Below are 144179 nucleotides of genomic sequence, written 5' to 3'. Positions count from 1 at the left end.
AAGTGTCTATTCATGTTTTCTGCCCATTTCTTCACTGGATTATTTGTTTTTCGGGTGTGGAGTTTGGTGAGCTCTTTATAGATTTTGGATACTAGCCCTTTGTCCGATATTCATTTCATTGCATTACATTTTGGAGAGAACATATTTTCATATATGTTAATATGGCTGTATAGACAAAATAAACTGTAGATTCAGTGTGTTGGGTGAACATTGCCCAATGTCTCTCTTAGAGGTGCTCAAATGTATGGCTTTCTGACCTCTTCTACCCATAAAAAACCATTAAAGACTCTAAAGAGTGTATGTTCATGTGGGTTTCACCTATCATTATTCACTACCTTTTTTTAAAAGTTTATTTATTTATTTTTTGGGGGGAGGGGCAGAGAGAGGGAGAGAGAGAACCCCAAGCAGGCTCCGCACTGCCAGCTGGGAGCCCAATGCACGGCTCAAACCCACCAACCGTGAGATCATGATCTGAGCCTAAACCAGGAGTTGGACGCTTAACCAACTGAGCTACCCAGGTGCCCCTCATTATTTAGTACCTATCTATCACTATTAGAAATGGACAGAGATTTTCAAAATATTTATAACGTTGAAAAATATAACTATTATCCAGTTATGCGTCACCATAAAAAAGCATATTTTTGAAGAAAAACAAGCATGTTTCAAAAACAAACAAAGTATATATACTGAGTCCAGGGGCATTGCTTTACATTTTTGCAATTTCTTGAACTACCTGGCTGAAGAGAAGTCAGCTGTATTTTCATATGAGTTTCTGCATTCAATCATCTGCCATATGGTGTTTTGGTTGAAACATACGAGGAAAATTTAGCCTCATACAGAAATGTATGGGAAAGGGAGAGGTTTTTTAAATTACTTTTGGGGGGACAATTATAGACTGACATGCACATATTGGCAATGATATGAGAGATCTTATGTGCCCTGTTTCCTAGTTTCCCCCAGTGGCAACATCTTCCAAAACTGGAGTACAATATCCCAGTTAGGATACTGACTTGAATACAGTAAGCATCCAGACATCCAGATATAGCCACAGATATCTCTTTCATGTTGCCCTTATAGCAACATCCTTCCTTCATACCTGGCAACCATTAGTTTCTTCTGTCTTTCAGTAGCATGACATTTTAAGAATATTATATAATTGGAATGTAGCCTTTTGGACTATTTTTTAAACTGTCTTTAATGTTTATTTTTCAGAGAGAGACAGACAGAGCGTGAGCAGGGGAGGGGCAGAGAGAGAAGGAGACACAGAATCCGAAGCAGGTTCCAAGCTCCGAGCTGTCAGCACAGAGCCTGATGCAGGGCTTAAACTCATGAACCACAAGATTATGACCTGAGCTGAAGTCGGAAATTTACCCAACTGAGTCATCCAGGCACCCCTGGCATTGACTGTTTTCATTCAGAATAATTTTCTGCAGATTCATTCAGGTTGCTGTGTGTACCAGCAGTTTGTTCCTTTTTGCTGGTGAGTATTATTTATAACATGGATCACCATGAGTTGCTTTGAAGGACATTTAGATCGCTTCCAGTTTTGTTTTGTTTTGTTTTGTTTTTACTATGATAAACTAAACTGGTAGAAACATTAGTGTACAAGTTTTTGTGTCAATAAAAATTTTCATTTCTCTGAGGTTGGGTTATACGGTATATGCATACCGTATACGGTATATGCATACCGTTGGGTTATATGGTTTAGTTTTTTTAGAAACTGCCAAGCTGTTTTCCAGAATAGCTGTACCATTTCACATTCCCAATGGAACGCATGAAAAACCAGTTTCTGTTAATGCTCGTCCGCATTCACTGTTGTCACTATTTTTTATTTTAGCCATGCTGGGAGGCATATAGAAATATCTCACTGTGGTTTTAATTTATATTTCCCGAATGGCTAATGATGTTGAACATCCTTTCCTTTGCTTATTTGCCATCTGTACATCCTTACCATCGACATGCCTGTTCATGTATTTTGCCCGTTTTCAAATTGGATGTTTGTTTGTTTGTTTGTTTGTTTTTACTGTTGAGTTTAGAGAGTTCTTTTTATGTTCTAAATACTAGCCCTCTCTTAGACATATAATTTGCAAATATCTTACCCATTTTGTTAATTTGTCTTTTCATACTCTAAACAAAGTCTCTGACAGAGCAAAAGTTTTTAATTTTAATGAAATCCAACTCTTCAATTTTTTCTTTTATGGATCATGCTTGGTGTTAAATGTAAGAATTGTTGTCTAGTATAGACCTTGTTTTGTTTTTAATTTTTTTTCATGTTTATTTATCTTTGAGACACACACACACACACACACACACACACACACACACACAGAGCATGAGCAAAGGAGGAGCAGAGAGAGAGGGAGACACAGAATCCGAAGCAGGCTCCAGGCACTGAGCTGTCAGCACAGAGTCCAACATGGGGCTCGAACTCATGAATCATGAGATCATGACCTGAGCCAAAGTCAGATGCTTAACCAACTGAGCCACCAAAGTGCCCCTAGACCTTTTTGTTCTTAACACTTTGTCCTATAATTTTTCCCCTAAAAGTGTGATAGTTTTCCATTTTGTACTTAAATCTGTGATCCATTTTGAGTTAATTTTTTATGTTTGTACAGTAATAGTTTTTGTATAATTTTGTATTGATTTAGATTGAGGTTCTTCTTCTTTTTTTTTTTTTTTTTTTTTTGCCTATGAATGTCCAGATACCCCAGCACCACACTTGTTAATAAAACTATTTGTGTGTCCATGAATTGCTTTTGAACCTTTGTCAAACTAGATTCAGTTTATTTTCTTGAGTCTATTCCTGGGTCTCAACTCTATGTCATTGATCTAAGTATCTTTCCCTCCACCAGTACCACACCACCTTGATTACTGTAGCTATATAACACATATTCAACTTGAGTAGACTGATTCCGCCCACTTTACTTTTCTCAAAATTGTTCTAGCTACTTCAGTTCCTTTGTTTTTCCAAATAAATTTCATAATACCTTTGCCTCCCATGAACAAAAATTGCCTCTGATATTTGGATAGAAAGTGTGTTAAATCTATACACCAATTTTTGGTGAATTGACATCTTTACTATATAAGTCTTTCAATATATGATTATGGAATGTCTGTTCATTTACTTAGATTTGTAAAAGAAAAATAATTTTGCAGTATTGTGTAGTTTCCCACATACAACGCAGGTACAAGGATTTTTTAGATTTACACCTATTACATGGTTGACATCATTGTAAACAGTTTTATGTTTTTAATATCAGAACTCATATGTTCCCTGCCACTGTATAGAAATGCTTTTGATCTTGTATCCTGTGACCTTACTGAACTCAATTATTAGTTCTGGGAGTAATTTTATAGATCCCTTGGCATTTTCTTTTTTTTTTTTTTTTTTTAATTTTTTTTTTTCAACGTTTACTTTATTTTTGGGACAGAGAGAGACAGAGCATGAACGGGGGAGGGGCAGAGAGAGAGGGAGACACAGAATCGGAAACAGGCTCCAGGCTCTGAGCCATCAGCCCAGAGCCCGACGCGGGGCTCGAACTCACGGAGCGCGAGATCGTGACCTGGCTGAAGTCGGACGCTCAACCGACTGCGCCACCCAGGCGCCCCTCCCTTGGTATTTTCTATGTAGACAATCATGTCATTGGCAAAGAGGGTCAGTTTTATTTCTTCCTTTCCAAACCATATGGCCTTTTTCTTGCCTTACTAGAATTCCACTCTTGACTTAACTAGGTCCCCTCTGGCACCAGCATGGAGGGGTTACCACCTGGCACTCTATACTCCCCACAGAATCTTTGGTGTCTAGGTAAGGTGTGGGGGGGGGCTCAGTTTTGTCTGAGTGTTTGGTTAGAGTAGAGCTGTTATTGTCTGAAGGTTTTGCCTTTCCCTGTTCTTTGGCTAAAAGAGCAGGTTTGGGGGACGTTTTTTAGTCTGTACAATTTGCTACCTTATCCACCACCTATAGGCGAACAGAACAAGTAAGGACTTCCCCTCATTTCATTTCTTGGATTCTGAGGTTTTCTGGTCATTCTCTACCCTTCAGAATATAGTATAACCTTGGTTTGTGAGCATAATACATTTTGGAAACATGATTGTAATCCAAAGCCCTCGTATATCGAAGCGAATTTCAAGAACCATTGACTCAGTTGTGATCATGTGACATTCAGCATCATGTACTAGTCGTATTGCAAGATTACGCCCGTTTATCGAGTTAAAATTTATGAGAAGAGTTTGCTCATCTTGTGGAACACTTACAGAACAAGTTACTCACAATCCAAGGTTTTACTGTATTCTTAAGTTTTATTTTATGTAGAGTCTGCAGTGTTTATGGATACCTAGCAGAAAGGAATAAGAAAAAATATGTCTACTCCATCTTCCTAGAAGTAGTAGTCTCAGAGTCAAGGACATTTTGAAGATGTTTTTTTCCTAAGAACATATGTCTGTAATTTTTCTCATTACATTTTCTTAAAGATGAGACCAAATTAAAATTATCTGTTTGGAGAATTCTTTAGTGATATTATTTTGTGTGTGGCGGTGGCAACACACAATCGATAGCATCGATATCTATTATATTTTTAGACCAAAGCATTTCAGTGAGTGCTTATCTAAAGACTAAACATTTGTAACATGCAGTTCTCAGCTAAATATTCTTCTTTGAGCCATAAGAAAATGTTTGATAATTTGAATTTTTCCAACAGATCCACATATGACATTTATAGGTAAAAGGCAGTTGGATTTTAAAACATGTAATAATAAAAACAGGATTTGGTCATTTGAGGGTTTGCATAGATCAATAATGGGCTTGGTGTTACTCTTTTAGTCAATATAACAAGGTATATCTTGATTTTAACTCAGCAATGCCATTGATGCCTTATGTTAAAAACCTAGTGTTATCAGGAAACCATACCACTGTAGTTTTTTTAAGTTTTTATTTAAATTCCAGTTAGTTGACAGTGTAATATTAGCTTCAAGTGCATAATGCAGTGATTTAACAGTTCCATACAACACCTGGTGCTCATCACAAGTGCACTCCTTAATCCCCATCACCACTTTCACCCATCCCCCCTCCAAACCCATACCACTTTATTTTTTTTTTAATTTTTTTTTTTAACGTTTATTTATTTTTTTTGGGACAGAGAGAAACAGAGCATGAACGGGGGAGGGGCAGAGAGAGAGGGAGACACAGAATCAGAAACAGGCTCCAGGCTCTGAGCCATCAGCCCAGAGCCCGACGCCGGGCTCGAACTCACGGACCGCGAGATCGTGACCTGGCTGAAGTCGGATGCTTAACCGACTGCGCCACCCAGGCGCCCCCCCATACCACTTTAAAAAAAAAAAACAAAAAACATTACTAATATTACAACTTGGTAAACACATATACTTGTTTTTCTTTAAATTTTTTTTAACGTTTATTTATTTTTGAGACAGAGAGAGACAGAGCATGAACGGGGGAGGGTCAAAGAGAGAGGGCGACACAGAATCTGAAACAGGCTCCAGACTCTGAGCTGTCAGCACAGAGCCCAACACAGGGCTCGAACTCATGGACTGCGAGATCATGACCTGAGCCGAAGTTGGACGCTCAACCGACTGAGCCACCCAGGCACCCCAACTTGTTTTTTAATACAATTGTGACTTGAGGGGCACCTGGGTGGCTCAGTCAGTTGAGCGTCCGACTTCGGCTCAGGTCATGATCTCATGGTCTGTGAGTTCGAGCCCCGCGTCAGGCTCTGTGCTTACAGCTCGGAGCCTGCAAAGCAGGCTTGCTTTGGGTTCTGTGTCTCTCCATCTCTCAGCCCTCTCCTGCTCATCCTCTGTGTCTCTCTGTCTCTCAATAATGAATAAACGTTAAATTTTTTTTTAAATAAAATAAAATTATGATTTGAAAGTGCATGAAAAGATGGGAGAATGCCTCTTACTGCAAAATGGCACGTTGATGTTTGTGAAAAGACAGCAACAGTGAACCAAATTCTCTGAAGAATATAGAGATGCAGTCGTTTATATTGTCTCTGATTGCAATTTGAAGTGGTTCTGACATATATCTTTCAAAAGCATGTCTAATTTTACCCTGAAGTAGCCAGGATATGTATACTTCAGGTTATGTATACTATTATTCCAAATCTTTGGACACCACATCTTGTTTTTCGGTTCTTTCCTCATTACAAATGGCAAAATAAATTTCCTTCCAGGATTCTCTCCTTGGCCAGATTTACCCAAGAGGAAAGAGAAAGGCTGTAATGATCAATAGAAGACATTCCTACACTGGAATTATAAAAGTCTCTGTATCATGCTTACATAAAGAGGGGAACTTTTCAAACGTGTCTCAAGGGAACGTTAAAAATAAAGTGTCGGACAAGGCAAGAGCCACAAAGTAAAATAGAGAAAGGGAGAGAGAGAGAAAGCAACGAGGAGCAGAGAGCAGAGAAGAAGCAGAGGAGGGGGTTTCACACTCACACAACCCAGGGCCCATGATCATTTACACCCCAGAGCAACAAGTGCGCGGCAAACTTTTCTCTCTGGTTAACTTTCTCTCTGGAATCTCATCAGAGCCTACTGTTACCCAGGTTATAGTCCTCCCTCACACTTTTCCAGGAGAACCAACTTCTCTCCGCCAGTCACCTCAGAGGACGCCCCCACGATCCTGCTCAGATTCCCAGCTCTGTTGGAGAAATGGGGTCTCTTACCCTGAGAGGCCAGGGGCAAAATTCAGCAGAATTCACGTGGTTCATGAACCTCATTGGGGAAAACATTATACCATTATTTTCACTAATATCAGAAAAAGCCCAGGAGCGCCTGGGTGGCTCAGTTGGTTAAGCATCCCGCTTCGGCTCTGGTCATGATCTCCTGGTTTGTGGGTTGAGGCCCCTCTGTGCTGACAGCTCAGAGCCTGGAGCCTGCTTTGGATTCTGTGTCTCCCTAGCTGTCTGTCCCTCCCCTGCTCACACTCTGTCTCTAAAAAATAAAAAAAAAAAAAAAACTTTAAAAACTTAGAAAAAGAAAAAAGCTCAGTAAGAAAACTACATTTTCTCTAAGGAATCCCATGCCATCGCCTGCCCCCAGTGCCCCAATTCCACTGCCCGTGGAGACCACCCCACCCTGTAGGATGAGTGCACAATCAAAACTACTGTGGAAAATGAGGATATATTCTAGAATCTTCCAGTTTGAAAGAAGTTTTTTTTTTTAATGTTTTTAATGTTTATTTATTTTTGAGAGAAAGAGAGAGAGAGACAGAATGTGAGCGGGGGAGGGGCAGAGAGAAAGGGAGACACAGAATCCGAAGCAGGCTCCAGGCTCTGAGCTGTCAGCACAGAGCCTGAGGCAGGGCTTGAGCCCACCAACTGGGAGATCATGACCTGAGCTGAAGTTGGACCCTTCTTGTAAAAAAGTTGGACCTTCTTGTAAAAATGTTTATTTATTTATTTTGAGAGAGAGAGAGCCAGAGAGCATGAGCAAGGGAGGGGCAGAGAGAGGGAGACAGAAGGGGAGAGAGAATCCCAAGCAGGCTCTGCACTGTCAGCCCAGAGCCCCATGAGGGGCTTGATCCTGTGAGATCATGACCTGAGCTGAAATCGAGTCAGTTGCTTAACTGACTGAGCCACCCAGGTACCCAAAACGAAAGTAGATTTTAAAAGCAATAATAATCACTGGCCTATGCTTACATACAACAGCAGCCCTGTAGGAAGGAAGCAGAAGAGAGGAGGAAAATAAAGTGCTACCTTGCTTTCTAGTCATAGCTTAACAGCCTAATTTCTAAGCTAAAGAACTGGTAGCCATGCAGCAATATAAGAGTAATTCCCCTTCCAACAACGGGTTCACCAGAAGGAGAAACTGGTGGTCATTTACTCCATCTTGACATGTGTAGTCTACACATTGAGAGGTGTAGAGTGTGTATGTATTAGATGTAGATTTCCATGTCCTGTATTAAAAAAAAAAATAGAGTCCCTCTTATTTTTGGTATATGGGCTTTAATTCTTATCAGTGAACTAGGTGGTGAACAGATTTTATCTTGAAGTGGAGCAGTGCTACATTCTATGACAGTGACAGAATTGGGACGAACATGTGTGATAGCCTGAAACAAAAGACAGAGGGTTGAACATCTCTACGTACACGGCCCCTGTTCTTTCTGGGTTCCATGGAAAGATACTGGCTCACAGCACATCTGGATATACTGTGGGTCTGTACTGCATCAGAGGGACATGTGGCCCCAGTTTCTTCTTCCTTTTGGAGGAGCGAGCCTGATAGTGGCCTGCAGAGAGATATGAGACACTTTGAACTCAGAGAGAAAACTGTGGACTTTGGGTGGCTCCTAGAGGCATAGGAAGTTCTAGAAAGGGGTATATCTCACTCATTTCTCTCTTCTGGTAACTCACCAAAGCACTTCTCAGCGTCACTCCCTTGACCCCAAAGGGTCCTCAAACATAATCCTATCGTCATAGCCACACATGTATTGATGTTCTCTTATCCAAAGTAGGAACAGACTAGGTGATTGGACTCATCCCACATCTGTTTCCTGGATTAACCAAGCAGGCTGTAACTGGGTTTGCATCTGGGAATGCAATCACTCACGTGGGGTGGTGAGCAGGCTAGACCCAGGCAACACCTGCTGGCAACAGTCACATGCCTGGCTCCATCTGGTGGGAAGGTGGCCCCAGTGATGGCTAAAGGCAGGGCTACAGTGAGTTCAGTCCAGCTGGAAAGGCACATTAGTCCTTTTTTTTTTCTCTTGCCCTCAAGATTCTGTGGTCCATGCTGAGGTGTCTGAGCCACGGTCCCTACATCCCTCTCCACAGTAACCCCAGTCAGTGCTCTATCATGTGGGGTTGGATAGGAGCAGAGGTCAAGGCATGTGTCTGGTGCACTTGCACCCATGCCAAAACTCCGGAGAATCCATATAAGGCTGAAAAGAAGGCACTCGATGCAAGATTAGATGACATTATCAGCCCTGTCCCAGGGACCCTTTCCTCCATGCTTAACCTCAATCCCAAGGGACATAAGAGCTCTACTAAGGCAAAGCATCCAGTCAGAGGGTCTGCTGAACACCAACTGAAATCAGACCATTCGAAATCTCTAGGAATGAGGGGTACGTCTGACCTGAGAGTTTCTTTTCAGTCACAGCACAGCAAAGGTGCACACACATTTGGGGTATGGGGAGGATTCCAGTTTGCTAGAAGAAAGGAGGAGCTGACTAATCTCTGATGGGTCTCCTCAGTGATCTTTTGGCTGGTCTTCCCTTTCCCTTCCTTATACCTCCCATAGCTTATTATCCAGTTTCTGGAGGGCAGCTGGTGATTCTTATCTGCAAAAGCTTGCCAGGCCCCAGTGTTCCCTCAGAGTATCTGGGTTATTGGCCCCCCCTTTCCATCCCAGACGACGTCTGGGTTAGCAGCAGTCAGAGCTTGAGTATGCATTTCCCAACCCTGGTCACTGGGCTCTGGGCTCCCCTCTTTTCCCACCAGGCTTTGTGTCCAGTCTACAGCCCTGGGCAGGCAGGCAGGTGAGCTCTGGTCACCCTGGGCAAACTCTGAGGAGGAAAACAGAGGTCTACTACTCTATGAGAGATTTTATTTTAAGTTTATTTCTTTATTTTGAAAGAAAGAGAAAGAGGAGAGAGACAGAGAGAGAGAGAGAGAAAGAGAGAGAGAGAGAGAGAGAGAGAGAGAGAGAGAGGATGCACGGGATAGTAGAGAGAGGGAGACAGAGAATCCCAAGAATTCCCAGAGAATCCCATTATCATTGCAAAGCCTAATGAGAGGCTCTATCTCACAAACCATAAGATCATGACCTGAGCCAAAATCAAGAGTCGGGCACTTAACTGACTGAGCTACCCAGACGCTCCTCTATTGGAGAATTTGAGCTCTTGCTTTTTCTCTGCTTTTTCTGGCTCCTTTTTCCAGATGATTGGAATGCTTAAACCTCCATGCTCACATAGGTAATCTGCAATGTTATCACTCTGGATTTCCCTTTCACAACAAAACAGGATTTCTGAGGGCTATTTACTCAAGGATGTGGGGTCTCCACAGTGGGTCCTGAGTGTCAGGTGGTCGGTCTTCATTCTTAGATATAGTGACCATTGACTGTGACCTTCCATAGTCCCCAGGGGTGCTTCCCCAGACTCCTGGGTAAACTCACCAGGGCAGTGTTAACAGTACATTTGGCACCATTCTGTCCAACAACTGGCTCAGGCAAACACTGATGGCATCATTTGGTACTGCCTAGAATCCCCAGATAGAAGAACCGATGCAGGGATCCAGCTTCCTGTAGAGAGGTACCCATGGAAGGGCATATGCAGTCCAGGACAGGGCTAGAGACATTTTGATGGTGTGCTGCAGCAGATAGACCTCAGGTATGTAGGTCAAGGACTGCACTCTACATAGGGCCAACATGGGAGGAAACATACACGGATGAAATAAGCATGTAGGTTTCAGGTGTTGAGCATTCTGAGCTTTGGTTCCACCAGAATCGGAGCATTACCTTAATAAGTTGGATGCTCCCAGAAATAGACCTTCTAGACAAGAATTTAGACCCAAGTAGTTTCCTTGGAAAGTATGGGACAGTGATCAAGTAAAAGCAACATGGCTGTCCTCAATCCCTGGCACACCCCTGCAAACATGCCACACCTATCACCAAACGATGGAGCCTGTTTTTCTTCTCTTTGATTTGGGGTTGGCTCTGTTGCCTGCTTTGACCAATGGAAAGTGGCAGCAGTGGCATCCTGAAACTTCTAAGCCCACCCTCTGAGAGGCAGCTTCTGTTTTTATCCTGTGGGTGTCCAGCTGCCAAGTAATGAAGCTGAGGTTAGACTACTCTGTTATGACAGATCATGAGCCCTGGCAGTTCTGATCACCTCAGCTGAGGCAGACTTGGGACTGAAGACAGTTGGGTATTCCAGCTGAAGACAGTTGTATTAGTGAGCCCAACTGGTGCCACTATCCAGCTGAGCCCAGCAAATACAGAGATATAATAAATTGTTTAAATCCATTACTTTGGAGGATTATTTGTTACATAACAGGAGTTAACTAATACGAGAAGTGATGTCCGAAAGTACAAATGGGAGACTGGGGAATTGGAAGAGGGGAAGGGAAAGAAACCAAAGACAGCGGGCATAGATGAGCACATTCTTGTGTGTACAACCGAGGCCCTGCCTTGCAGGGGACCTCAGGCCATAGCATCAAGCATGCCTCGGTGGTATCCCACTTGCGGCAATAGAGAGCTGGAGTTATTTTTCTATCGACTCCCAGTGGTCATTGGTTGGGTACGTTAACCTGGGGATGAACTCCCCAGTATGTTGGCTGGCATGGCAAGAAAGAATACTCAAGTCAAGAGTCCTGAGGGGGGTAGTGGACTGGACTGAACGGGAGCCACGACCGCTGTGGAAATACCGCTGGGAAGTGTCAACTGCCCATCACCTGGAGATCTGGAGGCTTGGCCCCATGGGAATACGTGAAGGAATGTTCTCAGCTTATCCAGTTTGTTGCTGAGGAAGCCACGTAGTGTCTCAAGATCATGCTGCTTGCTCCAAGGTGTTACGGAAGCCTGAGACTGGGCTGAGGATAACAGCTCCCTAAAACGGAGACATTTTTCATGTGAAGGTAGCATTCTTTCTACATCTAGATGGGCAGGGAAAAACATCAGATGACTCCTCACAACTTGTCTTTGTACCCTGGGTCACTTCGTTCTCATTTCAACAGATGATCGATGAACTGTGAGATCCAAGCACAACACAACGAGCAGCACAGGAGGCACTGAGACCTGCCTGGAAGAAGCAGAGGCGGGCACCCAGCTGAAGGGGACATACCAGATGCCCAGATGGCGGGGGCTGCTTGGCGGCATTAGAAACAGAAGCTGGATACCATATGTGTGCCAAGCCAAGTGAGGGGCATGCCAGAAAGCAAAGTAAGGTGTGGACTAAGGGAACACAATGGTAAACTAAACACAATTGAGAAAACAAAGCCAGCATTCAAATTGCAAGCAGTGGGTAACATAGAGGATCAAATCAGCCTGGTGACAAAAACAAAACAAAACAAAACAAAGCAAAACAGGTGAATCAAGGTTCATTAATAAAAAAAAAAAAAAAAAAAAAGGCCCAGAGAAGATGACAGAGGGAACAGACAGAAACATCTGAAACCTGTGGAATAGAGAGAAACATCAATAAATAGATGAAAAACAATAGTTAAGTTTCAAAGAAAACCTTTCGTAGCCGAAACAGGCTGCCCCACCCCATCTTCTGGTCGCGTTGGATGCAGGGTAGCTCATTTTCTGAGAGAATGTGGAGAAAACGGAGCAGTGGGCAGAAAGGCAGTACAGCAGAGTGACTGAAAATACAGACAGTGGCTTCTAGGGTTTGAATTTAAACTCTTTGAATTATCAGGTGCAAAGCCTTGGGTTCCTTTTCTTCTTTGTCCCTGTTACCTCATTTGTGAAAGGGACACAGTGTTACCGATCTCGTAGAATCAAATGTGTTACCTCTGCTTAATACATATAACAGTGCCTGACACACAGTAAGTATTAAACGCATGTTAGCTCTTATGATTTGGGGAATCAGTGTTCTGTTTCAGAGGGAAAAAGATATCTCTGGCAGCCTACTAATTTAGTATTCCATTGCCATCAGCGCTAAAATGTGTGAGTACTCCAGCTTCAAACATTTACACGTCAGATTCTGGTATTATTATTAAAGATTGTCTTTACTGTAAATAAAATAATTATTCCTACCATTTTTATAAATATTTTGATGAGCACTCATATAAAGTAAGTTAAAAAGTTATTGTCTTCTACTTGGCTAAGCCAGACTTTCCAAGTCAAGTTTTAAGTAAAACATCAAGGGGCGCCTGAGTGGCTCAGTCAGTTGAGCATCTGACTGCTGATTTTGATTGAGATCATGAGTTGGAGGCCCGAGTCCAGCTCCTCCCTAACCGTGGAGCCTGCTTGGGATTCTCTCTCTCCCTTGCTCTATGCCCCTCCCCAGCTCAGTCTCTCTCTCTCAAAGTAAATAAATAAACAACAACGACAACAACAACAAAAGCATTAGGTAGAGGATACTGGTCTTTACCGCGTTGTTGTACTTGGGGGGTGTTACCACGCCTTCCTTTAAATATCTTTCTCAGAATAGCATTTATTCACACTTTTCTTTTCCTATCGATAAAGAACCCTTTGTTCTGCCGTGCAACGTTCATAGGTTAAGTCTTTTTCCACGTGGTTCTCAGGCGATGTACCAAAGAATGGCACAAAGGAAATCCACATTTTTAAGCTGGAACATTTGGGGGTGGGATGCAGATAAACGAACAATGAATAATCTTGTCGGTCAAGATAGCTGAATGGTCATCTTACTCTCAAATTCCACATTCAGAAATCTTTCAAGACCAGATCTCTTCTCCTGAATACCTTGGTTTCTGTCCAGATCTTAGCACAGCTTACTTATTACAATCTGCTCACCAACAATTTTATCAATGTACTAGTTAACACAAGCCTTTATTATGACTCATAAAATTACCGAGATTTGATATTTATTTAGCCATCTTACCATGACCATGAATTCCACAAGGGGACTATCTGTTGCATAAAGAAATATTTGTTTTGCAATGCTCTCCATTTACTGACCTCCTAATTTCCCTTACTATCTCTACGACAAACTTTTTACACAGGCATTTGGAGGCACACTCATTCATTGGGTTGCTCATAATTCATTTATAAACCAGAACAACATTCACGCTCTTGCTGGTCGCTAGAGTGCTGCCCTAGACCTTTATAGGTTTAAGTGCCAAATTTTAAAACCGCAATTAAAACATTTCATCACCTCATGAGGCTGAACTTTTCCTTTTTTATAAGTGCTTTAGATAATGTGGCTCTTTTTGCCATCTTCCGCACATTTTGTTTAAAGCACACGAACACGTAGGATGACTCAAATAATCGTTCATTTAGATGTGAAATTATGCTTAAAATAATCAAAGTAAACAGACTTACACTATATTTCAAAAAAATGTCTTTATGCAATTTACATAAGCTGCTCTTATCTCAGTTTTATTGTAAAAAATTATCCTGGCTTACTGAAGAAAAAAAAGTTATACTCTAAAATTTGCAAGATTGTGACTTCTTCATAATTTTTCTCAATTATTTTCAAATATTCCCCCATCTTCTTACGTTTGTTCCTGTAATTTTTAATATGAACTTAAAATACTTATAAATCAATCATAACATTTTAAATATAATTCCCAGTTTTGTGAAAACACTATAGTGTAGAAATTGACATCCATTTATATGTTGTTACATGAACATATTTTTCATATTGTTGTTCTTATTTTTTCTATATCTTTATCAACAGCTGTATACAGATGCAATTCACATACCATGCTATTCACCCATGTCAACTCTAAAGTCTGACTGATTTTAGTGCATTCACAGAATTGCATAACCATCACCATAATCACGTTGAGAACATTTTCATCACTCCAGAAAGAAAACCCAGTCATAAGTAATCACTCCCAGTCTCTCTTAAGCTCTCAGAGGAAGAATGAGACATGTGGTGATGGAAGCAGAGGGTGGAATGATGCAAGGAAGGGGTCATGAGTCAAAGAACATATGCAGAATAAAGTTTGAAAAAGAAAAGGAAATGAATTCTCCTCTGGAGCCTCCAGAAGGGAACGCAGCTCTGCTGACACAAGGAATTTAGCCTATTGAGATACAAGGCAGACTTCTGACCCATAGACCTGAATTATAAGACCTTTACTTTTCTAAGCCACAACATTTGTAGAAACGTATTATAACAGCAATAGAATACTAGACTAGTCTGTAAAAGAAAATTGATTTTTGTATATTGATCTTGCAACCTTTCTTTACTTGTTTATTTGTTCTAATAGTTTTTGAAGTGAATTCTGTAGAATTTTCTATAAATTCTACAATTCTAAGAATTCTAAAATTAACAATACAAGAAACAACAGGTGTTGGTAAGGATGTGGAGAAAGGGGAACCCTCTTGCACTGCTGGTAGGAATGCAAACTGGTGCAGCCACTCTGGAGAACAGTATGGAGTTTCCTCAAGAAACTAAAAATAGAACTCCCCTACAATCCAACAATTACACTATTAGGTATTTACCCGAAGAATACAGAAATACACATTCAAAGGGGAACATGCACCCCAATGCTTACGGCAGAATTAACAACAACAGCCGATGTATGGAGAGATTGTCCACTGATTGGTGAATGGATAAAGTAGATGTTGTGTATATATACAATAATATTACTCAGCTATCAAAAAGAAATAAATCTTGTCATTTGCAATGACATGGATGAAGCTAGAATTTATGGATGGAGCTAAGAGAAATAAGTCTATCAGAGAAAGACAGATACCATATGATTTCATTCATATGTGGCATTTAGGAAACAAAACAGATGAACGTATGGGCAGGGAGTGGAGATCAGAGATGGAAAGAAACTACCAGAGATTCTTAATGATAGAGAGCAAACTATAGGTTGATGGAGGGAGGTCGGTGGGAGATGGGCTAGATGTGTGATGGATACTCAGGAGGGCACTTACTGTGATGAGCACTGGGTGTGGTATGTACGTGATGAATCACTACATTCTACTCCTGAAACCAAAACTGCACTGTATGTTAACTACAGAATGAAGTCCAAATGTACTTGCAGTTCCCTCTCCAACACTTGTCCCATGCCTGGGCCTTCAAACATACTTCCTACTGCACTGTTTTCCCTCTGAACTCAAGTGACTTCCAGTAACTGAGTCCTTTATGATTCTATTGCTTGTTCCATTTGGCTAATTGGAACGTCCTTCATGCTCACGTTTTAATTCTCGGCTCAGATATCTACGACCGCATGCATGTACACTCTTCTCTCATGCCTCCTGCCCCTACCTATTAAAATTTACCAATTACCTGCATATCTCCATTCAACCCTGTACAGATGCTCTCATAAAAATTACAAAGTATTGTTTATGAAGACATGAGCACGCTCGCACACACACACACACACACACACACACACACACAATCTGTATTCCTGTATCAGATTCTAAGCTCCTTCAAGGAAGTATCATGCTTTATTGGTATAATTTTACCTACTGTTTATAATTTGATAAAAGTTAAAAAAGTTAGCGAAGACAGATTTATATACATGATGATTAGGTGCTTCCATTGTTTACCAAACAAAAAGCTTCTGCCACAAATGTGTCTTAATTTGAACACGGGTTTCTCATCACACAGTGGAATAAACACATAGAAGGGTTAGTAAGAAACCCTGTAGGGAAGGTTGGGGTGGTGAGTGTGAAGGGCACAGATGTATTATAAAAGAGAATCAATGCATAAGGTTATGAATCAAAGTGATAATTTTCACAAAGAAGAATAAAGTAGGCCAGAAATGAAAGGGATATATGTTTATTTTGTACCCAATATGTATCCGTACATTTTGGTTTTGCTTGTTGACATTTAATCTTAAAAAAAAAATCCTGTAGCGTGAGTAGATTTTTCTCAGGCTAGCTGTAAATTGTGATAATTAATGATAATGCAGGGATTGCTTTTAAAGAAAAAAACAACAACCTCTCTCTTAGTTTTCATTAGTATTTTAAGTCATATGTCTTAAGGCATAATTTTTTTAAAGCTTTAAATATCACTTTTCTATAATTCTGTAATTCTACAAATGCTCAGAATATCTTGGAAAATTATATACATTGAGACAAGTGACTTTCCCCAAATTAGTTATTACATAGGAAGAGAAATCAAGTGTGTCTCATTCCAAATTCTGTATCACCTCCCCTGCATTCTTCTGCCCTCTAAGGTTAGGTAGACTAGGTTTACTCATTTGTTACAGAGGAAAGAGGATCAAGGATAGGGGAACTTCTGAGAAGTAATCATCGAGTTTGTAACATTTTATATGTATCTAGTGCACTTCAGAGTATTTCCCAGATGGTAGAGGGGTTTGCCTTGCTTATCCTGTTGGATGGGTTAAAGGGCATAGAGCAATGATTCAAAACATGATTGAAGCAGAGAATCCACCTTAGAGGCCTCCTCAGGGCCTCCTACTATGTTCCAGGATGGCTTTGTATTTGTAAGCTATGCTTCTTTCCATTTGTTAAGTAGAAAGCCAGAAGTTAAAAACCCTCCTTAGACGGTGAGGCTCTCTTCTCTGCATTTCCTTGGAGTACCATTATCCCCTGAGAAATTAAGCAGGTTACTGTGAAGCCATGCAAATTTCACAAATAGCTTATGGGGTGCTGAGAAGAACATTGTCCTTGATATCAAGATTGGAATAGTTGGGTCCCACCAAGTGGTAGTTATATATCCTTGGACCTTTCAACTCATCTCTCTTGATTTGGCTCCTTCATCACTAAAGCAGTGACAGTAATTCCTACGTTATGTATTTCTCATGATTAAATGAGAAATTATGCATGAGTGTCTCCTAAACTATAGCTCTTTCCAATATTAAGTGCTATTATGTAGGATTGTTGAATGAAAGGAAGAATACATTTCAGTAAAGACAAAGTTGGTTGCACAGCATGAAGAACCTGCAGCTGTAAAAGATTATTCTAGAGAAAACAGACACCAAATGTTTTCTCTAGATTAAATGTAGATTGTATTTTTAAGCCTCTTAAACATCATTTAATCCTCCCATATTTTAAGTAAATGATTTCATTTTCAAAATAATTGTTCTTTGAAGAGAATGTGAGAAATAAAAAAAAGGTTTACATAAGACAATCAAAAGTAACTAGATCTAAATGCTGATTTTTAAAATGCTGCGATTGGGACACCAGGGTGACTCAGTCAATGGAGCATCTGACTCTTGATTTCGGCTCAGGTCATGATCTCAGGGTCGTGGGATGGAGCCCCACATGGGGCTCTGTGCTGAGCATAGAGCCTGCTTGAGATTGTCTCTCTCTTTTTCTCTCTCTCACTCTCTCTCTCTCCCTCTGCCTCTACCCCCACTCACAGGCTCTCTCTCTCTAACTCTCAAATTTAAAAAAATAAAAAAAAATGAGTAAAATGCGGAGACTATTCACAAATTATATGGGTAATTTTTTTTTACATGAACTTTGCTAATTTTGTTTATGGGGTTTTAAACATGTGTCCACATGCATTCAAGATTCCATGTAGGGGCACCTGGGTGGCTCAGTCTGTTGAGCATATGACTCTGGATTTCAGCTCAGGTCATGATCTCACTATTTGTGAGATCGAGCCCTGCGTTAGGTTCTCTGCACTGCCAGCACAGAGCCTTCTTGGGATTCTCTCTCTCTCTCTCTCTCTCTCTCTCTCTCTCTGCCCCTCCTCTGCTTGCTCTCTCTCTCTCAAAATAAATAAATAAACTTAAAAAGGAAAGATTCCATGTAAACACTCATTTAATGGCTACAGAAATTTCCTATAATGCATATTTGACTTCTTTTATTGTACTTTTTATTTAATGTCAGTCCTCCCTTACTTTAGTCAGCTCCAATATCAGATTTTACTTTAGCCCACTGTTTTTCATCCCTATGTTCTCTCCTATGGTTCCTTGTTATTGACCGATGAAGAAATACATTCCTGTACGTACCTGGTGGAGTTCAGGACACATCACCCAAAAGATAGCATCTTGGCATATTAAATATGGAGTTTCTCAAGGTGTTTGAGAAAACAGCAGAAACAGGAAGGTCATTTTGATCTCCTTCACCCCTTTTGTTTTTCTTCCCTGAAACCGGGAGTTAAATCTTCCTTGTGAAGTTACCATCCCTGTACCAGGAGGTTAAAAGACATCCTCAACACCAGAGACAGAGAATTTAGGGCAAGAAAACTGTATAAGCAAAACTTGTTACTTCTCCATTTTGCTACCCTCAGCTCAAACCACTACAGCTTGTCAATCCTTCACAATTTATTGTTTCACTGTCTAGAAGATATAAAAGCTGCCTCCTTCTTTGAGTCTCATCTCTCCCACGTGTATGTGTGTGATTACATTTGTCTCCACTTAATTTGTTTTTTCATTAGAGGAGGGTCTCAGCCAAGAATCTGAGAGATAGAGGGGAATTTTTTTTCTTACATACCCATCTCCTGCCTAGATTCCCTGTTGATATAGATAAAAGATTGAGGCCAGAGAGAAAATCCACCCGCACCCCTGACCCCACACACACCCCTTGTTCATTCTGGAAGGACAGCACCGTGTGTCTCCATCCTGGTCTCCTTCCTTCCCACCTCACACTGAGCCCTTCAACCCCCATTATCCCCATTAAAATAAACAATGAAGCCTCCACAGCTGATTCACTTTCTAGGGTCTAGGCCAAGATCAACCACTTAGCTGTTCTCCCCCAGGTACCCAGGTGCTCTAAAATCCCAGGATGCTTCAATGAATGGAACCATTTCTTTCCACCCCCCCCCCCCATCCCTAGGTTTGGACTTCCCTTGGATGTGACAAGCTGACCATGATAAGGAAGACTGGGCTTGGGGCTTTGGGTTTCACAAAGATAAGAATCTAAGAGAAATCTTATTTTATGACTCTTCAAGCCAAAGGGCTGAAGGGCTGGAGGACAGGGAGGCCCACATCTGCCTATTTCCAGGACCGGAAGTTTAATTTATGGGATTTCAGCACCTCAGCTGATTGCATTTCTGCTTCCTCTTTCACTAGCCCTCTGATTGGTAGAAATTCTTTCCAGATCCTGGAAATAAGTATACCGCTAATCTTTATTCTTTCTTGTTGTGACTTTGCAGTTTGTTTGTTTGTTTCCCATCCCTTCACAAATGGAAAAACATTTTTAAGAAGTTATGGCTAGCCACAGATATCTAATCTTGGAAGTCTGAATCATCTTATTCATATATAGGGCAAGAAAAGATTCATTTTGGCTAAGAGAGAAGTAAACAATGATATCAAATGCTTAATACAGCATAATTGCAGAAGATATGACAGCAAAATAAATAACGTCCTATAATTACTTGTGCCACGTCACAAACAATTTGGCACAATGACATTGTGTTAGTTTGCTAGGGCCGCCATAACAAAGTGTCACAGACCAAGTGGCTTAAATAACAAAAATTTATTTTCTCATATTTCTGGAGGTTACAAGTCCAAGATCAAGGGTTGGTTTTCCCTAACCCTCTTCTTAGCTTGTAGGTTGCTGTCTTCTCCCTGTGTCCTCACAGGGTCTTCTTTCTGTGGATGTCTGTGTCCTTATCTCCCCTTCTTGTAAGGACATCAGTCACACTGGATTAGAGCCCATCCTAATAACCTCAGTTTAACTTAATTACCTCTTTAGAGACTTTGTCTCCAGATATGGCTGCATCCTGAGGTATTGGTGATGAAGACTTCAACATACAAATTTGGAGGGGACATACTCCAACCCATAGCCGATGTGAAGAGCAATCCAGAATGATTTTTACAAAATTGATTAATATAAGAGTATTACATTTCATTGAAAAATAATTGTCTTGTTTAAATAGCCACCGATACATTTTAAATGTAAATTCATATATTAGACTGTAATTTTTATTAATTCACATAACACTTTCACTATGCATTCACGTATTATTCTTCAGGTTCATATCGAGAGCATGATCATTCCTTACCAAGTCAAAATAAACATGAATTGGTACCAGAAAAAAACTCTTTCAGTGGGTTTCATAAAAGTCGCTGTCAAATCGGGCACTCGGAATAGACAAAAGAACCAGGGTTTTCCTTACAGTTTGCAATCCCCTTGTCTGTTTGAGACGTAGACAGACAAGATGCCTTCAAGGAAATGTTTGTAATTATTGTGCTGATATACTTCAGTATTCTGCATGTTCAGGACATACAACCGGATCCTAAGTAATAGAACTTTAAAACCAAGCTTACTTTCCATCATCACCAGCATTCTCATGGTCCCTTGCCAACAATACACTGGAACATTTTAAAAAAGCTTTGCAAACAGTAATAAGAAATGAATGTCTTTCACCACCGCTAAAAGAAAACTCACAGAAATGAGTTTAACTCTCCAAAGTAAAATATGTGTAACAATCCTGACTTCTACAACAACTTTCCTTATTATAAGAATTTATAAAAACAAATGTATTTGGTATTCTAGAAGGAACAAGGAAAATTCAAACAATTTTTATATTCCTTTTATAGTCATATAACAACTTTTTGTTCTGTTCTTCAGCATTTATAAGATGAATTCCGTATGTTCAATATTCCATGTTTATTAGAATTGATCATTTTAATATTACACTATAGAAAACATGTTTTTTTTTTAATAGTTTTAACTCTTTTCCCCCACCCAACACCCCCCTCTGGCAATCACTAATCTGTTCTGTTTCTATGAGGTTTGTTTTTTGTTTTGTTTTGATGTTTTTTTAGATTCCTTATATAAGATCACATAGTATTTGTTTTTCCTGTCTGACTCTTTTCATTTAACATAATGCCCTCAAAATCCATCCATGTTGTTACAAATGGAAGCTTTTTTCTTCCTTTATTATGTGTTTTTTTTTTTTTTATGGCTGAATAATATCCTATTGTATATACAGACTACATTTTCTTTATCCATCCATCAATGGACACAGGTTGTTTTCATGTCTTGGCTATTGTATATAACACTGCAATGAACATGAAGATATAGATATATCTTTGAAATAGCATTTATTTTCCTTCAGATATATACCCAGAAGTGGAATTGATGGATTGTATGGCGGTACTATTTTTAATTTTTTGAGGAACCTCAGTACTGTTTTCAATAGTGGCTTCACCCTCTTCTCCACATACTCATCAACACTTAGTCTTACCTCTTACCTCATAAATTATTCTAACTACTTATATGCAATTATAGTGAGTAGCTCAGAAATATTTCGTAATACATAAACATTTATGGTTAAAACGTAAAACATTTTTTCAACTACACTGCACTACTATAACACAGAATGAGGTGACAAGTTGAAATTTGTTTAACTCCATATTGATATTATACAGTCCCAGCATTAATTTTGGGCTCTAACAATCTGAACTATTTTGCTTTACATACGTCTTAATATGAACACAATAGATACATGTGCTACTTTTCATGATGATTTCCTTTTCTCATCCATTCGCGTCATCGTTTGTTGTGTGGTGGGCAGATTGAAAAGAAGTATTTTAATAGCAAAGTAGAACGCTTCCAAATTGTATTACACTTGACTCTCAAACAACATGGGTTGGAACTGCGTGTGTCCCCTTATACACGGATTTTTTCGACAAATGCAGTACAGTACTATAAATGGACTTTCTCTTCCTTCCTTATGGTTTTCTTAACAGAAGTTTTCTCTGGCTTACTTTATTGTAAGAATGAGTATATACAAACAGCATACAATATATGTACTATTCAATGGTTTATATTATTGGTAAGGCTTGTGGTCAACAGTAGACTATTAGTACTGGAGTTTGGGGAAGTCGAAAGTTATACACAAGTTTTGACTGCAGGGGGACTCAGCACCCCTAACCCCCACGTTATTTAAGGGTCATCTGTAATTGATAGTAGAATTATAAAATTTGACTTGATGCTTTCAAAAGAGAAATAGAGCCGTCTTGCTTTACATTCTATAACACTGACACATTTAATCAGATCAGACACTAACTACAAGCCTCAATCTTAACTACACTTCCCATTTATTTTCACAAATCAGTTTTTGGTCTTTATCCCCTCATATCTGAATCACCATAGCTCCCTTGTAACTGGCCTACTGCCCAGTTTCTTCCACATTCAAGCACACTGCATAACACTTCCTGAAATATGTTTTTTTTTTTTATTTCACCCTTTCCTGCTACAAATTTATCTGAGCCCCTCCTCCACCAAATTATTTTTATTCATAAGAACAAACAACAGATTTGTCAAAGCCAAAATAAGTTTTTGACTAACAGTCACCACACTTTATTGAATCTTACCATAATAATGATAAAATGGAAGTATTGTACACCCTAAAATCTTTGCCCATTTCCTGTTATGGGAATTGGCAGAATTTAGTGATGACTGTTATTGCTTCAAATTAAGAACGATATACTCAAAGACATTTCACAGTTTGCCACTTACTGGAAAATTAGAGTGAATACAATCCAAAATCAATTTTTGCTTCTGCATGTAAAAAAAATAATAATGTAATATTACGATTCAAATTTTAGAATCAGACCTATTATAGAACAGCCTTAATTTTATGGATAATCTATGTATTGAAGAAAGTATGTACTTCTTCAAAAAGTATTCACTAAAGTGAATAATTGAGCCTCCCCAGTGGATAGCAGAACATACCATCTTTTCCCCTGAAGTTGAAATTTCTAGCATTAATCTTGGCTGGGAAACTTTGGCTGCGTCATTGGAACAAACACAGGTCCAGAGAACTTGAATTTAAGGCTGATCTGCACCTTAAGGCAAGGTATTCAACATTTGCTTGATCCTACTCTCAAGCAAAATCTTTTCCTCGTACAAACAACTCTGAGCCTTGGATTTTTCCATGATCCCAGTGGGGTCTTAGCTGAGAGTGTCGTGGTGTCTTGGCGCCAGACCACAGTATCCAGGATAATTTTGTTAGATGGTTGTTATTCTACTCTAAATAAGATTAGATTGGTTTCCAGGAATATGATTTATTGAAATGTTTGTGATTCTTTTGTTTCTATTCTGTTCTCTTTAACTTTTTTTTCCCTTTCTTTCTTTCTTGACTTTGAGCTTATTAATGGTAGGTGGTCTCATCGGCAGCTTGGGAAATAAATGCATTACTGACCTGTGCTTTATAATAAAGAGAGAAAATCCCAGAAATCTGATTTCTCCTGATGATTTTTTGCCTTAAACATTAAAAGCATATGCAGGCCTGAATGTAAAAGAGCTAATTTAGTTAATCCAATTAACTTCATAATGCAAGTGCAACATATCATTAATGCTATTTCCTACCATTTGTTTAATGGATTATCTAATTTGTTTAATATAAAAAGTAAAACCGAATTAGATTCAGATGTTGACAGATTTTACTGAGAATGTGGAATGGAAAAGAAACAACACAGAATTCTGTAATGCCAAAGCAAAGGCATGAAACAAATTTTATGCATTTCATAAACCTTAACTACATTTAATTTTAACAGAACTAAGTGGAGCCATTTATATAAATTATTTGCATTGCCGTGTCTGGTTTCCCATGTGCTCCCCATACATCGGCTCATCTTAAACTCATCTTTACCTGAAGCACAGAAATTTAAGCACACCCAGCCCCAAATTACATGACTGGACATTGTGTCAAACTGAATGCCTTTGCTTCATTTCCCTTGTTCCCTTGACCCATCACCAAATTAATGCTCTATTTTGAAAACTAGACTTTTAGAAGGACTTCTCCCACACATGTTAGTACTATTGGGATGCCCCTGTCTACCTCTCTCTCCGTGTCTCCTTTAGCTCCTTCAGTTTGAAAATGTAAATAGCTACCTATGCAGCTAAATGTTATGCTTTCAGAGTATAAAGTATCACAAGTAGGAAAAAAACACACATATTAATATATTTTGAGAACTTCTCTCAAAACTTTGGAGCTACAGTACAATCTTTTGTTTTATTTTGTTGTGCTTTGTTTCATTTTGTTCTGTTTTTCTTTCACTTTGCTTTATGGGGGGAACAAGAATACAGGGGCTATGTTTCCTGGCTCCTTATATGTCCTCTTAGCCTTTCATGTGACGCTTTCTATGCCTTAAATAGAACCATCGCATAAAACATGTGACTCCGGCCGTATTTAAATTATTTTTTCAAACAGAAAATCTCTCTCTAAACAAAAATAATTATAAGCACCTTCAGTTTGTTCTTGTTTTAAATGTTACAAGTATTTTGTATTTTTTCTTTCTCCATATCTGTTTTTGCCAGGATACAATTTATTTTGTAGTTACTTTTGGCATTTCGTATGCTTTTTCATTTTCCTAATGGACACCCTTCATCTTTTACCAATAATTTTTAACCTATGTTGTTCTCACAATCTGAAGAATTATTCAGTGGCTGCAAAATAGAAAAATGTAGAATTGTCTCCTTCCCCCATTTCATGGTATACGGTTTGTTGAGATTAACTGGAATTTTGGTTCCAGATTATTACTTGTGTTTATGTCAATAATTTGCATACCACATCTCTTTCACTTTACTGTCATTGAGGAAAAAAAAAAAAAACCTGAAAGGCAAACAAATTGGAAAACCTTTGCAAAACTTACGAGGAAGCAACATATTACGTTCCCCCTATAATCCATTTTTAATTTTTTTTTCAATTTAAAAGCCTTTTGTTCCTGTCACGTTCCACCATTTCACTCAACGCTAAGAAATGGGATTTTTGCACAGAGCCCTGAGACCACAGGCTCTCCTAATTGGCAGCTGCTTGTGAGAGAAACTCAGGCCAGATACAAAAGAGAAAAGGGTGGTTGACTCTGCTGGATGAAATAGAATTTTAAATAATGAAAGTATGTTGAAGGAAATAATTTATTAGAGTTAGAGAATGAACCGTTATACACAAGACCATCATTTTTTTTTTTCCTGCATGAAGTAATCATAAAATACTTGCCCTTGAATTTCCTCGGGAAGGTAACCTTTAATCTCTAAGGAAAAATTTCCTCCTTATTAATCATCATAAGGGATATTTGAATTTGTAAATTTATGTTTATAATTTTAAAAGATATGTAAACATCCTTTCCCCTTATTTTAGTTAAAAGAATCTTATGTGTCCCTATCTTCTTTTATGCCCCCCAAAATTTGATGCTGTCTTTTTTTAAAATAATGAGTATGTATGATTGTCACATCATCTGTGACACTTGGGGAGATGAACAGTTTCAGACACATCTATTATTTTGGAATATTCCATGTATCAAGAATAACACCAGAGTAACTGGCTTTTTATTGACTTCCAATTCCATAGAAAGTAATAACTGTGTCTCTGTCCATATGGAATCTGTACCATCGGAATAGTCTATGGCCAAGTCAGTTAGCACTTCTGTTTGTGTAAAATATTGCTGATGTTCTGACATTATTTTCTTTTCTTTGTTATCAGTTTCTAAATTACCTGATAATCTTTTGCAGGAACCGAAGGTCCACCACAATGCTGAAAGGTAAAAACTATGCGCAAACTGTATATGCAAATGACAGAGAAGGCCAAGGGCAGTTAAGTCTAAGAACTGTAACATTTACTCAAAGATTCACATCAACTGAGAATAAGAAAAGAAAAATGACCAGCTAGTTCTCTGGTTTCTAGACTCCTACAACACCTCTATCTTAGGAAAAGATCTGTCCAGCTGTGTCCCCTAAGTCACTGGTTCCATATTGAGTCCTTAGACTTTAAAAAATGTTCATTTTCTGGTCTTTGTCTTGTGTACATGTAATTACTTTCTGGGTATTAGAAGAATAAAATTCAAATGTTCTTGAGTTACACATGCTTTCTTAATATCACCCCACTCCCTAAACTTCACACGCAAACACACACACACGCACACACACACACACACACACACACAAAGCCTGCCAAGTTTGCTCTGTGATTCCACTGGATACGTAGTGTATAATCCCCAACACACAGTCACTTATTATTTAACAAAAGCTCAGTTGAGATACACCTTTCAAAGCAAAGTTTTGGGGGTTTTTATTTGTTTTTCTTTTTAAGTTTATTTATTTTTGAGAGAGAGAGAGCGAGAGCGAGAGAGAGGAGAGGGAGAGACTCACAAGCAAACTCTGCATTGTCAGTGCAGAGCCCTACATTGGACTCGAACTATGAGATCGTGACCTGAGCCAAAATCAAGAGTCAGATACTTAACCGACTGAGCGACCCCGGTGCCCTTCAGAGCAAAGTTTTCAAAAGAAATACAATCCATCTGCATTTGCACTGTATTCTAAAATTTACTTTTTCACATATTTTCCTTCCGGGACCAGGAGCAAGTGAATAGTTTGAACAAATCACATCGAGACTCTGCGTAATTAATTCTATGGAAATGAATTTTGATTTGTTGCCAGCACCCTACATTCACATTAAAAAAAACCACCCAATAAAGATATGCTTATATAAACAGTAAATATGTATAATAATTATCAATTATTATACATATGATAAATAATGATAAATGATTCATCCTCCTTCCATTGGAGGATTGCCTTCTAAAGAAGTACTGTTGAGGGACGCCTGAGTGGCTTGGTCGGTTAAGCGTGCAACTTCAGCTCAGGTCATGACCTCACGGTTCGTGAGTTCGAGCCCTGTGTCTGGCTCTGGGCTGACAGCTCGGAGCCTGGAGCCCGCTTCAGATTCTGTGTCTCCCTCTGTCTGCCCCTCCGCTGCTTGCACTCTGTCTCTTGCATTGTCTCAAAAATAAACATTAAAAAGATTTTTTTAATAAAAAAAAAAGAACTGTTGAATATCCATCACTGATAATACAAATAACATCACCTACAAGGTCACCCTTTTGTCATTGCTTGCTGAGAAGTTTAGAACCAAATGAACTCCCCATATTGGGCTAGTTTGCAGATCAATCTGTTACACATTTTGAGCTCATTTAGGTCTTATTTCTAAACTCACTATGCTCGGTCATTTTTAGTGTTCGGTAGAGGGTGATGAAATGAGTCATTTCTTCATACAATTACATCATTACAAGTGTATGTGTGTTGGGGGGACATGCTATATCAATACTCTTAAAAATGTTCATGGACTTTGAATCAATAATTTAACATCTAAGAAGATACCTAAGGTTATAATAAAATATGCACATGATGATTTATAAGCCATAATTTGTTACAAAGAAGTTGAAATTATAAAATAACATCAGAATCTAATAATAAAATAATTGTTAATTAAACTCTGTGGTAATAGTATAAAATATGTTATCATAACACATTTAAGGAGAAGGATAAGTTCTCCTGTTATGATGTTGAATTAACCAAGCAAAATGTAGATATAAAATAATGCACTATGGTTTCAATTTTATAAGAACCATGTGTATTTTAATGGAAAGATAAACTGAACATCCCTGTATCAGAACCTTCTCAGAGGTCCTCTGAGTGACAGCACTTTGGATAATATTAGTGTATTATTACTTTTTCTTCATCTTCTAGATTTTCTGAAATACATGTGTATTATCTTTTATAAGTGGGAAAAAAAGTGTATATGAAAATGATCATTCTGCAGGACCAAAGAAAAAGAAAATTACATGAAATATCTAGAAGAAAGGTTTTGTTTTGTTTTGTTTTGTTTTATTTGCAATTACCCTTCCCATCAGCAAAGAATAAAAGACTAAAAGCAAACATGTGACAATTGTGTCATGCATTGAATGATTACTTTGTTACAGAAGTGGCAGATAATTTATTTATAGATTTTAAGCATATTTTACCAAACACTCAATTGCTAAAACATTTTCTGGGAGCTGGACAAAAATTCAAAATATAAAATCAATTATAATTAAGAAAATTACCAAGAAGTAAAGACATAAGATTCCAACATTGCCATTTGGACAACTGATCACGCAAGGCAAATCAAACTAAAATATTATGTTTCTGGATAGGGGTGAAGAACTGACCTTTGTGATATCAGTAAAAAAATATGAAGTTAAGAATCTCTTACCTTTGTGTCCCTCAACCATAGAAAGGTGACTTCCTGCATGTAAATTGATTCTTTTTGAAGGTAAGAAGATATAATGCAGTTTTGATGGACACAGCCTTTATCTTCTATACTTGAAGCCAAGCTCACTCCAGGTTACTGAGTGAGGGATATTCACAAATGTCAGTCTGGAAAACCTTCTCTCCACATATAGGATGCTACACAAAAGACTGTGTGGAGGACAAACAATGTAGTACACCACGTCCCACACAACCTAAACATCATTGATACGTTTCCTCATAAAAACAAATGAATATGATCCACCCATGTAAATTCCAAAAACATTCTGAAAATAAAGTCTTGCCTTCCGTTTCTATTTCCAGACATTTTCTACAAAGAAACAATCAAAGATGGAAATACGATAAAAATGCAAAGCTTCCTCAAAGTGATATAGTAGTGTTGTCAGCAAGACGGTGGAACAGAAAGCCTAATCTTTATAGTTGATATATGTTTTAAAAGTGCAGTTTAGAAAGAATGAAGCTGCATTTAATTCAGGGGGTTAGAAAAATACTACATGAAAGTTTTCAACGAAATCTTCGGATGAAAGGTATATATCTTTAGCCCAAAGCAAAATACATTTGAGATATTTTTTATTAGTTTTATTGTTTTTCAATGTTTATTTATTTTTGAGAGACAGAGGGACACAGAGTGTGAGTGAGGGAGGGGGCAGAGAGACAGGAAGACACGGAATCTGAAGCAAGCTCCAAGCTCCTAGCTGATAGCATAGAGCCCAACGTGGGGCTCGAACCCATGAACTGTGAGATCACGACCTGAGCTGAGGTCGGAAGCTTAACTGACTGAGTCACCCAGGAACCCCATTTAAGGTATTTTATATGTAAAAAATACTTTTATATTATATATATTTACATTTATGTGTATAGTTGTATTTCACATGTAAAAGTAATTTTTTATATGTAGATGCATATGTCCACATATATTTATATTCAGAAATACACACGCACACAAATCTACCTACATTTCAAAAAAAATGTCTTTTTTTAGAGTTTATTTATTTATTTTGAGAGAGCAATGGAGGGACAGAGAGAGAAAGGGAAAGAGAGAATCCCATACTGCCAGTGCAGAGCCCAACATGGGGCTCAATCCCACAAACCGTGAAATCATGATCCGAGCTGAAACCAAGAGTCAGATACTCAACCCACTGAGCCTCCCACGTATCCCCCAAAATATCTTAATTAAAATATTATAAAGAGTAGAGTTTAATAGTAAGGAACAAATAAAAAAATTTCTCCCGCAAAAGGTTGCCATTTCTCTGCTAAAAACTCTTCTTGAATTTTCTCTTAATCTTCCTAAGAAAAATGAGTGTTAATAGCTAAGTATTTTGAAAGTTTGTTTGTAATGTTAAACAGACTTAGATGTTACTTTTAAAAATCAGCTAAGGCTATAATGAACCTGACGATGCCTGTCGTTTTTGACTGATAATAGTTATTTGGACAAAGAAACAAAGCCTCAAGGCAGCTATTGAAGTAAACACAGTAACCTTTAAATTATTTCAAGATAAAGCCATAGCAAGTGTCTCAGGTCATAGATTACAGACGTGAGATTTCCTTTATTTGTTTTCACCAGGAGAAAGTTACATATTTCTTTTTTTTTTTTTTTTTGAGAATTACATACTTCAACCCTTTATGTTAAGAATACAGTTTTCACTAAGTCTTGTTTTTATTTTGAACCATTTAATAAGTTGGAAAGCAAGACACAAAGTTAAGCACTGGCCAGTGACAAATCAAAATATACTAAAATGCATAAGTAATGAAACTACTCTGTAAATCGGTAATACATTTTTTTTTTAATTTTGTAAGTATTTCACATAGAAAGAGGTAAAATGTTAGATCAAAATCTACATTATATTGGCAATAGATGTTGTCTGGTCACAACGAGTATATTTTTCTTAGTAATTTAAGTGCCATATGATTCTCTTCCATAAAACTCTGAGATCCTATAATTTTAATTACAGGTGAGAGAGCAAGCTCTCATTCCCTTGTTCCATTTTAACCTACCTTGGAACACACATAAAAAACCAAATGATTACTTGGGACATTTCTAACTAAACTGCTTTCACTCTGTGCTCTCTCATTTACTACTCGATATCTCTAAAATCATTTTAGAAATTGTCTTCAGGGCAATAAGAATAAAAAAAGAAAGAAGATCCATGAGCTACAGATATTTAACATATAAATATGCTATTTATAAGCAACAGATTTTTGCACTCTGGAATTTCAAGGTAGGTAATGGTTTATGATGAGATATACATTTAAGCTAAAGGACCTAAATGCTTTCAGGGACATAATATTCCAGAATGTTCTGCTTCAGAGAACACTGTTTCGGAAAATGACTTTCAAGGAAAGGGTCTATTTTGGCTCAGTTAAAAGAATTCATTTCCAGGGCTGATATCCACTGGGATTCTCTGTAGTGTCAGAGAGAGACAGAGAGAGACTATAGCAAGATTCTGTTATTATCTTAGAAGATATATAAGAATGTGTATGCCAATTGGGCCTACTTAAATCTATGAATATGACCAAAGTATTTGGAAATTGTCTATCATACCAAGAAAGGTAATAGCTTTGTGAAAGCAAAGAGATTAAATACTTGGAAAACCATGTGGAGAAAACAGAAAGGAAATATGTATCTTTGGGGATAGAACAAATTTAATCTACTGAATTTGAATTTAAACTACTCCACAAACCGAATTCTATAGGCAAAACTTTCTTTATTTGTCTTTACATTAAAAAATAATAAAAACTTTATTTTGATTTTCAGTATACGAATAAGTTGTTCTGATAATATACTAATGACCTTGTTGAATTAACATCTAAATACCTCTTTAAATGATTTCTAGTTGTGTGTGTGTGTGTGTGTGTGTCTGACACCAAAAGCATAGACAACAAAAGCAAAAATAAACAGGTGGGACTGCATCAAACAAAGAAGCTTCTGAACAACAAAAGAAACAATCAAACAAAATGAAGAGGCAACGTACAGTGTAGGAGAAAATATTTGCAAACCACTCAGCTAATAAAGAGTCAGTATCCAATATATATAAAGAGCTCATACAACTCAACATCAATAAACCAAATAACCCAATTAAAAAATGGGCAAAGAACCTGAATAGACACTTTTCCAAAGAAGACACAAATAGCTGACAGGTACGTGAAAAAGTGCTCAAAATCACTCAGCATCAGGAAAATCAAAATCAAAACCACAGTGGGACATCACTTTGTACCTCTTTAGGATGTTTATTTCTAAAAACGCAAGAGATAACAAGTGTGGACAACAATGTGTAGTAACAGGGGCCCTGGCGCACTGTTAGTGAAAATGTAAAATTGTATAGTCGCTATGGAAAGCCGTAGGGCGGTTTCTCAAGAAATTAAAAATTGGAATTCTATACAATCCAGCAATCCCACTTCTGAATATATATCCAAAGGAAATTAAATAGCTACCTATAAGAGATATATGCACTATGATGTTCACTGCAGTGTCATCGACAATAGCCAAGGCATGGAAACAACCAAAGGGTCCGTGGAGGGATGAACGGATAAAGAAAATGTGTCACCACTGATAATGAACCTCTTTTCCTGGAACCCAGTTTAGGACATGGTACCATTCAACATGTGGCTGTGAGTAGCCATAACAGTAGTTTAACTGAGCATGTATTATTTTTTATCTGAATTTTTGCAAGTATACTTCACATATTTTAATGTGAATTTTTTATCAAACACCTTTTTCTAAAAATCTCAATTTGATTTGTGTCTGAATAATTTAGAATTATTATTCCTAATTTAATGGCATTCTACTCTGTTAGTAATTTACTTATACAGAAAGGCCAATTGAACCATTCTTGGGGAACTCTGTGGCTTTTAAATGGATTATTTTTTTGAGGAAATCACCTTTCTATCAGTTATTGATTCATTTTCTTATCTTGTTTTATCAAATATATTTTCTATTTTTCATGTTTTGTTCTAAATACTGAATATACCTTTGCTAAGTTAATCATCACAGCATTCTTTTGAGATACCCACTAACCCTTTTTACAGGTAATAAAACTAAGACTCGGTGGTTCAAGGAATTGATTTAAATTACCTAGTTCATAAGTAGGTAGGTCAGAATTCAAGAGCAAGTCTGCAGAATCTAAATGCTTATTCTCCCATTAGCCATAACATAACTTTAAATGGGATATGTAAACATTCACCTACATGTGGTTCTTTTTTTTGTCATTCATTAAACTTACAAAATTTTAAATTTGTTTTCACCCCAGGGGTCCTGGCTTCATCAGATCAGCCCCCAAATTTCCAGTAGAACCAAAATTATCTCCTCAGCATGTGTGAATCAATACTCTACCTGATGAATTACTGTTTTGTGTTTCCCCTTGAAGGCAACACTTTCTTGCTCTCCCCTGTTCAGCTCCAAAGTGGTTAGTTCAGCCCCTACTCCTGATGTGTAGCTGGGAACAGTCATACTTCAGCACCTGAGTTCCCACTGTCTCTCGTATTTTTAATCACTCGGATACATGGCTCTCAATTCGAATTTTAAAGAATTATTGAGAATGAGACCACAGGAGAGAAATGCTTTGAGATCTTCGGCATTGCTAAAAATGTCTTGATGCTTTCTCACATTTGATCGATGGTCTGGTCATGAGTGCCAGGTTGAAAATATTCTTCCTCATAAGTTGAAGACATGTCTCCCTCGTCTCCTATAGCTTTTCTGCCCCCTGGTGTGTTTTATTGTCTCTCATCTTCCTTGCTTGAGTCCGTATCGTTCATGCCTGGTGCTCCTGATTTATCCAATATATATAAGAGTAAGTTTCTAAAAAGGCCAATTGGAAATTTTCTCGTGGGCAGTCTGCGCACAGGATTTCATACCAAGGTCAACCTAAAGGATATCCGCATTCCAGCCTCTCTATAAGCCTTCCTTTGGGGCTGAGGGGTTCATAAGCTTGAATGCCACTTTTTAAAACATTTTGTAAATGTTTATTTATTTTTGAGAGCGGGAGAAAGAGAGACTGAGCAAGAGAGGCAGAGAGAGGTGGAGACACAGAATTGGAAGCAGGCTCCAGGCTCTGAGCTGTCAGCACAGAGCCCGACGTGGGGCTCAAACTCAGGAACCCGTGAGATCATGACCTGAGCCAAAGGCAGAGGCTTAACCGACTGAGCCACCCAGGTGCCCCCCTGACTGCCACTTTTATGGAAACAGGTGAAGGAAGAGGGGTGAGATGGTTTGAATATACATATTTATTCCCATTTCTTCATAGAGAACAATTGGCAGCATAGTAAAAGCAGTTCCAAATAAAAAGACAGTTGAGGTCTCTAGTCTATTCCATTTACCTATTTGTCTACTTCTGTGTCAGTACTATACTTTTTGATTACTACAGATTTGTAGTATATTTTGAAATCTGTGACTGTTTCCCTCCAATTTTGTTTTTCTTTCCCAAGATTGCTTTGGCTAGTCAGGGTTTCTTTTGTGGTTTCATACAAATTTTAGTATTATTTATTCTAGTTCTGAGAAAAATGTTATTGGTATTTATATAAGGATTGCATTGAATCTATAGATGGCTTTGAGTAATATGAACATTTTAACATTAATTCTTCCAATCCTTGAGCATGGAATATCTTTCCATTTATCTGTGTCATTTTCAATTTCTTCATCAATGTTTTAGGGTTTTCAGAATACAGGTCTGCAAAATCTGCCACTCACAAATTTGGGGCCATTGTATTTTCATTTTCATTTCTCTCCAAGTATTTTTTTTATTTTATTTTGACTTTCATTGTTTCATTGACTCACTGGTTGTTTATTTTGTTGTTTATCATCCATGTGTTTGTGTATTTTTCAGTTTCTTTCTTGTGATTGATTTATAGTTTCATACTGTTGTGGTCAGAAAAAAATGCATGCTGTGAGGTCAATTTTCTTAAATTTAATTTGTTTTAAGTTTTAAGCTTGTTTTATAGCCTAACATGTGATATATTTTGGAGAATAATCCATGTGCACTTGAAAAGGATGTGTATTCTGTTGCTTTTGGGTAGAATGTTCTGTACGTATCTGTTATGTACATTGGTCTAACGTATCTTTAAAAACGCTATTCACTGACTGATTTTCTGCCTGTGTGACCTATTCATTGATGTAAGTGAATTGTTCTAATGTCGGGTACATATATACTTATAATTATTATATCATCTTGTTGAATTAATTCCTTTATCGTTATGTAATGTCCTTTTTGTTGTCTCTTGTTAAAGTGTTTGTTTTAAACCCTATTTTGTCTGATATAAGTATTGCTACTTGGGCTCTTTTCTTTTTTTTCTTTCTTTCTTTCTTTACTTCTCTTTCTTTCTTTCTTTACTTCTTTCTTTACTTCTTTCCTTCTTTCTTTACTTCTTTCTTTCTTTCTTTCTTTCTTTCTTTCTTTCTTTCTTTCTTTCTTTCTTTCTTTCTTCTTTTGCTTCCATTTGCATGGTAAATGTTTTCCTATCACTTCACTTTCAGTCTGTATGTGATGGAGGTGAGTCTGGTAGACGGCATATAGATGAGTCATTTGTGTTTGGGTTTTTTTTGTTTGTTTTTTTGTTTTTATCCATTTCACTACTCTATGTCTTTTAAGTGGAGCACTTAGGTCATTGAAATTTACAGTAATTATTGATAGATATGTACTTGTTAGCATTTTGCTGATTGTTTCTGGTTGTTTTGTATTCTTCTCTGTTCCTTTCTTCTTCTTTTGCTCTCTTTGTTTGTGATTAATTAGTTTCTGTAGTGTTATGTTTGGCTTTATCTCTCTTTATTTATTTGTGTGTGTGTTTGTGTCTGTGCATCTATTATAGGTTTTGGGTTTGTGGTTACAAGGAGGTTTATTATATATGACATCCTGAGTATGTAGCAGTTTCGTATTAAGTTGATGGTCATTTATTTCCAAACACATTATAAGACAAAACAAAGCAAACAAAAATTATTTTTTTACTCCCTCTTCCATGTTTTACATATATGGTGTCATACTTTTTATTTCCTTACATCTGATTATGACTATTTCTTTTCCACTTACAAATTTCCCTTTAACATTTCTTTTAAGCCTGGTTTAGTGGTGATAAACTCTTTCAAGTTTTTGTTTAAATTCCATTTAGTTAACATACAGTGTAATATTAGTTTGGGGTGTATAATATACTGGTTTCAACACTTCCATTCAACAGCCGGTGCTTACCACAGCAAGTGCACTTTTTAACATTTTTTTTTAATGTTTATTTATTTTTGAGAGAGACAGAAACAGAATGCGAGTGGGTTAGGGACAGAGAGAGAGGGAGACACAGAATCCGAAGCGGGCTCCAGGCTCCGAGCTGTGAGCACAGAGCCCGACGCGGGGCTCAAACCCACGAGCTACGAGATCATGACCTGAGCCAAAGTCGGATGCTCAACCGACTGAGCCACCCAGGTGCCCCTTTTGTAAATTTTTTTTTAATGTTTATTTATTTTTGAGAGACAGCAAGTGTACTTCTTAATCCCCATCACTTATTCAATCTATCCCCCAACTCTGGTAACAATCAGTTTGTTTTCTATAGTTAAGAGTCAGTTTCTTGGTTTTCCACTTCCTCTTTTCCCCCACTTGGCTCATTTGTTTTGTTTCTTAAATTCCACATATGAGTGAAATCATACAGTATTTGTCTTTTCCTGACTGACTTATTTTGGTTAGCATAATACTCACTAGCTCCATCTTTGCAAATGACAAACTCTTTTGGCTTTTGTTTGTCTAGGACAGTCTTTATCTCTCCTTCTAATCTGAACTATAACCTTTTTGGGTTAAGTATTCTAAGTCCTAGGTTTTTTTTTTTTTTTTTTTTTTTTCCCTTTAGCACTTTGAATATCATGTCATTCCCTTCTGACCTACAGAGTTTCTGCTGAAAAACCAGCTGATAGCCTTATAAAGTTTCCCATGTAGTTAACTTTTTGCCTCTGTCTTGAAGCTTTAAGTCTGCCTTTATGTTTGACTTTGACATTTTAGTGATCATGTGCAATGGTGTGGACTTCCTTGCGTTCATCTTGTTTGGAACTCTCTATGCTTCTTGCACCTGAATATCTACTTTCTTTCCCAAGTTAGGGACGTTTTCAGCTGTTATGTAATCATATAAGTTTTCTACTCCTGTCTCTCTTTCTTTTGGGACCCCTATAATGCAAATGTTTGTTCACTTGAGTTTTCCAAAAGATTCCCTTAACCTACCCTCATTTTTAGTTTATTCTTTTCTCCTTTTGCTGTTCAGTTTGGATGTTTTCCACTACCATTTCTTGTAGATTATTGATAAGTTCTTCTGCATCCTTTAATTTACAGTTGATTCCCTCTAGTGTACTTTTTTATTTCCGTTATTGTATTCACCAACTCTGCTGGGTTCATTACTTTACTCTTTATCAGGCATATTGCATATCTCCATGTCATATAGTTTTATTTTTGAGGTTCTGTCTTGCTCTTTCTTCTGGAATACATTCCCCTGTCTTCCCATTGTGCTTGACTTCCTGTGTTTGTTTTTAGGGATCAGACAGAACAGGTACTTCTCCTAAACATGAAGAAATGGACTCGTGTATGATTACCCCTGTGCAGACTGTGGGTGCTTGATGACTTTTGCTAGCTGGCTGCAGCTGTGGCTGGTATGGGCTGGGAGTCCTGGACTCTCCATGGAGTGATACCTTGGCAAGACAGCTAAAGCTGAAGTGGGTGCAAGCCAGAGCGTTTCCAAGCTCTACACGCAAAAGGCACTTTGGCAGAATAGTTGATGGTAAAAGTAGGTGTTATCCAGGATCTCTTGGGGCCTTCCATGCAGAGAGTGCCCTGTCTGGGTGGCTGAGATTGAGGAAGCATGAGGGCCAGCAGATCCCAAGGCCTTCAGTGCAGGGGACACACTGACAGGACAGCTAAAGCTGAAGTGGGGGCAGACCAGGGGTTCCCAGGGTTCTAACACTGAGGGCGCCATGGCAGAACAGTTGAAGAGAAAGTAGGTGCAAGCTGGGGGATTCTATGCAACAGAAACAAGCCATGTTGTCCCAAGGTACTCGGTGTAGGAAGTGCCCTTGGGGGGTAGCTGGAACTGATACAGGCACCCTCCAGGTGTTCCTGGGGCACTCCACACAGGAGGAACTCTGGCAGGGATCTGAAACAGTCAGACGGGAAGTTTTAGACCACTCTCCATCAGAGGTGTCCTAGCAAGCTATCGGAAGCAAAAGAAGTGTGACCCTGGAGTATGCAGGGTACTTTGTACCTGCATCACCTTGATGTGAAAGCGAGAGCTGTGGGGAGCACTAACCAGAGGTGTCCTGGTGTGCACTGCCTTGTGGCCACCTTGGTGGGATGGTGGGGGCTGGTGGGGGCTAGGGCCCCAGGGTTCACTGAGGCAGCAAGCCAGTAAGGGCACCCAGACTATACACTGGTCTGTGCTTTCAGAGTAGAGAGGAAGCAAAGACCATATCCATCAACCCCTCCCGCCCACAGCGAGTTCCAGCAGCTCTCTTGCCACAAGGCAGAGTTCTAGGTCTGGTTGTTGTCTATGCTAGCTGTTCTTATAAACCTCAGCGTTTTGTGTGTGTCCCAGGGCACCCAGAGCTGGTATAGGCTAGGGTATCCAGTGCTCAATGTAAGTGGTGGCCCAGCTAGGGCGCCTGGGCTCTGCTCCCATTCACACTGTTAAGGTGGAAGGGGAGTGTAAGTCCCGTCACTCTCCAGTCCCTCTGATCCAGAGAGAGTTCCAGCACCTCCTCTGCCTTTTGGCAGAGTTCTAAGACTGGTTCTTTTATAATGTAGTTGCTCTTTAAACCATTATTTTTTTTTTTCTGTCCAAGGACAGAGGAATCTATTCCCAGTCCCTTGTACTATCCTTCCCCACTGCAGTTCACAGCACGGAGGTGGGTATTCCCTTCATTACTACATCTCTGTCTATCTTGCTATTCTTAGAGATCTTTTGTGCAGAGGCTAGAGATCTTTTTCTGTGCAGAAGCTATTTAGTCACTGCTCAGTTCTTCTTCTTCAGGAGGAATTGCTCCGTAAATAGGTGTATTTTTGTATGTTTTGTGGAGGACATGAGTTCAGAGGCTTCCTGCCTCACCGTCTTGTACTGGAACCACCGATGCTGAGTTTTAACAACAGTTTTTTATTCTCAGATTGTATCTGAGTAAACATAAACTAAGCATGATGTATGAAACACAAAGGACAAAATGTGATATTCTATCTGTGGTGTGTGTTTTTCTTTTGTCTTGTGTATGTTTATTCTCCCAGTATTCTTTATTTTTGCATCTTGGGACCACCTGTTACAACTCTGGAAATGTCTGTATATGATTTCTTCGGTCAGAATCGGCATTTGAACCGTGTTTCTCCATAGTTGTTATCACCGAAAGTCCACTGAAAATCTACAGCTAGAAATTGATTCCTTTCTTTTTTTTTAATTTAAATTTTATTTAGTTCACACACAGTGCAATCTTGGTTTCAGGAGTAGAATTCAGTGATTCATTATTTACATATAACACCCAGTGCTCATCGCAACAAAAGTACCCTCCTTAATATCCAACACCCATCTAGCCCATTCCCCACCCGCCTCCCTCTGTCAACCTACAGTGTGTTCTCTATCATTAGAGAGCAAATGTGGTTAGTTTCCCTGTCTTCTCTCCTTTCCCTTCCCGTGTGTTCCTCTGTTTTGTTTCTTAAATTCAACATATGAGTGAAATCAAATGAAATCATTTGTCTTTCTCTGATTGACTCATTTTGCTTAGCAAAATACACTCTAGCTCCATCCATATCTTTGCAAATGGCAAGATTTCATTCCTTCGGATGGCTGAGTAATAGCCATATCTCACCACAAATTGATTCCTTTCAAATAAAAATTAAGCCTTTCAAATAAAATTAATTAACCGTCTCCTATTATTTTATGTAGCTGCTTTGGACATAGATATCATGACCTCATGTGCTATCTTCCTCCTCCTTGGTTTCCTTTATTAACACCATCCTACATTAGCACTACAATTAACTCTAAAACTCTTTTTAAAAAGGTTAGTGCATTTTTCAGAGAATAAGAAGGGTTAATAAATTTGGCAGTGAATCAAACTCTTAGTCCTTAGACATGAATAGAGTTTATAATACAAACACCAGAAATGTGATAGACAATATATAAGAGCAAACACTTCCAATTAGGTATCCTTAAAAGTCCCAGATAAAATATTTTGTAAAACATTAATTTAAGTACTTGTGAATTAAGGAAAATCTGCTGAAGCCATAATTGACACAACCTCAAAATTTAAAAAATTGAAAACATTGAAGCAAATGCATGCTGAGGAAGAAAAGCATAGGACATCTGCAGGTAAATAAGTTTCTGAAGCCTCCCTGAGTAGACTGCGCAAGAAAACAAATAAAGCAAAGCAAAAATCAACCATTCACAGGAATTCCAAACTGTAAACTGCCTTTTTTTTTTTTTTTTGGAAATGGAATGAGCACTGTGTGGACCTAAAAATATCAAATCTAAAATTTAATTTAAAATGACTCTAAGTTGGTGATGAACACAATCTTATTTTCAAGAAAACATTTTAAACCTCTTCCTTAAAAAAAAACTTGTACACGAAAAATTAGAGCAGTGTGATTGCAGAATTAGAAATCAAAGAACACAGAAGGAAATAAGCCACCATGAGGGAGACAAAAGAATCAATACACTTCAGAACTGAATGTGCAAAGGTCTTTGATCAATTAGAAACCATGCAATAAGATATGCCTTAATACAGTTTTGAAAATAAGAGAAATATTGACTAAAAATGAAAAGGCAGATTGGGAAGGAAGCCTGTCTAGAAATATAATAAGTGGTTAAACAGCACATGGGCCAAAATTGGAGAGTGCTACTGAATTGGAAGGTGGATTTGAGGAAAGAACTCAGAAGACAGCCCAAAGACAAAGACCTAGAAATATAAAGTGGAGGTAAAATATATGGGGGAGAAAATGAAGAGGTCAAACATCCTACTGGTCAGATTTGAAAGGAATAGAGACAGAGGCAGGGCTGGAGTAATATTCTACAAGATAATGGGTGACAGTTTTCTAGAATTAATGAACTAAACACCAATTCTTAAATTCAAGGAGACTGGTGAGCTTTAAGCTGGATACAAAGAAAGAACAGAGTAAATCATAGACCATGAAGGACAAAGAAAATATGTTAAACAGCCAAGAGAACAGAGAAATTTTTGACAAGAGAATGGCAATTAGACCAATCACCGGCTTACCAACAAATCAATGGAAGCCAAAGCAAGGCAGTGATATTTTTCAAATTCTGGAAGCACACAGCTGCCAACTGGCAGTTGTTCAGTAAGATATCCTAGAGATTTTTTTGCACAAATGCATCAAGAAACATGTACTAGGGTGTTTATTCCAGTGTGGATAATAGCATGACACTATTTCATTCCAAATATACTGGAGAAATGTAAGAATATCTAAATGTGAAGATAAAGATAATTAAATTTGGAAGATAATAAAGGTGATTCAAAAATAATCCCAGGAATTTGAGACTTTTAAAATGACTAGATCCTTGGCAGAGAATAAGAGTATGTCACTATTGGAGAAATTCTAACAGACACTAACAGACAAATTCTTAGGGAGCCTGCCTGGCTCACTCAGTTAAGTGTTCAGGTCTCCAGGTCACGATCTCATGGTTCGTGAGATTGAGCCCCGCATCAGGCTCCATGCTGACCGCACAGAGCCTGCTTAGGATTCTCTCTCTCCCTCTCTCTCTGCCCCTCCCCTGCTTGCTTTCTCTCTTTCTCCCTCAAAATACATAAAATACACTTAAAAAAAAATCTTTGATAAGAGCAGAGATGGTTCCAGAAGATACTCCAGAAAGGAATACTTAAACTAGAATATTTACTATTGAAATTACTGCCAACCAAAGTTTTAGTCATTCTGCTACAGAAAGAAGCATTTTTTTTTATCTTTACTGTGTGATAAGACTTGGGCATGCTTTGGTATCCTCAATTCTGGTCTTTATTAATGGTTCTTTTATGTTCATTTAACAGTCAGATTTATATAGCTGGAAAGGTAAAATTCCATAAGTAGAAATTCTGTTGATTTTATGTCAAGTATATATGTGTATAATATTTATTCATACTTACCACATCACTTTTAACTTCATAATTTTTTCTTTGTGTTTCAAATTCTGCTTTGTGACAAGTGATCAATCCAAATATGAGGCCTTCCCTGACAACACAATTTAAATTACCTCATTCTGTTTCACTCCTTTATAACACCCTCCACACTTCCTTATAACAAAATATCCCTGATTCTTTCCTCCTGTCCCATGTATCATTACTGTTATTTATTTCACTTACACATAAACCGTAATCATCAAAAACACTGATGCGGCTATTATTTTAAATAAATCATTATCTCTTAGATGAATTAAGAATAAGAAAAATTTTGGGGCACCTGGGTGGCGCGGTCGTTGAGCGTCTGACTTCGGCTCAGGTCATGATCTCAAGGTCTTGGGTTCGAGCCCCGTGTCGGGCTCTGTGCTGACAGCTCAGGCAGAGCCTGTAGCCTGCTTCGGATTCTGTGTCTCCCTCTCTCTCTGCCCCTCCCCTGCTCATGCTCTCTCTCTCTCTCTCTCTCTCTCTCTCTGTCAAAAATAAATAAACACTAAAAAAATTAAAAAAAAAAAAAGAATAAGAAAGTTTCCCACTAACAGTGCACAAAGTTTCCTTTATCTCCACATCCTCGCCAACACCTGTTATTTCTTATCTTTTTTATTTTAGCCATTCTGAGGGCTGTATGGTGGCATCTCATTGTGGTTTTGATTTGTGATGTTGTCCATCTGTACAACTTTTTTGGAAAAATGTCTTCCAGTCCTCTGCCCATTTTAAACATCAGTGGTTTTCGTTTTGTTTTTGTTTTTGTTTTGGTATTAAGTTGTATAAGTTCTTTACATATTTTGGATATAACTCCCTTGTCAGATATGTCATTTGCAAATATCTTCTTCCATTCACTATGTTGCCTTCAGTTCGTTATAGGTTTCCTTTGCTCCATAAAAGCTTATAATTTCACCATCTCTTCTCTGATGTTCTTCCTTCATGTAGATCAAGTTTTTAAACTATGTCATTTTCATTCTCTTTGAAAGACTTGTTGTAAACACTTTCTTGTAAGTCAAGTCTACTGGTAACAGATTCCCTTAACTTCTGTTTTTCAGAGAAAGTCCTTATTTCTTCTTCACTTTCAAAGGATAATTCTGCAGTGTACAGAATTCTAGCCTGGTGTGTTTTTTCTTTCAATGCTCCACTCTACTCCTTTCTTGCTTCCATAATTTATGAGGAGAAGTCAGATGTAGTTCTTGTCTGTGCTCCTCTCTTGGGAAGACGTTTTTACCCTCTGGCTTCCTTCAAGATTTTTTCTTTACCTTGGATTTTCTGCCATTTGAATATGATTTGCATAAGTGTGGTTTTTCTTTTTCTTTTCTTTTTTTGCATTACTCTGTTTGGTGTTCTCTGAGCTTTGTGGATCTCTGGTTTGGTGTCTCACATTACTTTGGGGGAATCGTCAGTCACTGTTGTTTCAAACATTTCTTCTGTTTTCCTCTCTCACTGTTTTCTCCAGCTGGTATTCCCATTGTGCTGTATTTTACCTCTTGTTGTTGTCTCACAGTTCTTGGATATTCTAGTTTGGAAGTTTCCATTGGTCTATCCTCTAGACCAAAGATTCTTTCCTCAGCTATGTCCAATCTAGTAATGAATCCGTTAAAGGCATTCTTCATTTCCATTACAGTATTTTTACTCATAACATTTCCTTCGGTTCTTTCTTAGCATTTTCATCTCTGCTTACACTGCTGACCTGTTCTTGCACACTGTATCTTATCCATATGAGCCCTTATATTAATTACAGTTGTCTTATATTATCAGTCTTATATTTCAAACATTCCTGCCACATCTGAGTCTGATTCTTCTGATGCTTCCTCTGGCTCTCCAAACTGTCTTTTTGGCCTTTTCGTGTGTCTTGTATTTTTTTTTTCAGTGAAAGACAGATATGATACACCTGGTACTCTTTCAGGCGGAAGTTTGTTGTCATGAGTTTCTGCTCCCGTAAGTTGTGATTTTCTGTAGTTTGTAATTTGGGTGGCTGTCGTTGTACCCTGTGACCTCATGTCTCTGGCGTATCTAAAAAGAGTTGTTTATTTTTAGCTCAATTAGCTTTTTACTTGTTGTTAGGATGGGGTGAAAACTTCTAAGCTCGTTACATGCTAGACCAAAACCCAGAAGCACATTTCCTTTGAAGTACACAGCTTATAAATACTTCTTCTTGTGACCTTATTTTTTATGTGTCTCCTATGAAACTCCAGCAGACAGAAACCGCGATTCTTATCCTGAGTAACTTATCCCTAGTATCAATCTCAGTTCCTAGTACAAAGAAAAATCTCAATATTTCAGATGTAATGAGAAAGAAATTGGATCTTAGATCTCGTTACTCGCTATAGCACATAATGTGCTACTACTTTTCTGGTCATTATTTCTGCTTAAAATTTCTCTACTGAGCTGCAGCTTTTCAAATAGTACTAACCAAACCAAGTAAGTTTCATTTGTGCCTAGATACACTTTCATTACCAGTTTATACTCATGTGGATAATATAGTGCAGTAGTTTTTGAGATGCATATACAGAAACTACTCTCTCAGAAGATGGTGTTTATGTGTAACGGCATTAGGCAATGTGTTCTGATCACCGCCTTAAGGTTTACAGCGTTTGACTCCTATTAACATTAATGAGAACCGCTCGGCTGCCTCTGTGAGTAAAGTACTAGAATCCTGTCCCCAGGCTGTGTCCCCTTTGGGTTTGTATGGCTAATATACATCATTAAACCGTAATGGTAAACATAACTACTTCAAAATTACATTTCACCTTTTCCGCCTGCAGATCTCAAATCAAATTGTAAACAATTAATTGTGCTTATAACACTTCTACAAGGTACTTTTGAAAAGTAATATATGAAGATAGTTTACTTTGGCTGAGGAAAAGGGTCAGTCCTTACCATGGGAATCCTTACAAATCCATAAGATACAATGGTAGGAAATATAAAGTTTCAATATCATCGAGCAAAAAAAAGTGGCAGATGTATTTAACCTAAGAATTCTGGCAAGACACAAAGTTTAATAACTGAAGAGTAATTTAAACTATTCAAAGATACTTTGGATTCTATTTTTCTGACCTGTCATGAGCAAACACATTTTTCCTATAGAAGTTAAGGGTCAGTATTTGTTGATCATGAAGGTATAAGCTCCTCGTCTCCGTGGCTCTGGTGAGGTCTGGTAGGACCCCCGCATCACAGAAAAAAATAGAGCTAATTTCTGGGAGTCTCAGACTTGGCACAGGAAAATGACAAAGCTAACAAGTGAATAGAAGCCATTGGTCCTGTGGGCCAGTATTTAACAGGATGTGGAGAATTAAAACTTGATTGGCAAGCATGGTGTGCCGAGAAAATAATTGGCAGTTCTATTTGCCAAGCTCTGGTTCAGGCAATGGGTTACAAGAGATGGTGAAGTCAGAAAAGGTTTACGTTCTCATGAATCTCACATGCTAGCAGGAATAGACAAAAACAAAGGGGTATGTGAAGAGTGCCCAGACGTTTGGTCTGAGAACCCTTTTACACTCTTAAAAGTTGAGAACTACCAAAACTTTTATTTATGTGAGCTATATCCACTGATGTTTACTGCATTCAAAGTTAACAATGAGAATTTTTTTAAATATGTATTTATAAGTAACAACAGAAAAAGCGTTACGTGTTAGCTTAGAACATATATATTTTAGGGTAAAATAACTCTTTTTCAAAACAAAGACAATGAGAAGAGTGGCACTGTTTTACGTTTTTACAGATGTCTGTGATATCCACTTTGATAGAACATGGCTGGGTTTTCATGTCTGTGTCTGTATTAAATGTTGAGATATATTGTTCTGAATGAAGCACACAAAGAAAGGAAATCTACCTTGGAAAAGACAGAATGTGTAATCCAAACTCATGTCAATAAACTTTCCACATATTAAAATTATTTATCTGTCTTGCTGTTCGAATGGAGTTTTTACCTATTCATGATTCTGTAAAGTCATAGATTGCTCATTCAGAAAGTTATTCGTGGATTTACTCAGATCTTCCAAATGTTGACACATTCATTACACGATATCTATATATTTGAAAATCACATTTGTTAACATCACCCTCAATACCACCGAAATGACTTTAAGTGTTGGAAAGCTGCCAATGGCAACACATACAATTCTCCAAAATTATAATTTTTGCTTCACAGTTTCAATTTTATTATTGGCCACTGTGAGTTGTGTGGCAGCCTGACTTCGTTCATTTTCAGGAAAGCACTGTGGCCTCGGTCATGTTTCTCAACTAAAGGTGGCTCTGAGCGAAAGAGTGTCTAGTCCAGTCAAAACCCAATCAAGTTTGTGAGTACTTTTCCTCAAGAACTCCATCATAATCTGGTATGCCATTGTCTTATTCCACTCAAAAAACTATGACAATACTATAAATTGGGTGCCTTATAAACACTAGGCAAAATCCAAGCACCAGTACGTTTATGGCTGAGTGCCCACTGTCTTATTCATAAATGCTGTGCCCTCACATGGTGGAAAGGATGAGCTAGGCCTCTGAGGACTCTTTCATAAAGGCAGTAATCCAATCATGAGGGCTCCACCCTCATGACTTAATAACCTCCCAAGTCCCCGCCTACCAATGTCATCACCTTGGGAGTTAGGATTTCAACATATGAATTTGGGGTTGGGGTAACACAGAAACATTTAGACCATGGTAGCCCCAGACCTGCCTAATGTAGATTTCCCATTTTGTAATACAATACCTTTAAAAACCATGTCCTTTTAAAGGCTCAAAGTACAGTAAAATTATTTTTTTTCCTGTTTTATCAACAGACATTCACATGTGAAATTGGCTTTATTTATTTATTTTTTTTTACTACCAGTTTGTGACAATGAAAAACTCAATAGTATGGTCTGTTTCCACTGCCCTAATTTATGCTGAGACATCAACAGTTTTACCTACAGTTGCTTTTGCACCAGCAGTGCAAATACAACACATTTCCAATTGCAAATAACATCTTACTATTATTAGAAACCTATTTGATATCTCATAAACCCAATTATAAGGTCATGGTAAGCCTACGGACTACCTTTTGGGAACAACTGGAGTAAACTAATAAATTATCAAGGTAATTACAGATTCTGGTAAGGACAATAATGAGAATAAAATATATGATTGGGATGATTGATTACTGGTCTGTATTAATTTCATACAGTACCTTTTACCTGTCTCTAAAGGTGATGTTTGAGATATAACCCAACAATACAAAATCTGTCAGAGTGGTGCTGAGGACATAAGCCTGAAGTTGCAATTATATTACTAGTTCCAAGTAAAGAAAGAAGTCAATGTGACTGGAACTTAGTAAGAGAATAGGACACTGGTAAACCTGGAGAGGTAGGCATGTATGAGTAATGTAGAGGTCTGTAAGCCATGAGAGCTCATTTGAATTATGTTTTACTGTGATCTCTGCTGTTGAGGATTTTAAAGGAGGAGAAAATATTGTCTGATTTTAAAAGAACACTCTACACTGTACATAGTATGGACTAGAGAGGACAAATGTGGAAACGGTGAAACCAGCTACAAGATAAAAGAGGAGAACTTAGACCAGCATGGCAGCAGTTAATATGAATTGAAGTAAATGTGAGATAAATTTTGTGCATCATGCGTCTGGGAAATGCACATGAATTTGACCTCAGAAGTGAGAGCAAAAGGAAGACTGAGTGCTGGGAAATTCATGGAGGGGGATGCTGTTTATTAAAATGTTGGAAAAGGGAAGAGAAAGAGGTCTGGTGGGTATTGGAGAAAAGTTGTATCCCTTGAGGGAAAACAAGGGGCTTGTTTTGGACATAGTAGGTTTGAAACACATACTAGACTTTGAAGTAAAGCTATCAGATGCAGTTGGATATTTGACTTTGAATATCAGGAGAGAAGTTGGCAACTAGAGAGATGTCTACATCTAATAGCTGGCATTTAGATGGTATTCAAAGTCATGGGCTGGAAGAAATCAGGTGGGGAGAGAGTGCGTAGGCATCAGGAGAAAAGGACCCAGAACCGAGCCCTAACACTGCCAACATTTAGATTGATTTTTGTGTATTGCGAATCATTTTCTTCATTATGGATATCCTGTTGACCCAGCACTATTTACTGATAAATTGCCTATTCCCCCCTCATCTGAACTGACATTTGTAACAGAAATTAAGTCTTCATATATATGGGACACTGTATCTGGACTTGCTATTTTGTTACTATTGTCTATTTTCTATTGTTGTGTCCTGTGTTAATTACTGAGATTAATAAATTATAAGATCCAATAAGCCAAGATCTCTTATATTTTTCTTTTTCTAAATTGTCTTGGTTATTCCTAGCCCTGATTTTAGAATTAGCTCCACAAGTTCCATAAAACAAAATAAAACAAACAAAAGAAAATGTTCTTAAATTTACTTGAGATTGCATTCCATCAATATACTCAATTGTGGAGTAAAATGGCATATTTACGGGGCACCTGCGTGGTTCCGTCGGTTATACGACTAATACTTGATTTTGGCTCAGGTCATGATCTCACAGTCATGAGATCCAGCCCTGAGTTGGGCTCCACACTGTGCATAGAGCCTGCTTAAGAATTTCTTTCTCTCTCCCTCTGCCCATCTATCTCTCTCTCTTTCTCTGTTTCTCTCTCTAAATAAATAATTTTTTTTAATGACATATTTACAATATTGAGTATCCCAACACAAACATGATATAGCCTTCCATTAATTTAGGACTTTTAGAAAAAAAAAAGACTTTTAAAAATTCTGTCAATATTATTTTATACTTTTACGTTTAGACATCTTGTAAATCTTTTGTTAGATTATTCCTAGTATTTGAGCTCGTGATGCTATAGTAAATGGCATCATTTTAAATTTTATTTCCTATTTGTTGCAGGGTATACAACTAAGTTATATTTTTTTTATGTTGAGCTTGAATGCCACAAATTTGTTAAAATTGCTTATTAAGTATCATAATCCATCCAATTTTATTTCTTTTTATGCAATCATGGCATCCATGAAAAATAACTTTTGTATTTCTTCCTTTCTAATCCTCAAATGTTTTTCTTTTGCAACTATAATATTGATTTTCTGCTTGCTGCAATCCCTTAAATTTTTTGCAAAATTATATGTGCAATTTTGTACTTCACATTAAATTGAAATCAATGATTTATCATCATACATTTAAATAGTAACAAAAGATGTAATTCAAAGCATATGTAAATATTCCCTTTTAAAAATAAAACTGTTTCGGGGGGGCCTGAGTGACTCAGTTGGTTGAGTTTCCGTCTCTTGATTTTGCCTCAGGTCATAATCTCAGGGTCATGGGATCAAGCCCTGCGTTGGGCTCTGCATTGAGCATAGAGCTGCTTAAGACTCTCTCTATCCCCTTGCTCCTCACCCTCCTCCCACTCTCTCTCCCTCTAAAATAAAAAAAAAAAAAAAAATACAACATAAATACAAAAACTAAAACTGTTTCACCTCTTTTTAAAATGTATCATGTGTTATCTAAATAGTATAGCACTTTGATGTCTTGCATATTTTCTTAAAATATACTCTTCAAAAGTTAATTTTGCATCATTTCTTCTTCCCCTTGGTCCATATTTTTATTTGTTTTCTTAATAAATTTTATTTTCATGAAATATATTTTTGTTTTTGAAAGTTGGGTCCTGAGAAACTTAACAGAAGACTGGGCGGGAGGGGAAGGAAAAATAAAAAAGTTAGAGAGGGAGGGAGCCAAACCATAAGAGACTCTTAAAAACTGAGAACAAACCGAGGGTTGATTGGTGGGGGGAGAGGAAAGTGGGTGATTGGCATTGAGGAGGGCACCTGTTGGGATGAGCCCTAGGTGTTGTATGGAAACCAACTTGATAAAAATTTCATATTAAAAAAAAAAAGAGAGAAAGTCTTACATTAATGTTCTTATAGTATCTGGAGACAAAATTACACATAAGACTTATTACAGTCTTTGAAATTTTTCTCATGCTTACAAGGCAATGGGTATTAAAATGCTATTCTCAATTTTTATTGCAATTATTATTGGTACATAGCAAATCAAACAAACTAAATACATTACAAATTTTTGTGAGAGAGAAATAATTTTAAGCCGTTAATAAGTGCTCAATCAGCAAAGATATTAGGACAGAATAAAAAGTTGGAAAAAATGTGAGAAGATGTAAAATATAGGGAAGACAAAAGTATCACTGTCAACAGCCAGTTAATAACAACACAGAAAAGAAAGAGTAAATGACAGCCAAACATAAAAACTTAAGAATAATGGCTAAAAATTTTCCAAAATTAACAGATAGTAACAGAGGTTACTATCATTTTGTGTTAAAGAGGTCACAGGCATGCATCATTAAAGCCACTCAGAATATATGTAAAATCAGGGGCTCCTGGGTGGCTCGGTGGGTTGAGCCCCTGACTTCAGCTCAGGTCATGATCTAGCCAGTCATGAGCTGGAGCCCCACCTGGGGCTCTGGCACTCGGAGCCTGGAGCCTGCTTCAGATTCTGTCTCCCTCTCTGTCCCTCCCCTGCTCATGCTCTCTTTCTCCAAAATAAATAAACATTAAAAAAATTTTTTTGAGCAACATACATAAACTCAGGTTTCCTGGAAAATGTATAGGCACAGAAGACAATAGAGAACTTAGCTGCCTTCCCTCACCATGCTAGGAAGAGGTATGCTTGACGGTGAGCAGGTGGTGGGGGACCATGGAAGAGAGTCCAGGAGGGGAACCTGACCATGTAATCCCACACATATGTATAGACTTGAAGAACTGGCTGGGGTTATCCATGGAACTAAAGCAATGGGAAGTTTCCATTCAACGTGAACCTGAGCTCTCATTGGAAAGTGACGTCAATGGCTCTCAAGGCTGGAGACAGCCTGTTCTTGCATGGAGTTAACCCAGAAATGCAAGTCAGCTTTTGTTGAACTACCAGAGGAAGAAGAAACAGCCTTCCAGGTTTCCAGATTCACCTTTCATCATTATAAATACGATTTCATTGTCACGGTTGCTCTCCAAGTCAAACGCCCTTGGGTCAGAGTAGGTGGTCTCTAATATCCTGATTCTGTGGCATGGTCTTAATGGATTGGACAATGGTGCATTTTTGCAAATGTTTTATGAGTGCAAATTTCTCACATCTTTTGTTCACATCTTCAGCCCCTCCCTTCTCCTACAATGTTCTTTAATTCACTCTCCTCCACCCAAATCTGTTCATCCCCTAGGTCTCAGACTGAATGTGGCTGACTAGAGACTTGTTCCCTCACCATCCAAAGAAAACTAGTTCTCAATAATATGCCTGCTTAGTAACCTGCTAGACTACTATTTTTGGCGTGGTAAGGCTTGGTTAAAACTCTCTATAATTTGAATCACTTATAAGAACAGTGATTGGTAATTTAGCTGTGTGCTTGCAAATGTAAATAATAAATTCAAAAGCATTTGTGAATGCAGTCCGTCTCATTAAACTTTTATTTTTGACATCTTACCCTGGACCAGACTTAAGTTAGAATTCATATGTAAATATAAAGAATGAATGAATCATTGAGATCACAGATGACATAAATTTGAGAGAAAAGAGAAAATGAAGATGATGAAGTCTGTTTTCGACATGATGAACATGAAACGGTTCCAGGACACCCACTTGTGAGATGGCTAGTCAAGGTGTGATATGGGTGTTTGGGAGAAGAGAAGTCTGGGCTGGATGTACACATTTGGATATTCTTGTTTAATGGCAACAGTTAAGACCAGGGGACAGAATAATCTCACACAGGGCTTTATCACGGTCTGAAAAGGGACAAGGCGGGGTGAACATCCCGAGGCACACTGACATTTGGAGAGTGAGTAAGAAGCCCGAGGAGGACATTGAGAAATCTGTGCCCACACTCTTAACCTAAACCACAACAGTCACGTTCTCCACACTGTCATTATTTTGTTTACATACTTGTCTCTTCAAAGAATCACTTTGATCATCTCTGTATCCTTAGCAACATGTGCCTAATACTCATCAAATGTAATCCATTGCATAAATCCATTGCATAAATATTTCAATGAATGAAAATTTATCATTTAAATTTTGCTTTTATTTTAATTTATATATTCTCCTTTATTCCTTTTAGGAACCAGAAAGATAAGAAATTTATCTCCTGTCTTTTGATTGTTTGAATGTTGTTGAAACTTTAATTTGCTATGTTTCTTGAAAAATATTGTTTCTTAAGATTGACTTCTTGATTAAGTACTGATCTTAGGTGATGGGCAACAGGACTAGAAGAAATTAAATATATCTTTAACATGGATCAATAGGATTTTTCTGCCCTCTTTTAATGCCCTTAAAACTTTAGTCCTCAAAATTGATGGGACCTTGCCATTTAGTGAGAGAGTCACTAAGAAAATCACTTAGGATTGCATATAGCTGATTTTATAAAATCAATTCAACATTAGAAACTTATTCTTGGTAAAAATCCACCTATGCTTTTCAGAAATTACTTTTTGATTCCAAAACCCAGCTCTCTAAAGGTGTGTAGTCAATATTAGCATTTTAATTTGATATTGAAAAACATACTTTATTTCAAAGTATGTGGATAAAGGAGTTATCATCTAAATTAGAAAAATCAACTCTAGTCTGCAGGGACTTAAAATAAAGGAAAAACATCATATTTTAGAAGGTAATCTGTTGAATTAAGTTTGTATGAAATATATACTACCAAATATTGATATGTTAAGACCTCAGCTCTCATAAAATGATAAAAAAACTCAAGAATTCGTAAACATCAGTGAATAATATGTAGACTGAACCCACATTTAACAATGTTTCAGAGAAAAATATACACTTAATGAACAGCAATTTATAAAGTTTCATTTCCTTGTTTTCAGTGATAAATGAAAATGTATGGAACTGGAAGAATGATGGTTGGGAGATTCTTGTAGATGCCTTAGCGTTGTTTTTGTGTGTAAATCTTCTGCACAAACACATGAATACAGACACATTCCATGGAATTTCACTCGCAATCTTCTAATCCCATAATGAGAAAGGAGATATGAGTTCATAGGCTGGTAGCAGATGTAAAAATAGTAATAAAAAAATCAGTTTAAGGCTTTGGATTTAATAATGGACAATGAGGGGCGCCTGGGTGGCGCAGTCGGTTAAGCGTCCGACTTCAGCCAGGTCACGATCTTGCGGTCCGTGAGTTCGAGCCCCGCGTCAGGCTCTGGGCTGATGGCTCGGAGCCTGGAGCCTGTTTCCGATTCTGTGTCTCCCTCTCTCTCTGCCCCTCCCCCGTTCATGCTCTGTCTCTCTCTGTCCCAAAAATAAATAAAAAACGTTGAAAAAAAAATTTAAAAAAAAATAATGGACAATGAGGCTTCCATTTAAAGTGACCATTATTTCATAGCTTTGACTAGTACTTTACTCTGGTCCCAAACCCCCAATCCAAGTTTAATAATGATCTGAGATATTACATTATGCAATATATTATATGTTGAGTCAAGGTCAGCAGAATGTCTCAATAGAAGCCAGTTGTTAAGAAGGCACATGCTGGGATTTCTTGGTCCTTCCAGTGTATAGTCATATGTGAGTAGTTTTACACTCATCCTTAAAAATACCACCTCCTTTCCAGACACATACGCCCAGGGGTAAATCCACGTGTTTTCTTTTTAACTTTTTTAAACATTTTTATTTATTATTTTTGAGAGACAGAGAGACAGAGCATGAGTGGGGGAGGGGCAGAGAGAGCTGCAGACACAGAATTCGAAGCAGGCTCCAGGCTCTGAGCTGTCAGCACAGAGCCTCACGTAGGGCTCGAACTCACAAACAGTGAAGTCATAACCTGAGCCAAAGTCAGATGCTCAACCGTGAGCCACCCAGGCGCCCCGGGATAAATCCATGTTTAAGGAAGATCAAAGCTTATACAACTGAGGAAACGTATGTTAAAATTGGTAGACGGAATTATAAACCACATCTTAAATTTGTGGGTATTCAAAACACTAGACTTTGACTGCATGTGTTCCCGGCCCCATTGCTCCCCCACTCCCCCATGCTTGTAGCCGCAGACCCTAGAGGGCACATCCTCATGCCCGCCCCCTTTAGTTCTCAGCCTGGCTTGCACTCACTTCTCCCTCTGGGTACTTGGGTTTCTCCTTCAGCATTGCCTCAAATTTCCACTGGCAGTTTTATACTTCTAGATATTTGAGATTTATGTTGTTGCATATTATGGTGTATTTATGTCACCATGCAACCTTTCATTCACTGTCACTGATTTCATGCTACTTCTTGGGGACCATGCCTGCCAGCTTCCCTTTTCATGGAAGGAATTTGGCCTCAACCAAGGTAAAATGTCTGCAGAGTGGCTTTGCAGAGGGCTTAGTCCAAACCTGAGCACAAACAATAATGCTTGTGGCCTGATTTGTTTACTTACTGTCCCATATAAGTACATGCATCCTTCTTTCTCTAAACCAAATGGCTTTACTTCATGGGAGTATCTTCACCTGGTTGGCCATCTCCTGAATCACCACACAGACACGGGTCACAACAACACGCTTAGCCTGGGAAAAATGGCAGGCAAGAGCTGTTGCCCTGTGTGCTAAATCCTGGTCAAGTGTCTCTGATGAGACATGCCACAGAGAATTGCAACGTTAAACCTTCTCTTACTAGGTTTGGAACCATTCTGTTGAATTCCATTGCTACAAGTATTTAATAACCAAGAGTCATTCAATTTTTGTTTTGGTTAGTGTGTGTGTGTGTGTGTGTGTGTGTGTGTTTTTAAGAGCATTTTTTTTTATTATGGTATGATACATATAGCATAAAGTCACCATTTTAACTATTTTAAAGTACAGAATTTAGTGGCATTTAGTGCATTCACAATGTTGCATAGATGTCTATCTGTCTAGTTCCAAAATGTTTTCATCACCCCAAAAGAGAAACCCTATGCCTTTTAGCAGTTACCTTTCGCTGTTCTCTACCCTCAGCCATGGCAGCTACCAGCTTGCTTTTTGTCCAGTTGGGTCTGCCTATTCTGGAAATTTCATATAAAGGGAATTATAGGGAAAGTCTAAAATCTGTAGGGCAGGAGAGAGGGAAGATGGCGGCGTAGGAGGACGCTGGGCTCACCGCGCGTCCTGCTGATCACTTAGATTCCACCTACACCTGCCTAAATAACCCAGAAAACCGCCAGAGGATTAGCAGAACGGAGTCGCCGGAGCCAAGCGCAGACCACAGGCCCACGGAAGAGGGTAGGAAGGGCGGCGAGGCGGTGCGCGCTCCACGGACTGGCGGGAGGGAGCCGGGGCGGAGGGGCGGCACGCCGGCCAAGCAGAGCCCCCGAGTCTGGCTTGCAAAAAGCGGAGGGGCCTGACGGACTGTGTTCCGACAGCAAGCGCGACTTAGCGTCTGGGAGGTCATAAGTTAACAGCTCTGCTCAGAAAGCGGGAAGGCTGGAGGACAAAGGGAAGGAGAGCTGCTGAGCCCCCGGACAACAGAGCTCAGTTTGGTGGGGAACAAAGGCGCTCGCCAGCGCCATCTCCCCCGCCCATCCCCCAGCCAAAATCCCAAAGAGAACCAGTTCCTGCCAGGGAACTTGCTCGCTCCGCGCGCAAACACCCAACTCTGCGCTTCTGCGGAGCCAAACCTCCGGCAGCGGATCTGACTCCCTCCTGCTGCCACAGGGCCCCTCCTGAAGAGGATCACCTAAGGAGAAGCAAGCTAAGCCTGCCCCTCCTGCCCCTGTGCACCTTGCCTACCCACCCCAGCTAAGACGCCAGATCCCCAGCATCACAAGCCTGGCAGTCTGCAAGTAGCCCAGACAGGCCACCCCACCCCACAGTGAATCCCGCCCCTAGGAGAGGGGAAGAGAAGGCACGCACCAGTCTGACTGTGGACACAGCGGTGGGCTCGGGGCAGACATCAGGTCTGACTGCGGCTCCGCCCACGAACTCCAGTTATACACCACAGCACAGGGGAAGTGCCCTGCAGGTCCTCACCACACCAGGGACTATCCAAAATGACCGAGCGGAAGAATTCCCCTCAGAAGAATCTCCAGGAAATAACAACAGCTAATGAGCTGATCAAAAAGGATTTAAATAATATAACAGAAAGTGAATTTAGAATAATAGTCATAAAATTAATCGCTGGGCTTGAAAACAGTATAGCGGACAGCAGAGAATCTCTTGCTACAGAGATCAAGGGACTAAGGAACAGTCACAAGGAGCTGAAAAACGCTTTAAACGAAATGCATAACAAAATGGAAACCACCACAGCTCGGATTGAAGAGGCAGAGGAGAGAATAGGTGAACTAGAAGATAAAGTTATGGAAAAAGAGGAAGCTGAGAAAAAGAGAGATAAAAAAATCCAGGAGTACGAGGGGAAAATTAGAGAACTAAGTGATACACTAAAAAGAAATAATCTACGCATTATTGGTATCCCAGAGGAGGAAGAGAGAGGGAAAGGTGCTGAAGGGGTACTTGAAGAAATAATAGCTGAGAACTTCCCTGAACTGGGGAAGGAAAAAGGCATTGAAATCCAAGAGGCACAGAGAACTCCCTTCAGACGTAACTTGAATCGATCTTCTGCACGACATATCATAGTGAAACTGGCAAAATACAAGGATAAAGAGAAAATTCTGAAAGCAGCAAGGGGTAAACGTGCCCTCACATATAAAGGGAGACCTATAAGACTCGTGACTGATCTCTCTTTTGAAACTTGGCAGGCCAGAAAGAATTGGCACGAGATTTTCAGTGTGCTAGACAGAAAAAATATGCAGCCGAGAATCCTTTATCCAGCAAGTCTGTCATTTAGAATAGAAGGAGAGATAAAGGTCTTCCCAAACAAACAAAAACTGAAGGAATTTGTCACCACTAAACCAGCCCTACAAGAGATCCTAAGGGGGACCCTGTGAGACAAAGTACCAGAGACATCACTACAAGCATAAAACATACAGACATCACAATGACTCTAAACCCATACCTTTCTATAATAACACTGAATGTAAATGGATTAAATGCGCCAACCAAAAGACTTAGGGTATCAGAATGGATAAAAAAACAAGACCCATCTATTTGCTGTCTACAAGAGACTCATTTTAGACCTGAGGACACCTTTAGATTGAGAGTGAGGGGATGGAGATCTATTTATCATGCTACTGGAAGCCAAAAGAAAGCTGGAGTAGCCATCCTTATATCAGACAAACTAGACTTTAAATTAAAGGCTGTAACAAGAGATGAAGAAGGACATTATATAATAGTGACAGGGTCTATCCATCAGGAAGAGCTAACAATTATAAATGTCTATGCACCGAATACCGGAGCGCCCAAATATATAAAACAATTACTCATAAACATAAGCAACCTTATTGATAAGAATGTGGTAATTGCAGGGGACTTTAACACCCCACTTACAGAAATGGATAGATCAACTAGACACACGGTCAATAAAGAAACAAGGGCCCTGAATGAGACATTGGATCAGATGGACTTGACAGATATATTTAGAACTCTGCATCCCAAAGCAACAGAATATACCTTCTTCTCGAGTGCACATGGAACATTCTCCAAGATAGATCATATACTGGGTCACAAAACAGCCCTTCATAAGTTTACAAGAATTGAAATCATACCATGCATACTTTCAGACCACAATGCTATGAAGCTTGAAATCAACCACAGAAAAAAGTCTGGAAAACCTCCAAAAGCATGGAGGTTAAAGAACACCCTACTAACGAATGAGTGGGTCAACCAGGCAATTAGAGAAGAAATTAAAAAATATATGGAAACAAACGAAAATGAAAATACAACAATCCAAACGCTTTGGGACGCAGCGAAGGCAGTCCTGAGAGGAAAATACATTGCAATCCAGGCCTATCTCAAGAAACAAGAAAAATCCCAAATACAAAATCTAACAGCACACCTAAAGGAAATAGAAGCAGAACAGCAAAGGCAGCCTAAACCCAGCAGAAGAAGAGAAATAATAAAGATCAGAGCAGAAATAAACAATATAGAATCTAAAAAAACTGTAGAGCAGATCAACGAAACCAAGAGTTGGTTTTTTGAAAAAATAAACAAAATTGACAAACCTCTAGCCAGGCTTCTCAAAAAGAAAAGGGAGATGACCCAAATAAATAAAATCATGAATGAAAATGGAATTATTACAACCAATCCCTCAGAGATACAAACAATTATCAGGGAATACTATGAAAAATTATATGCCAACAAATTGGACAACCTGGAAGAAATGGACAAATTCCTGAACACCCACACTCTTCCAAAACTCAATCAGGAGGAAATAGAAAGCTTGAACAGACCCATCACCAGCGAAGAAATTGAATCGGTTATCAAAAATCTCCCAACAAATAAGAGTCCAGGACCAGATGGCTTCCCAGGGGAGTTCTACCAGACGTTTAAAGCAGAGATAATACCTATCCTTCTCAAGCTATTCCAAGAAATAGAAAGGGAAGGAAAACTTCCAGACTCATTCTATGAAGCCAGTATTACTTTGATTCCTAAACCAGACAGAGACCCAGTAAAAAAAGAGAACTACAGGCCAATATCCCTGATGAACATGGATGCAAAAATTCTCAATAAGACACTAGCAAATCGAATTCAACGGCATATAAAAAGAATTATTCACCATGATCAAGTGGGATTCATTCCTGGGATGCAGGGCTGGTTCAACATTCGCAAATCAATCAACGTGATACATCACATTAACAAAAAAAAGGAGAAAAACCATATGATCCTGTCAATCGATGCAGAAAAGGCCTTCGACAAAATCCAGCACCCTTTCTTAATAAAAACTCTTGAGAAAGTCGGGATAGAAGGAACATACTTAAAGATCATAAAAGCCATTTATGAAAAGCCCACAGCTAACATCATCCTCAACGGGGAAAAACTGAGAGCTTTTTCCCTGAGATCAGGAACACGACAGGGATGCCCACTCTCACCGCTGTTATTTAACATAGTGCTGGAAGTTCTAGCAACAGCAATCAGACAACAAAAGGAAATCAAAGGCGTCAAAATTGGCAAAGATGAAGTCAAGCTTTCGCTCTTTGCAGATGACATGATATTATACATGGAAAATCCGATAGACTCCACCAAAAGTCTGCTAGAACTGATACATGAATTCAGCAAAGTTGCAGGATACAAAATCAATGTACAGAAATCAGTTGCATTCTTATACACTAACAATGAAGCAACAGAAAGACAAGTAAAGAAACTGATCCCATTCACAATTGCACCAAGAAGCATAAAATACCTAGGAATAAATCTAACCAAAGATGTAAAGGATCTGTATGCTGAAAACTATAGAAAGCTTATGAAGGTAATTGAAGAAGATTTAAAGAAATGGAAAGACATTCCCTGCTCATGGATTGGAAGAATAAATATTATCAAAATGTCAATACTACCCAAAACTATCTACACATTCAATGCAATCCCAATCAAAATTGCACCAGCATTCTTCTCGAAACTAGAACAAGCAATCCTAAAATTCATATGGAACCACAAAAGGCCCCGAATAGCCAAAGTAATTTTGAAGAAGAAGACCAAAGCAGGAGGCATCACAATCCCAGACTTTAGCCTCTACTACAAAGCTGTCATCATCAAGACAGCATGGTATTGGCACAAAAACAGACACATAGACCAATGGAATAGAATAGAAACCCCAGAACTAGACCCACAAACGTATGGCCAACTCATCTTTGACAAAGCAGGAAAGAACATCCAATGGAAAAAAGACAGTCTCTTTAACAAAGGGTGCTGGGAGAACTGGACAGCAACATGCAGAAGGTTGAAACTAGACCACTTTCTCACACCATTCACAAAAATAAACTCAAAATGGATAAAGGACCTGAATGTGAGACAGGAAACCATCAAAACCTTAGAGGAGAAAGCAGGAAAAGACCTCTCTGACCTCAGCCGTAGCAATCTCTTACTCGACACATCCCCAAAGGCAAGGGAATTAAAAGCAAAAGTGAATTGCTGGGACCTTATGAAGATAAAAAGCTTCTGCACAGCAAAGGAAACAACCAACAAAACTAAAAGGCAACCAACGGAATGGGAAAAGATATTTGCCAATGACATATCGGACAAAGGGCTAGTATCCAAAATCTATAAAGAGCTCACCAAACTCCACACCCGAAAAGCAAATAACCCAGTGAAGAAATGGGCAGAAAACATGAATAGACACTTCTCTAAAGAAGACATCCGGATGGCCAACAGGCACATGAAAAGATGTTCAGCGTCGCTCCTTATCAGGGAAATACAAATCAAAACCACACTCAGATATCACCTCACGCCAGTCAGAGTGGCCAAAATGAACAAATCAGGAGACTATAGATGCTGGAGAGGATGTGGAGAAACGGGAACCCTCTTGCACTGTTGGTGGGAATGCAAATTGGTGCAGCCGCTCTGGAAAGCAGTGTGGAGGTTCCTCAGAAAATTAAAAATAGACCTACCCTATGACCCAGCAATAGCACTGCTAGGAATTTATCCAAGGGACACAGGAGTACTGATGCATAGGGGCACTTGTACCCCAATGTTCATAGCAGCACTCTCAACAATAGCCAAATTATGGAAAGAGCCTAAATGTCCATCAACTGATGAATGGATAAAGAAATTGTGGTTTATATACACAATGGAGTACTACGTGGCAATGAGAAAAAATGAAATATGGCCTTTTGTAGCAACGTGGATGGAACTGGAGAGTGTGATGCTAAGTGAAATAAGCCATACAGAGAAAGACAGATACCATATGGTTTCACTCTTATGTGGATCCTGAGAAACTTAAGAGAAACCCATGGGGGAGGGGAACAAAAAAAAAAAAAAAAAGAGGTTAGAGTGGGAGAGAGCCAAAGCATAAGAGACTGTTGAGAACTGAGAACAAACTAAGGGTTGATGGGGGGTGGGAGGGAGGAGAGGGTGGGTGATGGGTACTGAGGGGGGCACCTTTTGGGATGAGCACTGGGTGTTGTATGGAAACCAATTTGTCAATAAATTTCATATATAAAAAAAAAATAATAAAGGGAATTATATAACATGCAGCCTTTTGTGTCTGTCTGCTTTCACTTAGCATGATGCTTCCAGGGTTCCTCCATGTTTTCATACGTACCAGTGCTTCCTTCCTTTTTATGGCTCAATAATATTGTATGGTTATATCACAATTTATTTATCCACCTTTTGGCTATGGTGAATCATGATGCTTATGAACACTTCTTTTTAAAATTTTTTAAAATGTTTATCTACTTTTGAGAGAGAGAGAGAGACAGAACATGAGCGGGGGAGAGGCAGAGAGAGAGAAGGAGACCCAGAATCTGAAGCAGGCTCCAGGCTCTGAGCTGTCAGCACAGAGCCAGACATGGGGCTCAAACCCCCGAGCCATGAGATCATGACCTGAGCTGAAGTCAGATGCTTAACCGACTGCGTCACCCAGGCGCCCCATGATACTATGATACACTGTTATATAAAAGTTTTTGTGGGAACACCTGTTTATAGATATTTTGAGCACAAATGCTGGGTCGGATTAAAAAAGAAATAAGTACATGTTGTAAAACAGTATAAAAGGCATTGAACTAGTAGACCTGGGTCCTGGCCCCGGTGCAGTACTTACTGGTTACAACGTAACGCTGAGGTATCTAAGCTCGGGGGACCTCGAGTCATCGTAAAATGAATACTTTATTCGCTTTGCTTCCCATTTACCATTGTTGTGAAGCCCAAACAAATAATGACTGTCCATATAAAAATGGACTTTACCACCCATAGGTCTGATTCTAAACTGCTGGCAGTAACTAAAGCAATAGCAATATGGCCACTCTTACAGTGGGTTCAAGGATGTCCAATTCTTCATTTCTGTTGAAGGAGGAACTCACTCACATGCACTAATTGTTCTCTGATGAAACACTTACTGGTAACGGTGTCCTCCCAAATAGGTCAGAGGTTCCTCACAGAATTGTGAAAAGCAAATCATTCGTAACCATTTGTCAGTAATGAAGACTCGTATATCTTTACAATGTCCAAATATAGAATTTTCCCGTGTTAGGCAATATCCAAAAGTATGTATCTCAATATAATCACGTATGTCTTTAAAAACAGTTTAAACCAGTTAGTGGAACACACCAAGAAATGGTGTTTTCAGTAACATCCTCATGGAGGACTGCATTGCTAGAGTTCCTTTTTTTCTAAGAATGATTCCATCAATAGCCTCCTTGTATGTCATTTCACTTAATCTTCGTCTCACCAGCAAAAGATGGTAAAACCCCCAATAACATCATTTTCTTGATGTTTCAGGAATAATATTGGAAGGTATTATCAGTGCGGTTCAACAGCTTTAACAAAAGATTTACCTCTTGGGGCCCTGGGTGGCGCAGTCGGTTAGGCGTCCGACTTCAGCCAGGTCACGATCTCGCGGTCTGTGAGTTCGAGCCCCGCGTCGGGCTCTGGGCTGATGGCTCAGAGCCTGGAGCCTGTTTCCGATTCTGTGTCTCCCTCTCTCTCTGCCCCTCCCCCGTTCATGCTCTGTCTCTCTCTGTCCCAAAAATAAATAAACGTTGAAAAAAAAAATTAAAAAAAAAAAAAACATTTACCTCTTTCAGCAGAGCAAAAATTCAGCTCTCTTATCGCTATAGGATCAGAATTGGTGTAGAAAACATTTTCCCTTTTCGTTCTTCAGTTTAAAGAAAGGGTCACAGAATGTGGGTCTGAATGAGAGTCACATAGCTTTGGATTTCATGTGGTCCCCAAACACTACAAGCCACAGCCCTTCAATCAAAATGAAAATTATAGCCCAGAGCTGCATTTCTGTCAGAGAAAAGCAAATGTTGTGATTTCTGAACTGAAATCAAATTTAACTGGAATGATTCAATAAAATGATGGTATCATTATGAATGTTGCACTTTTTCTTAAGGTTTGATTAGTCTAGACACCTGAGTTGAGAAATGACTGTTGCTTGATACTTCAAAGCACCCTTGGCAACTTTGATTAAATATTTATGTTAAATGTAGATGACTTAAAATAAAATGTGTCCCAATCAAGACACCAGTAAGCAGAATGCACAACCTTGTCAGTTTCAGAGTCTTGGCTTAAGGAGGTATAATTTGAGATTCAACCAACCTGAGTGGCAAGGCCCCCACATCTCCCCTGCTGAGAGGGGGTTGTGACAGGTCTTTGTCTCAGGTGGCAGTTGTCTAAGCAGCTCACCCTCAAGCCGCTCCCGGAGACCACCTGAAAGAATGAACAGGGGGTGGAGTGGTTGGTTCTGTCTTCGCCTCTCTACTTTGACAACAACACTATCGTTACAGCCCCAGATAGACTCCGTCTTGAACAAGAAATTATAAAACGCTTCTGAGGGCAACTGCAACTCACAATCTTTCCTTTTGAAAACGCTCTTTGTTCTTATTCCAGCCATTGGAGCAGGAACATGTATTTCCTCAATTCACAAAATTCCTCTCTCATTTTCCTTTAGACTATTCCAAATCCATCATGTATTTTTGCATTCACATTCTCACGGAGAGCGTGGATACCTACCAATTTCCCAGGCAGGAGCTTGGAAGTCACATTCAGTTTTCCATCTTCATTCTTGCCACATTCCATCGGGTGCTAAGTGTTGTCAGATGTTCTCAGTATGTTTGGAATCCATTGTCATCTAGCGCGTTTCACAACACCCTCTACTGCCACTGACTCTAGCTAGTACCCTGGCCCTGGGTGAATTTCCAGACTGCAACAACACAGCCACATGATTCCAGAGACATCAGATGTAAATCAAACCCAAAGCCTTTAGTTGTTGGGATTCCGCATGTAGACCCGAACGATTCTAAAGGCACGTCTTACATACTTACCAGTTGACTACGGTTTGGCTTTTAAATTTTCTATCGTGTGCTCTGGCGATATTCAAAGAAGTTCTATTGCTATTTAATTTACTGGAAAAAATGCATGCCTGCTTTAAGAAGTTCAAACAGCCCATATTTTTAAATGTAAAACTGAAAGACCCCTATGCTGTGCTCACTCATTCAAGAGTAATCACTGTTGTGTGTTGTGTACTTCCCAAGAAATTAAATGTTTGCAATAGCTTCCCAGGCTGCCAGAATAAATCACACTCTCCTTGGAATTCCTTTTTTGGGCTTTCCCTCTCTTGTTTCTCACTGATTGGAGCACAGGCTATGATGGGGGCAAAGTGCAGAATGTGGGATCTGTGGCCCTGCTTTGCTGCCCTCACTCATTTCTCAAAGTTCGGACTAAGCAACACTTCCTCCAGCAAGATTTTCTTACTGGCTTCTCTTGTAGTTAGGTATTTTTGTTAAAAACAAAAGCAAACAAGCTAACAAAACACATGTTCAGACCAGCTCAAGTTGGGAACTAGCAGTGGCTTTTCAGGATATATCTGTTATTTACAAATAAGAACTTCAATTATTATAGAATTCCTGGAAACTGGCATTAGAGTGGAGCCACCATTATTATTCCCTTTCCTGTTGTCTCCATTTTTATCTTGTGTCGTTTCTGATGCTTCTGAAACTACGACCTTCTCAAATATTGAATTGAACACTTTTTTCTCACTGTTTCCTCATGATGTTAATTTCATTTATAGGTAATTTGGATTGTCTTGTCCCTGCTTAAACTTGCACAAGCTTCACCTTTTGCCTCTCTGGTTGCTTCCCAGCTTTTCTATTTTCCAATAGCAAATTCCTAGAATGAAACTATTTTTGGTGCAATATACTCTTTCCATCTAAGTCACAAGACCTAAATTCTGGATTCTCCTAGAGTCAAGTGCCCACTCCTGATGGTAATTGAGCCTTGGCGTGACTATAGGGAGTAAGATGGTTATGTATCAGCTTGGCTAAACTATCGTTTCCAGGCATTTGGTCAAACACTAGTCTATATGTTGCCGTGAAGGTATTTTGTAGATGTAATTAAAGTTCACAAACCAGGGAGGGGTTCCTGGGTGGCTCAGTCAGTTAAGTTTTCAACTCTTGGTTTCAGCTCAGGCCATGATTTCATGGTTTTGTAAGTTGAAGCCCCACATCCGGCTCTGTGTTGACAACGCAGAGCCTGCTTCGGATTCGTTCTCTCTTCCTCTCTCTCTGCCCCTCTCCTGCTCATGCTGTCTCTGTCTTTCTCAAAAATAAATACATAAACTTTAAAATAATTTAAAAAAATTACAAAAACGTATAAGAAGTGAGGTTCTGAGCGGCCACGTATTTGACACCTTTGAATGTTTTTGTCAGATGAAGGAGTATAATGAGATTGGCAGTTTGCTCCTCATTGTGTTGGACGAAACGAGGAAAGAAAAGGAGAAGCTCAGAGCTTCAAATTCTCAGCTCAACTGCTACATAAATGATGACATTTTCTGTATCTGCCCTGGAGAAAATCCTTATGTTCTTCAGAGACCAAACTGAGATTACTGAAAACAAAACAGAGTTTCATCCTGTGAGTTGCTGAATTGCAATACAAAATGCAAACTGTCTATTGTTAAAGAGAGACTATCGCTTGGGAAGGAATGGGATCCTGGTAATGGGAATGGGAACACTGAACTAAATTCTACTAAATACCGTGGAATCTTCTTTGATGGTAGAGACAGCCCGCCCACCCCTGCCTGGAATGAAGTCATTCCTGCTCTTCCTGAGGTAGCTGGTCTCACCAGAGGTACTTACCTTGGAAGGCAGTACTGATTCTCCTCATGGTGCCTCTTTCACCCCCACCACCCATCTTTGCTTCTAAACTTATAACTAGACTCAAGTTCTGGCAAATCCCAAAAGGTGAGATTCGAAGTGTGACCCATGAGGAGATGTGTTCCAGAAGAACTGCATCATTTGTCTAGTGTATACACAGAGAAATCCAGGGGCTAGGTATGGGAATGAATATAAAGGATGTGGGATAAGTGTAGGAGGAACATAAATTTGGCTCTGGTCTGATTTGCTAACATAAACACACCACAAACAGAGATGGGCATTTAATAGATAGCTAGAGGGGTAAGAAAAGGCCCTAACAGTTTGTTTGGTCAATTGACTAAAACACGGACCAAAAGGTGTTCTACACTAAATCAAGTGGAAGTGACAGAACCATCTTGGTCCAGTGTAGAGGAAAGGATCCAAAGCCTCAGAATGCTAGAGTGGATTTATCATGTAAGACCCGTCCTCTACCCCAGGAAGGTCCAGAAGACATACCCTTCCCTAAGACTCTGAAGAACAAATTTGTGAGGTAAACTCCAGCACTTGAAGGACTCTGTGGTTGCTCTCCTCTGTAAATGAAAAATTACAGTGATAACTGCTGCTAGTGAATTGATATCCTTTTTTTTAATGTTAATGTTTTTTTACTTATTTTTTGAGAGAGAGAGAGAGAGAGAGACAGAGACAGAGCTCAAGAGGGGAAGGGCCAGAGAACGAGGGAGACACAGAATCCGAAGCAGGCTCCAGGCTCTGAGCTGTCAGCACAGAGCCCGATGCGGGGCTCGAACTCACGAACCACGAGATCATGACCTGAGCCGAAGTCAGTTGCTTAACTGACTGAGCCACCCAGGCGCCCCTGAATTGGTATCTTTAAATACAATGGGAATAATTAGAAGAGACCAAGCAGTGCCAATATATCATCAAAGACGAGGTGGATATAGTTAATATAACCATACATTCTAATGGAGCCAAAGCAGTAATCAGGAGAGAATAAAGTATTGGTTAGTCAATCCAGATATTCTTAGAAGAGAACTAGGTTGAGAGTTTATTAAATTCTTACTTGATCTGTACAGGAGGAAGAGTTCTAGGTCAATTCTAGAGAGTCACAGTCTAGTCCCTGATTCCCTGAATAGTGGAATAAAAGAGATTATATGGAAGATATTAAGTGGAAGTCATTAGAATTACCATTCCCTAAGAACAAAGCAAGCCACAAGCTTGGAGTAAGTGTAGGGATCAGTGTCACCATCAAGGACTTGAAGGATTCAGGGCCAGCGATTCCCACCACACCCCCAGTCAGTTCACCTACTTGGCGTGTGCAGAAAACAGATGGACCTTGGAGAATAACGATGTATTATTGTAAATTTAACTAGCTGGTCACCCCGACTGTAGCTGCTGTTCTAGATGTGGTTTCACTGCTTAAGCAAATTAATATGTGAGGACACATGGTTTGCAGTTACTGATCTGTCAAATGCTTTCTTCTTGATGCTTTTTCATACAGACGACCAGAAGCAGCTTGCTTGAAGCTGTTACCAGCAATATGCCTTCCCTGTCCTGTCTCAGGGCGATATCAGCCCTCCATCCCTCCACATGATCCAAAAGACCCAATGATGCTTGAAGTAACCGTGCAGATAAGGATGCTGTTTGGAGGCTTGGGCAAGCCCCATTGGGGAATCATCACGCATATCCTTAGGATTTGGGAGCAAAGTCCTATCATTCTCTGAATATAATTATTTTCGAAAAATAGATCTTGGCCAGCTACTGTGCCTTAGTAGAGACTGAACACTTAACCATGGCCCACCAGGTCACCATGCAAACTGAGCTGCCCTCTCTGAACTTAGGGTTGTCTGACCCAACAAGCTATAATGTTAGGCATGCACCGCAAGGTTCTATTATAAAATGGAAGTGATGTAAGTGTACCTGGCCTCAAGCAAGCCCCAAGGCACAAGTAAGTTAAATGAGGAGGTGTTCCAAGTACCCATGGCCCACATTCCTGTTACCTTACTTTCTCTCTCCCAGCTCCTACACGTGCCCTCATGGACCAGAGAGAACTCAGGCCTGGTTTATAGTCGGTTCTGCACGATATTGAGGGATCACCTGAGAGTAAGCAGTGCGGCACTAAAGCCTCCCTCTGGGATGTCCCTGAAGGACAGTGGCGAAGGGAAATCCTCCCAATGGGCAAACTGTGGGCATGCACCTGGTTGTTAGTTATAGTCGGTAGGAGCAATGGCCAGAGGGGTTATTGTATACTCATAAGCTGTCGCCAGTGATTTGGCTGGATGGTCATGGACTTGGAAAGAATAGAAGAAAATTAGTGACCAGGGGGTCCGAGAAAGCAGTATGTAGGTAGAACCCTTTGCCAGGGCAAAAAGCACGAAGATATTTGTATTTCATTTCAGTGTTCACCAAAAGGTGATTTAAGCAGAGAATTTAATAATCAAATGGGTAGAATTATCCATTCTGTGGATGCCAGTGAGCATCTTTCCCCGGGTAGCACCCAATGGGCTCATGAACAAAGAGGCCATGATCCCAAGGATAGAAACGTGGGCTCAGCAACACAGACTTCCGCTTAACCTAAGCCAGCCTGGCTACAACCACCACTGAGTGTCCAACCAGCCAGCGGCAAACAATGAGTTTCCCATACAACACCATTCTTCAGATGACTGGCCAGCTACCTGGCGGCAGTTCGATTACTTTGGGCCTCTTTTCAACGTGAATGGGGCAGTATTTTGTTCTTACTGGAATACACCCAGTTTGAATACAAATCCAATTTCCCTGTGCACAATACTTGTGCCAAAATTATCATCTGTGGGCTCACAGACTGCCTGATCCACTCTCGTGATATTCTACCCAGCATCGTTTGCGTTCAAGGAGCCCACTTGACAGCAAAGTAAGGGCAGCAATGATCCTGTGCTTACAGAATTCGCTGATTTTGCTGTGTGCCCTGCCATCTGAAACAGCTGGCCTGATACAATGGTGGAGTCACCTTTGGAAGATTCAGTTACAGCACCAGATCTGTGAGGTCCTACCTTGTAGGACTAGAGCAAGCTTCTCTAGAAGGCTGTACGTGCTCTGAACCAGCATCCGATATACAGCCTCTCCCCTAGCCAGGATTCGCGCATCCAGATTTAAAGGGTGGAAATGGGGAGAACGCTACTCAGTATTGTGCCTAGTCATCCACTAGCAAAATGTTTTGCTTTCTGTCCCCATAACCTTATTCTCTGCTGGTCCCAAAGAAGGAATGTTTCCCTCAGGAGACACCATAATGATTCTGTTGAATTATAAGTGATGATTGCCACATGGCCACTATGGGCTCCTCTATTTCTGAACCAACAGGAAAATTATTGCTGAAATGATGAATAATCTTGATTAACTAGGGGAAATTGGATTGCCTCTCCACCATGGAGGTAAAGAAGAGTATGTCTAAAAGACAGGAGATCTTTAGGGTGCCTCTTAGCACTACTATGCCCTGTGATTCAAGCCAGTGGAACACTACAACTCAATCAGGCAGGACCACTAGTTGCCCAGATACTTCAGGAAAGAAAGTTTAGGTCATCCCATCATGTAAAGAACCATGATTAGCTGAAGTGCTTGCTGAAGGTAACATAAATATGGAATGGATAACATGAGAAGGTAGGTATAAAAATCAGCTACAACCACGTGGCCAGTTGCAGAAATGAAAACTGCAATTATTATGAATAATTCTTTATTTTGTTGTGAATACGTTGGTGCTCATGTGTGTATATATGTGGATGCAATATCCTTATTTTCTTCCCCCTCTTATTCCTTCATTATGTAACATATCAGGAATAGTATTTAAGTTACAGAATATGGAGGAGAAGAAGGAACATCGTACAAAGAATTTTCGTCCTATTGTGGGGAAACGTGTAGTGTCTTTTTACTTGTATCATGTCCAATGGATGCATTACTTTATTATTGTCTTTATTTAGAGATTTTAAGTATGGTTTGAGGGAGTGTGTGTGGATGCCAAGTTGGCAAGGGGTGGGCTGCGATGATTAATATCGTGCGTCAACTTGGCTGGGCAATTGTTTAGTCCAACATCTAGTCTACATGTGAAAGTATTTTGTAGATGCGATTAACATGTATAGTCAATTGTCTTTAATCATAGGAGATTACCTTGGATAATGTGGTGAGGCCTCATTCAGTCATTGAAGACTGGGTCTTAACCTCAGTTGAGAGCAAACACCTAGGTTTTCCAGGGAAGAAGGAATTGTACCTCAGGACTGTACCACAGAGCAGCCTGCGTTTCCAGACGGCTGGGCTGCCTTACAGATTTCAGACTTATCAGCCCCACAATCACCTGAGCTAACCCAGCTTCTTCAAACAAATCTGTTTTTCTGTCTTTCACCTAGACGAAACTCGTATCTGTCCTATTTGCTCTGTCTCTCTGGAGAACCCTGAGTGATACAGAGAGCAATCCCGATTTTGGATGACGATAGATTGACACCATACAGCATTTCTTTGACGAGACTCTGCTGTATGAATAGGGTAATGTTAACTGTGGTTACAAATAAATACCAAGATTCCAGCACTGAGAATGGAAATCTATGTGTTGGTCACATGTGCTCCTTGTGAATGGCCGGTTCCGCATAATGGAAGACTCTCTCCTATAGCATGTTTTTGCCTTCTGCCAAAGCCTCAGCGTCCTTCCAACTAGATGTGGGATAAGGAAATAAAGTGAAGCAATTACTCTTTTTTATTAGGTTCCTTGGTCCAGAAGGACTACACATCAATTCCAATCGGATTGCCTTGATGGGAACAAATCACGAGTCCCCACACATTTTTAAGAGAGCTTAGAAAATCCTCAAAGGCAGGTCTATAATGTGTACGAGAAAGGAAAACATTCATGGGCATTCACACTCTCTATCACACCCACCACATCCAGTACTTTCGCAGTAGCAACAATAGAACCCTGTGTGTGTGTGTGTGTGTGTGTGTGTGTGTGTGTGTGTGAGAGAGAGAGAGAGAGAGAGAGAGAGAGAGAGATTCCTTTACTAAGCTGTATGGTTTAAATTATTTTAATATTTTATTTATTTTTGACAGAAAGAGAGAGAGAGAGATAGTAGGGGAGAGGCAGAGAGGCAGAGAGAGAGACACAGAATCTGAAGCAAGCTCCAGGCTCTGAGCTGTCAGCACAGAGCCCCACTCGGGGGTCAAACTCACGAACCATGAGATCATGACCTGAGCCAAAGTTGGATGCTTAACCAACTGAGTCACACAGGCGCCCCTAAGCTCTATGATTTTAAATGTCTGGAGCAATAAATAACGACCTGAGAGCCCATAAATTTTAATAGATTAAAGTATATTTCCAATTTAAAAAAACTATTATTTTTGGAGACAAAATTATATACACAGTAGTTTGTCTTATGATTTAAGCCAAGGAAAACTAAGACAATTTTGAGACGCATTATGGATATTATGTCATAGAACGGGAACATTATTCTCCATTTTAGGACACTGCACTGTTCTATTGACCTGCACCAGGAATACCTTGTTCTGTGCTGATGACTCAGATGTAAGAATGATGAAGTGAATAGGTTGGAACTTAGGAAACGATAAAAAAGAACAGAGTTGAAGAGAATGATTAAGGGAAGAGCAGGAGGAACTATATAATACTTGCCAAGTACTATAAATAGGAATCTAGAACCATGTAATCCGATTCTGACCGCAACTGATGATTGAACTTGACTTTATTTTTCAATACTTTCATTTAATTCTATATCCCTCATTATACGTGAACAACACGCCAGTATAGTAAATCATGAAATGGGAGTGAAGCCTGTAATTTTAATTAACATATTTTATGATGCTTCTGATTTGTATGCATTTGATCAAATTTTCATTTACAGTGAGCCACTTTTCTTTCTCATGTAATGTTTGACATTGCCATTTCTTTCTTTAATGAAATAATTATATTTAATAAAACACATTAAGTTCTTAATATGATTTGTCAGGAATTTTTCTCCCTCAGATATTGGTATCATGGAAACTAAAACTCAGAGTCAGGCTCAATCTCCATTGACAGGAAACATCAACCATTTTGTCGTTACTTTTTTTTTTTTTTTTTAATGTTTATTTTTGAAAGAGAGACAGAGTGTGAGTGGGCAAGGGGTAGAGACAGAGGGAGACACAGAATCTGAAGGCTCCAGGCTCCAAGCTGTCAGCGCAGAGCCCAACGGGGTCTCGAACTCGTGAACTGAGAGACCATGACCTGACCTGAAGTCCGATGCTTAACCTACTGACCTTCCCAGGCACCCCCGTTGTTGTTACTCTTGTTTCTTCTTTCAGTCCCTTCCTCTTACCTCGAAGTGGCCAAAATAAACGATCCATGCCGCTCATTCTTACTCCTGATTCCCTTTCAGTGCCTTATCTGTGTTCTGGAAGAGATGGAAATTCACAGACACTCGTTTGGGGGACAGGCGAAGGACATCTGCAGTACTAAAACTAGAGTCAAAATATACATTTATAACCTGAAAAGACGCTATTTTAAAATAGTTGTTCTTTCTCTTTTGTCCGAGAGATAACAATTTTATCTCTTATGTCATCGCAAATAGAGGTTCTAATTGATCTCGACCCTGGTGCTGGATACACAGAGCAGTTCCTGCACTCTTCTGTTAGCCAAATTTATTAACTCTCCATTCATGCGTTCACTCTCCCATTCATTAGTCAACTGGTCACGTAAACAGATAGTTAAAACAAAGTACAATAAATCACCCCCACCAGGAGATCTCTGAGAGCAAGGATTATATTTAATTTTCTTGGCACTCCCTGGACTTTGTGGGCATTCAATAAATGCTTTTTACCTTATATGGCAGTTAATAATTGTGTTTTAAATTGAAGTATGAGGGACACCTGGCTGGCTCAGTCGGTTAAGTGTCTGACTCTTGATTTCGGCTCAGATCATGGTCTCATGGTTCATGGGTTCGAGCCCCGCATCAGGCTCTGTGCTGACAGCATGAAGCCTGCTTGGGATCTCACTCTCTCTTGGCCCCTCCCCTGCTTGCTCTCTATCTCTCTCTCTCAAAATACATAAATAAACATTAAACACTTTTTTAAAATAAATTTAAATATGAAACCAAACAGGCACAAACACATAAATTTCTTCAATACCCGCCTCCTCGTCTCTGATTGTTCCTCCCCACCACTGCCTCTCTCTGAACAGGAAAGGAAAAAATAGTCAACTAACTGCCACACCCAAAGTCTCTCCTCAGCTTCAACTCACTTAACATTTCTGCAGAATTTGTCAAATTTGCATATTCACTTTTTCCAGAAACAAGACACTGAAAGGGAAAGAAAGAGAGAGGAGACAAAGATGCTTGCAGTTGTCAGGTGACAGGTGAAATGGGAAACCCACAGGAAATCAGTTACCACCTTCTGGGAAGTGGTAATTTCTCTGAAAAACGTTACTATTATTATTAGTTTGAGATCATTAAAGACACCAAAAACATTCATGCCTCCTTGGTTTTTTTTGCCATACAGCTATTAGTGCTTAAGATGTGCCTTTGTTTACATTTTCACTTGTCAGAGAGATGCTTATCTTTGAAGAACAATTGAAATGTCACTTTCTCTGATTACTTCCCTGATCCCCTTTGTGGGGAAAATTACTGCTTCCTCCCCCAACTCTGTGGTTTCCAACAGAAATGATGCTAAATCTTATAGCAGTGAGAAGTCAGGTTATAAAGTAATAGTTTGACGTACGCTGTTTCCCCTCTCTCTACATAAGCATTAATTCCGGGAAAGAGTAAGGATGGAAAGAAGGGTAAGGGGACAGTCTTGGTCTCCTAGTTGCCAAAACACAAAATGTCCAGCTAAAATTACAATTTAAAAAAAATGGGGGGGGGGGCCCTGGGTGGCTCAGTCGGTTAAGCCTCTGACTTCGGTTCAGGTCACGACCTCACAATTCATGACCTGGAGCCCCACACTGGGTCTGTGCTGACAGTTGAGAGCCTGGATCCTGCTTCGGATTCTGTGTCTCCCTCTCTGCCCCTCCCCACCTCATGCTCTGTCTCTCTTTCTCTCAAAAATAAATAAACATTGTTTTTAATCAAGCCAAAATAGATCAGAATTTGGCTCAGTTTTCATATTACACAACACTGTATGTTCAATGCACAAAAAATCTAAACTACAAAAATTTAATATAAAATTTAATACAAAAGTACAAAAATTTAATCTCTAAATTTTAGTCTTTTAAATGTTTTGGCTCATCTGATCCCCTATGTACCTGCAGATGCTTTTAAAAATATTATGACATAAAAAATCTGTTTTGCATATATATTCTTTATTTTTTTAATGTTTATTTATTTATTTTGGGGGAGACAGAGAGAGAGAGAGAGAGAGAGAGCAAGAATCCCAAGCAGCTCTGCACTGTCGGTGTGGAGTCCATGCAGGGCTCAAACTCATAAACCATGAGATCATGACCTGAGCTGAAATCAAGAGCTGGAGACTTAACCAACTGAGCCATCCAGGCATGCCTTGCATATACATTCTTTAAATTAGCAATATACTATAAACATTGTCTCCAGTCAGTAGATATTATTCTATGTTCTGTATTTTTATGACTTCGTTATATGATGTTCTGGGTTACAGATGGGCCAAGAGTATAGGATTGAACATGACTAAGGCCTGGAATTGTGTTTCTTTGGATGTTATCTCTATTCTGTTTTGTTTTGTTTTGTTTTGTTTTTAAGTTTATTTGTTTTGAGAGAGACAGAGAGCGTGTGCGCGCATGCGCACACACACACACACACACACACACACACACACACACATATGCATGCACAAGTGGGGGAGGGGCAGGGAAAGAGGGAGAGAGAATCCCAGGCAGGCTCCACATTGTTAGTGCAGAGCCCAACATGGGGCTCAAACTCACCAGCCGTGAGATCATGACCTGAACTGAAATCAAGAGTTTGGACACTTAACCAACCGAGCCACCCAGGTGCCCCTATTCCCTCCATTCTTAAATGGGTAGGAACACCCAGTACTAACAGTGTAAACTCATGGAAATACAGAAAAAGGAGGTGATAAATGCTTAACATGGCATATTCTCCTCTCTCTCTCATATATATATATATATATATATATATATATATATATATATCATATTACAATCTTATTTATGTACTATATATTATAATCTATTTATAATCTATGTATACTCTATATAAAATAGTTACCTTATATAACTATCTATATTATAATCTTATTTGTATACTACATAATATAAAGCTGTTAGCATCTTTTTGTTATTATAAAGAATGCTGAAACATATTCTATAAACAAAATTATGAAAAATTACTGGGAGAGGAATTGTTTCACCAAAGCCTACACAAAATTTTAAGGGTTTTTTTTTGTTGTGTTTTAAGTTTTTCTTAATGTTTATTTATTTTTGAGAGGAGGGGGTGGGGAGGGGCAGAGGGAGAGGGAGACAGAATCCGAAGCAGGCTCCAGGCTCTGAGCTGTCAGCACAGAGTTCGACATGGGACTCCCACCCACAAACAGTGAGATCATGACATGAGTCAAAGTCGGACGCTTAACTGACGGAGCCACCCAGGTGCCCCTTCTTCTCTCTACATTCTCAAACATCTCTATACAATGTTCCTACCACATTCGACCCCTTTCCTCCTGTCCACTAACTGCCTCACAGTCTAGTGAGGACTATGTCCCCATGCAGTGTGTGGTCAGAGGAGGAGAGTTTATCTTTCATTTTTCAATTAAAATTTCCTTAATTGCCACTGAGCGCAAATATTTTACATGTCATTTCATTCGAGAGAGGTGGTTAATTTGTTATATATTGACATTGTGAAGACTCATCATTTGTCTCTAGTCTTTGTGGCACATAATTTATTTAGCACCTATCAGAATCATAAAGGTATGTTTATGTACCATTATTTTATTTTATTTCATTTTACTTTATCTTAAAAAATTTTTATGTGGGTCTTGAGAAACTTAACAGAAGACCATGGGGGAGGGGAAGGAAAAAAAAAGTTAGGGAGAAAGCCAAACCATAAAAGGCTCCTAAAAACTGAGAATAAACGGTTGATGGGGGGTGGGAGGGACGAGACGGGGGTGATGGGCATTGAGGAGGGCACCTGTTGGGATGAGCACGGGGTGTTGTATGGAAACCAATTTGACAATAAATTTCATTTTAAAAAATACAAAAAAATACAAAAACAATTAATGTTTATTTATCTTTGAGAGAGAGAGACAGAGTGCAAGAGGCGGAGGGCAGAGAGAGGGAGACACAGAATCCGAAGCAGGCTCCAGACTCTCAGCTGTTAGCACAGTGCCCAATGTGAGGCTCGAATTCAGGAGCCACGAAATCATGATCTGAGCTGAAGTCCACGCTTAACCGAGGCACACAGGTGCACCTTCTTCTCTTCTCTTCTCTTCTTTCTCTTCTTTTCTCTTCTCTTCTTTTTTTTCTCTTTTTCTTCTCTTTTTCCTTTCCTTTCCTTTTTTATTTTTGTATACCATAATTTTAAAAGTACATATTTTTCTCATTTTTAACTTATAACAGCAAAATCTTCGATTGTGAGTAACTTGTTCTTCGAGTGTTCGGCAAGACGAGTGAACATTGCTAATAAATTTTAACTTGGTACACAAGGCACGTCTTACAATACGAGTAGCACATGATGCCGATTGACAGGTGATCGCAACTGAGCCAATGGTTCTTGAAAGTTGATTTGATATACGAGTGCTTTGGATTATAAGCATGTTTCCAGAATGAATTATGCTCACAAACCTCATTTAAACACCTGTTCAAATTACTCACAGATTACACTTATATGTGACTCCATGTGCCAGATCAGGTAGACACAAAGGAGAGAGTTAAAAACCAAAGGAAATCGCCAGAGTGAGCACAGTATTGAGCAACAAATTGCATTTCCTGGGCTTGCTCTGGTGGTTGGCTTTACAGGAAAAGTGCTATCATTGCTTTCAATAATAATCCACCCTGAAAAAAGAAAATTAAAACAAATTAAAAATAAAGAATAAAAGTGGTGTTGCTTAAGCATACAGAAAAGCTAACTACTTATTTTCCACAGCAGGAAGTCAATAAATCCAGTCAAAATTTAGCACAAAGTCTTAGTTAAAAAAAAACAAAAATAGCACGAGTTTGCCATTTAGAAATATGGAGACAAGGATGCCTGGGTGGCTCAGTGGGGTAAGCGACCAACTTCAGCTCAGGTCATGATCTTGAGGTTCGTGAGTTCAAGCCCCGCAATGAGGCTCTGTGCCGACAGTGGGGAGACTGCCTGGGATTCTCTCTCTGCCTCTCTCTCTGCCCCTCCCCAACATGTGTGCATATGCTCTCTCTCGAAATAAACTTAAAGAAAACATAAAGAAAGATGGAGATAAGATAGCACTCACTTTTTATTGAGTGGTATGAATTCTTTATATATTTTGCATATTAACCCTTATCAGCTTTAGGGTTTGCAAATATTTTCTACATTTCATAGGTCACCTTTTCCCTTGGCTGATTGCTTCCTTTGCTGTGCAAAAGTTTGTCAGTTTCATCTAGTCCTACTTGTTTGTTTTCGCTCTTGCTGCTTGTGTTCAAAACGATGTCAAGGAAGTTTACTTGTTTTCTTCTAGGAGTTTTATGCTTTCAGGTCTTAACATTTAAGTGTTTAATCCATTTTTGAGTTAATTTTGTGTATGATCTAAGGCAGAGGTCCTAATAATTAGGAAAATGCAAATTAAAACTACGAGATAATTTATACCTGTTAGAATGACTATTATCAAAAAGACAAGAGAGGGGCTCCTGGGTGGCTCAGTCAGTTAAGCGTCCAACTTCAGCTCAGGTCATGATCTTGTGCTCCGTGAGTTTGAGCCCTGCATCAGGCTCTATTCTGACAGCTCAGAGCCTGGAGCCTACTTTGGATTCTGTGCCCACCCCCCACCTCTGTCCCTCACTCACTCGTGCTCAGGCTCACTCTGTCTCTCAAAAATAAATAAATGTTAAAAAAAATTTTAAAAAGACAAGAAATAACTGTTGGTCAGGCTATGGAGAAAAGGGAAATTTTTTTCACTGTGGGTGGGAATGCAAAATTAGTACAGCCCTCTTATGGAAAACACTAGAGAGTTTCCTCAAAAATATAAAAATAGGAGCTCCTGAATGGCTCAGTCAGTGAAGCATCTGCCTCTTGATTTCGGCTCAGGTCATGATTTCAGAGTTTGTGAGATCAAGCCCCATGCCGGGCTCTGCACTGACAGCATGGAACCTGCTTGGGATTCTCTCTCTTCCCCTTCCCCTCTCTCTCATTTGCAAAATAAACATTAAAAAAAATAAAAATAAAACTGCCATATGATCCAGCCATCTTACTTCTGGGTATATATTTCCAAAAGAAATTAAATCACTATCTCCAAGAAATATTTGCATCCCTGTGTTTGCTGCAGTATTTTATATCTGATAGATAGATACAGTAGTGTTATTCATTTTCTTTACCCATTCATCTTTTGATCGATACTAAGGTTGCTTCCATGTCTTGTGAGTAATTTATTAGTGTGAAAAGTTTTTCATTAATTATTATTATAATACAGCCATAAAAAAAGAAGTAAATCTTACCATTTGTGGCAAGATAGATGAACCTTCAGGGTATCACGCTAAGCAAAATAAGTCAGGCACAGAAATATAGATATTGTATGAACTTCCTTATATGTAGAATCTAAAGAAGTCAAATTCATAGAAAAAGAGAGTAGGTCGGTGGTTGTCATGGGCTAAGAATTGGAGAAGATGGCCAAAGAGTACACACTTTCAGTTGTAAAATGAATACATTCTGGGGATCTAATTTACAACGTGATGACTACAGTTAACAATATGGTATACTTAACTATACCTAACAATACCGTACACTTACAATTCACCAAGGGATTAGATCTTCAATGTTCTCACCACACACACAAAAATGGTAACTATGTGAGGTGACAGCTGCATTAGCCAACTGCAGTGTGGTGATCATTTCACAATATATACACATGTCAGATCATCATGTTGTACACTAAACTTACATAATGTTATTTGGGAAGTATATCTCAATAAAACTGGAGGGGATGATAAATGTTGTAAAGACACCAAATTTTGAAGGTTATATATGAAATGCAAATTATATTAATTACATATTTAAGTATCTTTTTAACATTTTTTTTCAAGTTTTATTTATTTTTGAGAGAGAGAGCATGAGTTGGGGAGGGGAAGAGAGAGAGACACAGAATCTGAAGCAGGGTCCCGGCTCTGGGCTGTCAGCACAGAGCCTGACGCAGGGCTCAAACTCAACAGACCGTGAGATCATGACCTGAGCTGAAGTCAGATGCTTAACAGACTGAGCCACCCAGGCGCCCCACATATTTAAGTGTCTTGATTACGTATCTAAAAATCTGTATGTGCCTAACTTTAATAAAATAGCATTTTAATTAAATACAAATAGGAAGTCATGTTGAACTTTGTAAGGTGGGTCCCGTTTGTTCCCTTTGAGTGTATATCCAACTCTACCTTATGACCCGTGTCCTAGTGGAAGCTGAGTCTGGTTAGGAGGAACCTGAAAAGAAGAGAAACAGGAATAAATGAGATAGACACATAGAAAGAGGGATGTAGCTTGCATCAATGTGATATCAGTCTCTTCCTGCCTTTCTAGTTAAATGCTAAACAAATAGGTTGGAGAGAGTGCCAAATTATTTGCCTCCTGGGACATTCAGATAACAGAGTCAACAGAGTTCCAATGAAAAAGAACCAAACTCTTTTCCTTACCACATTAAACCAGATGTCCAAACACTTATTAATGCAAAAGGGAATGGACCAAGCTTATCTTTCATAAACCTACACAATGATTATTGATGTTGTATGGTTAAATCTAATTTTGTATGACTGGCTTCTTTAGGATGGACTCTACATAGTTGAAGTAATAACTACATAAAAGACATTCATTTTTGTCTTTTCCTGGGTGGCTTTATTTACTTTTCCTCTTCTGCTTGTGCTTGTTTGATGCTTGTGTGTGCGGATCAATTTCACGATTCAGAAAATGACCTTGTACCCCTAGTCATTCTTCCCTCTTCCTCTCCTGTTCCCCTTTTTGTCTTTCTGCCTCTTTTACACGTAAACAGCCTCTTATACAAATTATCGGTATGAAATTTGTAAGTATGTCTTTGATTTGGTTCAAGTTCAAGGGAAATGAAAGTTGTTCCTGATTATCCAATGGTTTTATCTCAGCTTAATCACATTAACCAGTGAAGAGTGATTTTCTTCAGAGCCACTGCATTTTGAAGAAAGGTAATGACATGTTCTCATCTATTCTGCATCCGGGGTCTCATTTATGTTACTTACCCACTTGTAATTGCTATATTTGAAAAAGATTGATAATTTCACATTATTCCTTGCAACTGGAGAAAGAGGAGTAATATACAATTGTTCTATTCAGTAAGCGGCATTCCGGTTTTCAAATAACCAGAAAAGCAAGAGAGAGTTATATGAAAAGAAACAACTGAAAGGGATGTGCTATTTATATCAGTGATTCTAGGGAGACTATTTTATTCATTCAATGACAACAACACCTTACCATGTACAAAACACTAGTAATCCTCGTTATAAATTATGAAGAGTGTGTCCAGTTGTATAGTTAAACTCTATTCTTTGACAAATCTGGGGGAAAATACCATTATTTTGTGGTGTGTTACATTTGATGTAAGAGATCAAACAAAACTTAAAATTTAAAGATATGTTGATGTTTATGTTAGCATAAAAAAGGGGCCAAATAAAATATTTACTCAATTAAATTAATCTAAATTAAGTAGCCTGAAGACAATCCAATAACTACTGGAATCTTCCTTCCTTCCTTTCCTTTTCTTCCTTCCTTCCTTCATACCTTCCTTCCTTCTTTCTCTTTCTTTCTTTCCTTCTTTCTTTCTTTCTTTCTTTCTTTCTTTCTTTCTTTCTTCTCTTTCTCTTTTTCTTTCTCTCTTTCTCTTTCTCTCTTTCTTTTTTTCTAAATTTACATCCACGTTAGTTAGCATGGAGTGCAATAATGATTTCAAGAGTAGATTCCAGTGATTCATCCCCTATGTATAGCACCCAGTGCTCATCCCAACAAGTGTCTTCCTTAATGCCCCTTACCCATTAGGCTTATCCCCCCACCCACAGCCCCTCCAGCAACACTCAGTTTATTCTCTGTATTTAAGAGTCTCTTCTGTTTTATCCCCCTCCCTGTTTTTATATTATTTTTGCTTCCCTTCCCTTATGTTCATCTGTTTTGTCTCTTAAATTCCTCATGTGAGTGAAGTCATTTGATATTTATTTTTCTTTGACTAATTTCACTTAGCATAATACCCTCCAGTTCCATCCATGTAGTTGCAAATGGCAAGATTTCATTCTTTTTGATTGCCGAGTAATGCTCCATTTATGTGTGTATATATATATATATATATATATATATATATATATATATATATCACATCTTCTTTACCCATTCATCCATCGGTGGACATCTGGGCTCTTTCCATACTTTGGCTATTGTGGATAGTGCTGCTATAAACATTGGGGTGCATGTGCCCCTTAGAAACAGCACACTTGTATCCCTTGGATAAATACCTAGTAATGCAATTGCTGGGTCATAGGGAAGTTCTATTTTTAATTTTTTGAGGAACCTTCACACTGTTTTCCAGAGTGGCTTCACCAGCTTGCATTCTCACCAACAATGCAAAAGAGATCCTCTTTCTCTGCATCCTCACCAACATCTGTTGTTGCCTGAATTGTTAATTTTAGCCATTCTGACTGGTGTGAGGTAGTATCTCATTATGGTTTTAATTTGTATTTCCCTGATGATGAGTGATGTGGAGCATTTTTTCATGTGTCGGTTGGCCATCTGGATGTCTTCTTTGGAGAAGTGTCTATTCATGTCTTTTGCATTTCTTCACTGGATTATTTGTTTTTTGGGTGTTGAGTTTGATAAATTCTTTATTGATTTTGGATACTAACCCTCTATCTGATATGTCATTTGCAAATATCTTCTCCCATTCTGTCAGTTGGCTTTTAGTTTTGCTGATTGTTTCCTTCGCTGTACAGAAGGTTTTTACCTTGATGAGGTCCCAATACTTCATTTTTGCTTTTATTTCCCTTGCCTCCAGAGAGACGTGTTGAGTAAGAAATTGTTGCAACTAAGATCAAAAAGGTTTTTGCTTGCTTTCTCCTATTGGATTTTGATGGCTTCCTGTCTTACAGTTAGGTTTTCATCATAATTATTAATATTTGGGGATATCTGCATTTGGGTGATTATGAAATCAAATGAATGTAATAATATTAATCAAATAAACTATTTCTGTATTAGTGGTGAGTATTTCAGGACTTCAGCTATTGATTCAAAAGTACACATAATTATTACAATCTCTAAAATTCATAATAAGGCTTTTAAATACTAAATAATTCATTTATTCACTCATTTAAGCCAATTTATTAGGTACTAAAGAAGCTGTGGTAAAAAAACATAGGACTTTCATATTTATAATGGAGACAGTAGTCAAAAAAATATGAACACCAAATGCTACAAAGAAGTATATGGTGCTACCAGAATGGATATGTAACCTCCTACTCATGGGAGTAGACCATCAGACATCTTAAGCTCAGTTCAAGGAGGCCATCTTTAAGTTTCATATTGGAAGAGCATATAACCGTTGCAGTATTTGTCACAAGTACTTCCTAGTTGAGCCAGCATCATAACAACCCATATCCCATTAAAGGGAACAGGGGTATTGTTAGAAGAACGGCAACAAGTTTGGAATCATGACTGTCAACTGAGAAGTAATTTTAAGTGGAATTTCCAACCACAGATCTTGTCATGATCTCATGGGCTCTTGGTGTCTTATGAACAGCAGCCTTTGCCCATTAACATTGGGGAAATTCTCCAGATGGATGTTAAATATGACAGAGATCTAAACATATGTCACTCCAAATGCCGCAAGGGCACACAAATATGAAGAATCCCAACTCAGACTGTAAAACTCTGTGAAATGCATGCTACAAAATGACTTACGACAAGAGAAGGCTCATAGTGTCTCTGGGAGATAGGTACACAACCCATTATGAAGGTTCTTTCCAAGAAAAAGAGGGGTGGAAAAGAATGGTCGTCAAGCTAACTTTAAAGACAGACTTTGGACCAGTAGTCCTTAATGGTACACAGTAAAACTCGCTGAAATTCAACTTCAGTATCCTCCTTAGCAAGATTCTCCAACAGAAAATGCTGTTCTGAGATATGATGTCACAATCTTCTTCTTCTTCTTCTTCTTCTTCTTCTTCTTCTTCTTCTTCTTTTACTAGAAGACATCTGCTGAAAATGGATCTTGTCAGAGGTTACATTCTGAAAAATAATTTTGATAAAGAAAGTTTCCTCGAGTTATATATATAGATAGCAAGTAAAAACATCCTACCAAAATTTTATCAGTTGTTCTCCCCTCCTACCAAGTTAGACCTTTAGTTTATTTACCACAGGTATCTTTTTCCATCTATCAGAAGTGTGTGCGTGTGTGTGTGTGTGTGAACATACCTTGGCAGTTAAGCAGTTTTACTCTCAACTCAGGCAAGTTCCAAACGTTGTACAGATTCACAGAGGAGCAAATTGTTCATTGCCCCCAGAAGTCTCCCTTTGTTGTATTATACGAACAGGGGCAAGACAAGTTTATAGAAATCTATTAGTTGGAGATTAAAGGGGCACTTCTGTGGTATAAACTGAGGCAAGGACCTTTTTGGAAGGGCAGGGAGCTTGTGCTAAATTTATTTTCAGAAGTTCCCCTGGATTAAATGCCATCAGAGACCAAAATCCCCTGAACCAATTCAAATAGGCAAATTTAATGTAAATCATTACAATGACCCAGTAAAACCAAATATGCACAAAAAAACTAATCATAAACACATATTGCCAGGCAATTTACTAATATAAAATACAAAAATGTTGTTTCTTACCTCAAAGTATCATCAATTTTTAAAGAGAGCATTAAAAATGTTATACATGGTACCTATTTTCTCAAAGTTAAAAGTGTTTGTAGGAAATACACCACTTATTAGACATGACCTAAGGAATATAGGGAAATGACAAACCACATATTATTGCCTTGGAAAATAAAGGGCATTAGTAAAAGAAAGTAACTAGGTATTTGATTCAGTCATACTCAGATTAGTGAGTAGAGATTTTGGTTTTCAATAATTCAACAATATCATAAAGTAACAACTTTAATTGTGTGGGTTTTATATGGCATTTCAAACATAAACATGGATATAGAGTAATAGGGGAGAAAATCATTTATTACAATACTCATGAGTTTAAACACTTCATGCCCTAAGCCTGTTGCAAAAATCCCTATGTTTCATTCCTGCATGTAATTAAATCAATTAAACTAGTGGATAAATAATGAATGCTTCTCATAAAGAATAGAAGAGTTTATTTGGCTAATATCACATTTCCTCTATGTGAATTCTTTATGTTGGATGGATACATAACCAATAGTCTTATATCTTAAAACAAGCAAATGAACAAAAAAACATGGCTGAGATGTATTCATTAAAAATAATTCAAGGGTCACTTTGTCAAATAAATATAAACTTATATATTTTCCCTCATTAAAGCGTTAATAAAATTAATATCAAATAATATAGATCTATATACAGAGAGAGAATATATATCCCTAAAGATAAATGCCTAATTTTAGGGATGCAGTCATAATTAATTTATTTCAAAGAAAGCCATCAATAATTCTTTAAGAGGTTGTTATATCTATGTTTCTACTTAGTTTGTAACTAAAATAATCCAACAACATTCTACATATAATTTTTATGATATTAAAACTTGAAAACAGAACCTATTACTTGACAAACTAGATAAATTAAATACACACTTGGATTTAGGGAGGAGGAAATGGAAACAATTGCAATTCAAGAAGAGGGAATTGTATAAGCAATGACACAGGAGAGTGACACAGGTGGTTATATCAAGGAATTATTAAGTGGCATGGAGTCTTGGGCTGTCCATTAACTCTAAAGCCTCCAATAGTTGAGGAATGGCCCTGGTCTCTCCTCTGATCGCATGAGTGCTCGTTGCTCACCAAGAAGCATCCAGATGAAGATCATTTGAGCCCTAATCAGTCATACATAAGCTCATAAATAAGCTTTTATCTTGGAAAAGTGGTATGAGAAGGTAGAGTCTATCAAGGAGGCTTTGGTATTGGTCAAAGGGAGGCCAAGAAGTCCCAAGTGGAGATAAGCAGACTCAGATATCTCAGGGCCTAGTAAATGAACCTGATTTAAGAAAGAAATACAGCACATATTATAAAAGTTTATCCAGGGGTTACAGTTACTACATGCCATGCAATGGAAGCGTACTGACAAAAAATGCTTGATTCTTAGTCATAACGTTAAATAATCATCTTAGTTTGATGTGGAAGTCCCATCTTACATTAGCCAATTTTCCCTTTCTCCAGCGAATGAACCCAGCTTTCTTCATCCTCTTCTGAGCAGCCATGCCCTCCATGGGATTCTGCAATCCTCCCCTGAGCCAGGAGCTGCATATTCATCAGCTTAGGCCAGTTATGGTCTCATTCTGAACCTTTCCAGGTACATGGCTTTAACATGTGTGTGGAAAAAAACCTCCGTCCCACAGATACTTAGGAGAATGTGCTGGAAGATCCTGGGAAGGTTTTTCTCATTCGTGATAACCGACATAAGGTACAGAATTTTCTCTATTCTGCCTCTTTGTGTACATGAAAACTTGAATGGAAGCAGCCATCCCAGCACCATTGGGGACTAGCGAGAGAATTTCAGAGAAGGTGAACCGGAACCATGGTAATACTGAGACTTAATCAAACAACTACTGCCCTTTACTTTCTATTTGCTTTTTTATGATATAATAACGTCTTCGTTCTGTTGTTTGTAGGCAAAGGAGTCTCATACGTATGCTAGCAGGTTGGGAGTAAGGCTGCAAAAGTAGGTCAGGATAAGATTATCAAGGAGGCAGAAGCCAGACTAAGGAGTGTGGGCTTTACTTGGTAAACAGAGGGGGTCACCGATGGCTTTTGAGCTGAGCAGTGACATGATGAAAGCCATACTTCAAAGGATTAATTTAGAAGTTGTGTGTGGGAAGGGTTTAAGAGAGGCTCAGAACATTTCACCACTTGGAAGGCATTGTTGAATATTCATAAAAACTAGTTTATCACTGAGCATAAATAATTTTCAAACACAAAGTAAAATACAGTATGTGTTGCCATGGAAATGACAAAGCCTAGGAAAGATAATGACAAGCACAAAAGATGGTGCCATTGTAATTTAAATTAGTTTAAGTCTTTCTAGAATTTAAGTACGTTTTCAGGCAGCGTATTTTGAACACACGAGGAGAAGATTACGGTTATTTTGTATTTCTTACTAAAAAAGAAAATACCAAAAGAGGTTTTTGCACATGAGACCTATAAATCTAAAGGAGGTCAAGTTCACACCGTCAAAAAGCTGACTAGGGTTGGAAAAAGGGAATGAACAAATCAAGAATGAACTTCCAATGCTGAGAACAGCTCTCGTGTCCCTGTTAGCCCTTGTGATCATTGCAGTCATTGTGATAATGTAATTTGATAATGCTCAAATATCTTGGCCCCAATTAAGTGCTAAGCCCTGTACATAATACACGGGGGCACGTGGCACCCCATTCTCCCTCACTACCATTCACATTTGCTACCGATGATGAAGTGTAAGAGAGGCAAAAACACATCATGGCGAAACTCAGAGAGATGAGAAACACGCATAAGTGAGAAACGAAGCTATAAGCTATCTGGATGGTTAAATCATAATTATGCCTAAAGATATGAATTAATAAAGAGTTTTGAAAGGATGACAGGTATACAGATGTGAATTTAATGGAGATAAATATCTCGGAATCTAAAATTTCAAAGATGTTTTGAACAATAGTTAGGAAAATTACCGCATTTAAAAAGAGAGAGGTTATGAAAGCTAAAAAATCTCCTCAATTAAACTGAGTGCACATAATAAATGTTATGTTAACTCAATGTGGGGTGGGAGGCAGGGGAGTCGGTGGAGAAGAACAAACACACCAAAAATATTAAATGTCTTTAAACATATAACTTAAGACAGCAACCTCACAAAACTTGACCATAATATTCTGGCAAGGCATATCATATTTCTTAGACTCATTCTTCACTACTCCTGGTAAAGAAGTCAGTGTGTGTTTGCATATGTGTATCTCCCTTCACTGGACAGCAATGAATGAACTAAAAGAATTAAGAATTGAGGGGCGCCTGGGTGGCTCGGTTGGGCGACCTACTTCATCTCAGGTCGTGATCTCACGGTTCATGGGTTCGAGCCCCACATCGGGTTCTGTGCTGACAGCTCAGAGCCTGAAGCCTGTTTGGGATTCTGTGACTCTCTCTCTGCCCCTCCCCGGCTCACACTCTGTCTCTCTCTGTCTCAAAGATACATAAACATTAAAAAAAAAAATTTTTTAAAAGAATTAAAACTTGAGACATAAAGTGTATCAATTATAAGGGCTTTCTATGCCTATAGGTCACCTCCATACACTTTTTTTAAAGTATATTTATTTATTTTGAGAGAGACAGACAGAGAGAGAGTGCGAGCAGGGGCGGGGCAGAGAGAGAGAGAGGGAGAGAGGGAATCTCAAGCAGGCTCTACGTTGTCAGCACCGAACCCGACATGGGGCTCGGGCCCACAAACCATGAGATAATGACCTGCGAGGAAATCAAGAGTCAGATGCTTAACCGAGTGAGCCACCCAGGCGCCCCTCCATACCCTTTAAATAATATTCCAAAAGCAGTGGTTCACTGGGCCCTGTCCCGGAGGTTTCTGATTCCGTAGGTGGAAGGGTGGGGCTGGGAATTCACATTTTCCAAGTTCCCAGTGGTGGTGCTGTTGCTGCTTCCTTGCACTGAGAACCACTCTACACGGTTAGAGGAATCTACAAAGGCATCTGTCCAAATGGCCAGTGGTTCCCATTCAAAGTCCCTCCACTTTCCGCAGCCCAACTTCTCCAAGAAGCTGCCTAAAGGTACTGTCTCCATTTCCCCAATTCTCATTCCCTCCTCGGGCCACTTCAGTTTGGTGTCTTGCTTCAGAAGCTGCTGCTCAGGGCTGACGACCCCCACCGACCTGGAGGACACCACTCAGCCTTGCTGCACCTTGCTGACCACCCTACACTCGGGGTTTGGTAAAAGGCCCACCTTTCCTGTTTGGCCTTCAGACTCCAGGGTATTTACTTGGGCTCAGCCTCCTCTGTCCCACCCCAGATTCTCACTGATTTCCATATCATAGCCAGCTTGATCTCCTGAAAATTCCAAAAGGATCACATGAATTTCCTGTTTACATTTCTCAAATTTCTGCCCGCCTCTCTTAGTGTTTCTTTCATCTCGATTGCATTCACAGGACCACTTACATTTCCCTTGTTACAGAGGCTTAACAGCCTCTCCCTGTGGAAAGCAGTGCTTTCCGACAACACTTTGTAAGAGCACCTTGAACTTATTAGGTTACTAGGAATGCAGTCACAAAATGCCGCAGACTGGATGGCTTAAATAGACATTTATTTTCTCACAGTTCCGGACACCAGAAACCTAAACTCAAGGTTATGGGCCACCTTCCTGCTATGTCCTCATGTGGTCTTTTATGTGTGCAATCACACCCCTGGCGTCCCTCTGTGTGTCCCGGTCTCCTCTTTATTTTATTTTTTTACAGTTTCTTTATTTTTTGACAGAAGAGTGTGAGCAGGGGAGGAACAGAGGGAGAGGGAGACACAGGATCCGAAGGCAGCTCCAGGCTCCGAGCTGTCAGCACAGAGCCCGATGTGGGGCTCAAACTCACAAACCGTGAGATCATGGCCTGAGCCGAAGTTGGATACTCAGCCAACTGAGCCCCCCGGGCACCCCCCAGTCTCCTGTTTTTATAAAAACACCAGTCAGTGGGAGTAGGGCCCACCCTAAACATCTCATTTTAACTTAAGTACTTCTTTAAAGACCCTATATCCAAATACAGTCATATTCTGAACTTCTGGGTGTTAGGGCTTTAACATAGGAATGGGGGGGGGGGGGAGGGAGACACAGGCAGCCCCTAACAGGCATGGTGGCTCATACTAGAACTGTAATTGCTTAACCTCCCTGCCCTCCACCACTTGGGGACTCGAGGCTGAATCTGAAGCACCTACCATAGTGTGTTCCCAAACAGACTCATCCAACAAAATCCACGTGGCCTCGTGGTGACCCGGCCTCTGCAGTTCCGAGACAGAAGACTGAAAAGAATCAGAGGAAAAGTGCTCAGAATCTAAAACAAAACAAAACAAAACAAAACAAAAAACACTGAATGGCTCTGTGCAGTGGTTAACACAGCCTCAGTTCGGTCCCCAGTTTACATTCTCAAAGAGCTAAAAACAGAGAACACAAATAATCAATATCCAATCTCCTACTGCAGATTCTCATTATTAAAGGTAACAATGCCAGAGCCAGCAGGGGTACAAGAGTCAAGGTCGATCCGTTCTTTCTGTCCGGCTGCTGCTCAGGCTGACCAACACACTTCCTAATGTATAGGCTGTTGTCCATCACCGGATTCCTAGACATTACACAGCAGTTACATAAAGTACATTTGATACGATGTTCCACTTTGTTATAAAACAAAATCGCTGTCGGGGCGCCTGGGTGGCTCAGTCGGTCAAGCGTCGGACTTCGGCTCAGGTCGTGATCTTAAGGTCCCTGAGTTCGAGCCCTGCGTCAGGCTCTGTGCTGACAGCTCAGAGCCTGGAGCCTGCTTTGGATTCTGTGCCTCCCTCTCTCTGACCCTCCCCCGTTCATGCTCTGTCTCTCTCTGTCTCAAAAATAAATAAACGTTAATAAATAAATAAATAAATAAAATAATGAAACAAAATCGCTCTTCCTTGGTGGGGCGGGGGACAGAGAAAGTTTACAGAAATACATCAAAGTAGAAAATGTTGTCATTCAAACAATAGCCATCGGTAACACGTTTTTCTCTGTGTCTCATTTCCTATGTATATATTAAAATATGGGTGATGCCTTATGCAAATGCACATGTTAAACAAAAATGCTCATACTCTGCTTACTGACTTTTTCCCAGTGCTTTAGTCTTATAGTAATCCTTCTAATTTTGAGAAACACTTTATTTAGATCTTTTGGGCCTTACCTTTTTATCTCTTTTTTATCCATGTAGAATTGGTTTTAGTATATGTTGTGAGAATATAATTATTATGATGCTTCTTTTATCCTTCCTTTTAACATAAAAAAAAATATTTTCTTCTTTTAGAAATAAAAAAAAAAAGCATTACTCCTTAAAAATTTCAAGTGACTGGGACGCTTGGGTGCTTCAGTTGGTTAAGCTTCCAGTTAACCAAGTTAATCAAGGTAAGCGTGATTTCAGCTCAGGTCATGATCTTACAGTTGGTGAGATCAAGCCCCGCATCAGGCTCTGAGCTGACAGTGTGGAGCCTGCTTGGAATTCTCTCTCTCTCCCTCTCTCTGCCTCTCCCCCCACTCTCTCTCTCAAAAATAAAGAAACTTTTTTTTTTTTTAAGTTCAAGTGATTCAATGATCCTTTGAGTAAGATGAATTAATGATGCAGTATTGCTTCTCTCCCACATCCTAAACCCGCACCAGAGGTTACTATGGTTTACATTTTTCACGTGGATTTGCAGACATTCTTTCTTTTGTGTATCATTAGTGGGCTAGCTATATCTTTTTTTTTTTTAATCAAATTTGGTCGATAAATTGTACTATAGCTTGCTTTTGCATACTTAACCCTTGCTTGGAGGTCATTTCATGTCACCGTAATAATTTACATCATTTTTCTTTAAAGTTGCACAACATTGCAAAGTCCAAGTGTTCTATGATGCATTTAACTGTGCAGTCAAGGATTGGTATTTAATTTGTTTTTAGGGTTTCTTTTTTCTATCGCAAATAATATTGCAACGAATATTCCTGTACACACTTCATTTTACGCGAGAGTTATGAGGCCTTTAGAACTAAATTCTGAAATTTAAGTCATCAATTAAATTTTAACAGATTGCTGAACTGATTCCAAAAGGTTTGGTTCATTCTCCATTCCTACCATGAGTGTATGGGAGTAATCTTTTTTCACACATCATCGCCAACTTAGCATATTTAAAATTATCTTCATTTGTTTCAACAAATGGTCAAGAAGAGTATCCAATTTCGTTAATTTGCCTGTGTTTTCTTGTATGTGAGATTTTTATTTTTTTGTATTTTTATTATTGGTATTTCATCATCTTTAAATTGTGTTTTAAAGTTATTTGAAGGTTTTATATTCCTTTGCCTGCCTTTTTTTGAAAACTGAAATCTTTTGCCTGCTTCACTGATGGCAAATATTTTCACCAGTGTATTGTTACTTTGGAAGCTTAGCTCACAACTCTTTTCACTTTTTCTGTGGTGCAGATTCTCAGTGTCATGCCTTGCTTAAGTAGATCCCACTGTAAAACATAAATACATCCGTACACATTTTTTGATGCAGTATTTTAAAATTCTGAAATTTAAATTTAGATCTCTTATCCATTTGGACGTGGTGCCAGATACCATGGAGGGGCCAATGGTCATGGACGGACATGAAATCAGGGAAGGTTTGTATCTCCTGTCCTTACAGCTTTCTTTCCCATTCCTTCAGGAATCTGCTCCAGTCAGATTTTTGTCTCCAGTAATCTCCACATTACCAAATCCAATGGTTATACTTTAATCCCTCGAATTCAACCTGATAGCTGTATTTAATATTGACATCACCCATTTTTCATGGAACATTTTCTTAGTGTCTGCAACTCCACTCTTGATTCTGGTCTCATTTTCCTGGATCTCCTTGGCCCAACCTCTAAATATTAGAATGCCCAGGGCTCAGTCCTAAGTGATGTCCTAAGTGATGTCATTAAGCAAAATGTCTCATTCTTGGTGTGCCTAAAAATACACTTATTTTTCTCTCAGATTTGGGTAATAGTTTACTCTACATGCATTTCCCTCAAGCCAGACGAAAGCATGAACTCTGGAGCCAGGCTGTCTGTGTTTAAATCTCTATACACTGCTTACCAGCTGTGTGACCTTAAGCAACTTATTCAACATTTTTGTGTCTTAACTTCCTTCTCAAAAAATGAGGGTTATAATAAGTACCCACCTCATCAGATTGATAAGAAGATTAAAAGAGGAAACAGTTTCAAAAAACTAGAGCAAGCCTGTCCTAAATATGCTAACTACCATTATTATTTGATGACATTATGCATTAAAATAGTTGATGCTAATTCTGTGTCCTTTTACTTGGCAAGTAACCTCTTCCAGACTTTCCACTCTGAAAGGTTTTAGGATTTTTTCCAGGAGTAGGGAAATTTTATGAGGATAGCTCTAGATGTGAATCTTTTATTCTCCCCAAATATATTGCTTTGGCACCCGGTAATCCCTTCTATCTGAAAGCCTATGTCTCCTCAGGTCTCGAAATACGTCAACAATCAATTCTTTGATTTTTGCCTTTTTTCCACTCTTAGGGCTTTTCCCACATAACTCCTATTACATAGACAGTGAAACTTTGTGATAAATACTCCATGTCACTTATCACACTTTTCACACAGTTTTAATCTTTTTTTCTTTTTATACCAGCCATGTTCTTGAAAGTCTTTAAGCTCAATCACCCAAATCACTAATACTTCACCCATGTAAATGCTGCTTTAAATTGTATTCTTTTGGTGTTTACTTGCAACTGCTAAAATAATTTGAGTTGCTTCTTTGCATATCACCATGCATATTTATCATATAGAATAACACCCTCCAAGGATACAAATTATATTTTCACTGAAGTCTTCTCATTTCTGTTGTCAAAAATGAAATGCACCAGACAATTAAAGAGATGACTTTATTCAGGTTATTGTAATAGGGCTACGTTCTTTAGGGAAGAATGTTTCAGAGGAAAGGAAGAGGACGTTGGGTTTTATAAGGACAGGTAAACAAGCAAGTCTTGAGGAAGGATGGAAACTAGACTTATCGGAAAATATATGGTGGTCTTTTGAGGTTGGCCATTTGTCAAAAACTCAAAAAGGTCAGGGGTTTCCCTCCTGTTGCTGCTTTCCAGGAGCAAAAGATTTAGATAATATTCAATATTGTCAACTGTACTGACTCTGGGTTTTTGTTTGTTTGTTTGTTTGTTTATGTGTTTCATCTAATGGTTGAATTTGGTAACTCACTTTCATGCAATTGAGTTACCATAAGCTGATGATAATCCTCTGTTTTATGGGCATGTGTGTATACATGTGAAATGAGAGATGCTCATAACATTATATCCTTCAATTATTTCCATTAGTCACCTAAGTCATCATAGGTGTAACCATACTTTTTAACACAAATAATCTGGCAAGTTAGGATGTAGGAACAAATGTACGTGTCAGCATAATCATCTACTTCCTCCTTAACTTTGCTGTGGTTCCTTCTGTTGAACCCGTTGTGTTGTTTCTGTGATATTGTCAAGTGGTGAAAGCAGAGCCATGAACTAGCAGCCCAGCGGGTCACATAGTGAATGTCCTTCCCATGTCGTTTCCTTAATTTCAGTAACCACACATTGCTAGTTAAAAGGCACCAATGCCAGGAATAGAAGCAGAACGTTTGAGGTAGATTTTTTTCAATTCAGTAGAAAGTATACCGAGGGCCTCATTAGTAGTTCTTCATCAAGCTAGTTATAGGAACTCAGTTTTGTAAGTCATGGTCCAATTTGATTTCCGGATCATTTTAATAGTCAAATGAAGAGGATCAAAGATCTCAGGGACCCATCCTGCCTGGTCCCCTACTCCTTTTGTGATCTACAGGATAGGGATTGCAAATCCTCCAAATCTGGCTAATCCCCCAGCAGTTTTAAGGGATAGATTTATTTATGACCAGAAACATACTTCATGTTCATTTTTATAGATGGGTGTCTCAATGACCAGTTTCTGGAAGTGAATGAGGGAAATTGCGCTGCTTTTTGCTGGCCTACAGTCCATCTGGAAACCTCCAGGATCACAACACTCACATTCATTTTTAGTTGAGGCAGTCCACTAATCCTGTTGAAAGCAACTTAAAAATCCAGAGAGAAAATACAGAGTGAAAAACTGTTTGAAGGCATCAGAGAGATATTGAAGCAACCAAAACTGAAAAAATTAAATAAATAAATAAATAAATAATCCTGACAATGGGGAGCCTCCCAGAGAAGTGAGCCAACATCCCTCAGGTCATTTGCAATTCTAAGTCTTTAGCAAAACAAAACAAAACACCCAAACACCAAAACCAAAAAAACCCAAACAGAAGTAAAATGAACCTGAGATATGCAAAAAACTGAGATCCACACAGAAACAAGTACAAAAAACCAGAAACCTGATTTTTTTTTTAAACAAGAACAAGGTAGGAGAGCTTGGGGAAGGAATCCAAAGGGGCAAGATTCTAGTAGGAAGCAAAGTTCAGAGAACTCTAAACTCAACACTATACACTCACAATCCATTGCCCTGAGTCATTTACCAAATTCCAAAGCAACTCAGAACGGCAGAGTGAACAAAAAGCCAAACAAAAAGCCTGATATCCTTAAGATCAAAAAAAAAAAAAAAACAAGAATTAGTATTCAGGAGCCTACTCATTTCTCTTTAAAAACACAATCCAGAGATCACTTAATCCTTCAGAATACTGGAGGTGGAAAAAACCTTATAAATGGGAGGAAATTTGAGGGTGATAAAACCCTACACAATTTGGAGTTAGCTCAGTCTCTGTTTGGCTTGTGGTCATTAGGCCAACCTATCTGTTGTAAGAAAATTTATAAATCTCTACAATTTTCCTACCACAATATATGACATTCAATGAAAAAAAAAATTACAAATCATTCTAAGATTAAATAAACAAAAAAAGTTTCAAAGACAATCTAGTTATTGGAGTTTTCAAACAAGGATTTTTAAAAAGCTATCTACAATATGTTTAAAAAAGGAAGAACAAATTTTAAAAATACACTAAAAATTGGGGCACCTAGGTGGTTCAGTTGGTTAAGCGGCTGACTTCGGCTCAGGTCATGATCTCATGGTTCATGGGTTTGGGCCCCACATCAGGATCTGTGCTGACAGCTCAGAGCCCAAAGCCTGCTTCAGATTCTGTGTCTCCCTCTCTCTCTGCCCCTTTCCGAATTGTGCTCTGTCTGTCTGTCTGTCTCTCTCTCTCTCTCAAAAATAAACATTAAAAAAATATTTTAAATATATATAGTCAGCAAGGTACTGTAAGGAAAATGTTGCCTAAAAAATCTTTTGTTAATTCAACGGAAGGAAAGAAAGAAGAAGAAAAAAGAAACATAAAACAAGCAGTTTGAATAAGAAATAAATAAAAGAAGAAAAAAACAAATATATCGCTAATTAAATTAAACAAAATTCCCTAAACATTTTAATTAAAAGAGACTGCCATCTGGATTAAGAGGGACTTGGGGCGCCTGGGTGGCGCAGTCGGTTAAGCGTCCGACTTCAGCCAGGTCACGATCTCGCGGTCCGTGAGTTCGAGCCCCGCGTCAGGCTCTGGGCTGATGGCTCGGAGCCTGGAGCCTGCTTCCGATTCTGTGTCTCCCTCTCTCTCTGCCCCTCCCCCGTTCATGCTCTGTCTCTCTCTGTCCCAAAATAAATAAACGTTGAAAAAAAAAATTTTTTAAGAGGGACTATATACTGCTTACAAGAGACAGCTTTAAATATAGATGAAAGTTTAAGTAAAAGTAAATTTAAAATAAAGAAAAAGCCACCATGCAAAAACTAACCAAAAGAAAGATTATTGCTCAACTAGTGTGTGTGTGCTTGTGCATGTGTGTGTGTGTGTTTAATTACGTGATGACATAAAATGCGAACAGTGCAGTTAAACATTTGCTTAGAGCAAGGTTTATAGTCATTAATACAATATTAGTAACTGTTGCAGGATTTTTTGCCTCAAAACCCAGGGTTTGTTGTCTCACTGCTTCGAAGACTGAAGGTGTGGAAACAAAATGAACAGCAGGCCAAGTTTATTAGAGTGTAAGATCAGAAAGAAAGAAGAGCACGAAAGCTCTTTACAGAGAGGGGACATTCAAAAGTGAATGCCCGCGACAATAGGCAAGGGTCCTCTGGGTGCTGGGTTGCCCATTCCTGACTGGCTTGACTCCGTTGTGGGAGAAGTTAGACTATGGTCATACTGTCCCTCCTATAACACAAGTTTTATGGTTTACTTCTTTTAGTTAAGTATTTTGATTGTCAAATTCCAGAAGGGACCCTGAGGGGGAGTAGGTGGAGTCTGTCACATCTTTAAGAGAAACCTTCTGCCCAAGGGGTTTGCTGTGGTCAGATGCTCCCAGCTTTGTTCCAGAATATACGTTTTTCCCCACCTGGTGAGCTCACGTCCTAACTCTTTCCCTCTCTGCCTAATGAATCCTATCTTTTCCTATCATAAAACTAAGGAAGTTTTGCCCTAAACTCAGGATGTAAGGCTTTCACGCTATTAAAAACAAAAACAAAAACTTCTCTTGTCTAGCCCATCAGTTACCTCTAGTGACTCAATCCATAATCAACTCACAGACATCGTTGAACTTGATCTATCAATGGCATTTGACAATATATTATTCTCACCTCCTTCAAACATTTCCTCACTCGATCTCCAAATACCACACTCACTAGGTATTTTTCTACCTTACCACCTCCTTTTATTCAACCTTCTGCTGAACCACCCTCTTTACCCTACGCTCTCCACGTTGCAAAACACCTGGGCTGGGTGTCTATTCTTCTCTTGTCAACCACGTTCACTTTCTTGTCCCAAGAAAGTGTCTTGTCTTCAGGTCCCAAGGATTTCTACATCTTTTACATGCCCCAAACTCCAGTGTTTAGGTCTACTGTCCAGCACTGTATTCAAAATTCCACATTTATAGGGGCGCCTGGGTGGCGCAGTCGGTTAAGCATCCGACTTCAGCCAGGTCACGATCTCGCGGTCCGTGAGTTCGAGCCCCGCGTCAGGCTCTGGGCTGATGGCTCAGAGCCTGGAGCCTGTTTCCGATTCTGTGTCTTCCTCTCTCTCTGCCCCTCCCCCGTTCGTGCTCTGTCTCTCTCTGTCCCAAAAATAAATAAACGTTGAAAAAAAAAATTTAAAAAAAAAAATTCCACATTTATATATCCAACTGACTACTTGATTTATCCATTTGGAGATTTAAGAAAACAATCCCAAACTGAATTCCTGTCACAAAATCATAACTGCTATCAAAAAAAAAAAAAAAAAAAAAAAAAAAGGACCAGAATGAAGAGAACCTGGAGAGAGGCTTGGGGTAGAGAGTAGGGATGGGTTGCTGAGTTAGCTGGAATAGTGTGGGTAAGCTTCAATGAGTAATAACTTGGAGCTGGTAATGGAGTCAATCAAGTCGATCCTATTCTATTCACCAGGGACACCTGGTGAAAAATAGAGTGAAAGAGAAAAATCCCTACCATCAAGGAGATTGCATTCACCCACCCAGGCGCCCCGATGAATTGCCCCTGGCAATCACTGATCTTTTTACTGTTTGTATACTTTTCCCCTTTAAGGCAAGTTATATAGCTGGAATCATACAGTATGTAGCCCTTTCAGATTGGCTTCTTTCACTCGCTAATATGTGTTTAAGCTTCTTCTATGTCTTTTTATGGTTTGATATCTAATTTTTTAAGTGATGAGTAACATTTCCTTGTCCAGATATCTCACAGTTTATTCATCCATTCATCTACTTAAGAACATCTTGGTTGCTCCTTAGTTTTGGCAATTGTGAATAGAGCTGCTATAAACATCCTTATGCAGGATTTTGTGTAGACATACATTTTCAAATCCTTTGGGTAAATACTAAGTAATGCAATTACTGGATTATATGGTAAGAGTATGTTTAGCGTTGGAAGAAAATGCCAGACTATCCTCCAATATTTTGGCTTTACCATTTTGCATTCTCACCAGCAACAAACAAGAGTTCCTTTTGCTTTATATCTTCATCCGTATTTGGTGTTGTCAGTGTTTTGACCGTTTTAATAGATATATGGTGGTATGTTATTGCAATTTTAAATTGCATTTCCCTGACAACATATAATGTGAAGCATCTCATATATACTTACTTACTATCTGTATACCTTTATAAAAGTGTCTGTTGGGGCGCCTGGGTGGCTCAGTCAGTTGAGCATCCGGCTTCAGCTCAGGTCATGATGTCACGGTTTGTGAGTTCGAGCCCCGTATCAGGCTCTGTGCTGACAGCTCAGAGCCTGGAGCCTGTTTCAGATTCTGTGTCTCCCTCTCTCTCTGCTCCTTTCCCACTTGTGCTCTCTCTCCCTCTCTCTCTCTCTCTCTCTCAAAAATAAATAAACATTTTAAAAAAATTTTTAGAAGTGTCTGTTAAAGCCTTTGTCCCGTTTTTTAGTCAGATTGTTTTCTTTTTCTTATTGTTGAGTTTAAGAATTTTTTGTACATGTTGGATAAGTTTCTTATCAGATGTATCTCTTGCAGATGTTTTCTGTGGCTTGTCTTTTCATTCTTTTGAACGTGTCTCTCTCACAGAGCAGAACTTTAAATTCTAATAAAGTTCAGCTTATCAGTTCTTTCTTTCACGGATTATGCCATATCTAAAAGGTAATTGCCAAACTCAAAAGCATCTAGATTTTGCCCTTTTATCTTCTAGGACCTTTACAACTTTGCATTTTTTCACTTAGGTCTGTGACCTATTTTGAGTTAGCTTTCGTAAAGAGTTTTGTAAAGAGTTCTGAGTCTAGATTTGTTTTGTTTAGTTTTGCATGCGAACGGTCAGTTGTTTTAACATCATTTGTCGAAATGACCATCTTGGCCTCATTGTCTTTACCTTGCTCCTTTGTCAAAGATCCATTGACTGTACTAATATGGGTCTGTTTCTGGCGTCTCAATTCCAGTGATCTGTTTGCCTATTCTTATGCCAATACCACACAGTCTCGGTTACTGTAACTTACAGTAAGTCTTGAAGTTGAGTAAGGTTAGTCCTCCAACTTTTATCTTCTCCTTCAAGATTGTGCTGACTATCCTGTGTCTTTTGCCTGTCCATGTAAACTTCAGAATCAGTTTTTAAGGGGTGCCTGGCTGGCTCAGTCAGTGGAACATGAGACTCTTGATCTCAGGGTTGTGAGTTCAAGCCCCACATTGGGTGTAGAGCTTTCTTTAAAAAAAAAAAAAAAAATCTGGTTTTCAATATCCACACAATAACTTGTTGGGATTCTGGGGGCGCCTATGTGGCTCAGTCAGTTGAGCGTCCGACTTCGACTCACGTCATGATCTCACGGTCTATGGGTTTGAGCCCGCGTGGGGCTCTGTGCTGACAGCTCAGGGCCTGGAGCCTGCTTCGGATTTTGCGTCTCCCTCTCTCTCTCTGCCCCTCCTTCGCTCATGCTCTGTCTCTCTCTCTGTTAAAAATAAACAAACATTAAAAAATTTTTTTAAAAATTAATAACTTGTTGGGATTCTGATTGAAAGTATATTGAATGTATACCTCGAGATTTGGAAGGAACTGACATCTTGACGGTATTTTTAGTTTTCTTGCCCAAGAATATGGAATATTTCTCCATTTATTTAGCTCTTTGATTTTATTCATTTTGTAGTTTACCTTATATAGATCTTGTACATATTTTTCTAGATGTATACCTCAGTATCAGTGTGTGTGCGGGGGAGTTGTTCCGGTGAGTGATTTTATTATTGTTTTTTCAAATTCCATTCATTTGTTGCTGATATATAGGTTAGTGAGACAGAGAGAGAGAGAGAGAGAGAGAGAGAGAGAGAGAGAGAGAGAACAGGAGCAGGATAGGGACAGAAAGAGAGGGAGACATGAATCTGAAGCAGGCTCCAGGCACTGAGCTGTCAGCACAGAGCCTGATGCAGGGCCTGAACCCACAGACTGCAAGATCATGACTTTTGTACATTAGGTTTGTATCCTGCGGGGGTATAGCTCAGTGGTAGAGCATTTGACTACCTTAGGTTTGTATCCTGCAACCTTGTTATAATTGATTATTGTTTCCAGCAGCTTTTTTGTTGATTCAGATTTGATGTGGACAATTTTATATTTTCCCACTCTCTATAACTTTTATTTCTTTTCATTGTCTGACTGCATTAGTCAATACATCCAGTGTGATATTGACATGGAGTGCTGAGAGAAAACTTCTTTATCTTTTTTTTTTTCTCATTTTTAGTGAGAAAGCTTAGTTTCTCACCATTAACTATGATGTTACCTGTAGGTGTTTTGGTAGATATTCTTTATCAAGTTGAGGAAGTTATAATTTATTCCTAATTTAGTCAAGTTTTTTTTTTTATTTTTTTAAATCATGAATGGATGTTGGATTTTATCAGAAGCTTTTCTCTGTATCTACTGATATGATCTGTGATTTTTCTTTTTTAGCCTATAGATGTGATGAACTGCTCTAATTGACTTTCAAATGTTAAACCAACCTTGCACAACTGTGATAAATCCCACTGGCCATTGTGTATAATTCTTTTTATACATTGTTGGACTCAATTTTCTACTATTCTTAAGGGTTTTTGCATCTATGACCATGAGAGATAATGGCCTATAGTTCTCTTGTCTTGTAATACTTTTGTCTGATTTTGGTATTTGGCTAATGTTGCCCTCGTCAAATAAGTTAAAAAGTATTTCCTTTTCTTCTAATATCTAGAAGAGACTGTAGAGAACTGTATAGGTTTTTAAATGTTTGGTATAATTCATCAGCCCCTACTTGGGCCTGGTACTTTCTGTTTTGAAAGTGAATCAATTATCAGGGTGCGTGGTGGCTCAGTCAGTTAAGCATCTAAATTCAGCTCAGGTCATGATCTTGTGGTCTGTGGGTTCGAGCCCCACATCAGGCTCTGTGCTGACAGCTTAGAGACTGGAGCCTGCTTTGGATTCTGTGTCTCCCTCTCTCTCTGTCCCTCCCTGCTCATGTTGTCTCTCTCTGTCTCTCAAAACTAAATAAATATCTTTTTAAAAATTAAAAAAAAAAGAAAATGAATTAATTATTCATTCAATTTCTGTAATAGATACAGGTCTATTCAAATAGTTAGTTCTTGTGAGAGATTCACAAAATTGTGTCTTTCAAAAAATAAGTCCATTGCATCTAGGTTGTCAAATTTCTCACTCGAGTTGTTCATAATACTCCTTTTTACCATTTTATAATGTCCTTGGGATCTGGATTTATGTCCTTCTTTCTGATAGTAATAATTTGGGTCTTTTCTTTCTTTCTTTCTTTCTTTCTTTCTTTCTTTCTTTCTTTTTCTCTTTCTTTCTTTCTTTCTTTCTTTCTTTCTTTTTTCTTTGTTTGTTTTTTGTTTTTTTGTTTTTTTTTTGGTTTTTTTTTGGTAGCCTGGCTACAGACTTATCAATTTTATTGATCTTTTCAAAGAAACAGCTTTGGGGTTCATTGATTTTGTCTATCAATTTCCTATTTTCAGTTTCATTATTGCTGTAATTATTATTTCTTTGCTTTGCTTAATTTGAATTTACTTGTTTTTTTTTCTAGTTTCCAAGGTGGAAATTTAGGTTATTTTGTAATGCATGCATTCAATCGATAAAGTTTCTTCTAAGCACTACTCTTGTGCATTGCACAAATTATAAGTTGTATTTTTATTTAGTTCAAAATATAATTTTAATTTTTCTTGAGATTTCTTCTTCTTCTTTGGCCCATGTGTTGTTTGTTTGTTTGTTTGTTTATTTTTAAAGCTGATTCTTAATGTTTATTTATTTTGTGTGAGAGAGAGACAGAGTGCAATCAGGGGAGGGGCAGAGACAGAGGGAGACACAGAATCCAAAGGAGACTCCAGGCTCTGAACTGTCAATAGAGGCCGATGTGGGGCTCAAACTCATGAACCCCGAGATAATGACCTGAGCCGAAGTCAAACACTTAACCGACTGAACCACCCAAGTGCCCCTGACCCATGTGTTATTTAGAAACATATTCTTTAATATCCATGTAATTTGAGATTTTTCTGGTCATCTTTCTGTTATTCATTTCTAGCTGAGTTCTTCTGAGGTCTGAGAGCAGACATCGTGTAATACTATGGTTATAAACGAGTTAAGATGTATTTTATGGCCCAGAACATGTTCTACCTTGGTGAATGTTCCATGTGTGCTTGAGAAGAATGTGTTTTCTGCTATTGTTGGATGAAGTAGACTATAGATAACAATTATATCCAGTTGATTGATGGAATCTTTGAGTTCAACTATGTTTTTAATATTTTTCTGCCTGCTGGATCTGTCCATTTCTGATAGAGCAGTGCTGTAGTCTCCAACTATAATAGACCATCCCCCTACAGTCCTATCAGGTTTTGACTCACATATGCTAATGCTGTCTTGTCAGGTACATACATGTTAAAGGTTTTTGTATCTTCCTGGAGAACTGACACCTTTACTATTATGTCCGGCCCTTCTTTATCCCTGATAGCTTTTTGGGCTTTGAAGTCTGTTCTGTCTCATATTAAAATATAGCATCTTCCACTCTCCTCTGATTAGTGTTTGCATGATATATCTTTCTCATTAGGTTACATTTAATCTGTATGTATTTTATACTTAAAGTGTGTTTCTTGGAGCTCCTGGGTGTCTCAGCCAGTTAAGCATCTGACTCTTAATTTCGGTTCAGGTCATGATCTCACAGTCCTGAGATCAAGCCCCATGTTAGGCTCTGCATTGACAGTGTGGAGCCTACTTGGGATTCTCTCTGTCTTTCCTGCCCCTCTCTCTCTCAAAATAAATAAATAAACTTTAAAAACTAAAGTGTGCTTTTTGTAAACAACATATAGATGGGTCTTAGTTTTTGATCCACTCAGACAGATCCACTACCTTTTAATTGATGCATTTGGACCATTAATGTTAATTTAAAAGTGAGTGCTGATGGAAGAATAAATATTGTCAAAATGTCAATACTACCCAAAGCTATCTACACATTCAATGCAATCCCAATCAAAATTGCACCAGCATTCTTCTCGAAACTAGAACAAGCAATCCTAAAATTCATATGGAACCACAAAAGGCCCCGAATAGCCAAAGTAATTTTGAAGAAGAAGACCAAAGCAGGAGGCATCACAATCCCAGACTTTAGCCTCTACTACAAAGCTGTCATCATCAAGACAGCATGGTTTTGACACAAAAACAGACACATAGACCAATGGAATAGAATAGAAACCCCAGAACTAGACCCACAAACGTATGGCCAACTCATCTTTGACAAAGCAGGAAAGAACATCCAATGGAAAAAAGACAGTCTCTTTAACAAATGGTGCTGGGAGAACTGGACAGCAACATGCAGAAGGTTGAAACTAGACCACTTTCTCACACCATTCACAAAAATAAACTCAAAATGGATAAAGGACCTGAATGTGAGACAGGAAACCATCAAAACCTTAGAGGAGAAAGCAGGAAAAGACCTCTCTGACCTCAGCCGTAGCAATCTCTTCCTCGACACATCCCCAAAGGCAAGGGAATTAAAAGCAAAAGTGAATTACTGGGACCTTATGAAGATAAAAAGCTTCTGCACAGCAAAGGAAACAACCAACAAAACTAAAAGGCAACCAACGGAATGGGAAAAGATATTTGCAAATGACATATCGGACAAAGGGCTAGTATCCAAAATCTATAAAGAGCTCACCAAACTCCACACCCGAAAAGCAAATAATCCAGTGAAGAAATGGGCAGAAAACATGAAATAGACACTTCTCTAAAGAAGACATCCGGATGGCCAACAGGCACATGAAAAGATGTTCAGCGTCGCTCCTTATCAGGGAAATACAAATCAAAACCACACTCAGGTATCACCTCACGCCAGTCAGAGTGGCCAAAATGAACAAATCAGGAGACTATAGATGCTGGAGAGGATGTGGAGAAACGGGAACCCTCTTGCACTGTTGGTGGGAATGCAAATTGGTGCAGCCGCTCTGGAAAGCAGTGTGGAGGTTCCTCAGAAAATTAAAAATAGACCTACCCTATGACCCAGCAATAGCACTGCTAGGAATTTATCCAAGGGACACAGGAGTACTGATGCATAGGGGCACTTGTACCCCAATGTTCATAGCAGCACTCTCAACAATAGCCAAATTATGGAAAGAGCCTAAATGTCCATCAACTGATGAATGGATAAAGAAATTGTGGTTTATATACACAATGGAATACTACGTGGCAATGAGAAAAAATGAAATATGGCCTTTTGTAGCAACGTGGATGGAACTGGAGAGTGTGATGCTAAGTGAAATAAGCCATACAGAGAAAGACAGATACCATATGGTTTCACTCTTATGTGGATCCTGAGAAACTTAACAGGAACCCATGGGGGAGGGGAAGGAAAAAAAAAAAAAAAAAAAGAGGTTAGAGTGGGAGAGAGCCAAAGCATAAGAGACTGTTGAGAACTGAGAACAAACTAAGGGTTGATGGGGGGTGGGAGGGAGGAGAGGGTGGGTGATGGGTATTGAGGAGGGCACCTTTTGGGATGAGCACTGGGTGTTGTATTGAAACCAATTTGACAATAAATTTCATATATAAATAAAAAAATATATATATTGGAAATAAGCTTATATGCAAAGGTTATTAAATAATAAAATAAGCATATATTGAAAAAAAAAATAAAAATAAAAGTGAGTGCTGATATAGTTAGATTAATATCTACCATATTTATTACTGTTTATTATTTTGCCCTTGGTCTTCGTTCATATTGTTGTCTATAGTTTTTCTGCCTGTTGTGCTTTGTTTATGTTTATATATTTTTGAGAATGGGGGAGGGGCAGAGCGAGAGTGGGGACAGAAGATCTGAAGCAGGCTGTGTGCTGACAGCAACGAGCCCAACGTGGGGCTCAAACTCACAAACTGAGATCATGACCTGAGCCAAAGTCGAATGCTCGACCGACTGACACACCCAAGTGCCACTGCCTGTTGTGGTTTTAATTCTACATCTTACATGATTACATTTTCTCTTCTTTTGTAGTGTATCAGTTATTTTTTTTCAGTTTTACTGAAATATTATTCACAAATAGAAATTTGACATATTTAAGGTTTACAACTTGTTGTTTTTGTGTAGACACCCATTCTGAAATGATCACCAAAATCAAGCAAATTCATATATCTATCACCTCACATAGTTACCATTGTGTGTGTGTGTGTCTGTGTGTGTCTGAGTGTGTGTGTGTGTGTCTGTGAATGCTTAAGATCTACACTCTTGGAAAACTTCAAGTATACGATACAGAATTTTTAATTATAATAAATGTATGAATACATAAATATATGATAAATAAAAATAAATACATTTGATCTCCAGAACTTGCCTGTCTTGTATAACTGAAACTTTATATTATTTTGCCAACGTCTTCCCATTTCTTATTTCCCTTGCCCCTAGAAACCACGACTACACAGTCTGCTTCTAGGAGTTTCTATTAGGTTCTACATATAAGTGAAATTGTGCAAATTTGTCTTTCTGTATCTAGCTTCTTTGACAGCATACATCCTCTCCAAAATATATAAGGAATTTCTATACCCCCTCACCCAAAAACCTCTGCAGATAATCCTTTTTTTGTGTGTGTGCAAATGACAGGATTTCCTTCTTTTTAAAACCTGAATAATATTCCTGTGTGTGTGTGTGTGTGTGTGTGTGTGTGTGTGTGTGTTCGCATGCACGTGTATAGCATTTTCTTTAGCAATTTTTCTGTCAACAAACATTTAGATTGCTTCCATATCTTGGCTATTGTGAATTATGCTGCAATGAACATGGGGCAGAAGATACATCTTTGAACCAGAACTGGGGTTTCTGGGTCATATATTTCTATTTTAAATTTTTTGAAGCTGTTTTCCACAGTGACTATATAAATTTACATTCCCAAAACAGAGAACAAGGTTCCTCTCCACACATACTTGCCAAATCTTATCATCTTCTGCCTTTTTGGAAACAGCCATTCTAACAGGTATGAGGTTATAGCTCATTGTGATTTTTATTTGCATTCCCCTGATGATTAGTGACACTGAGAAATTTTCATATGCCTATTAGCATTTGTGTGTCTTATAAATCAGAGGTTTTGGGGGGAGGCAGTATAAAAATTCCTTATATATTTTGGAGATTAACTCATCAGATATATGGTTTGCAAATATTTTCTTCCATTCCATGGAGTTTTTTTCACCTTATTGATTGTTTACTGTGCAGAAGCTCTTTAGCTTGTCTATTACCACTTGTCTATTGCTTTATTTTGTGCTTTTGTTGTCATGATGAAAAAATTGTTGGCAAGGACAATCTCATAAATTATTTCTCCCTTTTTTTTAAAAAAGTAGTTGTGCAGATACAGGCCTTATATTTAATACTTGATCCATTTAGAAAGTATTTGTGTTTATAGTATAAGATAAGGGTCCAAATTAATGCTCATGCATGTGTATATCAGTTTTCCCAATACCATTTATTAAAAGAATATTCTTTCCCCATTGTGTGTTCTTGGCATCTTTGTCAAATATCAGTTTGGCATAAATATTTAAATTTATTTAGGGGCTCTTTTTTCTGTCTCATTGTTCTGTATGTCTGCTTTTGTGCCAGTATCATATTGTTTTGATTACCATTGCTTTGTAAAATTTTCCAGTTTTATTGAGAAGTAATTGACATACACATGCTGATTTGATTTACATATATTGCAAAATGATATTCATACTAGGTTCACCTAACATTCATTTTCTCATATAAATACAACATTGCAAAAAGAAAAAAAGAAAAAAGAAGAAAAAGTGTTCTTCTTGTGTAGACAACTCTTAAGATTCACTCTCTAGTGATTTTCCTATATATCATACTGCAATGTTAGCTGTAGTCATATGTATATTGCACACTACAGCCATAGGACTTATTCTGCTCATAACTGGACTGGCACTCTGTACCTTTTGACCTGCTCCCTCCACTTTTCCCTTCTCCCACCCCCTGCCTCTGGTAACCATAGGTCTAGTCTCATTCTATGAGTTTTATTTTGTTGTTAGATTCCACATGTAAGTGAGAGCATACAGTATTTGTCTCTACATCTGACTTATTTCACTTAGCATAATGCCCTCAAGGTCCATTCATATTGTCCAAAATGGTAGGAATTTTCCAATATTTATGGCTGAATAATATTCAGTAGTCTGTATATACCACAATTCCTTTATCCATTCATCAGCCAGCAGACACTTAGGTTGCTTCCATGTCCTGACTATTATAAATAATGCTGCTATAAACATATGGGTGCAGATGTCTTTTTGAGTTATTTTAGATTCCTTTGAATATATTCCCCAAAATGGAAATGCTGGGTCACATAGTAGTTCTATTTTTAATTTCTTGAGGGTCCCCTATAATTCCCACTGGGAATGTACTAATTTATAATCCCACCAACAGTGTGCAAGGTTTCCTTTTTCTCTACATCCACACCATCGTTTGTTATGTACTGCCTTTTTGATAATGGCCATCCTAACAGGTGTGAGGCAGTGTTTCACTGTGGTTTTAATTTGCATTTCCATAATGACTAGTGACGTTGAATATCTTTTTATGTTCCTATTGGCCCTTTGTATATTATTTTTGAAGACATATCATCTAAGTTGTACCCATTTTCAATTGGGTTATTTGTTTTTGGTTTTTTTATTTTTTTATTGTTGAGTTCTTTATATATTTTGGATATTAGCTCCTTGCCAGATACATGGTTCGCAAATATTTTTTTTTTCCATTCTGTCAGTTTTGTTTTTACTTTATTGTTTCGTTTGCTATGCAGAAGTTTTCAGTTCCATGTAGTCTCACTTGTTTATTGTTTTTGTCATTGTTGTTGTTGTTGCTTCTGCCTTAGGTGTCATATCCAAAAATTCATTAATAAATGGTATCTGGGTGGCTCAGTAAGTTAAGCATCAGACTTTTGATTTCGGCTCAGGTCATGATCTCATGGTCTTGAGATCGAGCCCCATGTCGGGTTCTGCTCTGGGCATGGAGTCTGCTTGGGATTCTCTCTCCCTCTTCCACTACCCCTCCCCTGTATATGCTCTTTCTGTCTCTGTCTCTCTCTCTCTCTCTCTCTCTCTCTCTCTCTCTCTCTCTCTCTCCTTTTTTAAGATCATTAATAAGACCATGTCAAAGAGTTTTAGTCCTATGTTTTCTTCTAGGAGTTTCATGGTTTCGGGTCTTATATTTAAGTCTTTCTTCCACTTTGACTTCAAGTTAGTGATTTTTGTACGATAGAGGTCCTAGTTTCATTTTGTTACATGTGAATATCCAATTATCACAGCACCATTTATTAATACTGTCTTTTTCTCATTGAGTATTCCTGGTTCTCTTGTCAAATATTAGTTGGTTGCATATGGTTGGGTTTATTTGTGGATGCTTGATTCTTTTCCATCGTTCTATTCATCTGTTGTTTTTTTCTGGTTGTTTTTGAGGTTTTTTTTCTTATGCCAGTACCACACTGCTTTATGACCATAGCCTGATAATATACTTTGAAATTAGGAAGTGTGATGCTTCCTGCTTTGTTCCTCTTTCTCAATATTTATATGGCTATTTGTGGTCTTTTGTGGTCCCATACAAATTTTAGGATGTTTTTACTACTTCTATAAAATATGCCACTGGAATCTCAGTAGGAATTGCATTGCATGTATACATGGCTTTTGGTAGTATTGACATTTTAACAATATTGTTTCTTTTAATCCATGAAAACAAAATACCTTTCCACCTACTTGTTTCATTAATTCCTTTCATTAATGTCTTGTAGCTTTCAGAGTAGAGATGCTTCACCTCTTTAGTTAAATTTATTTCTTAGTGTTTTATTGTTTGATTCTATTGTAAATAGAATCAATGTCTTTCTTTTCCAGAAAATTCATTGAAAATGTATAGAAATGCTGCTAATTTTTGTAAGTTGATTTTTATCCTACAACTTTACTGAATTTGCTGATTAGATAAGAGCTTTTTTATTGAGTCATTAGGGATTTCTATATATAAAGTCACAGCATCTGTAAATAAGGACAATTTTCGTTCTTCCTTTCTAATAACTTTTATTTCTTTTTCTTCCATGGTTGTTTTAGCTAGGAATTCTAGTACTATGTTGAAGAGAGTGATGACAGTAACACTTTTGTCTTATTCCAAATCCTAGAGGAAAAGACTTCAACCTTTTATCATTAAGTATATTATTGGCTGTGGGCTTGTCATCCATGCTTTTTATTATGTTGAGCTATGTTTCTTCTACACCTAATTTACTTAGGATTTTTATCATAAATGGAAGTTAAACTTTCTAGTGTGATAATCACATGGTTTTATTGTTCATTTCTGTTTGAGGAAGTTTTTATGCCTTCTTGACTTTTGAAGCTTAGTTTCACAGTGTACAGAATTCTAAGTTTGTAGGATTTTTCTCTCAGCATGAACTATTTTACTCCATTCTCTTCTTGCTTGCATGGCTTTTTATGGGAAAACAGATATAATTTTTATTTTGCTTCTCTATGGATAAGGGTTTTTTTCAAGTTGCTTCTTTCAAGACTCTTTATTTTTGATTTTTTGTAGTTTGAATATATATGCCTAGTTTTAGTAATATTGTCATTTCTCCAACTTGGTGTTTTATAAACTCTGTGGATCTGTATTTTGCTGTCTGATTTTACTTTGCAGGAGAGACTCAGTCACTGTAGTTTCAAATATTTCTTCTCTTTCTTTCTCTCCTTTTTTCTATAGAAAAATACTAGCTATAGCTAGTATTCCAATTATGGGTATGTTACATCTTTTGTAGTTGTCACACAGTTCTTGAATGTTCTTTCATTTTTTTCATCTCTGTGTCTCTTTTTAGTATTGGAGCTTCTATTGAGGTATCCTCAAACTCAGAGATTCCTTCATCAGCTGTGGCCAGTCTCTAATGAGCCCATCAAAGTCAGTTATTTTTTTTTTCAATTTCTGTTACATCATTTTTGATCTCCAGCATATCTTTTTGGTTCTTTCTTAACAATTTTCATCTCTGTGCTTACATTGCCATCTGTTCTTGCCTGGTGGATACTTTACTCATTAGAGCTCTTATCGAAGGAATCACAGTTGTTTTCAATTCCCAGTTTGATGATTCCAACATGGCTGCCATATTGGTGTCTGGTTCTGATGCTTACTTTATTTCATCAAACCATTTTTTATTTATTTATTTTTGCCTTTGGTGTGCCTTGTAATTTTTTTTTTAATGGGAAGACATAATGTAATAGGTTAAAGGACCAGTATAAATAAGCCCTTAGTAATGTGGTGGTAAGGTGGGGGTGGAGAGAGGAAGATTTCTATAGCCTATGATTAGGTCTCAACTTTCAGTGATACTGTGCTTGTGAACAGCAAACTTCACAAGTGCTTTTCAGGTCCCTCACCCACCCACCTTAGGTGAGGCAGAATGGCTAGAGGGATCTGGAGTTGGGAATTTTTCTTCCCCCAGGTCAGTTAAGTCCCAGCAGGTTATTCATTGGTTAGTTTCTCCTGAGGGTAGACCTCATTAGGAAGAGGACACTCTGGAATATTTCAAAATAGTTTCTTTTCCTGCTCCTTGCCAGAAGGACTATGGGATTTTTTTTCTGACCTTCCCTGTGAGAACCCAATCCAGTTCCTGGAGACAAAGCTCACTAAAGTGTGGGCCTCTGGAATTTTTAACTCTTAGACTTTTCCCCAATGGGCCTCTAGCAATTTGCCATTAAAAGTTTAGCTTTTCCTACCCTGGCACTAGTTCTTGTGAAAGTTTCTGCTTGTGGGTTTGTATTCCGGTATATTGTGATCATGTGTCTCTCTCTAACCAATGTAGTGGACAGCAATTTGCCATGTGAGCTCACTTCTTCTATGGATCTAAGAAGAAGTGTTGACTTTTCTGCTTGTTCGGCTCATCCTTTTTAGGTCAGAGTGGTAACTGCCAAACTCCTTAGATGTCAGACAGGAAAGAGGTTCTACACTTTTCATTTTTAACCTCACCCTGCTCTACACAGAAAGAAACACGATACAAGTTGAATACCACGCTTACTTTTTCTGTAAGGTATTATCAATTCTTACACAGATTAAAACTAAAAGGAGATTTTCGTACCCTTAACTTTTCTCTCAGGCTTAGTTCATTCTTAGACTTTATTTTCCTGGCACTATTGTTAAAGGTCAGCCTCACTCTTTTGAAAACAGGAAAGGACGGCTGCACTAGTCTACATAGTTAATTACGTTATATTTTTATTTTGCTTCAAAATTTTACCAAGAAAACTAAATCAATTATTTATGGGAACTCTGTAATTATAACCAGACATCAATCGTTTTGTCCACCAGATAAATGCACTGCCAATAGGTATAGAGAAGAGGAAACTGAAAATGCACAACAACCTTTTTTACATTTACTGAATTTCTCTTATATCTGTTTGGAACACATCATTGTTCTGGAAATGATCATCCATCTGTTATAGTAGGGAGAAAATGTAATCCTTTGCTCTTTACTTCCTATTTTCCCATTAGGCCATACAAGGGAAGGAAATGAGTTCTAGGCTATACTTTTGATTTATTGCATAGCTGAACACATTTACACCGAGAAAAGTGGTATTTTAATTTTACACACTTCAATAAACACACATACATATGTTCAACCTTTAGAGGTAGTCATAAAAGTGACTAACTGTCAGGATTCTTGAAGTAGAATAAAAATATACATCAAAGTTTTACTTATGATAGTATTGTTCAGAATCCCATTATCCAAAATTAAGGATAGATTTCTAGTAATTTTTGTAAGTGCACTTTCTTAAATTTAGCCTTCCAAAACTATTTACATATTAACATTGTATTATCTTTTCTCCAATCCAGTATGTTCATGCCTATCGTGCCAGAATAATATGTGATGAAATTTAAAATTTTGTTAGTAATTCTGCAACGTTGCATGACTGCCTGCAACATTTTTTCTTGTCATCAAGTTTCTGATGTTTCAAGATAGATTAAACATAATCTATTTTTCATAAATGTTTTTCTTCAGGATATTCTGATTCATATTATGACAGAATTTTTAAAAGTACACTATGACATATTATATCTCCTATATTTATCAAGTACTTACTATTTCAGCCAAGGTATACATTTTGAATGATAATTCCCACATCAACTTCCCCTTCTACCCTTCACAAAGTATCCAGATATATATGTAGGTATGAGTTTCTTTAAATGTACTAAGTGCCCATTGATAAAGTTGGGTTTTGTTTGTTTGTTTGTTTTGTTTTGTTTTATTTTTTTTTTTAATTTTTTTTTCAAACGTTTTTTATTTATTTTTGGGACAGAGAGAGACAGAGCATGAACGGGGAGGGGCAGAGAGAGAGGGAGACACAGAATCGGAAACAGGCTCCAGGCTCTGAGTCATCAGCCCAGAGCCCGACGCGGGGCTCGAACTCACGGACGGCGAGATCGTGACCTGGCTGAAGTCGGACGCTTAACCGACTGCGCCACCCAGGCGCCCCTGTTTTGTTTTGTTTTAATTCTGGGGTCTTGACTTTTTTTTTTTTTTCTTTCTTTCTTTGACTTAGTACTACCTTCTCAGTGTCTGATTGTCTTGTACTTAATATTACATTTTTATCCCTGGAACAACTTTTGTGAAGCTGTTGTTAATTTTTGCAGCAACTCTAATCTATTCATTCATATTTATTTCTTTATTTTTACATACGAGTTTCCCAATCTAATTTCTATTATATTTGTTTTCAACTGTATTCAGCATTTTTTAAATTTATTATATTTTTATGAATATAATTTATTGTAAATTGGCTTACATACAACACCCAGTGTTCATCCCAACAAGTGCCCTCCTCAATGCCATTTTCTCTCTCCCCTGCCCCCCTCCCCATCCACCCTTAGTTTGTTCTCTGTATTTAATAGTCTCTTGTGGTTTGCCTCCCTCCCTTGCTGTTTGTATCTATTTTTCCTCCTTTTCTTCCCCCATGGTCTTCTGTTCAGTTTCTCAAGATCCACATATGAGTGAAAACATACGATATCTGTCCTTCTCCGGATGACTTATTTCACTCAGCATGATACCTTCCAGTTCCATCCACGTTGCTGCAAATAGCATGATTCCATTCTTTCTCATTGCCAAGTAGTATTCTGTTGTATATATAAACCATCTCTTCTTTATACATTCACCAGTTGATGGACATTTAGGCTCTTTCCATAATTTGGCTGTTGTTGAAAGTGCTGCTATAAACATTGGGGTACACGTGCCCCTATGCATCAGCACTCTTGTATCCCTTGGGTAAATTCCTAGCAGTGCTATTGCTGGGTCAGAGAGTAGCTCTATTTCTAATTTTTTGAAGAACCTCCACACTGTTTTCCAGAGTGGCTACACCAGTTTTCATTCCCAGCAATAGTACAAGAGGGTTCCCATTTTTCCACATCCTTGCCAGCATCTATAGTTTCCTGAATTGTTAATTTTAGCCATTCTGACCAGTGTGAGGTGGTATCTCAATGTGGCTTTGATTTGTATTTCCCTGATGATGAGTGACGCTGAGCATCTTTTCATGTGTCTATTGGCAATCTGGATGTCTTCTTTGGAAAAGTATCTATTCATGTCTTCTTCCCATTTCTTCACTGGATTTTTTTTTTTTTGGTTGTTGAGTTTGGTAAGTTCTTTACAGACTTTGGATACTAGCCCTTTATCTGATATGTCATTTGCAAATATCTTTTCCTATTCCTTCAGTTGTCTTTTAGTTTTGTTGATTGTTTCCTTTGCAATGCAGAAGCTTTTAACCTTGATGATGAAGTCCCAATACTTCATTTTTGCTTTTTAATTTCGTTGCCTTTGGAGATGTGTCTAGTAAGAAATTGCTGCAGCTGAATGTATTCAGCATGTTTTTAAATACCTCTGTTACACTTGCTATTTACTCATTTGAAAATAGTATTTCCTAATCTCAGGTTATTTCCTCCAGACTAGCGAAAATTTAGGGAAATGTTCTGTATGTTGAAAACTCTGCTTATCTGTGCTGGGGTCTTAACAACAATAAATGGACAATAACTTGTAGAATAGTATATGTTAAACCCATGTGTATGGCACTTTCCATTTTTACTCATTAACTTGTAAAATAATGACTGTAGCTGCTGTGTAGAGAATAAGCTGGAGGCGGGAGGCACATGAGTCCATCGTCAAAGTCACTAAAGTAGGAGATAATACAGATTTTGAGGGTAGAAGTCAGAGTAAAAACAGAAATGACCTCTGATTAAAACAAAATAAATAGAACTCAGAAGACTCAGTGATGGACTAAGGGCTGAAGAAAAAAAAAAGAATGCGAATTATCTTTTTGTTTGCTAATTTTAACATTGATTGTCTTACTGAAATGCAGAAAAGTGAAAGAGTTGCATGTGGGTGAGAAATCGGGGGCTTAATTCTGAACACCTTGTGGTTACATAACCAATTGGTTTTGTCAAGTTGGGAGTGAGATAGAAGATTGAAAATTTCAAAAGAGAAAAACAGGAACTATAAATCTGAGAGTTCTTAGTATATAGATGACAGAAAATAATAAAAAACATTGCTAAAATGTCTTGAATACTAAGTCATTGTGCTAAGTGCTTTATGTGTGTTATCAAAATTAATATTCAAAACACACTTTAACTTAAATATTATCAACTCCACTTTACTGATGATAAATCTGAGATGCAGGAAAGTTAACCAACTTGCCAAACAGAGTCCATAAAGCCTGTGGCTGTCAGTATTCAAAACCTTAGATTCTGCCTAAAGACTGCATTAGATTGTACCCATGATGGACCATGAGAGGGGGGGAACAAAAAAGCAATATAGCAAAAGATTAAATGCTAAGTAACTTGGCACTTCGAAGATAGGTAAATGAAAATAATGAGTAAAAACAACTAAGAATTCCTGATGAGAACTAGAATCATATATCACGTAAATAAAGAAAAAGAAGGAAGGAGGGAATTGTTGATCTGTTTCAAGTAGTGCTGAGGTGTGGTAAGATTAGGACTGAAAATGAACATGGGATCTGGTAGCCAGGAAATGTATAATATCCATAATGTCTTTAGTGAAAAGAGTTTCGATGTGCATACAAACGCCAGAATGAAACGAACCTATGGTCACATACGTCCACATGCTACACGTCTCCTGTTCTCCAAACAATAGCAGCAGTAATAATAAGGAACCACAAAGACATATTTTCATGTTCAGTAACAAGAACAGAACAGAAATGCAGACTTCAAAGCTAATGCTGTGAGTCCTCTGATCTCTCAGCCCAGGAGACCTGAGATAAAGAAAAAAGTAGGAGCCAGACTTGAAACCAAGGGGTGAAGTGTGCCACTTGCTTGTCCATCTGCATGCTTTCAAAGAGAGAGAGAAAACACTCTTACCTGCAACCTGGACCAGGTGTTAAAGATTTTAGAAAGCGAGCATAGGACCAGGAGCTAAAGACTTTAGAAAGTGAACCTAGGAAAAATAATTGTTTCCTCACCAGGAATTCAGTGGAGGTACCAGCGGGATCTATGACTGGCTCAGTCTTGCTGGCCTCCGAAAGACATGGTTAGAGCGGGGGACCTAGTGCACCAGGTGTTGAAAGCTGTGCAAACACAGCTAGGAAGAGAGAAGCATGGGGTGAGGTGAACCAATAGTGAGAGAAGAAATTAAAGACATTTTTATTTTCATCCATTCATTCATTCATTCACTCATTCATTCATTGTCATTAGCTAACATACCATAAAGACTTGGCTTCAGGAGTAGAGTCCCATGATTCATCACTTACCCGCAAAACCCAGTGCTCATCCCAGCAAGTGCCTTCCTCAATGATGATCACCCATTTTGCCCACCATTCCCAACACTCCACCCCATCAACCCTTGGTTTGTTCTCTTTATTTAAGAGTCTCTTGGGGTTCCGGAGTGGCTCAGTCGCTTAAGTGCCGACATAGGCTCAGGTCATGATCTCACGGTTCATAAATTCAAGCCCCGTGTCAGGCTTTGTGCCAACAACTCAGAGCCTGGAGCCTGTTTCAGATTCTGTGTCTCCCTCTCTCTCTGCCCCTCCCCTACTTGTGCTCTGTCTCTCTGTCTTAAAAATAAATAAACATTAAACAAAATTATCCCGACTTTCTTGAAAGTTTTTATTAAGAAAGGATGTTGCATTTTGTCAAGTGCTTTTTCTGCATCGATTGACAGGATCATATGGTTCTTATCCTTTCGCATCACATTGATTGATTTGCAAATATAGAACTAACCTTGCAGCCCAGGAGTGAATCCCACTTGATCATGGTGAATAATTCTTTAAATATACTGTTGAATTCTATTTGCTAGTATCTTGTTGAGAATTTTTGCATCTATGTTCATCAGGGATATTGGCTTGTAATTCTCCTTGTTTGGGGGTCTTTGCCTGGTTTGGGAGTCAAGGTAATAATACTGGCTTCATAGAATGAGTCTGGAAGCTTTCCTTTCATTTCTATTTGTCTGTGTTTTGTTGTTATTTGTTTCTTTTGTCTTTTTGTTTGTTTTTGGAACAGCTTGAGAAGAATAAGTATTAACTCTGCTTTAAATGTCTAATAGAATTCCCCTGGGAAGCCATCTGGCCCAGGACTCCTACTTGTTGAGAGATTTTTGATAACTGATTCAATTTCTTCACTGGTTATGGATCTGTTCAAATTTTCTCTTTCTTCCCTTTTGAGTTTTGGTAGTATCTGGGTGTCTAGGAATTTGTCTATGTCTTCCAGATTGTCCAGTTTATTGGTGTATAATTTTTCATAGTATTCTCTAATAATTGTTTGTATTTCTGTGCTGTTGGTTGTGATCTCTCCTCTGGCTAGACGTTTATCAATTTTGTTTATTCTTTCAAAAAATCAGCTCTTAGTTTCATTGATCTGTTCTACTGGTTTGTTTTGCTTTGTTTTTTTAATTCGATGTTGTTTATTTCTGCTCTATTATTTCTCTTCTTCTGCTGGCTTTGGGCTTTCTTTGCTGCTGCCTTTCTATTTCCTTTAGATGTGAAATTAAGTTATGTATTTGGAACCTTTCTCACTTCTTGAGATAGGCCCAAATTGCATTGTGTTTTCCTCTTAGGATTGCCTTTGTTGCATCTTAAAGGATTTGCATGGTCATGTTTTCATTTTCATTTGCTTCCATATATATATTTTTTAAATTTCTTTTTTAATTTCCTGGTTGACCCATTCATTCTTTAGTGAGATGTTTTTCAACCTCCGTGTATTTGGAGGCTTTTCAAATTTTTTCTTGTGGTTGATTCCAAATTTCATAGTGTTGTGACCTGAAAATATGCATGATATGATCTCAATCTTTTTATATTTGTTGAGGGCTGTTTTGTGACCCACTGTGTGATCTATTTTGGAGGAAGTTCCATGTGCACTGAAGAAGAATGTATTCTGCTGCTTTTGGATGAAAAGTTCTGAGTGTATCTGTTAAGTTCATCTGGTCCAATATGTCATTCAAAGCCATTGTTTCCTTATTGATTTTGCCTAGATCTGTCCATTGTCATAGTGGAGTATTAAAGTCCTCTACAATCATGGTATTATTAGCTACATATTTTTTTATGTTTGTGATGAATTGATTTATTTATTTGGGTTCTATCACCTTGGGGGCATAAAAATTTAGAATTGTTAGCTCTTCTTGATGTATAGACCCCTTAATTATGATAGAATGCCCTTCCTCATCTTTTGTTACAGTCTTTGTTTTAAAATCTACTTTGTCTGATACAGCTACTCTGCCTTTCTTTTGATGTCCATTAGCATGATAGATGTTCTCCATCCCCTCACTTGCAATCTGCAATGTCCTGAGGTCTAAAATGAGTCTCCTGGAGACAGCATATAGATGGATCTTGTTTTTTGTATCCATTCTGATACCTTATGTCTTTTGATCAGGGCATTTAATCAATTTACATTCAGAATGATTATTGAAAGAAGTGGATTTAGTGTCCTTGTGTTATCTGTAGGTTTTGTGCTTGTGGTGATGTCTCTGGTCCTTTGTAGTCTTTGCTGCTTTCAACTCACAGAGTCACCCTTAGAATCTCCTGCAGGGTTAGTTCAGTGGTAATGACATCCTTTAGTTTTTGTTTGTCTGGAAAAGCCTTTATCTCTCCTTCCATTCTGAATGACCCCTTTGCTGGATAAAGGATTCTTGGCTGTGTATTTTTCCTATTCAGCACACTTAATATTTCCTGACCCTCCCTTCTGGCCTGCCAAGTTTCAGAGGACAGGTCTGTTACTACCCTCATTTCTCTACCTTTGTAAGTTAAGAACTGTTTGTCCCTCGCTGCTTTCAGAATTCTCTATCTCTATAGTTTGCCAGTTTCACTATAATATGTCATGGTGTTGACCTTTTTTGTTGATTTTGAAGGGAGTTCTCTGTGCCTCTTGGACTTCCTTGCCTGTTTCCTTCCCCAGATTAGGGAAGTTCTCAGCTATAATTTGTTCAAATAAACCTTTTGCCCCTTTCTCTCTCTCTTCTTCTTCTGGAGCTCCCATGATATGTATATTATTTCATTTTTGAATTGTTTAGGTCTCTATTTCTCCACTCATGGCCTAATAATTTCCTTTCCTTCTTTTTTTTTTAGCTTCATTATTTTCCATAATTTTGTCTTCTATTTCACCTTTTCTCTCCTCTGCTTCTTCCATAATTGCCATCACTACATCTAGTTTATTTTGCATCTTAATTACAACATTTCTTAATTCATCATGAGTATTTCTTTGGTTTTTGATCTCTGTAGCACTAGATTCTCTGCTGTCTTCTTTACTTTTTTCAAGCCCAACCATGAGTCTTATGACTGTTATTCTCAATTCTTGTTTAGACATATTGTTTATATTTTTTGAGCAATTCTCTGGTTGTCATTTCTTCCTGGAATTTCTTTTGAGAATCCTTCCATCTCATCATTTTGGACAGGTTTCTGTCTTTAACATGTTTTAATGGCTTGTTCTGTGTCCCTCATCTGCAAGTACTACTATATTAAGAAGGGATCATACACTGTCCGGGGACTTGCACCTCAGGAAGAGTTTTTGGAATGTATTGCATGCACTCTGTTGTTGCATATTTAGCTGTTCTATCCCACTGCTCATAGTGGTGGGTTGTTCGGAACTTCCACCAGGTTTGCTTTGATTTGTTCATTGAAGTAACCCCGGAAAAAAGGAAATTGGGGGGAACTTTGTTCCATATAAAGAGAAAAATGAAAGATGAAACAAACAAACAAAACAGGCTGAGAACCAAAGAAACTGTAAGGCTTAATCTAGAGAAAGAGAGAGAGAGAGAAGAAATAAAGAAGGAGATACAGAAAAGGTGTTAAGAAGAATATAGTAAAAATGCCTGATTAAACAAACAACCAGAACAGAAAAAGGAGGAATAAAAAAAAGACAGGTATGTATCATAAGAATTGACCGAAAATCGAATCAGAAACTGATGAAGCCTGATTCCAAAGGAAAAAATAAAATAAAATAAAATAAAAGAAGATAGTGGAAAGAAAAATAAAGGAAAAGAGAAGGAAAGAAAAGAAAAACTAATTAAAAAAAAAAAAAACCAGACTAGCATAGAAAATTGCAGGACAGTTGTGAGTTGGTGCCTGGGACAGGTGGCTGTGATGGTCTGGAGGAGAGGCAATCTGGTTCCTGGTTCAGTCGGGGTTAATCTCACTCTAGTAGATAAGCAGTTACCAGCAGGGTTTGGTGTCAGCGAGTCTGGTCTCCACTGGGAGCCATCCTCCTGTTCCCTGAGGCCCCACTGTGTTGGTGATGAGGAGAAAAATGGTGACAACCCAGTCTCTCCTTCCAGAACCAGGTGTTCTAAACCCCACTGTTCAGTCAGCCCTCGCAGAGCAGCCCGGGTGGCTGGTTTGTCCAGCTCCATAGCCTCCCGTGCCTCCTAGGATCTCGCTGGCTCTTCAAACCCCGTGTCTTAAGGGATCCCGCACCATGTGGGCCTGGTTTGGGAGCAGCACCACTCCACCCGGCTGACAAAGGGCTTCTGGCTGGTGCCCGCAGAGTCTTTTGTCCCTGGAGGGACAATCAACCTTCTTGCCCGCAGCACTGGAGGAAGGGGGCGATTCTCTCCCCATTCCTGAGCGCGCCCCTGAGATTGCTACCACTCCCCCAGGCGGGTTCCCCTCCTCTCCAGGCATTAGCACATGGCTGGCCTCCAGTCAGGAGAAAGTCATGCACTTTTGAGATTTCCAGTCTTCAGCACCTAAGGTTGTTTGCAAAGCAGAAACGGGCACTCTCTGTATTTCTCTTTCCCCAGTCCGTGGTCTGGAGAGGTTTTTCTCTCATGCAATACTGCAATTCCACAGCTTCTCTTTGCCTCCTTTTTGTCTCTCCACAGAACGGGTTTCCGCACTGTGCCCACACCATTTTGTCTCTCCCAATTCACATACATGCACCTCAGTCCTGCCAAGCTGTCTCCACCCACTTTTGGAGATTTTTCTGTCACTCTGAAGACTGATTTTGTGAGTGTTCCGAGTGTTCTGACCTCAATACCCCTGTGGCTGAGGGACAAGGGAAAGCCCAGTTGCCCTTCTTCTCCGCCATCTTAACTCCACCGTAAAGACATTTTTAAAGGGCACTCAAAAATAGGTCTGTAGGCCACAGCAACAAAAAGTGTTGCTAAGAAGGAAACTAACGGGCAATCATTGAAACATGAACGCATTTCAAGTGAAAATAATTTTATGAATACAATGACTTTAGAATAAGTATATCTTGGATGAGATAAAAGAAGATGCAATGGCCATTATGACAACATATATTTGTAGGGGCGCCTGGGTGGCTCAGTCAGTTAAGCATCCAACTTCAAGCTCAGGTCACGATCTCAGTGTTCTGTTTGTGAGTTCGAGCAGTGTGTTGGGCTCTCTGCTGTGAGCACAGAGCCCACTTCAGATCCTTTGTCCCCCTCTCTCTCTGCCCTTCCTCAGCTTGGGCTCTCTCTGTGTCTCTCAAATATAAAGAAACCTTAAAAAAAAAAAAAAAGACTGGAAATTTGTAAATCAAAAATAGACATAAGTGAAACTACATCAAGTGAATAAACAGAAACCCTATTAGGTTCTTTACGGTATGTATAGAGTATATAATATTAATATATAATATCAATAATATATAAAATATATATTATAGACTTACTATTTTCCAGATAGAGAAGCTTCATGATTTAATTCATTTTAATTTCGTAACAATCCATACGGCAGCTACTTTTTATTATTACCGTGTAAAAGACCAGGACGCTGAGGAATGAGTATGGCCAATGACTCCCCAAGGTTACACAGCTGGTGATAAGGTAGCATTTGTACCCCTTGCAGTCTGATCGCATAATCCGTACTCTTTACAATAACTCCATTTTCTCTTTTCTCCTGCCTCTTCGTGTTTTCCTTCCTCATTTTCCCCATGGGTTCCATCCTCCTATTTATTAATTATATTATTCACTCACGTTTGCTTGCTTATCATTGCCTATTTCATTTGTCAAGGAATAAAAAAGTAAAGAAATGTCACCACTAATATTTTTCCCTGAAATTTTTTGTATATTTCACTTTTCAACTTACTCATTTTTTAATGTTGCGTAAGTACATCACTATTTGTGATTTCACAGAAGTTAAAAATATGAAAAAGCATGTAGAGAAAAATGGAAAAGGCTTCTTAAAATACCCCCAAGTTATTTCTCTTTCATGTAGTAATAACTATTGGAAAGTTTTAGGTTTTACCTTCAGATCTCTTTTTTACTATATATTTCTTCGTTATGTATTTACATAAGTAAAATATTTATATGCCTATATATCAATTTATTTTTTTAGCTTTTTTTCTAATTAAGAGTAAATGTAGGCGCTCTTTTCATGTTACCCCTACCTAACATATGTCACTCATTTAAACTGTTGTATCCCCCAGTATAAAATAACAAAACTTGACAATTTTCCCATTGATAATTACAAAGGTTATTCAAATTTTTTCACCCTAACAATGAATCTTGAAAGAATATTCTAATTCTTGCCTCTTCTCAACTATCTGTACATGATATTATTTCTATAAAATAGAAACCTAGAAGTAGAAGTCTTATCATTAACAAGATAAAGCATTTATTCATATAATTATGGCCACTTATGCTTCTAATTCCTATGCAATTGTAGTTTATTTATATACCGACAACTTTGGGTTCTTTTTTTTTTTTGTCATACTGACCCAGAAGTTCTTAATATATTTTGAATATTAACCTTGTCTAAAATAAGCTGCAAACAGTCTCTTTTATTCTGTAACAACTTTTGGATTTGTTAATGGTATATTTTTCCTATCAAAATGTTAATTTTCTTATGACTTCTAAGCTTTGTCGTGTTTAAAATAAGGATTTCAGGGGCGCCTGGGTGGCGCAGTCGGTTGAGCGTCCGACTTCAGCCAGGTCACGATCTCCCGGTCCGGGAGTTCGAGCCCCACGTCGGGCTCTGGGCTGATGGCTCAGAGCCTGGAGCCTGTTTCCGATTCTGTGTCTCCCTCTCTCTCTGCCCCTCCTCCGTTCATGCTCTGTCTCTGTCTGTCCCATAAATAAATAAAAATAAATAAAAAAAAAAAAAAGGTAAAACCTCTATTCTTAAAAAAATAAATAAATAAAATAAAATAAAGATTTCATTCCCCAAGATGAAACACATAGTCTCCTGCATTTTTTTATAATATTAAAGTTGAAATATATACATATATATATGTATATATATATATATACATATACATATATATATTAAGGAATTTAATCATTTCCTTTTTATTATACTTACTGATGTATTGGGGCTTTCACATTGTTATTGGCTTCTTGTCCTCACTGCACCTTATTTTTGTTGGTTGTTTATTTCTCTACTTTGACATTTATTTGATTCGTTAAGGTTCTCATTAACTCTGCAGTTATTCTTTGCTGGGTTTGAATAAGCAATTGTACCGTTGTATAACACACACTAGCTACCGTTATGACTCCAATGGTGATTCTATCTGCCATTTGGTACCACATACCCCTGTCTGGAAGATCTGGACTTAGGTCTAGTTTCCCCCAGGTTGCGCCTTCCAGGACTGCAGCTTAATTAATCTGAATAAGATCTGTGTGTAGTTTTCTCTGACTCTTAATCTATAAAGGACAGTGAGAAATTTGCCTCTACTCCCTTACCACAGATGTCCATTTCCTCAGGAGGAGAACTTTGCCAGCCATACTCTCAGGCCCACTTTCTTTTTTGTGCTGGTGGCATTGTATCCCTCAAAAGTTTATCAAAACCATTGATGATAAGCCTCCTTAGTTACTAGAGATAATAAGAATTTTTTTTTTCTTATTTGCCCCATAAAAATAGCAACTGGTCCTTTCAATGTGAAACACCTGTCCTCACACTGTTACCTACTTCAAAAATCTTGACTGTACATTATATTTAATATAGGTGATAAACATACAAATACACCTTTTGTCTTCTGTGGCAGATTTTTGCACAAATTAGTCTCAATATTTCACTAGTGAATTTGCCCTGGTGAGCATCAATGTAACCATTTAATTGTTTGACCACTCATTTTATTTCTCTATAAAGTGGGAAGTTGCACTATGCATAAGAATGACAGTATAATGTTAAAACATTCACCCAACTACAAAAGAGGGATATGGAAATATTCTCATCTAAGTCAACTCCAGAAACCATCAATTTCTTAGTGTGGGAAAGGAAACAATAACAGGAAGTACTGTTGAAAAATAGACATTGCTGGAGGTTTTACTTCACTCTGTGTTTTGTTTGTTTGTTTGCTTGCTTATTTGTTGTTTTAAATTCCAACTGTCTTTTAAACGGTGCACCAAATGCTAGCAAACAGCTTTGAGATAAATAAAGGATCCAGGCACATAGCTGATGATGTGATAAAGTGGAAAAGAAAGGACTGGACTAACAGTACTAGCTAAGTGAGCAAACGAGAAGCCGAGAGCACATGTTCTAACACGTCGGAAGTAAGGCAGATGAAACAGCCGCTGAAAAGTAGATTCAGGCTGGGGCGCCTGGGTGGCGCAGACGGTTAAGCGTCCGACTTCAGCCAGGTCACGATCTCGCGGTCTGGGAGTTCGAGCCCCGCGTCGGGCTCTGGGCTGATGGCTCAGAGCCTGGAGCCTGTTTCCGATTCTGTGTCTCCCTCTCTCTCTGCCCCTCCCCCATTCATGCTCTGTCTCTCTCTGTCCCAAAAATAAATAAACGTTGAAAAGTAGATTCAGGGAGCACTCGGTTAAGCGTCTTGGTTAGGCAGTCGGTTAAGCGTCTGACTCTTGATTTCTGCTCAGGTCATGATCTCACAGTTCCTGATACTGAGCCCTATGTAGGGCTCTGCACTGGGAATGCAGAGCCTGCTTGATATTCTCTCTCTCCCTCTCTCTCTGCCCCTCCACGGCTCACTCTGTCTCTCTCTCTCTCTCTCTCAAAGTAAGTAGACTTTAGAAAAAAGAAAAATAGATTTGGAACTGGTAATGTCTATGAAGTGATGGACATGTAAAATATTGGGATTTTCCTGGTTTGCTTTATAATTCCCACACGCAGTCTGTGAGACTTATTTAACACCCTACTGAAGTTTTAATGACTAGATAGTATTTTTATTCTTTATGTCTCCTTCTGTCATTTTGTTTTGAAATGGCACTAGCAGGAAACATGTGTGATTTTCAATATAGTGGATGTTCCCAGTTTTAGAGTGTTGATCTATGACAAAATGTGAAGGTCAGTCTTACATAAGTCACCTGGATTCATGACAGTTCATTATTACCATAAGAGCCCAGTCTGGGTTCAGATGTTCAGATTTATTATTTTTCTACTCCTGCTACCTCAGTTGATTTTCCTTCAGTATTTAATAACAGAGTGATTCTGATTCTTCCCCCACATCATCTAGTTGATGAAAGTCAAAGAAGTAGGGAAAAATAAGATTCCTTATGAAGGGATCAAATAAAAATTAAGGAGATAATGTCATGCACAATAGCCTAACTATATAAAATGGGTGACAAAACCCAGCAAAAGTGACTTCAAAAATGCCTCCTGGGATAAGGGCAAAATGAATTGATCTTAGCTGGTATTCAGGAATGCTGTTGTTAGTAGTAATATAAAACTTATTATTTTTAAACTATTAAATATTATGTGGAGGCAATAAAGGGTGTTTTAATATCCTTAGGAGCAAAGATTTTTAAAGGCAAAAAAAAAAAGATTAAAAATATAAATTAAAAGCAAATAAGTAAATATCTGGTAGTCTCACCTTTGAGTCAAAATGTCGATACAAACTCAAGTTTATTTTTCTTTCCAAAAAAATACATTTATCTAGCTCAATGCACTGGAAAGACCTGAAAGATATGACAACCCTGTAACAACAAATACCCTTAACACTCCAAGTGTGGTCTTCAAATACCAACCCCAGGGGCGCCTGGGTGGCTCAGTCGGTTAAGCATCGGACTTCAGCTCAGGTCATGATCTTGCGGCTCCTGAGTTCAAGCCCCGTGTCAGCCTCTGTGCTGACAGCTCAGAGCCTGGAGCCTGCTTCGGATTCTGTGTCTCCCTCTCTCTCTGCTCCGCCCCCACTCCCACTCTGTTTCTCTCTCAAAAATAAATAAAGATTAAAAAAAATTTCAAATACCAACCCCAACAAAAAGAAATCTTGAGGACATCTAGCTGGCTCAGTCAGAAAAGCATGCAGCTCTTGATCTTGAGGTTGTGAGTTCGAGCCCCACAAGTTGTACAGATAACTTACACACACACACACACATATATATAAACTTTATAATAAACAAATAAATAAATAAATAAGAAATTGTGGGGTGATGTAAGCCTCATAGTGGTAGCCTGAGTCATTTCTTTTTTCTCTTCCCTGTGATTTGTACACTAATCAGACTTCCATAACTTAAAAAAAAAAAAAAAATTGCCTTTGCACGGCATATCAGGTCACCCAAGAGATCCATATATCTATGCAACCAAAAGTGAGTGAGTTAGACCAGAGAAGAGGCAGCGGTGTCAAGGAAGGTGATAGGTCCATCAGTGGGCAGGGGGACATTCCTGGCAGAGGAGGTAGAGGGTGACGGCAATGAATGGGGTTCTTCCCAGATACGTAGTCTGCACATAGACCTGTCGCTGTCTCTGAGCAGAGACCATAATGACTGAGGGAAGGAAAAGGAAAAGCAAGTAAGTAGACAAAGAGGTTTGGAGGAAAGTGTCTCTTTCTGTCTGCCCCAGGATTGTGGACCATGGGCTTCTTAGACGCCCGCCCCCCACCTGCCGCCACTGGGGATTCCCCTACCAGACTGTGCGGCACATTCAAAGCCCCACGTGCTAAGTATACAACTCCCTCTTCTTTGCCAGCACCCTTTTATTCCCACTGTTTGGTCGTTTGTTTTAAAGTTTTGTTTTGTTTTGTTTTGTTTTAATTTATATTGAGAGAGACAGAGAAAAAGACAAAAAAAGCACGCAGATGCACTTAGGCAAGCACACAGAGGGAAAGGGGAGGGGCAGGATTCTAAGCAGGCTCCTTCCTATAAGCAGGGAGCCCAGGGCTGGGGGCGGGGGGTGTGTGCAAATCACAAACCCTGAGATCATGTCCTGAGCCAAAACCAAGAGTGGGATGCTTGACTGCCTGAGCCACCCAGGCGCCCCTGACACACTCTTGCTCCCAACCTTAACGTCCAGTCAGCCAGAAAAACCAAAACTTTAACTATAAAACCACATTCTAGGAAACAAGGGAAGGTTTCTAATTACCAACATATTAAGCTGTTAGAATCAAAATAAGCAAAGCCTCTACTAAAAAAGGAGGGTGTTGCTACTTCAAACGTGATGGCAGAGACACTTTTCATCAAATGACATGAACAGTCATGGTAATATGTTATCACAAAATGAAAATAATAGTCTTCCAGCAACCAAACCCAGAGACTTGGAATATTGTGATCTGATAAAGATTTCAAAATAGCTCTCATTAAGAAATGCAACAAACTACAAGAAAACTCAGAAAGGCAATGCAATGACTTCAGGAATCAAATTAATGAACAGAAGGAGTATTTTACCTAAGAGATTAAATTCTAAAAAAGAACCAAACAAAAAAAAATCTGGAACCGAAGTACTCTATATATGGTAAGGAATGCAATGGACTACTTTAGAAATATAGCAGATCAGATGGAAGAATCAGTAAGCTGGAAGAGAGGATTCTAGAAATGATTCAGGGGGGAAAGGAGAGAAAATTAAGATTTAAAAGAAGCTTCACGAAAGCTATCAGACTCCATTTGAAAAGCCAAGATAAAAATAATAGAAGAAATGGAGAAGGGGCAGTTTAAAGAAATAAGAGCTGAGAGTGTCCCAAAGCTGGAGAAGGAATTGAATATACAAGTCAATGAAGCTAATAGAACACCTTATTATCTCAAGGCCAAAAGACCTACTCCAAGATACATTATATGAAAGCTGTCAAAAGCCAATGATAAAGAAAGAATTTTAAAGGCAGATGGAGGGGGGGAAAAAAAGACTAACCTGCAAAAGAACCCTCCTTAGGCTATCAGCAGATTTCTTAAGAGAAATTCTACAAGCCAGGAGAAACTATAATCACAAATTCAAAATATTGAAAGATAAAGACTGCCAAGCAATAATACTTTATCCAGCAAAGTTTTCCTTCATATATTGAAGAGAAGTAAAGGCTTTTCCAGACAAACAAAAACTAAAGAAGTTCACCACCACTAGATCTGCCTTATGAGAAATGTTGAAAGACGTCCCTCAAGCTAAAACAAAGTGGTGAAAATACACAAAACTCTGATTAAAGTGAGAAATAGTCATAATTAGAAAACTATGACTTATTTTTAGAATAGTATATTAAGCTCTTAATTATAGCATAAAAATTAAAGGATAAGAGTATTAAAAATAACTATAGTTACTACAGTTGGGAACAAAATCAGACACAAAGAGATCATTTGTGACATGAAAAGTATAAAAGGGGAAAAGTAAAAGGATGGAAACTTCATAAACAAATGAAAATAAATTGCTATCAGCAGTAAGACGACAATTTTATCTGTGATTTTTTTTTTTTTTTTTTGGTAAACCTCATAGTAATGACGAAGCAAAAATCTCAAGCAGAAACATAGAACATAAAAATGGGGAGATTGAGCATTGAGCAAATCACCATGGAAAAATCACCAAGTTACAAAGATAGACAGAAACGGAAGTTAAGAGAAACAATGGAGAGACAAAACAACTGGAAGGCAAAAGATAAAATGTTTGTATCAATAAGTTGTATTGATATGAATTAGAGGCCGCCTGGGTGGCTCAGTCATTAAGCATCTGACTTCAGCTCAGTTCATGATCTCATGGTTCATGAGTTTGAGTCCCACATCAGGTGAACAGTAGCCCTGCTTCAGATGAGTCCCACTTCTCTCGCTCTGTGTCTCCCACCCTCTCTCTCTCTCTGTCTCTCTTTCTTTCTCCTCTGCCCCTCCTGGGATTCTGTCTCTATTTTCCCCTTGCTCACTTGTGCCCTCTCTCTTTCAAAAAAAAAAAAAAATAGAAAGATCTCAAATAAACAACCTAACTTTACTTTTCAAAGAACTAGCAAAATTAGCATAAGGAAGGAAATAATAAAAATCAGAACAGAAGTAAATAAAATAGAGGGGATAAAATAATCGGAAGAGTCAACAAAGGGCCCATACTCCAAGAGGATAAACAAAATGATAAACCTTTAGCTAGATTGATGAAGAATAAAACAGAGAAGGCTCAAACAATAAAATTAAAAATGAAAGAGGAGACATTACAAGTGATACCACATAAATGGATAGAATCATAAAGAGTACTATGAGTACATTTCTAGAAACACAAAACCTACTAAAATTGAATCACAAAGAAATAGAAAACCTAAACAGATCACTAATGACTAAAGAAATTTAATCACCCTACGACCCAGCAATTGCACTACTAGGCATTTATCCACAGGATACAAGTGTGCTGTTTCGAAGGGACACATGCACCCCCATGTTTATAGCAGCACTATCCACAATAACCAAAGTATGGAAAGAGCCCAAATGCCCATCGATGGATGATTGGATAAAGAAGATGTGGTATACACACACACACACACACACACACACACACACACACACACACACAATGGAGTATTACTCGGCAATCAAAAAGAACGAAATCTTGCCATTTGCAACTACGTGGATGGAACTGGAGGGTATTATGCTAAGTGAAATTAGTCAGAGAAAGACAAAAATCATATGACTTCACTCATCTGAGGACTTTAAGAGACAAAACAGATAAATGTAAGGGAAGGGAAACAAAAATTATATAAAAACAGGGAGGGGGACAAAACAGAAGACACTCATAAATATGGAGAACAAACTGAGGGTTACTGGATGGGTTATGGGAGGGGGGATGGGCTAAATGGGTAAGGGGCACTGGGAAATCTACTGAAATTGTTGCACTATATGCTAATTTGGATGAAAATTTTTAAAAATAAAAAATAAAATAAAATTTTAAAAAAGGGGAAAAAAATTCATCAGTATTGAAAAAACTTCCAATAGAGAAAACTGTAGGATCAGGTATCTTCACTGGAGAATTCTATTTAATGCTTAAATAAGAATTAACACTAATTTTTCTCAAACTCCTCCAAAATATTGAGGAGGAGTCACACTTCAAAATTCATGCTAAAAAACAAGCATACCTTGATACCAAAACCATATAAAAATATCACAAGAAAACTGTAGACCAATATCTTTAATGAGTGTAGATGGAAAAATTCCCACTGAAATATTAGTAAATCAAATTCAACAATACATTAAAATTATTATATACCACAACCAAATGAGATTTATCCTTGAGATACAAGAATGGTTCAATACACCCAAATCAATACATGTAATTCATCCTATCAGTAAAATGAAAAAATTAAAATTGTATGATCATCTCAATAGACACAAACAAACATATCCTTTTATGATTAAAAAACCTTAACAGACTGGGGTTGGGGGGTGGTGGGGAGGGCACCTGGGTGGTTCAGTCAGTTAAGCTCTGACTTTGGCTCATCCCATGATATCACGGTCCAGCAAGTGCCCTCCTCAATGATGATCACACATTTTCCCTGCCACTCCCAACCCTCCACCCCTATCAACCCTCAGTTTGTTCTCTATATTTAAGAGTCTCTTGGGGAGCCTGGGGGGCTCAGTTAGTTGAATGCCAATGTCGGCTCAGGTCATGATCTCAATGTTCATGGGTTCAAGCCCTGTGTTGGGATCTGTGCTGACAGCTCAGAGCTCGGAGTCTGCTTCATATTCTGTGTCTCCCTCTCTCTTTGCCCCTCCCCCATTCGTGCTCTATCTCTCTCTCTCTCAAAAATAAACACTAAAAAAAAAAAAATACCTGAACATATTGGGTATAGAAGGAACATACCTCAACATAATAAAGGCCATATATGACAAACTTACAACTAACATTATGCTCAATGGGGAAAAATTGAAAGCATTTCCCCCAAATCAAAAATATGTCCCCACTATTTCTATTTAATATAGAAGTCTTACAGCAATTATGCAAGAATTCAGAATAAAAGGCATTCTAATCAGAAAGGAAGAAGATAATTGTTACTACTTCCTAACAATATGGTCTTTTATGTAGGAAATCCCAAAGGGTCCATCAAAAAACAGTTGGAATTAATCAATGATTTCAGTAGAGTGGAAATATGCAAAATAAATTTATAGAAATCACTGGAATTCTTTTACACTAATGGTGAAGCATCAGAAAAAGAAATAAACCCCCATTCACAATAGCATCAAAAACAATGAGACACTTTGAAATAAATTTAACCAAGAAAGTGAGAGGTCGTACAATGAAAGCTACAAGACTTTTCTGAAAATAATCAATAAAATTGGAAGATACCTCATGTTCGTGGGTTGTCAGAATATTTTTAAGATGGCTATTCTACCCAAAGTCATTTACAGAGTCAATGTGATCCTCATCAAAATACCAAAGGTATTTTTCACAGAAATAGAAGAAATATACTAAAACGTGTGAAACCACAAAAGATCCCAGATAGCCAAAGCAATCCTGAGAAAAAATGACAAAGCTGAAAGTATCATGCTTTCTGATTTCAAACTATACTACAAAGCCATGGTAACAAAAACGTCATGGTACAGCCACAAAAATACGAATGTAAGTCAAGGGAACATAAAAACCCAGAGATTAAATCCCAGCAGGTACAGTCAACTAGTACTAAACAAGGAAGCAAAGAATACCTAGTGGGGGAAAGATAGTCTCTTCTACAAATGGTGCTGGAAAAACTGGGGAAAAACATGTAGAACAATTGAATTGGACACTTGTCTAAAGGGTCTGACAAAAAGTTAACTCAAAATGGATCAAAGACTAAACATAAAACCTGATACTATAAAACTCCTAGCAACAAGTATTTTTTTTAATTCATCACTACTGGTCTTGGCAATAATTTTTTGGACATGATGCCCAGAGAAGGAACAACAGAAGCAAAAATCAAGAAATGGGACTACATGAAACTAAAAATCTTCACAGCAAAGGAAACAACTAACAAAATGAAATGTCAGCATACAGAAAGGGAGAGAAATTTTGTAAGCCATAAATTGAGTAAAAGTTAATGTTCAAAACATAAAGAACTAACAGTTAACAACCACAGTGACAAAACTAACAATCTGATTTAGAAAAAAAGAAGAATAGAAGCATCAAATAGACGTTTTTGGAAAGAGGATATCAAAATAGTGAACAGATCCCCGAAATGATGCTCAGCACCACTAATCACCAGGAAATTGCAAACTGAAACCACAATGAGATATCATCTCCCACCTGCTAGCTATCTTCTCACATCTTCGAGAAAACAGGAGACAACAGGTGCTGGTGAGAATGCAGTGAAAAGGGAACCCTTACACACCATTGGTGGGAATGTAAAATGGTTTAACAACGAAGGAAAACAATAAGGAGTTTCGTCAAAAGATTGAAAATAGATCTATCCTATGATCTACCAATTCCATTTCAAGTATATACCCAAATGAAATGAAAACAGGATTTCAATGACATATATGCACACCCGTGTTTATCGCAGCATTATTCACAAAAGCACAGGTAAGAAGTGACCCAAATGATGTACATACACACAGTGAAATATTCTTCAGCCATGAGACAGGAAGGTATCTTTTCACATCCAACAACATGAATGGACCTTGAGCATATTATGGTCAATGATTTAGAGAAAGACATACTGTATGATATCACTTATACAGAGAATATTAAAAAGTATAATTGTAAAAGTTCAATGGTGCTTACCAGTGGATGGGGTGAAAGGGTAAGAGTGATGTTAAGGGTACAAACAGCTAATGAGTAGTAAATAAGCCATAGAGATCTAACACACAGTATAATCAATATGGAAAATAATATTTTACTATGATGATATAATGTGGTAAATATCACTTCACTGGCAATCATATTACAATATATAAATGCATCAGTGTAACATTGTATACACCTTAAAACTTACACAATACTACAAGTCAATTTATTCAATAAAAATATTCATAGATCTTACAAGAAGAGAAGCACTGAGTATAATATAAACCTTTTTTGATATTTTTTTCCTGATCTTGCCCAACTAATATATATTTAATTGTAGGTATTTTGAGAGGAATAAATATAAAAGAATCCCAAGGGAGATTCTCTCCACCACCACCAAAAAAAGACATCTCGGATGATGTTTAATTCTAGGACTGAACAAGAAATATACAAGACCATCATCAAATAGAGGTGATCAAATATATTTGTGTCAAAAAACAAAAACAAAGAAAAACAAAAACCAGAAAAACCCAGACTTGGATTTTCTTGTCCAACATGAAAAGAGTTTGGGAAACAAACTGAAAATCAATAACTCTTTTCTGATCCCATAGGGAATTGAGATCCCAGGACAAATTGCCACTCTCAAAACTGGAGAGTCAAACAGATCCTGAGAATCACAGCTTTCCAGGAGCAGAAGCCTACTGATGGTGCCTGTACTGGTGGGAACCTTGGGTATTACTGACGAGTGGCTGGATGTGTGGTGTGAACTAGCCTGAAAGTTAAAAATCTCAGAAGGGCCCACTCTTCAAGGGCCTTCACACTTTTGTGAGTTTCAACATCAGAAGCCCTACCAGATTTTCAGAAAGAAGACTGAAGAAAAATCCCCTTGTTCTTCGGCTTCTAGGAGGAAAGGGAGGGCAGGGGTGATGAGGATTTTGAAGTATTCCCAGAAAACTCTGTTTTCCTAAACAAAGGACTGCCCTGGACAGAAACTGTTTTACCAGGGCCTAAATGATCTAGAAGAAAGGAAGCACCCCAAGCAACCCCGGCCCCAGTAGCCTTTAATTATTGGAGGGGGGTGGGGGCATCCTCAACTCTAGCCTCTGGGACTTCCTATCTCCTCTAAGGGAGGGAACAAAACTGAAAAGCACTCGTCAAGGTCACAGCTCACGGACAAAGGCTCACTAAAACGTTGAAACTTGTTAAAAGATAAACCCAGGTGTATATAAAAAGAAAAAAAAAATTGAGAGTTCATCTGAGGAAAACATAGATTCCAACTGGACAGCATCAAACAGGAAGTGATTAGAAGTCTGGGGAGAGGCTCTATGGAAAAAAGTGGAAACAAAGTAAGGAAAGTATTGACAGACTATAGCCTAAAGCCTAGTTGGCTGTTGGTAATTGGTTGTCCTCAGGTTTCAATTTTATCATTTACAGGTTGAGGTTTGGTGGGCTGATATAGGCCTCAATGGCATTTGGGGCACTTTGGTCTACTGTCCCCTTGTTTTAATTAGCCGAAATCTAATCATTTAAATTGCCTGAGGATTCATACAAACACGTACCTGCTCAGCGCTGGCAAGAAAACCATCAAACCATCATCAATCATCTTAAGATGCTCATTAAAAAAAAATTACCTTGTTTCTTAAAAATTTCGTTTCTATGTCGACAATGAAGTGGCAGTTTGAACTAATGGCTCTAGATTAAGCTGTAGAGGGAGAAAAATCAGCATTTCTGCCCTGACTCTGCAGTGCACCTCGGGTTAAATACGGTGGCCTGTTGAGAAGTCAAGTTTTCTTTTATAAGGAGGATATAATGCCAACTCCTTAGTGGTATTTGTATTAGTTTCCTCTGGCCACTATAACAAATTACCACAAACTCGGTGGTGTAAGACAACTCTTCTACAATTTTGGAAGTCAGAAGTCCAACATGGATTCCCTAGGCTCAAAACCAAGGTATCATCTGGGCTCTGTCCTACAGGCCACCAATCCATTACCTTCTCTTTCCTAGCGTCTGGATGCAGCTCGCATTCCTGGGTTCACGATGCCTTCCTCTCTCTTCAAAGCCAGAAATGGCTAGTCAAGCCTTTTGTGCTGTATCACTCTGATGTTGATTCTCTTACATCCATTTTTCATTTATAAGGACTCTTGTGATTCCATTGGGCCCACGCAGATAATCCAGCATTTTCTCCCCATCTCCAGGTCTTAACTCAATCATATCTGCAAACTCCCTTTGGCCACGTAACCTAACATATTCACAGGTTCCAGGCATTAGGATGTGGACATCTTGGGGGCCGTTACTTTATTCTGCCTACTACAGTATTGTTGGCAATTTATAAGAGAAAATGTATATAAAATGCCTAAAATCATGTTACCACAAATTGATTCCATTTTTTTTTTCTTACTCTCTCCTCCCCCTCCGCTCCACTTTTATGGCACTATGTATTTTTAATTGATTTTTGCATCTTTCATTTGAGAATCAAATCTGATTTTTATTTACTGCATTTTTTTCCTTTTTCATATTATTTTCTACCCTCTCCCTTTCAATATTTATTTTAGCATCCTTGAGTTTTACAAAAAGTAATCCTGTTTGACAGTCAATTTCTGCCTGCTATTCCCCCATGATTGACTATTTATATCTTCTTGCCATATTCTCACAGCATCCACATGCTTTCTATTCGCCTTTGCTCTGTCACCTCTTAGGATGCATCATTTACGAACCATTTTCTTGAGTGTTTTGACAATTATGTTACCTCTAGATGAGTAGTTTTCCTCTTGAGATACTAAATACATTGACACTTCACACTTGTGCAAAACTCTAGATACCTTCTTGTTGCTCTGTTTTAAGGGCAATGTTTCATGGTAGGTTTTCACATTCTAACGTTTTTCTCACACGTTTGAAGATCTGTTAATGGGAAAGAACTTCATCACTCTGTATCTCAGCAGTACAGCAAAGCAGAACTTTACCAAGTGCTTAGCGAGCAGGATAAAACAGACAACTAATGTAAGTAACCTGGTACACGAAATGACGTTAATGTGAAGTTGAATTCTAGAGGGGCATCACTTAATGTAATATTGTTTTCATGGACAAGGGGCCCCTGGGTGGCTCAGTCCGTTAAGCGTCCGACTCTTGATTTTGGGTCAGGTCATGATCTCATGGCCTGTGAGTTCAGGCCCCACAGTAAGCACAGAGCCTGCTTGGGATTCTGTCTCTCTTTTTCTTTCTGCCCCAGCCCTGCTCACACACACATACATACACACACACTCTCTCTAAAAACAAAAAACAAACAAACAAAAAAACAAAAACAACTTTAAATATTGCTTTCATGGATGAAGTTTGAGGGTTCTGTGCAACCTAATTGGCTATGTTCCCTCTGATTAATTATTAACTGTTAATATGAGTAATTGAGACACGCTGAGATAAATATATTCTAGAGAAATGTATTATTGCCAAAAATGTTTAAAATGACTAATAATATAATCTTATGTTGTAATGTAAACAATCTAAGTCTAAATAATGCCAAGAATCCAGAAGAAACTAGAAAATGTCCAACAAATATTCAACTGTTGGTCAAATAAATATGTAGATATAGTTAATATATTATTTTTTAAAATTTTATCTCAATGTTAATCATCATAGACACACGTTTTACAAAACATTAATTGCATTTGTCACTATACATTTGTCACTTGCTGCCTAGATGATACTCCATCCAGACAGAATATTATAGTTCCCCTATGACAACGCATATTTTCTCAGTAAAGACAAAGGTCATCAGCTCTCCATTGGCAATATAGGGAAATCAGCAGTAGTCAAAATTATACATATACTTTGCATAATATTATAGATAAATAAGATTAGATGATACTGATCTTGTTTGACCAGAATTCAAAAGAATCACTGTCACTTCCTTGTAAGGCCCTGAGTTATATCGTAGTGCCCTGGACCAAAAATCATTTTAGTAATATGGTACTAAAGTTCAGATGTTATACTTGAAACTCGATTCTCATTGAGTGGCGCTTCCTCCACTTGGTGCAAGTCAAGGTAGTCAAGACTTGGCCATACAAAATATATTTACAACAGTAATCTCTAGATCTAATATCTAATGTCAAATACAATGAGAAATAGAAATTTTATTTTTTTTTAATTTTCTTTTCAACGTTTTTTTATTTGTTTTTGGGACAGAGAGAGACAGAGAATGAATGGGGGAGGGGCAGAGAGAGAGGGAGACACAGAATCGGAAACAGGCTCCAGGCTCAGAGCCATCAGCCCAGAGCCCCACGTGGGGCTCGAACTCACGGACCGCGAGATCGTGACCTGGCTGAAGTCGGAGGCTTAACCGACTGCGCCACCCAGGCGCCCCGAGAAATAGAAATTTTAAATATAAGATTGACTTAGATATCCAACCGAATTTTAGGACATATGGTTTGCAAAAATATGAAAAAAAAATATTGGCTAATGAGATTTTCAGTTCTGATAGGAAGAAATAGAAAATATAACAAAATTGGGGTATTCTGAAGTCACCAAAGAGTGAAAGGAAAAATGGGGTAGGAGAAAAGAATTGACTCCTTTAGCTAAGGTGAAGTTTGTAGGAGGAATAGATACGAACACATACGGGTGCTGCTTTGCCTGGTGCCTGGACCAAATGTTTGACATCTGGAAGGGTTTTGGCAATTTGAGGAGAAACTGGAGAAGAAATGTCAACCATATCTCATCCCTGCACTTAGATGATGGTGTTCAAGCATCAAGATACTGATGCTTTGGAGGAATGTAGCAATTATCTCAACACTCTCTGAGTTGAGGGTGTAACACTGACTCATGAATAGATAATGGACCAAAGCTCTACGGAAAGTGATAATGGGGCTGGTCATGGCTCAGTGGCCTATGAGACCAGGAAGTCAAATATAAACTCCAGAGAAGAATGGCTCTCAGTGAAATGTGTTAGAATTCCTTTGACCTTGAATAGACAACAGGTACAGACAACTGTCCCAGTGAATCTTGCTTTGAGCCTGATTATGAAATGTTATAGATTTTTTTGGTTCTCTGAGAGCACTATTGACTAGTATGCCCTGGACAATTGTATTTGCAAATGTAGTAAGCACTATTCAAACTACACTATATTTTTTACATTATGCAAATGACGATATTGTCTAATTTAATAAAGCAAGCATACAAAAAGAATACCCTTACCTCTTCAAATGAGAAAAGTGAGGCATGGAAAGGTCACATCTTTTGTACAAACTTACTAAACTAAAAGCTAAGTAGGCATTCAAGTCAAATATGTCTGATTTCATCACTGAATTGTTAAACATACCAATTCAAAAGACACTTAGGTTAAGCTGAGAGATAAATTTACAGCAACACTTCTTTATTTGTTATTTTAATGTTTATTTATTTTTGAGAGAGAGAGAGTGCAAGCAAGGGAGGGACAGAGAGAAGGAGACACAGAATCCAAAGCAAGATTCTGAGCTGTCAGCACAGAGCCTGATGTGGGGCTCGAACCCACATACTGTGGCTGTAAGATCATGACCTGAGCTGAAGTCAGTCGCCCAACCAGCTGAGTCACCCGGGCACCACAACAGCAATGCTGCTTTAAAAGTCCTCCAGCCTTTGAGAACTATACCACTAATAAATAAATGCATGAGAAATCTTAGTTTCAATATTAACCACATGAAAGTAACAGACTATAATTTTTATCTCTAAACTAGGTTAATGTTTCTAAAGCTCATGTTCAATTGAAGAGAATATAATGTGTTCTCCTTGTTTCATCACATCTTGGCAAAACTTAATCCCCAACGAAATGTAAGATGACATGTTACATCGGTATGAATTTTCATGTGAATCTTATTATGGATGCAAAATCATGCGAAAAAGGACTTGAGTCATAAAGAGGACACCAGTAGTTGTTGAAGGTTGGAGAGAGAGGACCTCAAGGTTAGAGTATTTTCTCCTTTTCTCCCTTTGCATGTGAATCTATCCTTCTACTTCTGATTGGACAGGAGTCAATCTTAAGGTTCCTTCCACTCTGTCTCCCATTGTTCACTTTTTTCCTAATTTCCTTAACTTTGACTTATTTCTTTGTTTCCCCTCCCTTCTTTCCTCAAGAGAAGGAGGACATAGGAGAATGTATATATTGCAATTCTTTATTTTTCCTCTTTAAGGCTTGATGGAAACAAATAGTGATTTATTTGTATTGCTCATTACCACATGCACTGTAACATAAAACTTTAAAATAGTGAGACTTATTACTATAATTTCTTTTTTTAACTTTATTCTTTTATATTATTTTTTATATTTATATTCTTTTATATTCTTTTTTATAATCTTGGATGAGATACCTACTAAAATATGTATAAGCGCTAATGTTTGGCAACTTTATATTTTATATAAAAAATCTTGGTTGTCACAAATTTAATTGACTTAATTGATTTAATTTCATTAAATTAATAGTCTCAAGACATCCAAATAAATGTATCGACTTAAAAAGTGTTTTATAAATTAAAGGACAATTGTCAACTGACATAAAATTGAGTAAGTGGTGAATTCGTGGAAATTAACCATTTAAGCTAATGAAATGTAAAACTGTATTAGTGCTGTTTTGATCATCATAAATGAATTATTCTGTTATCTGTTCAGCTTAGAAAGAAAGCAATTATAAAACTGTTTCCAATCCTATTAAGTAAACCAAGGACTCCTTTTCTTTTCTAGTCCACTTAATTTGTATGTTTAAGAAAACTATTTATAAGGAGGCTGCAGTGCATTGGGAAGATCAATACTCTCTCACGGTTGGTATTTTTCATTATTTTCTTTAGTTGATGATTTATAAGGTGCCAGAAGTACTAATGGAATCTTTAACTCTTTGTCAGGTCTCTATTTTCTCTAATTATCTGTATTTTAATTATGGGTAAATCTTATACAAATTAAGTAGTACTTGTGGAAATGTTGTAGAAGTGTTGTTAATTGAATTGTGGTGTCAGGGAGTTCATTCTAGTCAGTCTAGAATGGAGCAGAGATGATGAAAAAATAATTACTAAAATTAATGGCTATTTACATGAAATCACGATAAGCATAATATCTCACAGAACTTGTTGAAAATATGAAATAAAATGGAATTTCAAATTTGAAATATACTAAGCAATGTTAAAGAATTCAGACACAATACTCAAATTAATTGTCTTATAATTAATATTAAAAATGCTAGAACAATATAAAACCATCATTTTTCACATGTGATCAAGTACAAGTGGTACTATATGACACTAATATTTTAACTAAGTATACCAATAGCATTTTCACAGACTAGAACAAGTTATCCTAAAACTTGCATGGAACCACAAAAAACACCAAATAGCCTAAATAATTTTGAAAAAGTAAAGCAAAGCTGGAGGCATCACAATTCCAAACTTCAACTTATACTACAAAGTTATAAGTAGTAATCAAAGTTGTAGTAATCAAAACAGTATGGTATTGACACAAAAATACACACATAGATCAATAGAACAGGATAGAGAGCCCAGAAACAAACCCATGATTACATGGTCAATCTTTGACAGAATAGACAAAATGTGCAATAGGGAAAAGACAGTCTCTTCAACAAATGGTGTTGGAAAGACTGAACAGCTACATGCAAACAAATGAAACTGGACCACTTTCTTACACCACACACAAAAATAAACACCAATTGGATTAAATACCTAAATGTGAGACCTGAAACCATAAAAATCCTAGAAGAGAACACAAGCAGTAACTTCTTGACACTAGTGATAGCAACTTTTTTTTTAGATATGTAGGCAAGGGAAATTAAAAGCAAAAATAAACTATTGGAACTACATCAAAATATAAAGTTTCTGCACAGTGAAGGAAACAATCAACAAAACTAAAAGACAACCTACTGAATGGGAGAGATTTGCAAGTGATGTATCTGATAAACGGTTATTATCCAAAATATAGAATGAATGGATACAACTCAACACCCAAACAACAAATAATCCAGTTAAAATATGGGCACATAACTTGAACAGACATTTCTCCAAAGATGACATCCAGATGGCCAATAGGCACATGAAAAGGTGCTCAGCATCACTCATCATCAGAGAAATGCAAGTCAAAACTACAATGAGATTTCACCTCACACCTGTCAGCGTGGCTAAAATAAAAATCACAAGAAACAAGCGCGGGCAAGGATGTGGAGAATAAGGAATTCTCATGCACTGTTGGTGTGAACGCAAACTGGTGCAGCCACTGTGGAAGACAGAGAGGTTCCTGGAAAACGTTAAAAATGGTACTACCCTATGATCCAGTAATTACCCTACTGGGTATTTATCCTAAAACACAAAAATACTGATACAAAATGATACGTGCAAAGGAGAGATAAACCAAGAAATAGATTCTTAACTATAGAGAATAAACTGATGGTTACCAGAGGGAAGTTGGGTGGATGATGGATGATATAAGTGAAAGGGAGTAAGAGTAAACTTATCATGATGAGCAATGGGTAATGAATAGAAGTGCTGAATCACTGGGGCGCCTGGGTGGCTTTGTCGGTTAAGTGTCCAACTTCGGCTCAGATCATGATCTCGCTGTTTGTGGGTTCGAGCCCCGCGTCAGGCTCCATGCTGACAGCTCAGAGCCTGGAGCCTGCTTCGGATTCTGTGTCTCCTTCTCCCTCTGTTCCTCCCCTGCTCTCTCTCTCTCTCTCAAAAATAAACATTTTAAAAAAAGGTGCCGAATCACCACATTGTACACCTGAGACTAATATAACGATGTATGGCAACTATACTAGAATTATAATAAACACATTGATAAAATTTTAAAAAGGACAATATAAAAGCAGGTATCTGATATAAAATACATAAATAAAATAAAATAAGGAATAGGATACATTATTCAAAAAATAAGCAATGTCAAAGTGGGTATATTGGGGGTCAAATTGCACAACTACACAAATAAAATGTGACATCATGCTTACATGTTTTATAATTATCAGGATAAATTCATAGTTAAAATATTCTCAGAGGGAAATGGATTTGATATCCCAGTGGGTAGTTCTAGTTGTCCTTTGTTTAAATAGAGGAAAGACACATCCATGGGGATACCCAGCCATGATTCTGGTCCTCAAGTCCGAATATCTGTATTTTACCAGGGAAAAGGTCAAGAAAAGCTATATGACATCCTCATAGAATATCTTTCGATAACTTTCATTCTATTCCTTTATTTGTCCAATGTGACCAGAAAGCTCCAAAATGGCAATGAGAAACTCTGGATCATAATGGTGATTATGGTAATAATTATATAAAATTCCCTAAACATTATCTTGTAAAGTAGAGTGTTCTCAACTTCAAAAATAGTCATACTAGGGGCACCTGGGTGTCTCAGTCAGTCAAGCCCCTGACTCTTGATTTTAGCTCAGGTCATGATCTCACAGTTCATAGGTTCCAGCCCTGTGTTGGGCTCTGAGCTGACAGCGCGGAGACTGCTTGAGATTCTCTCTCTCTCCCTCTCTCTCTCTCTCTCAACTTGATTCTTTCTCTCTCAGGATTCTCTTTCTTTCCCTGTCTCTTTGCCCCACCCTTTCTCATGCTCACACTCTCTCTCCGTCAAAATAAATAAATAATTAAGGAAAAGAGGGGTGGGGGAGCATCTGGCTGACTCAGTCAGTTAGGTATCCAATTCTTAATTTTGGCTCAGGTCACCATCTCAGGGTTCATGAGTTTGAGCCCTCCCATCAGGCTCTGCACTGTCAGCCTGCTTGGGATTCTCTCTCTCTCTCTCTTTCTGCTCCTCCCCACTCACACTGTCTCTCTCTCTGTCTCAAAATAAATATGTAAATAAACTTAAAAAAATAAAAATACTTATACCTATGTGTGATTACACGATTGATATGTCTCCATTTAGCTTTTGCATATAGGTTACATATAGGCTTAATAAGGTTAAATAATTTCTCCAAAGGCACACTGCCAAGAGGTAGCAAACACCTGGTAATATTCAATCATGAGATGCCAATCCCAATACAGATGTCATTATCTCAAAGCTGCTTTCCGTCCTAGTTCTGTTTTGACCACTAATTAACTACCTGATCAATAATTGGCTGGCAAACGCACAGAAGCCATTATATTGCCCTGGGTGACAGGTCATATGTGAGCCAGCAATTAACTTGAGAAACTACCAATTCACATCCACAGCATCTGTAACTGTTTTGTATTCCTACAAGCAATGGACAAGGGTGTTTTCAACTGCTCCCCATCCTCACTAGCAATTGATATTGTCATTGCTTCTTTAAAATTTTAACCATGCTCATAGGCTGGTAGTGCATCACACTGTAGTCTAATTTGTGTTTCCTTGATGAATAATGATGTTGAGTGTCTTTTAATATACTAAATTTACATTTGTATATCCCTGGGGAAGTATTTGTTTAGATATATATATTTTTTTTTTTTGCCCAGTTTAAAAATTGGGTTATTTTAAGTTTTGTTTTCTTTTGTTTGCATTATTTTGGTTTTTGGTTTGTTGTTTTTTGTTTGTTTGTTTTGTTTTTTGTTTTTTTGAGTTTTGCGATTTCTGGATACAAGTATATTCTGGATACAAGTTCTTTGTGAGAAATTTTATTTGCAATGTTTTCTCCTAATTTGAAGTTTGTATTTTCATTGTCTTGACAACGTCTTTAACAGAAGAAAAATTTAAAGTTCCAATAGTCCAATTTGACACTTTTCCCTTTATGGGCTGTGCTTTTGGTGTGGTATCTAAAACCTGTGTATCACTGAAGGGTCCCATAGATTTTTCTCCTATGACTTCCTCAAAAAGTTCTTTAGTTTTATGTGTAGTTTACATGTAGGTGTATGATTTCTTTTTTCTTAATTTTTGGGTAGGGTGTGACATTTAGGTTATGATTCTTTTTTTTTTTTTTTTTTTTTTTTTTTTTTTTTTTTTTTTGCATAAGGATATAAAACTCTCCCAACTCCAAAACTCTCCTTGTCCACTGAACTGTCTATGCAATTTTCATCAAAAAAATCAGTTGACTGTGTTTGTGTTGGTCCACCTCTATATTTCTTATTCTGTTCCATTGAATGTGTATTCTTTTGCAAAAACCACACTCTTTTGATTACTGTAGCTTTATAGTAAATCTTGAATCAGGTAGTGTATTTCCTCCAGCTCTGCTCTCTTTTTCAAAATTGCTTTGCCTTGTCTTGTCTTTTCATTTGTCCCTTTTCTTTTTTGAATACACTTAGGTCTCTCTTCCCCACCTTGGCTGCCCTCCCCACCCCCCTGCTGCTAAGCACAAGGCTCGTCTTATTGTGAGGTGTTGAGGAATGGAGATGAAGTATTCCTTAGCCCCTGGATGTTGCGCCTGCCCCTTCTCCCTTCTCCTAGTGCAATTCTTTTTAAATGTCAAAGTCCTTATTTTAGATTATGAGTTTGCATTGTTATTATTCATAACTGCCTCTGAACAAAATCCAAGGCAGTTGGTCACTGGGGAAAGACACACAGATGGCAACTCTTTTTCCTGCATTACCTGGTCAGTCTTCCTAATAGATGTCATGACTGGCATGTTAAGGGTCAGGCTACCAAAAATCTCTGCAACACAGTCTTGCAAAACTCTCTGCCCTAGCAGTTATCTTTTTTTTTTTTTTTTCCCAGCTTTTTTTTTTTTAATTCTTTTTTCTTAAAGCAGCTAGAAAATTATAGAGTGGTTAGGTTATAGACTAGGTCCTGAGTCTCAAGAATGAATTAATCCTTAAAAATAGGTTATTATTGGGGGGCCTGGGTGGCTCAGTCAGTTAGGCGTCCAACTTCGACTTGGGTCATGATCTCACAGTTCACGAGTTCGAGCCCCGTGTAGGGCTCTGTGCTGACAGTTCAGAGCCTAGAGCCTGCTTTGGATTCTGTGTCTCCTCTCTCTGCCCCTGTCCCGCTCATGCTCTGTCTCTCTCTGTCTCTCTCTGTCTCTCTCTCTCAAAAATAAACACACATTTTAAAAAACTTAATAATAGATCATTATTGTACACATGATGCTAACAAACAGATTAAAGAGAAAATAATACAAAGAATATTTGGTGGAAAACTGTAACTGTCCTGTGTAACACCACACCAAATATTTGGAGATTTCTATCCACCCCCAAATTTAATGGCTTCCTAAAATGACTTTGTGAAAACATTTCTAAAATTCTTCCTGATGAAGAAGACTTCCAGAAAACTCACATATAAATATAAGAATACCAATAAGTCATGCCTGTCTAATTTTGAAGGATTGTAAACAAGTAATGCCACACCATTGTTATTCAAGTATTAACTAGGAAAAAAAAATCTGAGATTGGTCACAACTCTAGGTGACACTGTATCTTTCCTGCCAAAGGCAGAGGGGATGTATTTGAGAGGGCACTTCAGTTCTATGCCATATAACAGAAAATATTAACTTTTCACCATCATAACTAGTGAATACACAACAGCGGGGAGTCATGGGAGAGAAGGGATAGGCAAGAAGTTTTCCAAGTACTTAGCTATAGTAATATTGCTTCAATATGTACTCATACAATAGAATGTAGATGCTATTAGCTAATCTTAAAAGATTAGAGATGGATTATGAAATAAGAACCTAATATGTAAACAAATCTAAAAAATCTATACTGTGCTATCAAAATCAGGCAAGTCAGAAAGTGGCAAAAAGAAAGCAAATGTGATCATTTCCTCATCTTAACTTGAAAAGGGAGTCAATAGATTTTATTTTACATGTCAAAAGG

The sequence above is a fragment of the Puma concolor genome, chromosome A2 (genome assembly GCF_028749965.1).
Source record: "Puma concolor isolate L17-30 chromosome A2, mPumCon1.1.hap2, whole genome shotgun sequence".
NCBI lineage: Eukaryota > Metazoa > Chordata > Mammalia > Carnivora > Felidae > Puma > Puma concolor.
The sequence above is the reverse complement of the archived record's forward strand: the minus strand, read 5'-3'. Positions refer to the sequence as shown.